Genomic DNA, 144,179 nt, shown 5'->3' with positions numbered 1-144,179 from the left:
CATGGAATTATGAAAAACAAACCACAAACACTGTGATGTCATAAGCAAATAATGAACACAGCACAGAACCTAATTTCAAACAGATTGAACCTGGATGGAGGAATATGAGTGGCTTAAGGATGAGTGACAAAAAAAAGAGCATGCATGGGATTTTAATACAATAGTGGGAAGCTTTTAAGGTAGGTATTGGAGTACACTAACAGGCAAATAATCCATTGCGACAGTTCATAGGCTACATGCATCAAAACCAAGTTTCTTTTTTCTTTTCTTTTTTAAAAAAGAAAGTTTCCAGGCCTGCTCATGATTCTAGCAATAACATTGCAAATAAGATATCACAACCATTGGCCATGTGGCTTTCAGTTCCAAATAAAATTGTCCATCCTTCATTATAGGTTGCCATGAAGGCTGTTAATTCTTTTAACAATCACTGGATATGGGAAGCTGAGATTCCTTAATCAAACCAAGTGTACTTATTTGCAAAAGCCTATTATTTTCCTGACAGACGAATTGTCAGCTTCAAACTTCTTATAGAGCTAGATTTGATTCTAGTCGTATCTTAGGGACCAGAAAGATTTTCAGAGTATAAGCCTCTGAGAGTCAAAGCTCATTTTGTCAGATACCATCAGGTATCTTATCCTTACCTAACCCTTCCAAATAGCTTATTATATTATCCTCCCAAGATTGTCTTGGTCTGCTTCATGGTCTAGTGTTCTCAATCTCAGTTTCCATTCTCATTCTCTTCTATTTATTGAAAACACTTTCATACCTCCCCTCCTCCAAAGAACTCAGGATAGCATAGGAAGGGCTTTCCTTCTGAATCTACAGTAACCTTATGTAGAATACACATATGGAAAAAAGTGGAATACACATATGGAAAAAATATTGCTTAACAGTAAACATAGCCTGCTAGCTATTGAGGCCACATGCTCCTGGTACACCAAGCAGAAAGCTCAGCTGTGGTTGTCTGATTAAAACATGGCAAAACGTGGGACTGCCCGCCAGCCTGTGGCTGAAGAGGTAGAATCTAGAAGAGGCAAACAGAGCAGAGCGGAAGGGAGTAGATGGGAAGGGCAAGCAGTGGAGCAGAGCAGGAGAAAAGAAGGGCGTCAAAACCTGCCACTGCTTCATGGCAGGAGAGAATGCTGGAGGTGCCCTCTGGAAGATGGAGACAAAGGATCCTGAACAAGGGCTGGCCAGCAAGCTCTGATTCCTGGAAAGGCACCCTAGTGTAGGGGGAGAACCCATGGCTCCAGTGTGGTAACTCATGCCTAATACATGGGGCTAAGAAGGGAGTCCCAACTGATTTTTTCTGTGTATTGGATGAGTTATACTATGGCCTTTCAAGTGTTCTGCTCTTGTGAAGGATTTTCCACAGCCTTCTTCAGAACATGTAAATCGCCTGTCATCTTTTGTTCCCTGAGATCACATTTGGCTGCACAAAGATCAGATCAGGTTGGGGGTTACTGTGCCAGACATAACATCGAGATCGGACCTCACCTTCATTCCTTTCTCAGTTTAGTTCCTGATTATTACACTCCACTTTAAGAAGGAGTAGGCTGGCTACGCAAATTTGCTCCCCTTCAGTCCAGACACGATTCGCTGTCTGCCAGCCTGTCTCCCTATTTCCCAGGCCAATGCAGCTGATTTCACAGCTGCTGACTAGGAGACACAGGGGGATGATGTTGTCACTCATTTCTCCACCTCCGCCCAGCAGCCATCATGTCCCAATGACTATCTGTTCCCGTTCTTGGTTCCTTACTTGATCATTTTACCACACCTTTACTAATCACCCTTCCTAATCAATTTACTTCATCTTACTGTGCTAGAGTGTGACCTGTGAGTCAGGGAATCTCTGGTTCAAATCTGAGGCAGGGGCCATTGTTAGGCGGGATCTGTGCATGCTTTGCACATGGAAGGTTTCTCAGGTCTGTTCTTGGTAGATGGTGTTAAAAAGATTTCAGGTAGATGGACCAGGAAAGACCTCTGACTGAGACTCCGGAGAGCACTATCAGCTTGAGCAGGCTAGCAGTGGACAATATTACACACTGGTCGCAAGGAGGCATTTGGCAGGGAGAGTTACATATTGAACAACAAGACTTGTGTATGGCTACTTAAAAATGATTTACTTCACCAGGATGGAAGCAATAATGATATGGCACTGACTATATGATGAATCTATATGAATATTATGTTGGAGAATTGAAAAAGCTTAGCTCATTCTGAGCAATGCGAAACGGTCTTTAAAAGAGGCAGCCAGGCCGTCTTCTCTTCTCTTCTTTGAAGTTTTCTCCTTTGGAAAGGAAAAGAATAAAATACAAGCTTCAAGCCATATGGACTACTATTCTTCCACTTATCTTTCTTTTGTGATGTATTCATTGTTCATATCTCCTGCAAGAGATTAAGAAAACACCATGTGTCCTTCTTAATATTTCTATAGCATGTGATGTATATTTGTGTATTGCTCTGTCTGTGAATATGTGCTATTGACATATACTTTGTGGTTGTGATACTTTTCGATATATACATAGATTGCACCTTTTTGGCTTATGCTGTTTATTTGTAGTTTACTTAAAGAAGCAAGTAAAGGTATGCAATGGGTGCAGAAGCTTGCACTAAGTACGCCAAAGATGTATGCAGAGGGAAATGCTAGACATCCAGAAACAGACAAGCAGCATAACAGAGCTGGCATAGAGGTTTGCATTCTAATAACCCTAGTAATGTGCCTCTCTGAGCATCCACCATTTTCTGACAAAAATATGAGGAAATCTCTCAGAGAGCAGATTGCGAAGTCTCAAGAACACTTTCCTGGGAATACACCCCACTGAATAAAATGGGACACTTCTGAGTAGACCTCTTTCAGGACTGCTCTCTGAAACAGTTACAGCAGTAGAGGGCAACTGCCAGGAAGTGTTGTGCAGTGGGCAGGAGCTTGCATTTGGCACCCCCCTCAGGCAATTGAGAAGTGTTACACAGGGAGCACAAAGTCAGACATTGTCCTTCCAACTCCAGAAAGACAGGCAGTAGGGCAGATGCAGACATTTGACACCTGCAGAAGGCAGGCAACACTACAGTGCTAGGTGTGCCGGGAGCAGATCAGATTGAGTCTGCCTCTACTTCACCTGAATGTTTTTGCTTGCTTCTGCAAGGCGCCTAGAAAACTGCCTCCTCACAGACAACCCTTCCTCTGGACTGACAGGCCAACCCTTTGCCATACGCCCAACTACCCATCTCTTGCTCATTATTCAGTCCTTGGCAGGAAACAGACTAACAATAATGTTCAGGAAATGTCACAAATCAGTCAAATAGCAACTCTTTCTTTCTTTCTTTCTTTCTTTCTTTCTTTCTTTCTTTCTTTCTTTCTTTCTTTCTTTCTTTCTTTCTTTCTTTCTTTCTTTCTTTCTTTCTTTCTTTCTCTCTCATCAAGTTTTCAAGGTACGAGTCATTCAGAGGTAGTTTGGCATTGTCTGCCCCTGCACCACGACCTTGGCATTCCTTAGAGGTCTCCCATCCAAATTCTAGCCAGGGCTGACCCTGCTTAGCTTCTGAGATCTGACAAGATCAGGCTAGCCTGGTCAGGGCCTACACCCTAGTAAAACTGTCACACTCTGTTACACAGTAGAATAATACAAACTATTCAATTTGTAAACTATGAACAAGAACCTAAAATACATTAAAATAATTGAACCAGCTCAAGCAAGGAAATGCTGGCTGGGGAGGATGCTGCTTCCAAAGAACAAAAAAAAAATCTTCTCAAGCCATGCATGATGAATTCTGGCATTGGAATCTCCTTGGAAGAATTATATGTGACAGTGGAAACAGAGAAAAAATCTGTTTAACTAGAACAACTGGAAAGGTTCTTTGTCAGTTTCATTATGCCTTGGCTTTCTTCCCCTTCCCCTGTGTCTCAGCTCTCCTTAAAATCTCTGAACCAGACAGGCAAGTGCCAAAATAACAATATTAACAGATGTACTTAGCTTTCCTATTCCTTTTCATTACAACCATAAGAATGACAATTCGGACATTTACGTTTCTTTTTTCATTAGTTGCCGAACAACTACACATCCCTATCTCATACTTGTTTGATATTAACTTTGCCTTACCATATTTGGAAAACAGAGTCAGTTCTCATGCCAAAGTATAGTTGTACTAGTACTGAACTGTAGATGAAAGCACGATTAACTGTTATCTGACTACTTCATCACATTCCCTGATCACCAGTCAAACCACACTAAGAGCTAAATACATACTGACAGCTCCTCTTCCAGAGCTCCTGGTTTTTTTAAAACTCCATTTAAACTTACTTTGATCAATTTCCTTAATCACGTATGAGGTGAATTCCTGACTGAATTGCTTTTAATTGGGGGGGGGGGGTTAGAATTCATCTCAAACACTATGCCAGTCAACTTTGTGCCTGTGCTGTAGTTGCTTGTGCTACATAGCTAGACTGTACCTTGGTGATAAGTTGCAAATAAGTTGTAGCTTGTGGCTATATTTGTGCTTACACACACAGCCTGTGAACTAAATTTTCTCAGTTACAAAAAAAAGAGGTATATATCCTCTGGGATCATGGACATCCCCTTTTCACCTTTGCAATCAGTGACATCATTTAGTGAAGTGATCACAAGACCTGATTGCAATATTAGTTATGTTCATGGCAAACACTGAAGGCACACAGAGATACCTAAATAGTAAGTCACAACTCAAAAATATAGAACAGTTCCCCCCCCCCCCCACACTTTAATTGTACTTTACAATTGGAGGCACCAGTGGTAGCATGTGATGAGGGACTACAGTTGTGAGAAAACAGTATATTCATGCTAAAGACTCATATCTTTTTTTCCAGATGTACATGCCAATTTGATTGTAAGAATCCATAATCTCTATGTTTGAAGGACATTGGTACATAATGCAGCCAGGATATTGACTGGAATAGCTTGTAAGAATCATATCACTCCAGTATTGGCCCATCTACCATGGCTCCCAATTTGCTTCTGGGTGCAATTCAAGGTCCTGGTGTTGACCTTCAAAGCCTTATATGGTTTAGAACGAACATACCTGAAGGGTCACCTACTCCCTTATGAATGGGCCTGAACACTATTGTGATCTTTGGAGGCTGTGCTTCAGGTGTCCCCATCTTCTGAGATTAAGCTGGTAGCAACTATGGAGAAGACCTTCTTGGTCATAGCACCAAAACTCTGGAACTCTCTCATCAGGGAGATCCATCTGTCCCCTTCGGTTACCACCTTCCACCAGCAGGTGAAGACATTTTTTGTTTCATTTGGCATTCCCTCAGTCATCCCTCCTGCAGGACCAATGTTTTAATTGCTGTTTTTATATCTTTGTATATATTTTAGCTCTGTTTTTAATTTGCTTACATGATGTGTGTGGGAGGGTTGATTTTAATGGTTTTAAAATGTGATTTTATCATATATGTTTTAAATTTTTAGTCACCTTGATGGCCCTCATGAGGGCAAAAAGGTGGAATATACATTTTGTAAATAAAGAAATAAAAATATATGGACTGAGTCAGACTACCAGCCCAAGTAGCCTACTATTATGAATGACCACTGTTGTAGTTCTCAAAGGCTTTACATCATGATATGCAAACAGCTCCAGCATTAGGCAGATAACTCCCCTCTTTCCCGCTTTCACTCTTCTGTCTTTTTCCTTGTAGGCCTTAACTATGGACTAGCTCTGCATCCACAGCAGTGCTAGCCATTATTAATGTTAACCAATGTTCATATTTCAACCAGAGTCCAAAATCAGGGTTTGAAGTAGGTTTGCAAAGCCTGATTAAGAGGGAACTGAGTAAGCATTAACATGATTTAACATCAGTGCAGATGAAACACTAAATGATGGCTAAGGCAAACACAAAAGGGGAGTGAGGGTCGGACTTTGGGTCAGACAGTGGAAGAGGGAAAAGGGAACACATTCCTGCAGCTGCTGGATCCCTGATTTGTAAACCATGATGTACAAGGAACTAGTGTTTTATGAGCAGCAGATCTCAGAGGAAAAAAACTATACCTGCCAGAAAACAGCCTTTCACGCTAGCATATTGTACATCTGGTTTGGCTTGCTAGTAGCAGTGCTAGCCATAATCCTCATATTAAACAAATATGGCAGGACTTTTATTTGTTTGTTTTGCATTTTTACAGACTTGGAGTATACGAAAAGGAGCAGTCCATGTTCTACTCTTTATCTCCCCTACGGGACCATCTCTGTGTAGGCAAAAGTATTAGCCATGCCTGTGTGTCTTTTTGCTGAGTATAAATGCAACAAAATAATGCACTTGGGATCATCTTATACAATTGTCCTCATGTGGCTTTTCCATGCTTTGTTCTACATGGAAGCCTGATACATGAACCCTAGGGCTGTCAATTCGGTTCGGTCCGAACTGAAAATCAACCGAATTTCCCCTGATTCGTTGCTTTTCTGTTCGGACGGATCCGAACTCAAAACTGGCAGGCAACCGGGGGGGCTGAATTCAGCGAGTTCAGGAGTTCGCGAATAAATTCGGCCAATTCAGCCGTCAGTAAGCAGCATAACCGTCAGTAAGCAGCATTCTCCTCCCCAGGCCAATCGGTGGCCAAGCTGGGTCTTCTTCTGGCCAATCAGTCAGGATTGAGTACTGGAGGAATCAGCTGATGTGCGGCGCGGCCAGGGAGAGAGAGAGAGAGAGAGAAATCCTCGTGTGTGTGTGTGGGGTGCTTGTGCACATTCGCTCCTTTCTGTGGCTGCAGGGGGCGCATTTGTTGGGGTGCACACACAAAACTTTCACTGGAACTTCAAATGAAGCTTCTTAAGGTACACCCCAAGTTTTGTAAACATTGGGTCAGGGGGTCTCGAGATATGGGTTCTCCCCCTTTTCCCTCCCCCCTTTTCCATTTATGTGGCTGCAGGGGGCGCTTTTTTGGGGATATAGCCCCCAAACCTTTATCATAGCTTCAGTGAATTATTCTTAAGATACTACCCAAGTTTTGTAAAGATGGGTTCAGTGGGGGCAGAAATATCGCCTCCCCCCCTTTTCTCTTTCCATGGCTGCAGGGGGCGCATTTTTGGGGGTGCAGACACAAAACTTTCACTGGAACTTTAGATTAAGCTTCTTAAGGAACCCCCCAAGTTTTGTGAACATTGGGTCAGGGGGTCCAGAGATATGGGCTTTCCCCTTTCCCCTTTCCCCTATTGGGATGAATAGGGCAGCCGATCCGATCCTGTGTGCATCTCTCCAGAGCAAAACGTTCCGTTCCTAATTGGAATCATCTTGGATTACAGCCCGTCCGGATGGAACAGAAGACAGCCACAGTAAGACCCCTTTGGGGGCTTTAATCTATAATTTTTCTCCTGTGTATGTGTGTGTGTGGGGGGGAAAGCAGAGTCTGTGTGTGTGTGGGGAGGGAGCAGTTTCTGTGGGTGGGGGGGAAGCCAAAGGGGGCTGTCGTCAGTTCTGCCTGGGGTGTGTGTTCCTCGCCTTCCTGGGAGTCCCGGGAAGACAGGCGAGGGATCTGCAGTGGATCGCCTGCCCTTCCCCCCCTCCAATCCCCCCTCCAATCTCCCGAGCGATCCTGCCGCCTGCGGGGGCCACAGAAGCCACGGCCCTCCGTTTGCAAGATCTGAGCAGGGCTGTCAAAGATGGGACATTTTGGAGGACTTTCATTCATGGAAGGTTTTGCATCAGAGTTGCCACTCTTTAGATGCACTTTTCCCCCCATCCATATTCTCCAAACTCAACAATAAGCCGCCGTGCAGAGTTTTGAGAATTCAGATGGGGAAAATGTGCATCTAGAGAGTGACAACTCCAATGCAAACCTTTCCATGAATAAATGGCCATAGGGTCGCCATGAGTCGGAAGCAACTTGATGGCACTTAACACACACATGCAAACAATGAGCAGGCGAGTGCGGTGGGGTGGGAATTTCTCCTTTTGCATCAGGACAGTGAATAGTCATTTTAAAGGTGTTTGGTTTGTTGCTCTGTGTGTGCGGGCTGTGATTTCTGGCCTGTGCTACTGTTCCCAAGTTTGGCTTTCTAATTCCTGCTGTGGCCTGGAGTTGGCATAGGCTTTTATTGACTGAGTCTCTGTTAAGCTTGGCCTGGTTTGGGGCTCTTTATGTTAAATTTGATGTTTCGGTTGTTGCTCTGTGTGTGTACGCTGTGATTTCTGGTTGGGGGGGGGATTACCTGTTCTGGTTGGGGTGGGCTTGCCTTTGTGGGAGTGTTATTCCTGCTGTTTTTTGTGGTTGCCAACTTTGGCTGGAGTTAAGTGGGTCAGTGTGAGTCTCTGCCCACGGGGGGGGGGGATCCAGTGTACTTTGGTTGAAGTTAGCTTGGGTTCCTAGAGTGTTGCGCCGCCTCACCTGTGTGATTCCTGCTTGCAGGGGAGATCCATCTGCTTTAAGGTAGCTGCCTTGTTTGTGAATTGTGATGTTGGTGGTTAACTTTGTTTAAGGGTGCACTAGTTATTAGGTAGAGTAGCACCCAGGCTTGGGTGAGGAAGGTAAACCTCTTGGTCATTTAAGCAGGGGAGGTTTTGCCTTGGATTTGCCACTCTCCAGATGCACATTTTCCCAGCCAGATTCTCCAAACTCTGCATGGGGGCTTATTGTTGAGTTTTGAGAATTTGGCTGGGGGGAATGTGCATCTAGAGAGTGGCAAATCCAAGGCAAAACCTCTCTGACCCTGGAGATTATAGATATGCATCATGACTAGTATTCACTTTGACTAGTAGCCATGGATAGCCCTAAGCCCTAAGCCAAAAGTTTTGCATTGGTTTTTATGGAGAAGGGGGCAAGCCCCCTTCCAGCCCCCCCAACCCAATCCTCACCAAACACGGGGGTTATTGCAAGGAGTGTCCCACCAAGCTAACATAAAAGAGTTGGACCCCCACCTCAAAAAATGCCCCCCCCCCACAGCCGTGGGAAAAACCTCCCTATGCCTGCCTATGCTGGGAGATTTCTCATTAACCTACTTCCCATGAGGGGTTAACACTTTGGGCGTCTATGGTTAACCGCAGAGGAAACAAGCTTAATGAGAAATCCCCCGCCCATTGCATGAATAGCAGCCGGCTTCTGTTCTTTCTTTCCTTTGGGTGGATGGGGGGGACCCCTTCCGGGCCCCATAACTCCGGACCCCCTGGTCCAATCTTAACCAAACTTGGGGGTTCTGGCAAGGAGGGTCCCTCCAAGCTCCACTGAAATTTTGGGACCTCTAAGCCCAAAAATGCCCCCCCCAGAGCCGCGGAAAGGCGCGATTGTGTTTTTAATGGCTTTATTCGGCCGAATTTTTTTCCGAACTTTGAATTCCGGCCGAATTGAACGGATCCGAAGTGGGGGAGTTCGGACTTCGGCACGTAACGAACCCACAAGGGCCAAATTCGGCCGAATCCGAACTGTACCGAATTTTTTTTTTTTGACAGCCCTAATGAACCCTACCTGTGTATGGATTTACAGCTTTGCCACTAGAGATACTAGGATTTGCTTAGGAAAATCCTTATTGAGAAGAAATGGATGTTGGGAGGAGGCTTTCTTTAAAGGACAGAGTGGGTGGCAGAGCACCTTCACATTCAAAGCAGCCAGTTAAACAAACTATTAGCCATACATAAAACTAAAGTGTGTCAGATGGCACACAAAACAGGCCTCCTTCCCCCTATACAGGAGAAAATCCTTGGCTCAAGAAAGCGACCTTACCCTGAACATTGGCAAGTAAGTACCTGCCCATGAGCGGTCTCAGGACCACTCCACTTCCACTTTTCAAAGAGAAACAAAGCAAAAGAACTCAGAGCTTTTCTGTTCCTCCTGGTCTAGCTTGCCCTATTCTTCTTACAGAGGCAGACACGTCCGCCCTTCTTTCAGTGCCCCAGGATGAAGGCTTGTCTTCCTCCCACTCCCGATTCCCTTGAACATCTTGCCAAATGTGGTAATCTGATCCAACCCAGAAAGCACCTGCATGACATCAATAATCTTTGGCAGGTATTGCAGCTTTCTTCCTATTCACTGAATGTCTTCCAATTTTTTTTTAAAAAAAAATCTATTTATGGTTAGTTAGCCAATTAGTAGGATTACTTCTAACCTGCTTTTCAGTGTCAATTCATCTTTGCTAGCTAACAATCCTGAAACGCTTGTGTGGGGCTGAAACTTTCCCAAAGCCGCTTCAGCCAACATGCTTATTTTGGCATGATTTCGTCTCCTTCCTTCTTCCCTTTGTGATGAAAAGCAGGACTGGGGAGAACCTATTGCGGCCTTGTAGTGTCTCTGCGCACAGTGCTTTCACCATTTCTACAAAGTTCCCTTATTCAATTCCAGTCAAGCCCTATTCAATTCCAGTAAGGTATTATTGCCATTGCCCTGACCTGGCTAGCCCACTCTCATCAGATCTCAGAAACTAAGTAGGTTGGGCCTGGTTAGTATTTGGATGGGAGACAACCAAGAAGCAGGAAATGGCAAACCACCTGTGAACATCTTTTGCCTTGAAAACCCTATGGGTCACTATAAGTCAGTTGCAATGACAGCTAAACAATATATACTGCTATTGTGTGTTCAGACTGGCCTTATTCAACCTTGCTAAATCACTTGGGTTATATATTTAATCACTCAAGTGCTGAATTTCATCTAGTGATAATGGTCTGCCACACAGAGACATGATCCTTTTACCATCATTCATGCACCTGGACTAGTTCCTCTCTCTGCAAAGTAAAGTTTCTCTTTGCCTTCATGTTACTTTCCCTTTAGATAGAATTCTTTAATACCATTCTTCTAATTCAGAAGGCCATGGGGACCAAACTCAATGAGGTAACTAGAGATGGGTGATTTTATCTCCTTACATCTTTAATTTGGTGCTTACTTGTGATGGTGTCAAGGCAAGGTTAGGCAAGAGCAATACACAAAATGCTGGGCAGTGAATCTTCATTGCCCAGGGTAACGAGCCACCACCAGCCCCTCTGACTAACCCTCCAGCTCGGAGACTGAAGGGCAGACCTACTGGGTATTAATCGAGAAGTCAGCCCTGCAAGGTAGTACACTTGCAAGTTGAGTTCCAAAAAACAATTACTTTGGTAGCTGTAGCCAATGTAGGCCAAGGTACTGGGTTTAGGTCAAAGCCCCAGAGCATAAATAACACCATAAAAGTATAATTAATAAGGTTTATTAAAAGAAATGTGCAAATAATATATAAATATAAGAGCAGGGCAAAGCAAGGAAGAAAATAATAAAATCGAAGTAGCTAACCTAAAACATTAATACAGGCTTTGTTCCTCTGACTCAGGCGTTACCTGACCAGACTGAAGGCACAGAGTCCAAGTTTCAAAGTCCAAAATACAAGAATAGGTATTCCAGCCATGCAAGGCCCAACCTAGTCGAAAGGATGATCCAAAGGTATAACCAAAAGGTACAAACTAGAATAATTGATTCTCACTTTATGCCAGACTGCCTGCAGCTGGCCTGATTCTGTTTGACCAATCAGCTGTGTTTCTAAGACACATGACCATGTACTCCTGCAGCTAGGTTGCCAGGAGGGTGGTTTTGGCGGGCAATTGCCCACCAATCCACCCAGCTGCAGCTTGTTGGTTGCAACCAAGTTGCGAGACAACTTAGTGTCATATTGCTTGCTATTCTAGCCTGTTGAGTAAGACCAAGTGGGTGGACACACACCCTTACTAGCAGCAACTCTTAACTAACACCACCCCCATCTGCGATGTGTAAGTCACATCCCAAAACACATTCTTGTTTTGGACATATGAAAAAAACACAATAATTTTTCTTCTGTCATCTTAGTTATTCCACAGATCAATTTGTGATAATATTGATCCAAACATTTTCTCCCTCCTGCTGCAAACTGGGTTTCTTTCTAAATTTATTAAGATTAAGTTGAATTTTAATAGTAAATTTGTGTGATCCCCTTTAACATTTTTTTTTTACTATGAATGCATGTGTGCATGAGAGTCAGTCATTTTGTCTCATCCTAACACACCTCACAGCATTGTTGTTTAGGATTGACAACTCCAGTGTGGAAAATTCCTGGAGATTTGGGGAGGGGGCAGTGCCTGGAGACAACAGAGTCTGGAAGGAGAGAGCTCAGTGGGGAGATGTGGCAACAGAGTTTGCCTTCAACAGATGCCATTTCTCCAGGGACAACTGATCTATGTAGTCTGAAGATCACTTGAAATTCCAAGAGAACTCCAGGCACTACCTTGAGGTTTGTAGCTCTATCAGAGCAATCCTGAAGTGAGGGGGGGTAGTTGGAGGGCACTCAGGAACAGAGCCGCCACGCCACCTCCAGAGTGGCTTGTGACCAGCGAAGCAAGCCAAAAAAAAAAAAGGAATTTAGAGAAAAACCCTGTGGAACTCCCCAAAGAGTTCCACTGGGCTATGCCACCTTTTTGCAGTAACTTGGCTCCTGCAAGAAAGGGCATTCCTGAGCCAAAAGGGCTTTGGGAGCTGAATAAAGTCATTTCCATCCCCGGGAATACCCCCTGGATGCCAGTGTGAGGACTTGAGCCAGAAAAACGCTGCCAAAGAGGCAGCACTGGCATCTGCGCCTCGTGCTGCTGCATGGCACCCCTACACCTGTGTAAGTGCCCTTGCGCTGGCATCCATTCTTAGCCAGCTCAAGTGGTACTTACGCTAGCGTAGGGGTCATGCCACCTCCTCAGCAGCTCTGCCCCCCCTTCAGGATTGCTCGGTATATGTTGTTATGAGAATGACATGCAGGAGAGCAAAACCATGAATGCCACCCTGAGCCCCTTGGAGGAAGGGTGGGATAAAAATGTACTAAATAAATAATGCAACCTTCTCTCGTTTTTAGCCTTTTGGATACACTGAGTTCATATGATCAAGGACTGGTTGGTATTATCACACAAAACCCAAAAGAATGATTTGCCTAACTCTTAAAATATGAATACAACAAACCAAAATTGTTAATGCCACAGAGTCAGCCACTCGCCTCTCTAAAGGATAATTATCAGTTATCTCATCACCACTTATTTTTAATTCTACAAAAAAAGATTTAAATGCCAAATTTCCACATACTGCCTTCAGTTGTCATACGTGCACCCCTAACTCTCTGCTTATAATCAAGCATTTATAATTACACAGAAGTTGTTTTGCTATAAATACTCTCTAAAATGTGTAAAAAAAAACACCTGCCCTCCATATTTTGACCAGTCTTTTACCATAGTAGCTGAACGTGTTTATCATGAATCTATATCAGGGCTGCGTAACCTTTTCGGCCTTCTGGTACAAATTGTTATTTTATCGTATTGAGACAGGAGGGGGAAAATGTCTGCTTCAATACAAGCTAACTATGTGTGTGTTAAGGTAGTAGAGGAAAAGTCATGGTGAATGATAACGGGAACTGGATGGAACCGCTGAGCTCTTAGGCTCCAGACTATGTAAAACAACCAGATAAGCATGGAATGTTGACATGCCCTGTTAGAGCATGGATTTGGGATAAATGTCTCTTCCCCAGTACAATCGGGGCTCAGTGATTTTTGCTTGCTAAAGCAGCTGAGACGCAGCTGCGAATAAAACTTTTTCTTGACACCGGTCTCGGGTCTCTCTCCCCACCACGAACCCGTTTTCCGCAACAGTATAAAGTACTAAGAGGTGATGGGATTTAACATACATTCTGGTTCTTCTTTGGCCACGTCTGTAAAGAGACATCACCAGCTGCTCTGCCCTTATTTCGCCAAACAATAGCATGGTGCTCCCCCTGCCCCACCATTTCCAGATTTTTAGCTCTCTGCACCATAATAATCCTGTGCATTGTGAGGAAATACTTCTTCCTGAACCTTTCAGAGAAAGGAAAGGCTTATAAGTCATTCCTACCGTGTTCCCTACCTACCGATGGCACCACCCTTATTTAATAAATAGGAACAATAATACATAGCAGTTAGCCCTTTTAAGCTTCAAAGTTATTTTATAAGCATGAACTAATTAACTGTTTCAACACCCCCGGCTGGTAAGTGTTATTATCCCTGTGCCACAAATGAAGAAACTTATTGAGACAGGTAGAGACTTGCTTAAACGTCAAAGGATGACTTAGTGGCTAGTAGTTGGGCAGGACTACAGAGAGGCAGCGTATAAACATTCTAAATTAATTAAAAATAAATAAATAAAGAGGATACAGCCCTTTCTTAGCGAGACTGTCTTTTGTAGGAACTCCCACAATAATTTCTAGCAAGTTCTCAGGACTGCGATTGCTATGGCCTATATGCAGCTGATGACCATTGGTATTATTTGTAGGGTTGCCAACCTCCAGGTGGTTGCTGGAGATCTCCTGCTATTACAACTGATCTCCAGGTGCTAGAAATCAGTTCTCCTGTAGAAAATGGCCACTTTGGCAACTGGTTTCTATGGTATTGAAGTCCCTCCACTCTCCAAACCTTGCTCTCAGACTCCAACCTCAAAATCTCCAGATATTTCCCAACCTGGAGCTGGCAACCCTAATCATTTGATATGCTTTTAACTGGATTTCTTTATGAAGAAGCTCCCATCTTTCCATTTCACAGGAGCCATAGTACATTTACAGTATCAGCCAGCACTAGGGTTGCCAACCTCCAGGTGTCGCCTGGAGATCTCTAGATTAGGTCCCCTGGAAAAAAATTGACTCTATGGCCACATTGGCAATTGGACTCTATGGCACTGAAGCCCCTCCCCAAACCCCACCCTCCTCAGGCTCCGCTAGGGTTGCCCACTGCCAGGTAGTAGCAGGAGATATCCTGCTGATTCAACTGATTTCCAGCCAATAGAGATCAGATCACTTGGAGAAAATGGCAGCTTTGGCAATTGAACTCTATGGCATTGAAGTCCCTCCCCTCCCCAAACCCTGCCCTCTTCAGGCTCCGCCCCCAAAATCTCCCGCCGGTTGCGAAGAGGGACCTGGCAACCCTAGGCTCTGCCCAAAAAAACCTCCTGCCAGTGGTGAAGAGTGACCTGGCAACTCTACTTCTACCTTGGATTAATTATACATGTTTTAGTCCATCTGTATTTAGACTTTCTTTTGCAGTTTTGCCAATCCACATGCTAAAATTGCCCATTTCCTACCTTGCTACTGGTATAATACCCAACTTCACCAGCCCAGGTTTCATGCACCCACATATGGGCCCTATCAGCTTCTCAAAGCCTTAGCTCAATTGGCCATCTTCAGTTTTAAACTCAGCAGTATCCTATTGTCAGTCATTGATTGCTATTTAAATCTGGCTAATTGCTGTTTGCAAGTAATTGACATTATTGTACTAATCAGCTCTGAAAGCACCATCTGTATAGCTGTTCTCAGTGGAGCAATCATATCCTTCTAACCACAATCTTGTCTCCTTCCATATTTACTCATTATGATTCATGGACCATTTCTGGCTTCTCTCTGGGCCTTTCTTGTATGTCTTAGCATAAATTGCATGTGTTGAGGTAGGTTTAGAAAAGGTTAGACCAGTGTCAGTTACTGATAATCGTAGTCAGATCCATGCTAGTTCAAGCTTCCTTCCTTCCCAGGAGCAACTATTTGCCTTGTAGGAGAAACAGGCATATAAATACCTGAATGGTTTCCGCCTGCAGGTAAGTGGAAGCTCTGGGAGATGACTGAGTCCAGGAAAATAGATGAAGTTTCCCCAGTGCCATTTTCCTAGTCTCAGTCATCTCAGTTCTACTCTGGATCTTACTAATTCCTCACTGCTGTTAGTGGGGGTCTAACTACATTGTATGTTTGTATCCCCCACCCCCAAAGTCCTCCTGGGCCAACACAACTGAATGTGTATTATACATTCCATGCTAGAAACTTAATTTGGATTGGGACCACAGCGCACAAGGAGAGGATGCTTAAGCCTCTCCTCATGTGATTTCCCCAACCTGAAACAACCTTGTGAGGCCACTGTTTTTCATGTTGGTGTTTTGATAGAATACAGCTAGATTTCTGCATGGGACAAATAGCCTCTCCCCAGGTTATTTCAGGTCAGGAAATCATGTGTGGGAGACTTAAAAATCTTCTCCTCAAGTACCATGGTCCCATTCCAAATTGGGATGCACATGCCTGGGAAATATGTTCCTAGCATGAAACTCACAATATATATTTGATCACATGGACCTGAGGAGGACTCAGGGAAAATGAGATGAGAGGCAGGGAGATCTTGGCCATCTTCTGGGCATGGAGTAGGGGTCACTGGGGGTGTGGGGGGGGGAAGGTAGTTGTGAATTTCCTGCATTGTGCAGGGTGTTGGACTAGATGACCCTGGTGGTCCCTTCCAACTCTATGATTCTATGATTCTAAAATGTACTGTGAATATGCCACAGCTGACAGCCTCCCACCCCTACTGGCTCTTGCCCAGGCTCATCCACTCTCACAGCAGGAGAAAACAGGGCAGCAGGGGAGGAATGATGGTGCATCCTTTCCCCTAATCAGTATGGTCTTTACAGTAGAGATGGGGGGAAATCCTAGAGTGGTGTATACTGAAATTCAGACTCTGACAAAAGTTAGTACTAGTTTGTGCTAGTACTAAACCTTAAATGTATTCTACCTAACTGAATTTCTTTGTTCAACTAATTAAAAGAATCTTCTGTGTCTTCACAAGTACCTGATCATAATGCTTTGATCTGTACTTCTCTAGGAATTCACAAGTGAGACATCAGGATCACCATTAGGAAAGTGCATCTGGCTTTGCCAAATTAAAAAAAAAAAAAAAAAAAGCTCTTTTCCAGCTTTTTTTTCGGTTAAAAAATGGCCCTTTTAAACAGAACTGAATCCGGGAAAGCCAGAAAAAAATGGCTTTTCAGCTTTTTGAGATTCTCCATAGGCTTCAATGGAGGAAAAAAAGTATTGGTTTTAAGATTATGTATATGTATGTTGAATGTATTCACTGCCCTGAACCTAACTTCATTGGGAAAGGGTGGGATATAAACAGTCTACATTGAAGCCTATGGGAAATCTTTGCAAGGCTCTGGGAGGGTTGTGTTTTTAAGGTAGAGGCACCAAATTTGCAGCATAGCTGCTGGTGACTCTCTGTACAAGAACCCCCAAGTTTAGTAAAGATTGAGTCAGAGGGTCCAATTTTATTGGCTCCCAAATGGAGGGAAAATGGAAGCCAATAAAATTGGATCCTAACCCACTCTTTACCAAACTTGGGGGTTCTTCTAAAGAGAGTCACAAGCAGCTATGCTGCAAATTTGGTGCCTCTACCTTAAAAAACACCCCCCTTGAGCCCCGCAAAGATTTCCCCTAATCGATAATGGAGGCATTCCCCCTATCCTCAGTTTTCATCTATGGAAAAGCTTATCTCTGTGAGATTCTCTACTCTGGCATAGGTTCATTGCAGTCTACAGAAAATTTTATTGGCCTCCATTTTTTCCTCCCAACTCAATTTTTACCAAACTCAAGGATTCTTCTAAGGAGAGTCACCAGCAGCTACACAGCAAATTTGGGGCCTTTACCTTAAAAAACAGCCTCCCTCCCGAGTGCCGCAAAATTCTCCATAGGATATAAAGGATCCAAATGTTTTTGGAATTCCAGGAAAAAACCATACCGATATGGGGATTCAGCTTTTGTCAGAAATCCTGAGAATGTTCAGTAGGGCTGTCAAAAAAAAAAAAAAAATTCGGTACAGTTCGGATTCGGCCGAATTTGGCCCTTGTGGGTTCGTTACGTGCCGAAGTCCGAACTCCCCCACTTTGGATCCGTTCAATTCAGCCGAAATTCAAAGTTCGGGAAAAAATTCGGCCGAATAAAGCCATTAAAAACACAATCGCGCCTTTCCGCGGCTCTGGGGGGGCATTTTTTAAGGTGGAGGTCCCAAAATTTCAGTGGAGCTTGGAGGGACCCTCCTTGCCAGAACCCCCAAGTTTGGTTAAGATTGGACCAGGGGGTCCGGAGTTATGGGGCCCGGAAGGGGTCCCCCCCATCCACCCAAAGGAAAGAAAGAACAGAAGCCGGCTGCTATTCATGCAATGGGCGGGGGGGGGACCCCTTCCGGGCCCCATAACTCCGGACCCCCTGACCCAATTCTCACCAAACTTGGGGGTTCTGGCAAGAAGAGTCCCCCCAAGCTACCCTAAAAGTTTGGGACCACCACCTCAAAAAATGCCCCCTCCAGAGCCGTGGGAAAAACCTCCCTATGCCTGCTGGTGCTGAGAGATTTCTCATTAAGCTTGTTTCCTCCGCGGTTAACCACAGACGCCCAAAGTGTTAACCCCTCATGGGAAGTAGGTTAATGAGAAATCTCCCAGCATAGGCAGGCATAGGGAGGTTTTTCCCACGGCTCTGGGGGTGGGGCATTTTTTGAGGTGGGGGTCCCAAACTTTTAGGGTAGCTTGGGGGGACTCTTCTTGCCAGAACCCCCGTGTTTGGTGAGGATTGGGTTGGGGGGGCTGGAAGGGGGCTTGCCCCCTTCTCCATAAAAACCAATGCAAAACTTTTGGCTTAGGGCTATCCATGGCTACTAGTCAAAGTGAATACTAGTCATGATGCATATCTATAATCTCCAGGGTCAGAGAGGTTTTGCCTTGGATTTGCCACTCTCTAGATGCACATTCCCCCCAGCCAAATTCTCAAAACTCAACAATAAGCCCCCATGCAGAGTTTGGAGAATCTGGCTGGGAAAATGTGCATCTGGAGAGTGGCAAATCCAAGGCAAAACCTCCCCTGCTTAAATGACCAAGAGGTTTACCTCCCTCACCCAAGCCTGGGTGCTACTCTACCTAATAACTAGTGCACCCTTAAACAAAGTTAACCACCAACATCACAATTCACAAACAAGGCAGCTACCTTAAAGCAGATGGATCTCCCCTGCAAGCAGGAATCACACAGGTGAGGCGGCGCAACACTCTAGGAACCCAAGCTAACTTCAACCAAAGTACACTGGATCCCCCCCCCCGCGGGCAGAGACTCACACTGACCCACTTAACTCCAGCCAAAGTTGGCAACCACAAAAAACAGCAGGAATAACACTCCCACAAAGGCAAGCCCACCCCAACCAGAACAGGTAATCCCCCCCAACCAGAAATCACAGCGTACACACACAGAGCAACAACCCAAACATCAAATTTAACATGAAGAGCCCCAAACCAGGCCAAGCTTAACAGAGACTCAGTCAGTAAAAGCCTATGCCAACTCCAGGCCACAGCAGGAATTAGAAAGCCAAACTTGGGAACAGTAGCACAGGCCAGAAATCACAGCCCGCACACACAGAGCAACAAACCAAACACCTTTAAAACGACTATTCACTGTCCTGATGCAAAAGGAGAAATTCCCACCCCACCGCACTCGCCTGCTCATTGTTTGCATGTGTGTGTTAAGTGCCATCAAGTTGCTTCCGACTCATGGCGACCCTATGGCCATTTATTCATGGAAAGGTTTGCATTGGAGTTGTCACTCTCTAGATGCACATTTTCCCCATCTGAATTCTCAAAACTCTGCACGGCGGCTTATTGTTGAGTTTGGAGAATATGGATGGGGGAAAAGTGCATCTAAAGAGTGGCAACTCTGATGCAAAACCTTCCATGAATGAAAGTCCTCCAAAATGTCCCATCTTTGACAGCCCTGCTCAGATCTTGCAAACGGAGGGCCGTGGCTTCTGTGGCCCCCGCAGGCGGCAGGATCGCTCGGGAGATTGGAGGGGGGATTGGAGGAGGGGAAGGGCAGGCGATCCACTGCAGATCCCTCGCCTGTCTTCCCGGGACTCCCAGGAAGGCGAGCGGGAGGTTGGCAAGCTCCTCTGCTCTGCCTGGACAGGCAAAGCAGAGGGGTTTAAAGACCCCTCGCCTGTCTTCCCGGGACTCCCAGGAAGGCGAGGAACACACACCCAGGCAGAACTGACGACAGCCCCCTTTGGCTTCCCCCCCACCCACAGAAACTGCTCCCTCCCCACACACACAGACTCTGCTTTCCCCCACACACACACACATACACAGGAGAAAAATTATAGATTAAAGCCCCCAAAGGGGTCTTACTGTGGCTGTCTTCTGTTCCATCCGGACGGGCTGTAATCCAAGATGATTCCAATTAGGCACGGAACGTTTTGCTCTGGAGAGATGCACACAGGATCGGATCGGCTGCCCTATTCATCCCAATAGGGGAAAGGGGAAAGGGGAAAGCCCATATCTCTGGACCCCCTGACCCAATGTTCACAAAACTTGGGGGGTTCCTTAAGAAGCTTAATCTAAAGTTCCAGTGAAAGTTTTGTGTCTGCACCCCCAAAAATGTGCCCCCTGCAGCCATGGAAAGAGAAAAGGGGGGGAGGGAAAAGGGGGAGAACCCATATCTCGAGACCCATCTTTACAAAACTTGGGTAGTATCTTAAGAATAATTCACTGAAGCTATGATAAAAGTTTGGGGGCTATATCCCCAAAAAAGTGCCCCCTGCAGCCACATAAATGGAAAAGGGGGGGAGGGAAAAGGTGGAGAACCCATATCTCGAGACCCCCTGACCCAATGTTTACAAACCTTGGGGGGTATCTTAAGAACACTGGTCTGAAACTCCGCTCAAAGTTTGGGATTTGTACCCCCAAAAATGCGCCTCCTGCAGCCATGGAAAGAAAAAGGGGGGGAGCCCATATCTCGGGACCCCTTGACCCAATGTTTACAAAACTTGGGGGGTACCTTAAGAAGCTTCATCTGAAGTTCCAGTGAAAGTTTTGTGTGTGCACCCCAACAAATGCGCCCCCTGCAGCCACAGAAAGGAGCGAATGTGCACAAGCACCCCACACACACACACGAGGATTTCTCTCTCTCTCTCTCTCTCTCTCTCTCCCTGGCTGGGCCGCACATCAGCTGATTCCTCCAGTACTCAATCCTGACTGATTGGCCAGAAGAAGACCCAGCTTGCCCACCGATTGGCCGGTGGAGGAGAATGCTGCTTACTGACTGTTATGCTGCTTACTGACGGCTGAATTGGCCGAATTTATTCGCGAACTCCCGAACTCGCTGAATTCGGCCCCCCCGGTTGCCCGCCAGTTTTGAGTTCGGATCCGTCCGAACAGAAAAGCAACGAATCAGGGGAAATTCGGTTGATTTTCAGTTCGGACCGAACCGAATTGACAGCCCTAATGTTCAGATCTTATATATCCATATCTGGAAGATATGGTGTACACCCCTACTCGCCTGTCAGTGAGGGGGCCCCTTCCCTCTCTCCAGAACCTCCTAGAGGTTTCTGGCACAGGGTGGGCAACCCTAATTATAGAAAGTTAGTCTCACACTTTAAAAACACACATAGGGATATCCATTCACATGGATCACTTGATATCACATATATCTCAATGGTGAGAGAAAAGCACGTTGCATATATTCAGTGTCATACAGGCTAAGTCACATTTCCTTGTAAAAGGGCCAGCCTTACTGTAAAGCAAGATGAAGCAGTCAAGAGGGGGCATTTTCATGCTTTTATGTCTCTCTCTGTGTCCATTAAAAATAATCATCTGGGATGGGGGTCTTCAATCACATGCATACTTTCCTGAGAGCTCCACTGAACTCAGTAAGACTTACTTCTGAATAAGTATGTACAGGACTGGACTAAGGAATGCTTTGCGTAAGAATAAGCCCTGGAGTTAAACACTAATTCTAGGACTCTGCACATTCCTGAAGGGGGAGCGAGTTGGCTTAGGAGCCAACGTGACCCTTTGGTGGCATAGGTAACTGGTTATCCCAGGATAACAAGCACTTACACCACCGCGGAGGACATCCCCGCTGGCCCTGGGATGCCACACCACAGCGCAGGGCTCAGGCACCAGCGGGGCCTTCCATCAGCATTCTCCTGGTGCAAATCCCTGCACTGGCATCCTGGGAGTTGTTTCCGGGGCATTCCAGGGGGCAGAGGTGCCTTTAGGCAGCTTCCAAACCCCTTTTGCCCCAGGAAGCCTCCCAGGATGCCGGTGGTCCTGGGTTACCTTTTCCTCTATGGGAAAAAAGCCTTTTTCCTGTTTTTATTTTGGAAAAAAGGCTTTCCACCTGTAGCAGCTGCTACAGTTTGCCCCAGGTTTGCCCCCAGGAATGGGCTCAAAGTCTTGGTGAGTTCTAGTTCCAATTAAGCCACAATAATAATGATTTCTGAATCTGAATGTGGTTGCCAGTGCTCTGTACTGCATTATTGGGATGAGCTACTTCTTGCTTATGCATGTCCAAATGCAAACGTCCTTCTTCCACAATGCATTGCTTGGAATAGAGTGCACATTTGCATGAGCTTTCCGAGGAAGTGGGTACCTAGCTGCCTCAGCAACTGGGATGCATTCCTTCCAGGCCTTTGCAATCCTCACTAATTGGAGCAGCAACATTTCCAGTTAGGGCCAGACCCTCACCAGCTAATTTATGGCAGAGTGGTAACCTCATGGTTTGGGAAGGGCAGTCTCTAAACAGCTTGGGTGGGGAGGATTCAGCCCTGAGGCTGACAAAGCTGGTCATCCCTGCTTTAAGTAACTCCTCGCCCTCTTTAAGAACTTACTATGTTCACAGTAATAGGAAGATGTTTTAACCAGACATTTAACTAAAAATACACCCCCATCTTTTGTAGAAATTGTCATGACACAAATGAAAAAGCTTTTTTTGAGGGGGGGAATCTCCAAAGAGTACTCCAGGTAGGATGCAGTCCTGCCTCCACAGTGGTCACATTATCAGATCTGGGGAAGCCATTCATTTTGTTGCAACTCCAGGTGATAGGGTTGCCAGGTCCCTCTTCGCCACTGGTGGGAGGTTTTTGGGGTGGAGCCTGAGGAGGGCAGGGTTTGGGGAGGAAAGGGACTTCAATGCCATAGAGTCCAATTGCCAGAGCGGCCATTTTCTCCAGGTGAACTGATCTCTATCAGCTGGAGATCAGTTGTAATAGCAGGAGATCTCCAGCTAGTACCTGGAGGTTGGCAACCCTACCAGGTGATCACTTTTTTTTTTTTTTTTTTTGGTTTCCAGTTCTGCTTGTTAGATCAGCACTGGACAGTCCATCTCTAGGGCTGGAAATCTTTCATTGAACAGCTGGAATATTCTGATGTTCTCGTTTGATTATGGCCAGTCTCCTTGCTGAAGATGCCTAACAATTCTGGGACTAGCGAATTGTTTCAGCTGGTGCATCAGCTGCATCTGTTCCTGAGCCGGTCAGATCTAGCCACAACGATCCATACCTTAGTTACATCTAGTCTGGACTATTGGGATGTGCTCTACTTGAGGCTATCCTTGAAGAGGGTTTGGATGCAGCAGCTAGTGCAGGCAGCTAGACTGCTGGCTGGGGATAGCTAATGGGAACATGAGACCCAGGGTCGGATTTAGGTTTGATGAGGCCCTAAGCTATTGAAGGTAATGGGGCCCTTTATATATAGAAATGAGCAAACCAGTGATATTTTAGGGAGCAGGCTAGAATGCGGGGCCCATTACTTACATCATAGGAGCCTACACAACACAAAATGCTATATGTAGGTTTTATTTTATTTGTTTTTTATCTTATCTTTTGGAAATCTACATCCAGTTTTTTTTCCTTTAAATTGTTTTGGGGACCCCAAGAGAGTGGGGCCCTAAGCTATAGCTTGTTTAGCTTATACGTAAATCCGGCACTGATGAGACTCCTGTATTAAAGCCATCCCTCTGGCTACCAATCCGCTCCTGAGCCCAATTCAAGGTGTTGTTTTTGAACTTTAAAGCCCTACTTGACATGGGACCAGGGTATCTGAAGGGCCGTCTTCTCCCATATGTTCCTGCCCTGGAATTCAGGTTACAGTGAGAAGCCCTCCTAACTGTCTCAACAACCTAAGTAGCTCATTTGGTGGGTAGACCTGTTCAGAGGTGGTTTGCCCTTGCCTGCCTCTGTATAGCAACCTTTGATTTCCTTGGTGGTCTTCCATCCAAATACTAACCAGGACCAACCCTGCTTAGCCTCCAAGATCTAATAAGGGGCTATCCTGGGCTATCCAGGTCAGGACCAGTACTTTATTAGCAAGAAGCAAACTGGTTCTTTCACAGATGTTACAGAGTCTGATGATGAAGAATTATATTAAACTTACTATCCCAATAAAATTAATCAGATAAGATATCTGTGTGTGTCTTGGAACACTGAATTTCAACAAATGGGTGCTAATTCCATATCCTTCCTCCTTGACAAGGATCCTGATTCTTTACTACCACATCCTGTTTGCTTGATTTTATCTGCTAACATGGAGTATTCTTCAGTGGATCAGTTGAAACTAGAAAGCAAACGTTTTGGAACTGGAAACAGACACTTGAAAGAATGGGATTGAAATGCTTGAGTTCTTGACAATTGGTGTTGAGGAAGATGATGCACACCAGTGAAACATGAGAATGGTTCTGTTTGTTTGTTTCTTTGGTATTGTAAACCTAAATTGCCATCAGGCTCCAGTAGATCATGCTAGTAAAGTCAGACCATGAGAGGGTTTTTTTTTAATCAGAAGGGACAAGGGAGAGACTGGGGAAGACAGATGCCCATTAATTTGCAACCTATTTTCTTAATTTAAAAAAAGTCTACATTGATTTTTCACATGGAACAGGATGAGGAACCATTGATTTTTTTTAACAAAATGAAAGAACATTTTACTGCTGACACAAACTTGCCCACAAAAAAACGTGAACTGATTATTCTCTTTTGAAAATGCAGATGTCGAGTATTCACAGAGTATTTTTTAAAGTATTTATCAAACAGCTACATAAATATTTCATTAGGGGTGAGACTGAAGAGAGGAAGGGACCCTCCCATGAGCATGCACACACAACATGCTTCATACTATGATTCTTCTTAAACAGCCCATTCCTGAGAATCGGGCCAAAAGTGCATAGGAGGAGGCGTGACCTCACCGCCAGCGTAAGTGCGTGAAGTCGCGTGATTACACACACGTACGCTGTTGGCGAGGCCAGTCCCACCAGTGGCCGAGGGATGCGGGACCACTCCTCAGCCCTCTGCCTGCACAGCCTCTCCGTGGCACACGGCGTAGAGAGGCCACGCCGGTGCAGGGGCTTTCAATCCCATTTCGGCCTTGGCCACCACCGGCGGGAACGGTGTTGCTGCGCCTGCTTTTGAGCAGGTGCAGCCTCGCTGTTTTTAATAGGGCGAAAGGCTTTTAAAATACCTGCCTATTTAGCAATTCATTTATGAACATATCCAGAATCTTGCTCTTCATTTCTGTTGGCTTTAAACTTGAAGTAGTTCTCAGAATGCCTGGCATCCATTTTTTATTTCAATGTTTGGTGTTTTGCAGCTGATATTTCATTGCCATTTAATAGCTGGCAATATGTGATAGGTGACATCATATCCTTAGATCTATAATTCTGAAGTTCTGGGTCTTGTTAAAATAACAAAAACCACAAAACAAGGATAAACACAACACAATGAGAAGGCTCTGAAAATCCAGAGGGAATCCCCCTCCCCAGATATACAGAAAAATATTAGTTGCCTACAACCTTCCCCCAAGGGATCAGCCTTTTGTGACCTTCTATCAGGGATGTCTTGCAGGGTGCAGACCAATTACCTTGAACATCAGATGTGGTTGGTAAGAGAACAAGGAAGGCACAGGAACTTAACCACGTCGGAAGCAAAGCATGGATCCTCAACAGAAGGCTGAGAGTAGATGGACTACAGCCATTACCCAACCTTGAGGATGTCTACAAAGCTGGGATATCTTAGCTTTGGAGACATTCCTAGGCTGCAGGCTGGTGAGAACTGTACTCAGGTGTTTTGTTGCAAACAGCCCATCTGAAAAGGTGCAGGATGCCAGAAATAAAAATCCACTTCAAAGGAAGCCCAGTTATCTGGCAATTCATGCTTAAGCCTCTCTGGCAAGTCGAGAACTGATCTCTGGTGAAAGCATCCATTTTCTCCAGAGGAACTGATATCTCTAGTCTGGAGATGACATGTAATTCTGAGGGATCCCCAGGTCCCACCTGGAGTCTGGCATCCAGCATGAATATCCCCCCCCAAAAAAAAAATGGTGTCAAAGCAAATTTAGGAAAGAGTGTATTGAAGACGATGGCTGGAGCATTATTGGAGCACAACATTGCATGGATGAGCCGTAAAGGGGGCTCCAGTTCTGATAACAAGACAGAGAAAAACCTCTGTGTGTTAGCAGTTGAAGAATGGATCCATCCACCCACCTATATTAAAAGGTAATTGTGGATGCATTGATGGGTGTGATTTGGTTGCGGGGGAGGGATTTAACTTCCCAGTACTTGGTTTTTCTGATCTAACGACACACACATCAGCGATTATTAGCCCTGGAATTCAAAAATGCAGGAACCTTCTATCTGTCCATTCCCCTCCCTCTCAGGGCTAATAATAGTCCAGAGTGGGGATGGATGTGATTTGCCAAACCAGAAAAAAAAGTTAAAGCCCTTTGCCCCTCCTCCCATTATCCCAGTCCAAATCAGAGGCTCATTTGGTTGTTCTTTATTTTTAAAGCTTATTGGCAGATCAGTAGTTGAAACCCCCAGCATCTCACCTGTTTTGTGATATTTTCTGTTCAGTTAGTTTGAATAAGTTGGAGAAATATTTCTTTCTCCTGTGTAACAGACGCATATTTATGGAGTATAATACATATTAACACATAATAACTGTACAGAAGTTGTGATCACATACTTCTTTCACTTACTACTTTAGAACATGCTGCCATCTGCTGGTGGTTTCATTAGTACTTGGCTATTTTAGTTCTCACAAGTTAATATAGCAGCACTAATCACATCTCCATATTATCCAGCAGTGACAATTATGAACTGAGAGTTACTCAGTTATTCGGAAGAAGAAGAGTTGGTTTTTATACCCCGCTTTTCTCTTCCTTAAATAGTCATGTGACCTTTGGGTGGCTCAGACAATTTCTTAATATTCTGTAATATTCTGTAAATAGGCAATAAAAGCTAGGGATACGTGAAGTAACTCAATTGTGCTCCAGGAGAACTGTACTTACCTTCTAGATTTGGGAGAGAAGTGACAGTTCAGCGGCAAAGCACAAACAGAAGATCCATGGTTTACTTCCTGGCATCTCTGTTTATAAAGGGGCTTCGGTAGCAAGTGATGTGATAATCTTTCTTTGTCTGAGAAAGCTGTCAATCAGAATAGACATTGCTAAGCTAGATGGGCCAATAGTCTGACATTTTAAAATTGAATTTTGAAAAATAATTATCACAGTAGCAGGCTGTTTCTCAAAATGCTGATGATTATCCCATAACCTACTAGAAAATATATGCCTAGACAAATTGCAATGTATTTTAAAAACTGGAAAAATTCTAAGGTTTGGAATTGATGATGTTCTGAAAGTCACAGAAGTATGAAAGTAAATCAGAAAAGGGAAAGACTTAAAAATATTCTATGCATCTGACTTTAACAAAAATTCAACCTGTCTTCAGAATTATAAAGCATTATAGTAAGGAAACATATCTGACTACAGATACAACATCTCAGTGGCGCATTGCAGATATTTTATGCTATATGGAAATAACAGGCCTTAATATCACTTATCAAAACAACAATGAACATCCAAGAGGGCCAGCAGCAGCACGGCTGTTCTCTTCATCACACACCAAGTTTGATATAGTTTGGGGGGAGTAGGGTTGCCAACCTCCAGGTGATGGCTGGAACTCTCCCACTATTACACCTGATCTCCAGGTGACAGAGATCATTGCCCCTGGAGAAAATCCCCCAAATCTCCAGGTATTTCCCAACCCAGAGCTGGCAACCTCTTTGCCACCGATGGGAGGTTTAGGGAGGCAGGGTTGGGGGTGGAGATCAGTGTCATCTACGTGATGATGTATGTCCGGCACCAACTGGGGCTACGGATTTAAAAAGCAGCCCCAGATGACCACCCCAATGCGTGAGCAAGGTAGGCAAAACAGGCTGGAAAAGTGCACCCCGTCCTCCTGCCTCGCGCAAAACAGCTGATTGGAAAAAACAGCTGATCAGTGGCGAGGTTCTGGGAGGACTGGGGAGCGTAGCTGGAGTGGAGGAAATATGGTGCGCCTTGTTTCCACCCCTCGAACAGTTTATTCATACAGACTCATTTATCACATGGGTTTTTTTCTCCCTTCTATACAAGAAACATCTGCAAACTGATGAGAATTTAATGTGTACCCAAGAGACTGAAGACACAAAGATGGTTTGTTTCTCATTAAAAAGACATCAACATTCTTTAATTTCTAGCAGGCACGTAAAGAAGTAATTTGATAGTAATAATAGTGCCGGTAGGAGTTTACATTTATTAATCACTTTTCTGCAATAAAATACATTCACAATAATGCGGAAAACCAATATCAAAATGCAATAAGTAAAAGCAGCCTAGCTATTAACAGAAGGAACCATAGGATGTCCAGCTGGATTCTGCCACGATAATCACTAAAAAATTCATTTGTAATTCTGGGTTTGAGTCATACTGTTTTAATACATTTTCATTAAACAGCTTGATGAAGAAATTAAGTTTTGTTACAAAACATTCATATTCTCCCTTCAGTTTGTTATCTTCCTTAATTGTATCCCTTTTTAGGTTCACTAGAAATAAACTGAGCATGTACTTAACTCCCAAACAGCAGTTGGGTTTGCAATAATTAGCGTTCTGTTTGAAATAAAGCAAAACAGGTTTTGTTGTTGGAATACTGTATATTGAAAAAATATGCACGTCTGTCATCAAAGCTTGAATAAAAATCTTTCCTTTCATATTCTGTTAGAAAGACGTGATTATTTTCTAATTTACTGAGATGAATTCAAAATGCACTGTGTTATGGAACCAAGGATCAGAGTGTAAGATTGTAAACCTGTGCTTAAATCTGATCTCAGCCATGGATGTACTGGGGTGGGGGGTGGGGTTGTCTTACAACCTTCCATCTTCCTAGTCCACTAAACTCAAGAGACTTAAGGCCAGAGCCCCAGAGAAGCCCAGCTCTCTGGACCTGAGCCTTAAGTTTAGGCTGGGAATTCATGTCTGGTCAATAGTCCTTACTGTTGGTCCTGGTCTTTCTTCATTACTAACCTTTGCTTTCCTTGATCGTGTCTCCTGGCTTACAATGCAGCATAGCCTCAGCTTCTGCTTTTCTGACTTTGTACCAGTGAGTGGACCTCCTAGTGACCTTGTTTGTTGATTTTGCCTGTCTCTGGGTTTTGCTGTCATGGTATTAGCCCAGGCCACTGCCCCTTAACTCTAGCTCCTGTTTCCCCTTCCCACACTCTGCCCATGATCCTAATCTTGACAACATCATTTACATGATAGCTAAGTGGAACTTACCTGGTAGAGTGACAATATACTACTGAACATCAGATATCAGGGACATACTATGGTGGAGGCCTAGGGTTTGTGGTTATGCAGTGGTTGGGTTCAGATGAGAAATGATACTAGACTGACCTTCAGTGTCTGATCCAATAGGGCTCCTACATTTTTGTGCTCTTAATATAAATCTATTATGTAAACTTTTGCAAAGTAAGGCAAAAAACATGGTCCGATTTGTGCAACCTCCAAGTAAGGTCATCAAGGCAGAAATCTTGACACTATGTATAACAACAATGTGTTGTTGTTTTTGTTTTTGTTGTTGTTATATTTGTACCTCACCCTCCCCTGGCAAAACCAGGCTTAGGGTGGCTAACATCATAAAACACAATATATCAAATAAATACAATACAATAACAATTTAAAACCACTACTCAGCTAATAATCTTCTCCTGATGGCACCTAACTACTCCACCTCAGGGAGGATGTTTTAACAAGTGGCCGTATATTAGGGCTGTTGATTCGGTTCGGCCCGAACTGAAAATCAGCCGAATTTCCCTTGATTCGGTGGTTTTTAGTTCGGGACGAACCGAACTCAAAAATGGCGGGCAACCGGGGGGGGGGCGAATTCAGCGAGTTCGGGAGTTCACGAATAAATCCGGCCAATTCGGGGCCGTCAGTAAGCAGCATAACCTTCAATAAGTAGCATTCTCCTCCCCCGGCCAATCGGTGGCCAAGCTGGGTCTTCTTCTAGCCAATCAGTCAGGATTGAGTACTGGAGGAATCAGCTGATGTGCGGCCCCGCCGGGGAAAGACACAGAGAGGGAAATCCTCGTGTGTGTGTGCGGGGGTGCTTGTGCACATTCGCTTCTTTCCGTGGCTGCAGGGGGCGCATTTTTGGGGGTACAGACCCCAAACTTTCAGGGGATATTCAGACAAGCCTTCGTAAGAGACCACCCAAGTTTTGTAAACATTGGGTCAGGGGGTCCCGAGATATGGGCTCCCCCCTTTTTCTTTCCATGGCTGCAGGGGGCGCATTTTTGGGTGCGCCGACCCCAAACTTTCAGCGGAGCATCAGACAAGGCTTCTTAAGAGACCCCCCAAGTTTTGTAAACATTGGGTCAGGGGGTCCCGAGATATGGGCTCCACCCCTTTTTCCTCTCCCCCCTTTTCCACTTCCGTGGCTGCAGGGGGCGCTTTTTTGGGGGTGCAGCCCCCAAACTTTTATCATAGCTTCAGACAATCCTTCTTAAGAGACCACCCAAGTTTTGTAAAGATGGGTTCAGTGGGGGCAGAAATATCGGCTCCCCCCCTTTTCTCTTTCCGTGGCTGCAGGGGGCGCATTTTTGGGTGTGCCGACCCCAAACTTTCAGCGGAGCTTCAGACAAGGCTTCTTAAGAGACCACCCAAGTTTTGTAAACATTGGGTCAGGGGTCCCCGAGATATGGGCTTTCACCTTTTCCCTATTGGGATGAATGGATCACCCTCGAGAGATGCATACATATGGATCTCATATTGGATACAAATGGAATCATATTGGATTACCCAGCCTCCTAGCCCCTCCTGATAGAACAGAAGACAGCCACAGTAAGACCCCTTTGGGGGCTTTAATCTGTAATTTTTCTTTTCTGTGTGTGTGTGTGTGGGGGGAAAGCAGAGTCTGTGTGTGTGTGGGGAGGGAGCAGTTTCTGTGGGTGGGTGGGGGAAGCCAAAGGGGGCTTTTGCCGGTTCTGCCTGGGGTGTGTGTTCCCCCTCCAGTCTCTCTCTCCCTGGTTTGAGGGGGGGCTTCATTTTTATGTCTTCAGGTTTTCCCTCATTCATAAGATCAGTTAGGTTATTTTGATGCTTGCTCAAAACTGGTTTTCAAATGGTGACTTAAAGAATGCATCTGCCTGGTCCCAAGTCCAATGCAAAAGGAGAAATTCCACCCCCTCCTGCTCATTATGCATAGCTAGCTGCCTCTGTCCCTTTCCATGGTTTGCAAACTCCCAGGTGTCAGATGTTGCTTTGCACTGTTGCAAAGGTGTTGCATTGCGTGCTTGTGTTGCTTTGCAGTTGTATTGTTTTGCAAAATTCTTCACACCTGCCCCGCCCTTTGCATGTTTGCAAAGGTGTTGCTTTGCAGTTGTGTTGCTTTGCAAAGTTCTTAGCAGCTGCCCCGCCCTTGCTCTCATCAGCTGTTTGTCGGGGCTGGGAGCTTTGGGCGGCAAGCTCTGCTTAGAGATGCACATTAAGGGTGGGGGGGACCCCTTTCGGGGCCCATATCTCAGCCCCCCCTGACCCAATCTTTACAAAACTTGGGGGGGTCTGGCAAGAAGGGTCCTTTGAAGCTCCTCTGAAAGTTTGGGACCTCTACCCCCAAAAATCCCCCCCCCAGAGCCGCGGAAAGGCGCGGTTGTGTTTTTAATGGCTTTATTCGGCCGAATATTTTTCCCAAACTTTGAATTCCCGCCGAATTACACAGACCCGAAGTGGGGGAGTTCGGACTTCGGCATATCCCGAATCTAAACGGGCCGAATTCAGCCAAATCTGAACTATACCGAATTTTTTTTAATTCAACAGCCCTACCGTATATATGCCCACTCTCAATGTCCTCAGTCTGGTTGAGAGGGCAGAGACTAGGGTTGCCATGGCCCATTTTCCCACCAGCAGGAGTTTCTTTTGGATGGGGCGGCGGGGATGTGTGATTTGTATGCGTGCGCTCCTGGCACAATACTGTCACTTCTGGGTTTACTCCAGACGTGCCAGCATCGCATGGGATGCTTTAGCCATTTCCTCTGAAAAATGGCTAAAGTTTTCAGAGGAAATGGCTAAAGCATCCTGCACAATGCCAGCACTTCAGGGGTAAACCCGGAAGTGACAGTATCATGCTGGGAGCGCATGCCTGCGCGGGGATAGATCTCCCCTTCCTGTTTCCACCCACCAACCGTCAGCTGGTTGGTGGGCATCCCGGTTGATTGGTAGGCATTTGCTCACCACAACCGGGCAGTTGGGAACCCTAATGGAGACAGAAAGGCACAGGTATAGGAACCCCTCAGGGGAAAGGGAAATAGGGAAAGGAAAACAACCGGGATGGAATTAAAGGGAAAGGTCAAAAGGAAAGGAGTTTGGGAAGGAGGGAAGGGAGGCCAGCTCTTAGTATATTCCCATCGCTGCCCTCAACCATAGGCCTGGCAGAACATCTCTGTCTTACAGGCCCTGTGGAACTGATTTAGATCCCACAGGGCCTGGATCTCATTAGACAGAGAATTCTGTCAGGCTGGAACCAGGGCTGAACTGTAAACACCCTGGCTCTGGTTGAGGACAGCCAGATGATTTTAGGGGCAGGGAGCAAGTTCTTCCAGCCAAGAGTAACGCTCTCTGAGCGGTATATTGGGAGAGGTGGTCCTGCAGATACAGTGGTCCCAGACTGTTTAGGACAGTGGTCGGCAAACTCACCAGTCAACAGAGCCAAACATCAACAGCACAATGATTGAGATTTCCCTTGAGAGCCACCTAGGCTCCGCCCCCTTTTCCCTCAACCCGAGGCTATAAAGATCCCTTCCCCCGCACCTCTTCCTCTCCTTGCCAGGAGAGTTGTCTCAGAGGGCGGGGGCCTCGTCGTTGCCCTCCCCTGGCTCTTCCGCCCACCCTCAGCCCGCCTTGCGTGGGGTGGGTCTTTCCCCCTCCTCGCTTCCCAGGCCGCGCTGCGCCACAGCTGCCGTTTCACGCCCGTGGGGGGGTGGCACACGCCAGGACGGATCTTTGCTGCAAAGGCAAAGTCTCATCCAACCAGAACTTCAGCGGCGCCCGAGGGGGGGTGGGGAGGGGCGGTGGGCCGCTTCCCCTCTGAGTCGCGCCGCCGTCTCCAGCCAGCCATGCGAGCGCGCGGGGAAGTGTGGCCTCCTCCGTGAGGAAAGCGGGGAGAGGCCGCGCAGCCCAGCCAGCTGCAAAGCTCTCCTCCATCCCAAATCTCCAGGAGTTTCCCAACCTGGAGGTGGCAACCCCCCCCCAAGAGGCTGGACCAAAGCTGCCACTTTGGGCTCGCAAAGGCGAAATGGAGCCTCCCAGCGCACCAAAAATCGCTCAGGGTGCGTGAGACTGACCCCCTCCTCCCCTTTCCCCAACATGCTGCGCACCATAAGCTCAAAGGGAAGCAATGCATGCCGGGACATGTAATTCCCCCGTGAGAGGCCGGCAGCTGGGCTCGCAAGATGAGGGGCACCTCCAGTCCCTTTCCTTCAGGCATCTCCTCTCCACGCCTGTTCCCCCCACCGTCCCGCCAACCGTTTCCTGGTGGGAGCTGGGGCTGGAGCCGTGCCAACCCCTCTGCCTCCCTGGTGCCACCCTCCGCCATCGCACTCCCCCCTCTGCCTGCCAGCTGATGGGAGGGCTGTTCGGCCTCTCCCTGGGGACCCGGCTGCCGGGCCAGCCTGGGGGCCGTTGTGGCCACTGCAGCGCCTCATTGGCCAGGCGTGCTCTGCCCGGACTGGTTCTCCCGCTCGCCAGCTGACGAGCGGGCCGGTCGGCGATTGTGGGGACCTCGAGCCCGGGGGGGCGCTGGGAGGTGGCTCTAGCTGGCTGCTGCTTGCCGGCTCTCCAGGCTTCTCTCCAGGCGAGTGGGGGTCCGAGGGCTCTTCCCCCCTCCCCTGTGGGTTGGCGCTGGGACTGGGGTTGGGCTTGACGGCCCGGGGGTGGGTGGGCTGTAACCGCGCATGCGCAGGGGGGCGGAGCCCTGGGCGGGAGAGGCAGCACCTGTGCAGAGGCATCTCGGAGGAGGAGGAGGAGGAGGAGGGAGGGGCGGCCACCCACCGGCCACCGCAGCAACAGGAGAAGCGCCGGCAGGAACCGCGTCCACTTGGGCCCCGGGGGAGACTAAGCAGCAGGCACGGCGCCCAGGGGCAGAGCCGCATCCAAGGGGCCAAAGAGCTGCATGCGGCTCGCGAGCTGCAGTTTGTTGACCACTGGTTTAGGGCTTTAAAGGTTAATACCAAAACCTTGAACCTGATTCGGTACTCCACCTGGAGCCAGTGTACATGGCAGAGCACCGGCTGTATATGGCCTCTAAAGGGGTTCCCCGCCAGGACCTTCGCTGCTACATTCTGGAGCAGCTGGAACTTCCCAATCAGCCTCAAGGGCAGTCTTGCATAGAGTGAGTTACAGTAGTCCAGCCTGGAGGTGACTGTGGCATTGATCACTGTGGCTAGATCTATATGGGACAAGTAAGTGGTCAGCTGCTGAGCCAGACAAAGATGAAAAAATGCCCACTTGGCAGTGTTGTTACCGAAACTGCTCTTTGATTGGGGAAATTAGCATGAGCAGCGGCACTAATTTATTTATATAGCGGAATCACCCAATGTATACCAGCGTTGTTTTCAGTGAATCTCAAAGACAGACCAAGGATTTCCAGATTTAAAATGTTTATGTATATTCATTCATTCAATGTTGCAAATACATACATACAAGAAACTAAGAATAAAAAGGAGTTAAGACTAGAGACATTTAGGATGCTGTTGATTGGGTAATACGTTACCGATCAAGGAGTGACGATGTCCAAAATCTGTGGCATAAAGATACAAAAAATGAAATACAGCAGGGGATAGGCGAGGGATGTATCGGAGCCTTGAGCCAGCCAAGTCACCGAAAGAGGGGGGGGGTGCGTAGAGTTCTGCAAAACTCAACACATACGGCACAAGATTTAGCAAAGAAAGACAAGAAGCTCTACTGCTCTGTCGGGGAGGGCAAAATATACCCTTCTCTGGGAGGGGGGAAGGTTGAGACTTCCCAGATGGCTCCTATCTAAAACAAAAGTGATCAAAGACTTCGGCTGCAGGGATAGGGCAAGATGGCAACTTGTATACTAAGCTGGCACCAATGATTTACATATCTCCAGGGTGACTCAACTCGATCTTCTCATGTCCGGCAGTACTTCAGGAAGGTGTGAATATTTGCATTCCAGGGATGCAGCAGAGGGCATCAAACAGATTGCGGCGGATGTTTTTCTTACAGGATACCGGAGGGGCGTAATGGCTTCCCTTTGGATCAAAAGACAGTCAGGATCATGGCTTCCCTTTGGCTGGTTCTGCAGGGGTGACCCGGTCTCTTGTCCTGGACAGCCTGGTGATGCATTGGAGAGCTAGCCCAGAGCGGCAGGCTGTTGGCGCTTCAGACAGTACAGCGAGTCTCTGGTGTGGTTGCCATGACCAGGGTGGGAGGTCAGGCAGTGCATATTGTAACAGTGTGCATGACCTGGGCTTCCAATGAAAGGGCAGCAACCAAGGTCAATCTCAAACCCTTGGCAGAGGAAGCTGGTACCAGCTGAATCCCATCAAAATTGGGAAGCTGAACATCCTGACCCGAACCACCCCAGCCCAGCCACAGGGTTCAATTTCAGTCAGATCTGCTTCAACCACTTCACCACAGCCTCCAAGCACATGGCCCAATATTCTGGGACAATGTCCAGCCAGCCAGCCATTAACAGATACAGCTGGGTGTCATTTGCATACTGAATGGATACTAGTCATGATGCATACCTATTATCTCCAGGATCAGAGGAGCATGCCTATTATATTAGGTGCTGTGGAACACAGCCAGGATGGTGCTGCTGCAGTCGTCTTATTTGGGGGCTTCCTAGATGCACCTGGTTGGCCACTGTGTGAACAGACTGCTGGACTTGATGGGCCTTGGTCTGATCCAGCATGGCCTTTCTTTTGTTCTTATGTTCTTATGATGACAACCCAGCCTGAACCTCCTGGCTAGTTGGGCGAGGGGGCACATATAGATGCTAAAGAGCATAGGGGAGAGAATTGCCCCCTGTGGAACTTCACACATTAAGGGGTAATGTGGCACAATCTTCTCCCCAATTGCCACCCTCTGTCCCCAGCCTTAGAGAAATTAGGTCGGCCATTGCAAGACTGTCCCACGTAATCCAGTGCCGGTGAGGCAGTGGGTCAATGACTCATGGTTGACTGTGTAGAATGCTGCTTAGAGGTCAAGTAACATCAGCAGTGATGACCTGCCCTGATCCAATTGTCTACAGAGGTGACCAGCACGGTCTCCATCCTTTGGTCAGGCTGGAAACCAGACTGAAATAAGTCCCCGGATGATGTGTCCTCCAGGAATTCCTGTAGCTGTTCCGCCGCAGCTCTCTCAACTACCTTACCCAGTAATGATAATGTTGACACTGAGTGGTAGTTGGCAGGATCAAGAGGATCCAATGATGGTTTCGTCAACAGCGGCTTTACCACCACCTCCTTCAATGTTCCTGGGAAGACCCCTGAAGGCAGGGACAGGTTTGTAACGTATAGTGGCTGTATCTGTATTTCCTAACCTTCCTGGATTTCTACCCAGCCACTTGGATATGGAACAATGTATTAACCTACGTTAAGTGGCAAGCTATTAAGGTAACAGTAGTCAGATAAATGAAACAGATAACATTTTGAACCATTCCAAATTCCTTTTCCATATGCATGGTTTATTGCAGTTCAAACAAGCAGCATCCCAGGAGGCCTCTTTAAAATCAGTTCTTACGCAGAGCAATTACTTTGCAGTTGCTGTTAAGTACAGTGCAGTACAGTAAATACATGATGTTGCCATTGCTAAATTGGAATGCAATCCCATTTGGCTGGTAAATATTTGAATAATTGTTACTTTAAAAGGTTATGTGCTGAAGATTAGATTAGTGTTGCCTTTGGTGGAATCACTACGAGTGCTGAGCCAAAACTGAGGACTGTCCATGGAACAAGCCTTCCCTCAGGAAACGGGCCCATTGTTTTCTGATTCTCAGTCAGATATAAGGGGGGGGGGGTGAAAGTGTTGCACTTCCCCTGACTTTACAACTGCATGTGTACCACCCCTCCAGTTTCAGCTTTCCCCATTCAGTACTGTGTTTCCCATTTCAATTGGAACTTGTGCCATGGAGCTCACTGAGTAACACTGGCCCAGTCATTCTCTCTGACAGTCCCATTGCCTACCTGCCAACTAGTGGAAAAGACCCCGGGTCTTTGGCATGCAGCCAATATCAAGCCAGGCAGGAGTGAGCCCTCCACTTAGGATCTGTCCAGGAATAGCAGGTGCTGCTTTGGAGAGCTGTTAAATCAACCATGGCTGAAATTCTACTAAGGAGCTGTAAAGGAAGTTACTGGCCATCCTTTCCTACAAAGAGAGTTGGGGTTTCAATTCTGCCAAGACATAAGGAGTGGTGTCTTTGTCTTTTGTGCCAGACACATACACTTTTCTGCCCTGTCCTGGCTTCAGCCCTGGTTCCCCACCTCCTTTGATCTCAGAGTTATAGGGGAACCTGTGGATGGACAGGTGGTAGAAGGCACCACTCAAGGGGATCCTGATCCTCCCAAGATTCCAGATCTTGGAAATGTGCTGGCTCTTAAGCCACCTGAACTTCTGGCTCTTGTATGGAAACTGTTTATGAGAAAGATGGCAGGGGATCTTCTCCAGAAGATCCTAATGGGCAAGGAGCCTGAGATGTAACGAACCATAGGAGGTTCTACTTTCCTTATTTAGTCTCCCTCTTCTGAGAAGTTTTTGGACAAGGATGTACCAAAGCATTCCCTGACACCACCTCATCTACCTCACAGGGTTATGAAGATAAAAAATAAGATAAGTTAGAACTATGTGTGCCACTCTGAGTTTTGTGGAGGAATGGCAGAATTCAAATGTATTAGACAGATAAACTATGGTGGTGAAAAGTGCTGCCAGGTCTATAGGTGACCCTGTAGGGGTTTCAAGGAAAGAGACAAACAGGTGGTTTGCCATTGCCTGCCTCTGTGGTGACCTTGGATTTTTTTTAGTTGCCTCCCATCCAAATACTAACCAGGGCCAACCCTACTTAGTTTCTGAGATCTGATGAGATCAGGCTAGCCTGGGCCATCCAGGTCACGTCATACAAACCTGATTTCACATTCTAATTCTGTGACAGCACAGGTACTCAATCCTGTTCTGAGAAATTATCCTGGTTGGATCTTTTGTTTGTTATTTTGCATTATATCATCCTCTTTGTTCCTCTCTTCCACTTCAAGGTCAGCCAAGTCCCTCCCTATATCACCTGATTGTCTGGCAAGTGATATCAACAGTGAGAAGAGTCTGTGTTGCCATAAATTGAGCACCCAAGAAACTATCCTTCCGGGATTGTTCAGATATTGCTTCCTGGAAAGGTCTGTGTTTTAAAGTCAGCCTTCAGCCAACAGTCAATAATGAGAGTTACGACCATGTTCCTTCTTCTTTTTGCTGTGGTGGTCTTCTGTACCTTAGGTGAGTGCAACATGACATTTACTCTGTATTTTTGCTTCCTTCCAAATGCCAGATCTACCAGCAACATCTTTCAGGTTGTACCAAGTGGTATATGAGAAAATAGGCATCTGGCTGTGGGCTACGAGTCTCTGGATGATGATCATCCATGACTGGATGAGAGTAACAGCTGCCCTGAGCCCTGCCTGGCCAGGAAAGGTATGGGGTAAAAATTAAATCAATGAATATCATGTAAGATGAAAAAAAGTCATAGGAATAACTGTGTTAGTTTATTGCAGCAAAACCAGCAAAGCACCATAAAGACTAACACATGTATTACAGCCTGTACATTTCTAAGTCTTTAAAAGGCCAGAAAAGTCTTTGTTGTTTTGAAAAAAAAATCTCTGCAGTGTGTGGCTACATGTAACATACAAAATGCTGCCAGATATCTAAGGAAAAACAGGACACAGGATCAATGTGGAACTTTGATGAATACTAGAAAGGAACCAGATATCTTAGAAGTGAGTTCTGGTTTGTGATCAGCATATAATGCTGATTTCTTGTTCACATTCAGCACATAGTCATGCCAGGTTGGGAACGATGCCTCACTGGTGAGTTGCATTAGCAAGGGAGCAGCACAAAGGATCTGGGAGAAAGCTCTCTCGCAAGAGTGGAGCTGGAAATGCAAAGAGGTGGATAGAACTTTCTATCATATGTGGTGGACTCGCAATAAGACAAAGAAATATTGGAAAGAGATATATGCTGAAATTCAGAAAATGTTAGAAATCAAATTTGCTATGAAAGTCGAGGCATTGTGGTTTAAACTATTTAAATGGGATCACTTTAGATCTACCTACCTAGTTAAGATCTTAAATCATAACTTCAGAGCAACTTTCACATGGTTGCGCTTTCGAACTATGCCTGCGGCTGTCTTGGATGAACTTTATAAGCAAAAGCCAAGGGACCAACACTTATGTATTTGTGGTATGCCAATGCTGGAGGATTTATTCCATTATGTACTTGATTGCCCGATGTATGTTCAACCCAGGAGCAAGTTTCTTGCTGGGATATTAGCTAGTTTAAGCCTTTATTCTGACAAGAGAAAATAATATTTCTGCAATCAGATGTTGGTGATCTTATATCTTACAGAACAGCATTGTACGCCCTGGCAGCAAATAAAATAAGGGCCAAGGCAGTCTCTTTGAGAGCAGTTATGTAAAACTGATTTTGTCTATGGTTGTTATTTATATTGTTTTATAAACAATAATTATTTTAAAGTTGTTTATACCATTGTAATTCCAATTTTAGCTTGATTTTATTATGCACATTAATTTTATGATGTGTCATATTTGTTGATGGTGTTTTGTAATATCCTGTGGCCCTATACAAATAAATTCATTCATTCATTCATTCATTCATTCATGGAAGTGAAGAGTATGCTATTGGGCATCTTGCCCCAAAAAATCTCAAAAACTTTAGAAAATTTGTTCAGATATGTGATTACGGTGGCCACGGTTACATTTGCAACAAAATGGAAAGCAGAAGAGTACCCAGACAGAGAGGACTGGAAGAGCAAATTAGTGAATTACTGAATATCCAGTAATGGCAAAACTAACAAATTACATGAATAAAAGACCAATCAAAGAGTTCCAAGATAAATAGAGAGCATACTATTTATATTATCCCTAAAAAAATGGAGAACAGAAAAGTAGTGTGTTGATAGGATAGGATATTTAGAAATTTTGAAAAATCTCTTCGGTACACAAACAGTGCTTTCCTGAGGTCGGGAGCTGAAAGTTCTCTGACGGTGACAAGACCCTGCCGCCAGCGTAAGTGGCCTCTTATCATGCAATAAGAGGCACCTACGCTGGTGGCGGGGGCAGTTCCATCGGTGCCTGGGTGCCGCAGGACTGCACGCTGCTCCTCTGATGCACAGTCTCTCCGGGACCTAAATCCTGGAAGAGAAATATGGTGCCAGCGTAGGAGGGGCATTCTTGGGGGCGGAGCTGAAGGTAGTCAGCTTCCAAAGCCCCTCCAACCCGGGAAGGCCCCCTCCAGCAACAGCGTTGCTGTGCCAGGTTTTTCCTGGCGCAGCATTGCTGTTTTCATTGGGGCTTCCCCCCCCCCATTTTTGAATTTTTTTGAAGGGGGTTTTAAGCCTTGCAGCGGCCAGGAAACCTCTTTGGAGGCACCACAGCTGCACCTCGGCCATGCTGTCCCCGGCCACTGCAAGGCTCAGGAATGAGCTGTATATTGAATATATGTCAAATGTGGTGGGGAAAACTCAGTTTTTAATATTGGGAAGATTGATTACAAATATAAAAAAATAATTAACTTCTATTCGAAATACAATATAATAATTAACATTATGTATTTTAGCTAAATTATTTTATAACTCATTTTAATATACACATGAATATAAATATTGTGGTTACCAACTGTAAAACAAAGAATTTTATGATAAAATATTAGGATAATCATTAATTAATGCTGACAATTACCTTATTACATATTGCTTACAACTGCCATTATATTTAACACTATCGATATATATATTTCTTTCCTTTGGCATAATTGTCTTAACTGTTTCATTGTAAATAAGATCATGATTTGAGTCCTTCTTGTTTTGTTTATATTCTTATAAAATTAAAAAAAAAACATAAAAATAGTTGCAGCTGATGTCTGTGCAAGCATTATTAATAATATGAAACATCCTTCTCTAGTATGGTTACTGGGCCCGGATAATATGTTGTTTTTATTCTGTTGAAAAGAGAGAGAGAGATCTAATTTTGCTCACACTTGGATTGTGGTTGGTCTGAATAGAGGATGTGAGTCCCCCAAGGGCACGCAGCCCTTGACTTGGGGCATTTTACACGGAGAGATGAGATGGTAAGACTACTCCCTTCCCCAAATCCAAGAACTATAGGAAGATATAACATTAGCATATTGAAGCCAATAGGGTCCAAAATACATTATTTGGAAACAAGTCTTTTGACTTTAAAATATATAATATTTTTAAAGCTTCAAGATAAAAAAGATGGCAATGTTGTACCTTTGTAAGGGGAAAAGTTTGTATGTCAGATCTATCTATATATTTATATGCTAACCCTTACTGTTGTTTCCAAAGACACCCTTCCTCTAAGTGAGAGTTTTTCTCCCACGGAAGAATGCTTCCTCTGCTAGACTAACAGTACAATCCTATGCAGAGTCATTCCAGTCTAAACCCACTGAACTCTGCATTGGATTGCATTGTATGTCTCCCACTTAGCAGATACAAGCCTTTGGCTCTATCTCTCCCCCCATACCCCTATACTTTGATCCAACAGTAATCAAAGGTTCCACTTAAAGTAGACTAGATTTCTAATCAACACTCTTCCCTTGGTTTTAGGAGATGACGTATCATATGAGAGTGCTGATGCAAGTGGAAGTGAGGGTGAGGGTGACAAAAGCAGCCTCGAAGGGGAGGAAGCAGGAAAAGAGGTAAAAGAAAGTGCAGTACTTTGGTGGGAACACTTGCCTGACCATTAGTGGTGAACCCAGCAATGTTACTTAGAGCAATGAAACATCTCCCAACAAATTAGGCAGTGTAGCCTTTGTTCTGACTAGGAAACATCTCTCATTTCTCATCTCTGCTATTTCTGCCCAAAAGACCAGTTTTGATTTCACTTTCCCCGCAGGCATATTGAGCCTGTGATTCTGGATTTGCCTGCCATTTTCCATTTCATTGCCCTAAGTGTTTCCCATACAATGTATGCATTTTTGCAATATTATTTAATAATATACTTTCTGTATATAGAAATGATGTACCTTGTGCTTATGTTTGTGTTTAAAAAGCACACATGCATATACAAACCAAACAAACCTGGAGAACGAACAGTGAAAACCTTAGAACCCAAACAGCTCACAAAAAAAGGTAAACAAAAAGAAAATTTGAGGTCACATCTGTTTCCACATGGGTGGGGGACATGTGAAATTGCTCCATGAGAGTGGAAGCAGCATCAAGTGGGTTAGAAGCTGGCAGGGACAGCTCTCACAAACCACCATTCCTGCTTCACTTCTGCCAGTGCTACCCTTCTCACCACTTTCCCTCTCCTCACATCGGGTGCAGAAGAACCAACCCAACAAAAATGTTGCTGGACCCTCCTGCAACTCAGTAAGATTCCCTCCTCCTAACAGCTGAATTGGTGGCTCACAAAGGGTTTCCCGCTCTGGGCTGGGAAATACCTGGAGATTTTTGAGGTGGAGCCTGAGGAGGGTGGATACTTCAAAACCTTTCAGTGCTTAAAGCTAGATGAGATCATAATATTTTTACTAGAGTAACATAAATGGAGCTGGCATAACATAGTGGCCGTGTTCAGGAGGTTCCCAGTCCAAATTTTACCTCTGCCATGTACTAAGTAGGCCCCAGATGCTGCTGCCATTTTAATGTGATTTTAAAATGCTGTGAGGACCTGATCCTACTCAATCCCACAGCCTGGTAGGCTGAGGTGCTCTTGTTTCTCTCACCACCCAAGCCTTTTTAAGGGCTGAAACAGCTGCTGGTGTGTGTGCGGCCATTTCAGCACTTTGAAAAGGTGGTGGTGGTGGGAGGGACGAGAATGCTTCAGTCCATTGCACTGGCCCTAGGGTTCCCTGGTCCCTCTTTGCCACCAGCAGGAGGTTTTTGGGGTGGAGCCTAAGGAGGGTGGGATTTGGAAAGGAGAGGGCACTTCAATGCCATAGAGTCCAATTGCCAAAGCAGCCATTTTCTCCAGGTGAACTGATCTCTGTCGACTGGTGATCAGTTGTCATAGCAGAAGATCTCCAGTTAGTACCTGGAGGTTGGAAACCCTAACTGGTCCTCGTGGTATTCTAAATAGCTTTAAAATGATGGCAGCATCCATGGGTCGGACCTGTGGATGCCATCGTGTCCAGTTTGGCACTAAATTGAATACAAAAAGCAGGGAATTTATTTAGGAAAGGTAGACCATCACACAGTGTTTCAGTCACGTTTATGCATATGATTCTGTCACTCCAAGTCAAACCTCATTCTCCATCATATATGTCCTATGAAAGAAAATTCCATTCTTGCAGTGTACAAGAATAGCAGTATCCCCAATATTGAATTATACAGTTATATTTTACAGCTAGACTGTGACCAATACAGGCAACAGACATGCCCTAGAAACGGTGACCCAGTCTGTGGCACTAACAACAAGAATTATCCTAATGAATGTGCCCTGTGCCTTGAGAATCAGTAAGTATCTGTTTTCCATCAGCATTCAATTTCTCCAAATGCTGATGTTGTTTTGGGACCTTTTGACCTTCTTTTGAATTTTCTGCTTCATTTAAGGAAGATCATGGTAGTCTCATAGAGTGAGGGAAAATAACAAGCAAGATATGTTTTACTGACCCTGCCAACCTTTAAAAAAAATACCCCAAGCAAACTGTTGAACAACACATTCTGTATCAATTTGAGACTGCAACTCTATTTGCTTTAACTTGGAAGTCCGCCTCCCCATCTAACTATATAAGATTTGGTTTCAACATACAGAAGGTGTTGTTCAGGGTGAAAGCCAAACTCAGAAAATAATGCAATGTACCCTTAACATAAATTTTGGGATTAAAATATTATTTCATGAAGCTTTGGGCTGTGTCCTGAAAGCAAAGACACTCATCGAAGGCTGTTCTCTGTAGACAAAATATTCTGCAGGGTAGGGGTCACTATGGTGCTCGCTAAGAGGCTGCCCGTTGGGTTTGCAAGTATTTGGGCAGCCCATACTGGCTCCAAGGTTGACACAGCCACAGGCCACAGCTGCTTGTCCTCTATTGTACCAAAATCTGCCATCAACTGCATCCCCTTAGGGTTGCCAACTTTCAGGTGCGGCCTGGAGATCTCCTGGAATGACAACTTTTTTTCCCTTTTACTGCATTGGAAGTCATTTTTACATCTTCATACTTTTATAATTACAAAATTACACTTTCTTTCTTCCAATACAATTTTAACCCCTTCCCCCATCTCCCTCCCCCCACGGACCAAGTTGAACAGATCATATTTTCATATTTTTAGCCATGAGCATAGTCTTTTTAATTTTACTAATTTTACAAAGACTGTAGTCTTTGTTAGTCTGGAGTTTACTAATCTGGAGTCCACGATAGCCATGCAGATTAGTTTTGGATTCCACATGTTAACAGATCACTTTAGGATACAATGGTTTCACATTAACATACCACACCCTAATGAGCACATTACATCAATACTTACAGGACAATGATTAGCACATTACCTTTGATACTTTTGCAGGACAATGACTCAGCTCAAACCCAACCCCCTTCTGACTATATATTACTCTTCCGACACACTTGACACTGAGAGACACTGTCCTTCAGTGTTACTCCTCTGAAGATGCCTGCCACAGCTGCTGGTGAAACGTCAGGAAAGAAAATACCAAGACCACGGTCACACAGCCCGAATAACCTACAAGAACCTATGAACTCTGACCGTGAAAGCCTTCGACACACCTGTGTGCTGTCCTCTGCTGCACAAACTGGTTCTGGCAGGTTGTTGAGTATTTGAAGGGATATGTGTTTTTTTCAACATTGTCCTATATGCCTTGGGGATTCTTTACTTCACATCTGGCTGATAGGTAGGGTTGCTGGGTCCCCCCTTGGCTCTGGCAGGAGGTTTTTTGGGCAGAGCTGAGGCAGGGATCGAGTGCGCGTGGCCATGCTGATGTGATCACATCACGTCCAGTTTATACCCAGAAGTGCCACATCGCAATGGGCCTTTTATCACTCATACTGGGAGTTTGAGTGGTAAAAGGCCTGTTGCAATGTGGAGTTTCCAGGTGTAAACAGGAAGTGACGCAATTGCGTTGGTGCATACGTGATCCCTGCTTCCAAGCTGGGCACTGGATTGGAAGGCAGTTGCCCGCCAATCTAAGCAACCTGGCAACCCTACCGATAGGGGCCCATTCTAGCACCCCTTCCTCCTTTTTGGGTGCCCAGAGCGAAGAGACGAGGGGACCAGGGATCTAGCAAGTCACGTGATTTGTTTTTCATCTGATGTTGGGTGTAGGTGGCATGAGGGGAGTACAGAGGGAATCTGTCTGGGAGCCTATAGTGGCTTTTGCGAGCCCTCCGTCACACTCAGGATTCTCACCACTAATAGCAGGAATGGCAACAGAATAGAACAAAATGGGGGCCATGACAACTTGCAGGGAGGTGAAAGTCCATCCCTTGCTGACCCCTGATTCCTCAGATAACACTTGATGGGAGAGAGGCTTGCAGCTGAAAGCACACAGAGCATGTTTTCAGTTCCAAGCCTCCTCTGATTACGGACAGTGGCTTCAGAGAAGGGGGACAGGGCTGGAAGTCAATTGCACTTCCTGCTCCAAATGCATCCTGCCACCACCAGCCATTGGATCTTGGGTGAGGGGAGGAGGAGGGCTGGCCTACAAGTGGAAAGGGTGCTAGACGTGCTTACTGCTCCAAGTACAAAGCCCCACATCACCTCACTGATGACAATTGGGGTAAGAAAGGCCATGCTGCTCTGCTTTCCCCCCATGCTGCCATCTCCTTTCCCCACCCTGCCTCCATCGCTGCTGCCTTGCTCCTTCCCTCTCAACCTTCCTGCCATTGCCACACCCTCCTCCTGGCATCAGTTTTGTCCTTCTCTCGGTCGATCCTTAACAACAACACAAAAAGTCCTAATGAAAGGCCAAGTGTGATTTCACAAAATCTCAGTTGGCATTTTTGTTTGAGTGGCAAAGTCTGCACAGATATTGCTTCTCATGTTGGTTTGTTCTTTTAAAAAAAAACTTTTTGGATTTTTTTCCTGCAAATCTGGGGCTTCCCCTGGGTTTGTAAGAAAACCCTCGATATCTGTACTTGGCACCATTTTGCAGATTTTTTGATCTGCACTCCAGGTTCAAAATTAGATTTATAGATGGAATAAAATACTTGAATCCTGTATTAGAATTATTTAAACTTCCCTCTATTTTAAGCTATTTGTGTATCTAAAGCTAGCAGGTGTCTTGGATTGTTTCTGCCATGTAGCAATGAGCACACTGTATGGACAAGCAATGTCAAAAAGTCTTATCTCAGAGGCTTTCAAGAATTAGTTCACCTCTGGCCCTTGTAGTTACTGTCAGAAATATACATGTTCAGGTTTCCACAAAGCTTAACTTGGAGATCCCTACTTTGTACTGAGGAATGAAAACCATTATTCAGTATGTGTTATCTTCTTTTTCAGGAAGACGGACAAGGACATTGAAATTCTTAAGTATGAAGAGTGTTGAAAGCATGGAACATATATGCCACTTCAGCTGCAGAATTCAGGACTGGACTTTTTGAGTGTTCCTGATGAAGACATGTAGCATTTAGAATCACTTTGCTGATTAATCTTCTGGTTTTAGGCAATAAAAAGAAACAATACTACCGTGGAATGATTATTATGGCCATTTTTGCTGTTGAGACAGAGAGCGGCTTAGGGTTTGGATTTGGGTTTTAATTAGAATCATTGAGCCAGATAACAAAGGGTTTGTTCACAAACTATTTTCTATCAGATTTTTTGCAAACAAACTTTCCCTATGAAGACAGATCACAATTGGTAACCATGTTAGTCTGTCACTAGCAGTAGAAAAGAGCAAGAGTCCAGTAGCACCACCTAAAAGACTAACAAAATTTCTGACAGGGTATGAGCTTTAGTAAGTCACAGCTCACTTCTTCAGATACAGCTAGAATGTGAGTCCATCTGTCCTTAAGTAGAGAAGAGTGAATTCAGACACTCAATGGCAATAGCACGTAAATGTCAATTGCAGGTAAATGACAATAGCAGGCGTGATTGGATTAGGTCTGATATGCAGAGGGGTAGTAGGCATGGAGAAATCAACACTGGTAATAATTGAGTTGAGAAAGTACTGCATACTGGATATACTTTTTAGTCATTTCCCTACAGGAAACACTTCAAAATTTGTTCTAGTATATATTTTTTACTTCAGTTGATATTTCTCCATAGCACAGAAACATTATATTAATATCGAGCTACTAGTGTTAATCTTAGTTAAACTTCAAACAATGGCCATTTGTGCACAAATCACTTACAACAATTATCCTCGTGGTCGATCTGCGAGGTTTGGCAGCACATTCAAATTTTTTGTCCACATGTCACCTCTTTCGCCATTGCATCCTTTTTTCTCAAGAATGTTTTACCCTGTCCACACTTTACTAAAAAAAGAAAATATATTTTCTCCAGGGAAATGTGGCATCACTCCCGATGCTGCAGATGTGCAGGATGCTCTCTCCCCTCTCTCCCCAATTTTTTCTATTCTTTGTTTTTGGCATGCGCTTAGCAAAGTCTCCAAGCAAAGCTGGCTGGTGCCCCCGCTTGTGCCAGAATTTCATTCACAGCTTGCCTATTCCCCCCCCCCCCTCTTCCTGGTGGCTTGGTGCAAGGAGGGCAGTGGGAGCCAGCTATGCATCGGGGCCAAGGGAGCGCTGGCTGAGTTCACCATGCTGCTGCCTCACCTCTTTGGGGGGGGCGGGGGAGAGAGAGAGAGCAACCACCAAAGTGCACCATGTCGGAGGTGCATAAGCCCTGAGTTGAGTTGCAAGAAGGAAAAGTGAGGGTGGCTGTTGCTTTAAATGCCCAGCCTAATTTCTCACCTCTCTCTCTCTCTCTCTCTCTGACAGTAACTACAAGGTTGAATTGTAAGAAGCACTCCCTCCCAAATCCCATGCACCGTGATGAAACATGGAGCAATGCAAAAACAGGGGGTGGGGTTCTCCTAATGCTCCAACGTTACTTCGCTTGGCTACATGAGTTACATTTTTAAAAATTAAAAGCTGGGAAATGGGTGGACAGAGGAAAGGGGAGGGGGAAGGGATATGGGCAAGTGTGGACAACGGAGGGGGAAAGAAATGAATAGCATTTCAAACATGTCAGCACATCAGGGGAAGTCACCCTTGAAAAGGAGAAAAAGGAAACATTGTGGTATATGTGGTTGTAGAAAACACCGAGATTAAACGATTGCAAAACGTTTCCAGTACTAAACAGAAGGAAAACAGTGTGGACATGAAAAGATAAAATGTTTCATGAAAAATTGCAAACAATTAGTGCAGAGACGGCCAATATTTCAAAATGGATTTTGTATGGCAGGAAATAAAAGCAGATTTACAGCTTGGAATTAAGAAGCTACTCTTGGAACAGTAGGTGGCGTACTTGTGAAAGAATTAAGAAATCCGGAAAGTTGTAGGTAAAGGTCATTCCAACATTTGCTATGACATTATTGAAATCCTCATGATACTAGAAAACAGGCAAGTTAGTGCTTTAACAAGTGGTACTGTTAGTGTGTGTTAAATCCATAGGAGTTTAAAAGAATAGGGGCCTATTAATACATGTATTTTCTGCCAGATTTTCTCCCTGGAAAGCTGTTCCCATGGACATGATTTCAAGAAATAAGCATGTCAAATTAAAATATACATGTATACTTCAGTAGTGGTAGTGGTAGTACCCAAAAGAATTGTAGTGATCATGGGAATCATTAACATAAAGTATAAACAACCATTAAAAGATTAAAATTCAGCATTAGGGAAACAAAGCCCAGCCCTGCATAAAAACACAGAGAATGAAAACAGATCACAGATGGCTTAAATTAAGTTTCCAGACTAAAAAAAAGAGAAACCTGAGTTTTTAAACCAAAATCCAGATTTTAACCAAAGATTATGTCTACAAAACCTGGCTTTCTACTTTGATACATGGAAAATTATGTGAGATTGCTTCACTTTAGTCCAGTATGAAGGCCAGGTTATGAATGCTGTAAAAGACATCCCACCCCCTACCCCCAGTTACATTATAAAGTAGGAAAAGATGCTCAGATTTTCTTACAGTTTTTATCAGCATAAAAGACCTAATGGCAGAAGTTCCTGTGTGCTAGCCATGTTAATCTGTTGAAGAAAAAACAAGAGTGTTCTGGAACCTTAAATGTTTACACTTTATTGATACATATGGCTTGGCTAAGCAAAAATGTCTTTAGTTGCCACCCAAAGCTATCCAAGCTAGGGGAGATGCCACCACAGAATCAGCCCTCTCTCCACTGACCACTCACACAACCTTTGAAGGTGGAGGCACATGGAGCAGGAGTTCTATGCACTCTCTTATCTGCTGGAAAGGTTCAAAGGCTTTGGAGAGGTTCTGGATGAACCAGCTCTGAACATTTGGTATCTCTACCCTGTGGGGAAATTCAGTTTACTGTCCAGAGATAACCACTTGAGACATCAGTGACAAGAGTTATACAGCTCACAATGCCAGTAAGCTGACACATTAAAGGGGGGGGGGAGAGGGTGATAAAAGAATTGTAATGTGGAGAATTGTAATGTGCTTCTCATTTAGTCAGTCACTGCAGCTTTTCATCAGGCATTCCAAGGCTAGTATTTCTGAAAATTATTGTGCGGGATAGCTTTGAATGCATTTTAAATGATGCAATTAGATGGAAGGAAAGGTGCCTGTTGTTGCTTTGAACGGAGAGAATTTCATCCTTCAATCTAATCCCTCCTCTACATTTACAGCTTGTTCCTTGACTCCTAAAAAAGAACAGAGGCACTGGCATCTGCAAAGATATTGTAGCTGATGAGATGCAATTCAACTTTATCTAGGTCTTCCCATATACAGGGATTTATAACCTCTCTGCATTTTAAGCTTCAGGCAAGTTATAAAGACACAGTCTGGCACATGTCCTGATTGATTGATCAGATCGTATAAATATTCAGTGGAGGAATGGGGTGTGAGAACTGTCAATAACAAGGTCATTAAAAAAAAAAACCTGCTACACAGGATGGATCCACCATGGCTTTGGGAAGCTTCTCTTCAAAAGACAGAATCCCAGGTGGAAAGAAGTCAATTCCTGACTGAAAACAGAAGATGGAATGGTTTCCTGGCTTTCCAATGGCCAACTAGTTATCAGAAAGAGGCCAACATTTTTTGGTGTGAGATTAGTTGAAAAGGGGATAGTACAGGGGACAGACTTCTCCTACGACTGAACTCTAGATGACAGAAATCTGTCCCCTTGGAGAAAGAGTTTTGTTAGTCTTTCAGGTGCTACTGGACTCTTGCCCTTTGAGAAAATAAGTGCTTTGGCATTATAGAGCTCTGCCTTGGAAAACTACTGTCTTTCTCCACAGTAGGACCAAAGCAGCTTACAGTCACCATAAAATCTCCAGGAATTTACCAACCTGGAGCTGGCAACCCTTGCCAGACCTGGCCCCAGTCAGTCTGTTACCCGAATTAGACAGTCTCCACTTTAAATTGGGGGAATTAGCTGAGGAGATAGAGTGAGAGACGGGTAACTGGGATCTGTAACCTATGCATACCAGGATTAATTCTGGGAAAACTCTCAAATAAGCAGGCAGTTGTACAATGAAATGTATTTTTATTAAAGAAGAAAATAATAAAGAATATAATTCTCATGCAAAATGGTAAACAAACACACAATTAATACAAGAGCTAAGGAAACAAGGGTGGGAAAGTAGAATAGTTCAACGATGGGTGATATTTACTGGTCCAGAAGGGACGTCCAGGAAAGCAGAACTGAGAAAGGAAACAGCTAGTGTTTCAAAAAGCGAAAGAGAAGAAGCCCATATGCAATTGGGGGTATATAAGAGTGAATTCACTCTTCTCTACTTAAGGATAGATGGACTCACATTCTAGCTGTATCTGAAGAAGCGAGCTGTGACTCACAGAAGCTCATACCCTGCCAGAAATATTGTCAGTCTTTTAGGTGCTACTGGACTCTTGCTCTTGTCTACTGCTAGTGACACAGCTACCCATTGAGAATTCCCAGAATACATCTGATTGACAGGGCCTGGAAAGAGGCAGCTACAAGGTCTTTGCAAAACAGTCTCTCTTGTACTTGTGTATGGCCAGTACCAGTATTGTTCTAGTTTCTATCTCTAGAAATTTCTCCAGATTCTAATCAGCTTGATTAGAGCAAAGGGGAAATGCTTGGGTGGCAGTCTTCAAACAACGGAATTTCAAAGGGAAATTACAAGGCAAGATTGCTGAATTTGAGTTAATTTACAAGTTCAGAACAATGGACCCCCGCCCCAGGGATGAATAGAATTCATATCTCTTTACAGATGCTAATTTTCTGTGTGTGTGTGTTAAGTGCCATCAAGTCGCTTCCGACTCATGGCGACCCTATGAATGAAAGTCCTCCAAAATGTCCTATCTTTGACAGCCTTGCTCAGATCTTGCAAATTGAAGACTGTGGCTTCCTTTATTGAGTTAATCCATCTCTTGTTGGGTCTTCCTCTTTTCCTGCTGCCCCCAACTTTTCCTATCATGACGGTCTTTTCCAGTGACTCTTGTCATCTCAAGACGTGACCAAAATACGATAGCCTCAGTTTAGTCATTTTAGCTTCTAGGATCAGTTCAGGCTTGATTTGATCTATAACCCACTGATTTGTTTTTTTGGCAGTCCACAGAATCCGTAACACTCTCCTCCAACACCACATTTCAAAGGAATCTATTTTCTTCCTATCAGCTTTCTTCACTGTCCAGCTTTCACACCCATGCATAGTAATAGGGAATATGATGGCATGAATTAATCTAGTCTTGGTGGCCAGAGTCACATCCTTACACTTCAAAATCTTTTCTAGCTCCTTCATGGCTGCCCTTCCCAGTCTCAATCTCCTTCTAATGTCTTGGCTGCAGTCTCCCTTTTGGTTGATGGTGGAGCCAAGGAATACCCCCAGTCATTTCCCCTCTACTCTAATCAGGCTGATTACAATATGCACTGTACCTTCCCAAGCATTCTTTACAACACTCCTCCCTCCTTCTATCTAGGACAGGGTCGGCAAACTCATTAGTCAAAAAAGCCATATATCAACAGTACAATTGAGATTTCTTCTGAGAGCCAAATTTCTTAAACTTAAACTATATAGGTAGGTTTATTAACTTAATAAACTTTAATTAAAGATTTAAGTCTTAATTAAACTATAGTCACACTGAATAAAACTTGATATCATACTTAATAGTGATCTTATTTATTGATAAAAATTAAATTGTAAGTCCCTGCCATTTCCCCCTCCCCGCCTAGTCCTCGTCTGGAAGCCTGGTCTACTGCCATAAAAGCCTATTGGTAGACCTGGCCTCGGGCTGAGTCCCATTGGGAGGCCAGGTCTACCCATTGGCTTTCTTGGCAGTAGACCTGGCCTCCGGAGGCCCATAGAAGCCAATTGGTAGACCTGGCTGAAGGGGGACTTTTTCCCCTCCTCGGAGTCCAGGTCTACTGCCAAGAAAGACAGTGGGTAGACATGGCCTCCCAATGGGACTCAGCCGGAGGCCAGGTCTACCAAAGGAAGCCCGCCCCGCCCAACAGCTGATAGGCAGGTGGGGGGGCAGGAGCCGCCAAGCCGCCCACCCAGCAGGAGCCGCCAAGCCGCCCACCCAGCAATCGCGTGGCTAGAGGGGAGGGGAGGCTTTAGCCTCCCAACCATTGAGGGCAAGGGAAAGGGGGACCTGGCCATTCTCCACGGCGGGGGGGGGAGACAGCGCACCCGCTCGCCTGCTCTCTCATGCTCTCTCTCTCTCTCTCTTAGGTGCGCTGGCTCCGCAGCCCGGCTGCCGGTGTGAGCAGGCGCGAGAGCAGGGGCTCCGAGCCAAGTTCGGAGAGCCGCACTCAACGGGCCAAAGAGCCGCATGCTGCTCGGGAGCTGCAGTTTGCAGACCCCTGCTCTAGGATAAAGGGGCTCAGAGATCTCCATTTTTAACTCTACTTGTGTGTCCTGGGTCCCCATGCTGAGGTGTCCAACATCCGTGACTGATGAAGGGAGCTTTGGCTCTTGAAAGCTTACACCCTGAAACTCTTGTTGGTCTCTAAGGCGCTACCGGACTCAAATTTAGCTCTGTATGAATTGTTTACTAAAATTACGATTATAGAATTATTCTTGGAGAAGCCTAGAATTCCTGTTTGGAAAATATTCTAGTCAGCTCAATTCTTCAGCACTCCTTTCTCAAACTTTTGGGACCTTCCTGAGTTTTATGTAGCTTGAGGTTAGCGGAGCCCCATCTTCAGCAGAACTAATACTAGAGCTAATTCCCATTAACAGTCCTTCATTGACTAGGAGCATGAGGTAAAGCTGTTGATCTTTGTAGTTCAGCACACCATTTATGCTCCCCTCTTTCCTTTAATGGGCTCTGAAAGGCTATCTGGACTTCAGGCTAATCTGTACCATACTTCTTTGGAAGGGCTACATCTAAAGGTTCGAACTTCTGGGTACTGTGTGTGTGTGGGGGGGAGGTAGTTGTGAATTTCCTGCATTGTGCAGGGGGTTGGACTAGATGACTCGGTGGTCCCTTCCAACTCTATGATTCTATTCTATGATCCAACTTGTCAGCAGTTTTCCAATTCGGTTGCTGCATTGCAGGTGCTTGCTGTTTGTTTGGTTTCCTGGGGGTTACATTGTCTGCTATTTATTTATGTTTTATTTTTTGCCTTTTCAAATCCTTTTTAAGCTTCCAGGCATGTTAATACAGGCCTTTATAGCACAGTATGTGAGAAACAAACTGAATCCACAGTGTGTAACCCTGCTTAGGCACCTGCTAGTGGCATTTGGGGGCTGAGCAAAAAACTGATTATTTTCTAATGCCCATCAAGCATTCTCACAAAATAATTGCCAGCGTAGAATTTGAAAGGGTTCAGGATCATTAGTGATAAGTCATCCAGTGATGTTCATGTACATGCAGGGAAAGTTCAAGTTATTTTGTTGCTCCCAAGGAAGGTACACCTGTTGTTTCGTCCTACTGCACTGCTGCTAGTTGGATCTGATCCAAGCCCTTGTGCTCAGCTCACATCCGACTGGCTAGAGCAGGGGTGGGGAACCTTTTTTCCGACAAGGGCCATTTGGATATTTATAACATCATTCACGGGCCATACAAAATTATCAACTTAAAAATTAGCCGACCAATACGTTTCTCCATAGCCCGGGTGGGAAAGGGTTAACACAGTTTCTTGGGTGGTCCTAGCAGCTCCATAGCTAACGACTCTTCTGAAAGGGGGGAAAAGGTTCCTTTTCTCGGCAAAACAAACTCTCATCTGCCTTGAATAGAGGCTATTCCTGTCCGCGGGAGGGTGCGGATCACCAGTCTTAGATCCTTCTCAGCTAGAGATCTGCCAGGACCCACGAAGGGCCAGACCAAATGATTTTGAGGGCCTTAAACAGCCCCCGGGCCTGACGTTCCCCACCCCTGGGCTAGAGCATATGTTTGTGAGGTGATGCCCGTCAGTCACTACCTGCTTCACTGATGGGTGGGAGCAAGCTGAGTCACTGCAGTGCATTGGTGTCTTCCTCATAGTGCCCTGACAAGCAGTTGCCTGGATGGCTTGTCCAGGGTTAGGGTTGCCAGGTCCCTCTTTGCTGCTGGCAGGAGGTTTCTGGGGTGGAGCCTGAGGAGGGTGGGGTTTGGAGAGGGGAGGGACTTCAATGCCATAGAGTCCAATTGCCAAAGCAGCCATTTTCTCCATGTGAACTGATTTCCATCGGCTGGAGATCAGTTGTAATAGCAGGCGATCTCTAGCTACTACTTGGAGGTTGGCAACCCTAGCCAGGTACCAGCTCAGTGTGCATGAACCAACCCTAAGGGCTGAAAGTGTGAAACGAATTGACTGCCATCAGCAACCACGATTTGGCAACCTGTGATTGTAAAAGCACCTGTTTGTTACAGGGTGGAGCTATGGCAGATTTTGACTTGTCAGCCCAGAATGCTGGGGCCTCAGCAAGCCAGAGGAGGGAGCCTGTGGATCAGTATGAGATCAAAAATTAAGGCCTCCCGGCTGGTTTCTTCAATGCTGTAGCAAGGACAAAAATACCCAATGGGCAAGTTAAATACCTGATGGCTGGCAGCCCAATTCCTCTGAACAACTGAGCTTATATGGTCCCTTTTCCTTGAACCCCACAAGCTCAAATAACACATTGACTTAAGGAAATTAAAGCTGCAGTATCCACTAGTAATCTCAAAGAGCAGTAGGCTGTTGCTTGTGTTTTGGAATCATGTTAGTGTTAAGCTGTGATTTGATTGCAATCTACATATGTACCAGTGGGTATAAAGAAAATCCTTAGGAATATGTACTGACCCCTCCACATCTATGGAAGGTAGATTAAAAGTAGCTCCACCAACATTTCTCATTTATTTTCTACCCACAGTTTCCATAGCAGATGCAATCACCATATCACCATGCTTGACCAAAGAAGATGTTGTGTATCTGCCAGTACATGCATGCTCAACTTGGTGTCTGGGAACCAAGATGGATTCTGACTGCTTTGTAAATGTTCTGCAGCAATGAGGCTGATGGAATAAGGATCAAGTGGATAAAATAGGTTGCTAACATGCTGGGCATTGATTTGCAGAAAAATAGCATGCATCGTTTAATTTATGGTTGTTCTTTGAACAAAGCCAGCAAAAATAAGTCATCTTTTTTTTTCCTTTTTGTGTTTGGAAAGCCAACTTTCTATAAGCTTTGGAAAATAGAACTGGAAAAAATGTAGATTTCCCCACCCCAATAAACAGACATGACTGGAAGAAATTTGAGCATGCCAAGAGGATGCCATAGACACCATAGGGTACAAGTTCTACACCCTCAAATTAAACTCTCCAAAGTGTAACCGCAAAACATTGTAATCAGGGAAGCTCACGCATCGCCAAACCATGGATGTTGGAGCTGCTGTGACTATAAGAGGCACTTTACAAAGATAAACAAAACTCTCAGATACAAACAAAAGTGCTCCATTAATCAAACCGACCTAATAGTTCAGAGGCATTGAAATCACTTTGCCTTTTCTGCATTAAGAATTACATAAGACTTCTCCAGGAAAGAAGAGCACTTCCAGTTTCAGTAGTTAGGCTGTGCTCTTCTTTTGTTTAATCTTTAAAATTGCATTGGATTGATTCATAAAGGACAAACCAAGCAATTGCTGTTAGCCAGGACAGCTAAATAGAACCTCCATATTTCAAGACACTCTACCACTGAATACCAGTGGCTCAAGAGCTAATACAGGGGGAAGGCTATCGCCTTCATTCCCTTCCCGAGGGTATCCCAGAAGTACAGACTGATAGCAGGATGCTGGACCTGATGAATGCTTGGCCAATCAATCCAAGTTTCTCTTTGTTTTTATATTTCCCATCAGAACCTGGCACCTACATAAGAAACCTATTCTGTTACCGAAGGAAAGGCAGATTTTACATTCTGTTTAATGGGATTTGTGCTTCAGGCTGGGAAAGTGGAAGGTTTTGCGCAATGCAACTTATTGGGACTTATTGGGAAGAATTTGTCTTTTGGGATTAGTCTCCTTTTATTTTTATTTTCTGTGGAGAGGTGGGATGGATAGGAGGCTGTCCTGCCCTCAAAGGGAAAAACAGCCACTCAGATGAGCCCATAGGAGTGCTGCTCCGGCATCCAGTCACTTTTCAAAGGGGTTGGAATGTTGGAGGGAAGCCCAGGAGAAGAGACGTTCTGCCTGAGACAGAGAAGGTGGGTGACAGCTGAGGTCTGGCTCAGGAAAAAGAGCAGGCAGAGTGAAGGGTAGCTTTGCCTGGTAGTGTGGCAGAGTGGTTTAACTCTATCTCTGGGATTTATTAGACCTGTCTCTAGGGATGAGCAGATCTAGTACCATTTAGTCTGACTCTTGGGAAAGAATAGGCTGGAATCCTGAGTATGGGTGAGGGTATCCAACCTACTGGCTAATCAGTAATAGTCTGTTTGTGCCTGAAAGCATTAAATAGAATTCTAAGTATTCTCTAAAGCCAAAACTGATTTAAATGTATGTGCCTCAGCCAGGTTTCTCCTTTGTTTGCGTGGAGACCTGTGCTGCTGATCTATTCCTTGAGACTAACCTGTAAATAAATAAATCTTCTTTGTTGTTTCTATTCAAATCCTGCCTCAAATCCTAATAGCTAAATACTCCTCTAAATCAACGGTCTCCCTATATACAGCATTTATTGATCTTAAGTCAGCTTTCAATTCTGTGTCTAGAATCATCCTATGGGAAAAACTGGAAGCAACCAATATAGATAGGCGACTGTTATTTCTGATTAGAGCCCTACATGAAAACACCTCTATTAAAATAAGATGTAATCCCCAGGGTCAGCTGACCAAGGAAATAAGAACACTAAAGGGAGTGAAACAAGGCTGTATATTGGCTCCCATACTGTTTAACTTCTACATTAATGATCTTGTGGATTATTTGAGAAGTCCAGCGTTTCATCCCCCTAAGTTAGCTGACAAACACATCTTCTTCTTTATGCTGATGATACAGTAATATTATCTAGAACTCCCATTGGTCTCAGAAGGGCCCTCCATGCATTTAACCAGTACTGTAAGGAGAACTGCTTGGAGATCAATTATTCAAAAACAAAAATAATGGCCTTTGCTAAGAGGCCAAAAAACCACTCATGGCGTATAGACACTACCCCGATAGAACAGGTACATACCTATAAATATCTAGGTGTAACTTTACAAGAGTCTGGTTCGAAGAATGCCCACTTAGCCCATGTCTCACTGAATGCTCAGATGAGTGCGGGGGCTATTCAAAGATTTTATTGGTCTAAGGGGGGTAGGAATGTGGTGGCCGCTATTAAGCTTTTTAATATGAAATCCTTGGCTCAATTATTATATGGAGTCCCACTCTGTATAATGGCAAATAAGATGTTGCTTGAAAAAAATCAATCTAAATTTTTAAGAAATTTCCTCCAAGTATCTACTGGAGAGTCAAATGCTGCCATTCGACTGGAGGTTGGAATGGTTACGGTCGAGGCTAGAGTTTGGATTGCTGCCATTTTTTACTGGCTTAAGCTGATTTACTTCCCCCGGCGACTTGTTTCACTCACCCTGGCAGATACCTTTGTCTCCCCTTGGAGTAAGATGATTGAGCAAAAACTGAGCTACTATGGCCTGTCGAAACAACTTTACAAAACAAATGACTATGCTCAGGCAAGAGAAATTGTTAAACTCTGTATATTGGATGTCGAAAGACAGCATGATATGAATAGGCTAAGGAGCCCTCTTTATGATATAAGTGGGTTGAATAGGGTGGTCATGATACCATATATTAAGTTATTGGATAACCAGGAATATAGGAGGATTTTTACTTTGTTAAGATATAACATGCTACCCACAGCTGTTCTAGAGGGAAGATATAGAGGCGTGCCATATGGAAGTTGTCTATGTGAGAGCGGTGATGGTTCTGTAGAGACTTTAGAACATATTCTTTTTGAGTGTAGAATATATAGGCAGATTAGAGAATCCCTGATTGTGCCTATAATTGCATGTTACCCTAATGAAAACAGAAGGTCTCTTCTTTCAATCCTGCTATCGGATAAGCAGCAGGAGATTGCCTGTAAAGTTGCCAAATTTGGTTGGCTGGTTCTTAAAATTAAGAAAAGGCGGAGTGGCGTATAAAGATGCCTTATGTAAATTCGTATTTTAATAAGATGTATATTGGTAGTATGTAAGCTATTTTACTTATGGATTAATTGTGTTCTTATTTATATTCTGGTCTATGACTGTTTTAAATAAACTTGACTTGACTATTCAAATCCTGCCTCAGTGATCTCCATAAACTACTTGTGCATTACAATACTTACCTCAAAGCAGTGAACCCAAAGCCTATACACTCACTACCTTTAGAACACCCTGGTAACTGAGGGGAAGGTTTCTAGGTTAAATCAGCCCTAGATCCTAAAAAATCTTAGAAGGCTGTGTGCATCCCCTCAGTAGGAAAAAAGATTTGTCACAAACAGACAGTTCTTTTCCTGTTTTTCTGCTAAGTGTTTTAAGTGGTTCTTGGGCTATGGCCAACGTACATGACTATTAAGAACAGTCTGCACCATTACCAGCAAGTTACCAAAATGCATGATTTCTACAGTAAAATCAGTGCACATCTGCTTTTACTGTGGTTCCCATGTGTATTTCCAAGTTATTCACTGTCCTCTTTATTCTAAAGATATCCACAGATGTGCAGAAGGAGCTTAAGGACTGGACTTGAGGACTGATTATTTTAGTCAACACCTCTATCTGAAGTAGCTCATATAGTATGGAGGCAGGAGGTAGAAGGTATTGGTCCACCTTCCCTACTCTGGAGAATCCAGTGGAACCCAAATGATTCCAGAATCCCAGAAAAACCTGAGCCCAAACCCCAAAATGGTACTGGAGAACCCAAATACCATTAAATACTGGTATTTATGCTCTTCCTGAAATTCAATTATGAAAAATACCATTTTTTTCAGGTGCACCTCCCTAGTTTAAGGTATAGGAGGGTAGATTTCAGTTGAAGGGACACTTCTTAATGATGACAGAAGTTTGACAATGAAAATAACTACCAGGGACGGAGGGGCTCTCCCTCACTAGAGGTTTTCAATGAGAGGCTGGGCAACCATCTGCTGGGGATGCTTTCGCTTTATATCTCCTGCACTGAGCAAGAAGAAGAAAAGAAGAGTTGGTTTGTATAACCCACCTTTTCTCTACCTTTAAGGAGAAAGCGGCTTACAGTCACCTTCCCCTCCCCACAACAGACAACTTGTGAGGTAGGTGGGGCTGAGAGAGTTCGGAGAGAACTGTGACTAGCCCAAGGTCACCCTGCAGGCTGCATGTGGAGGAGGGGGAATCAAACTAGGGCTGTCAATTCTGTTCGTCCCGAACCAAAAAACAGCTGAATTTTCCCTATTTCGGCGGTTTCTAGTTCGGATGGAACCAAATTTTAAAAAGGTGGGAAATCAACGAGCCAAATTCGGTGAGTTTGGGGTGATCGCCGAATAAATTTGGCAAATTCAGGAGCTCCGAATCAGCAGCATAACCCTCAGTTAGTAAGCAGCATTCTCCCGCGGCCAATCGGTGGCCAAGCTGGGTCTTCTTCTGGCCAATCAGTCGCGGTTGAGTGTGTGAGCCCAGCTGCTGTGCAGCCCAGGGAGAGAAAGAGGGAGTGTCTGCTTATGTGAGAGAGAGATCCCCGTGGGGGGGTGCGTGTGCACATTTGCGGCTTACCACGGCTCTGGGGGGCATTTTTGGAGGTAGAAGTCCCAAAATTTCAGTGTAGCTTCAGGGGACCCTTCTTGCAAGAACCTCCAAGTTTAGTGAAGATTGGGTCAGGGGGTCCCGAGATATGGGGCCCGGAAAGGGTCCCCCCCAAAATCGCCAATTGGAATAAAGACATCAAAAACACATTTGTGCCTTTCTATGGCTCTTGGGGGGCATGTTTGGAGGTAGAGGTCCCAAAATTTCAGCGTAGCTTGAGGGGACGCTTCTTGCAAGAACCCCCAAGTTTTGTAAAGATTGGGTAAGGGGGTCCCGAGATATGGGGCCCGGAAGGGGTCCCTCCCAAAATCGCCAATTGGAATAAAGGCATTAAAACACATTTGCACCTTTCCGCGACTCCGTGGGGGCATTTTTGGAGGTAGATGCCCCAATCTTTTAGCGTAGCTTGAGGTGACCCTTCTTACAAGAACCCCCAAGTTTAGTTACGATTGGGGCAGGGGGTCCCAAGTTATGGGGCCTGGAAGGCCCCCGTAGCCGCAGAAAGGTGCAAATGTGTTTTTAATGGTTTTAAACGGCTGAATTTTCCCCCAAACTCCGAATCTCGCGCCGAATTCCACGGATCTGAATTGGGGGAGTTCGGACTTCGGCATTTCCCAAATCAAAATGGGCCAAATTTTGCCAAATCCGAATTTTACCGAATTTTTTTTTCAACAGCCCTAAATCAAACCCGGTTCTCCAGATTAAAGTCTGCCACCCTTAACCACTACACCACGCTGACGCTCATAGTGTCACAGCAGATGGCCTGTAAGTATGCTTTCAACTCTATGAGGCTTTGTTTTCATAGCAAGACAGAAGATTCAAGTACAGTTTTACAATATCCCTATTTGCACATTTCGTCAGATCTCAGAAGCTAAGCGGGGTCAGCCCTGGTTAGTATTTGGATGGGAGACCACCAAGGAATACCAGGGTTGCTATGCAGAGGAAGGCACTGGCAAACCACCTCTGTTAGTCTCTTGCCATGAAAACCCCCCAAAAGGGGTTGCCATAAGTCGGCTGCGACTTGATGGCACTTTACACACACACACATTTGCACTAGTTCCATTGTCCAGTAGCTTTGGGAGTCCCATTCCCGTTATTGTCCATTAGTGCATCGTGTGCTGAGCTGTGGATCGTGCTTCTCAAAGTGGAACAATATAGCATTGAATAGCGACAATAAATGTTTCACTTTAGCCAAGCTAAATCTATACAGACAAGGGAAGCATCTGGCAGAGGACTAAAAATACCTTCACAAACTTGTATGCCAGCATTAAGGCTAATTGGACAATGCTGACATCTGGAGTCAGCACATTCTTGTAAATGGCTGATGCTTTGTAATTTGTTGGCAAGGGCCCATCAAGGCTGTTATGTACGTAGATGGCTTATTATACAAATGCCTAGCCTGACAACATATGAGAAAGGCAAAGTATTGCCATGGCACAGCCAACCAATTAATTCTCTATCTCACACAAAGCACAGGAAAAAAAGAAAATTTGGTAGCTGCAAGCCCCAGAACAGGCAAAGGAAACGTCGGATCTTATACCTGGGCCAAAATTGTCTGTGCCAAGGAAGGTCGTTTATGTCTGGGAGTTTTACCTGAGGTTTGTTGTTTGCTGGACCCACACTTTCCTGTTGAGAATTTATGCACCAGCAGTCTCCAAGCACAAATCAAGTCTCCACTCCTTTAAATACTGCTTTGTAATTGGCTTACTTTGTAGAGCTTACTGTGAAAGAAAATCCCCCCCAAACACAATTGCTGCATAAAAAAGCATTTTAAGAACAAAAAACAGAGCAATCTGAAAGGGGAGGGGGAGAAATCCAAGCCTCAGTTTTAAAAAGCCTTTCTTCTGCTCAGAAAGAGCTCTGAGGAAGCAGGAAGCATTTGAATCCCAGCCTCTTTACATGCTGCTTTGTAATTGACGGTGAGAAAACAAAGCTTGCGTGTCCCACACTTTGCCTTATGCACGGGAATTTCACTTGGGCTGTGCTCAGGGGAGAGGGAAGACTCAGGTTAACAGAGGAATGGGAAGTCTCAGGATTTGGGAGGGCTGGCAGTGAGGTCACCTCTAATGGATGTAAAACTCATGCATAACTCCAAGGAACAACTGACCGAGGGCGAACATGAGTGAAAGTACCCAGGCATAAACAACCAAAGTCTTCTAAGTTCTCTAGAACTAAGGGAAAAAAACGACTGGAAATGCTACTTTCACAGTTAGCAGAAAGAAACATGACAGTGTTCCACTTGTTTAAGAACTTGTGTTTGTTGCTTACCAAAGTTAGTAAGGTGGCAAGATACCAATAGACCAATGTGTTTACACAAAAGCATAAAAGCTTACAAATTAATTGTAATGAGCTTTTTGTCAGGTAGAATGAAAGAAAAGGTCATACTCTGCCATATGTCTTCAGGTAACTCTATATTAAATTCTGCATACTGCACTCTTCCCTTTCTGCCCCATGAACCCTATGAAGATATGAAGCTACCTTACTGAATCATACCTTTAGTCCAGTACTGTTTACTGTGATTGGCAGTGGCTCTCCAAGGTCCCAGGAGAGGTTTTTCCTAGCCCTGTTCTTTAGCTAGAGTGCCAGAGATCAGATCTGGTACCGTGCGCCAGCAAAGCATGTATTCTACCACTGAGCCTGGTCTGGCTCAGCTACGTATTTCCAGTAGAAACATAATTCAACAACCTTGTGACAGTGCCAAATAAAGTCAAATCTAATTTATCCAAACCAAAATCCCTGAGAACCTTCAGACTCCCAGCTATGTAACTGCACAATGTTTCTTGCATAAGTTCCCATGTCAATGTAAGTAGCGTTCCCACCGATTCAAATTTTTTATAGGAGGGCTGTATGGTACAACAATTTTAAGACCCAAGTAAACACTTATCACAAAGGGATTGCCATATCCTGCCCCATGTCTTGTCCCTCGATCTGTGGCTTTGCACGGATTGCCATGGTCATTTATATATTGATTGAAATATCTATTCTGTGTCTTTCTTACCATCAAGTGGTGGGTCTCAGCCATTTTTTTTTTAATCTTAAAATTTCTGTGGCCCTGACTAGAGAAAACACTGGGAGATGTGTAGTTGGATTGGGTCAGGGGGTCCCAGCATTTGTAAAGCCATAAAGGGCTTCAATGTAGATCAAGTGATGAGGCGGCTAATGAGCTGTACCCAGCAGGGAACGCTGAGTCAGAGGAACAAGCAACAGCTGGTTCACCTTAGGCCTATTTAAGCAGGCACTTACATCCAGGCCAGTGTGGGAACAATGTGTTTCTACCACTCTGTGTGCTAATATTGCCGGATACTCTTATGGCCTTGACTTTGGACCCAGACCTGGAACAGCCCGGTATTGACCCTCAGGCTGCTATTTGACTATATTACCGGCCTCTGGCCCTCAGGTCTGCTGTCATTCAGGACATCAAGGTTGTGTTGGGAGCGGTTACCAAGGATGGTCAGTTACTCATTGCCCTGCAATCCATTTTTGAACCTGTGCAGTAGGTGAAATCAGTTTTCCTCCAGGATCACCAGTGACTCAGGTAATTAAATGCCATGGGGCATCACTATGGTTCCCATAAGGCTGTGCAGAAATGTGTTTGTGCAACATAATCTAAATGATACCACAAACATCAAGCAGTAAGACTTTTTTAAAGTGTATATTTATGATCACTGTCTAATCAATACATTTGGTCATTGTTTAATTGAATAATTGGCAGCAAAGACATGGGGAGAGTTGAAACTAGGACTCACATCAGAATGTATGAGAATGCACATGTGTGAAATACTGCTAATTGTACTGTACTGTTTGAATGAACATTCTCGAGCAGCTTGTAAAGAGCCAAACTGCTTGGTGAAAAATTGGCTTCCTGCTCATGACTGGCAAACAGAACATGAACTGGGTGAGTGTTCAAGGATTCCTACTTACTGTCCCTCCATGCCTTCCAATTATTCTTTTTTTAGCTAATTCCCTGTCAGATTGCTCACCCAATGTTTACATGGCAGGAGTAATGCACCTCAACCATCCTTCTCTCTGTTAGTGTATCTCTCCAGGGTTTTCTTCTTGGTCTCCTGTCATTTTCTTCCTACCCTCTCTGTGGATGACTCACCAAATCCCACAGCTTTCAGTAATACTTATATGCTGATGACATCTAGATGTACCTTTCTACCTCAGTTGCACATCTCAGTTTGCTTGTCTGATATACTTGCATGTCTCATTGCCATTTCAAAGTAAATACTTGAGAGACTGAACTACTTAGCATTCCCCACAAGCCTCTCTCTCCTTAATTGTTCTCCATATCCATTAATGTCACCTTTCACCTTGTTGACCAACACCCAGCCATGGAGTTATATTTGTTTCTTCCTCTCTCTCCTGCTCCCCACATGTAATTAATTACCAAGTTATATCACTTCTCCCTGTAGAATACTGAATAAATCCACCTCTCCATCTTCTTAGTTAAAACTCTGGTTTGTGCTCTTGCTTTCCCCTGTGCATGAAATTTCCTCCCTGAACTGCCTCTCTTATTGCCTTTAGGTCTCTTCTCAAAATCTCTTTTATGCCAATCCCCTTAGTACTTCTCCCCACCTATTACTAGATTGTAAGTACATACTGCAACACCTTCTTCCCTTCCCTTGTCACATACTCCTCTCCTCTTTTGTTTAACCCTAAATTGCACGGTGCCCTGACCCGGAGGGCCCAGGCTAGACAGATCTCAGAAGCGAAGCAGGGTCAGCCAAGGAAGTCCAGGAGATTTAAGTTAGGGAATTTCCCCAATATTCTCTTTGAAATGTCTTGTGGCCCCTGATAAACAACAAAGACAACAACAATAAAGTTTTCAACAAACATTCATTTAGACTGTCTAAGAATTAGCTGTTTCTTTGTTTTTCATTCCTGCATTCAAGCAATGCTTTTTTTCCTATGGAATGGAGACTTGCCAAACAATACATTTTAAACTCTATTCCTGGTTGTCTGTTCCTTTCACTTACATGTTTTCCCAAGAATTTGCTTCATGGGAATTCCTCTGAATGCTTTCCAGTCTGGAGTATCTGAACTGAAGTGGGGGCTCAGATAAACATTCTTTCCTCCACAGTGAGGCCAAATAAGTGCGCTAGTTTAAAGGATCATCCGAGGAATGTAGCACTATGGGAATGAATAAAGCTGAGCTGACATTTGCAGAAGTGTTGGCCTGTAGCCTCAAAAAGATTAATATGAGTACTGCACCGTGGTGGTGATTAGAGGGGAAAATGAACTTGAATATATAAGGGTGACTTAAAGTCCAAGTGCAAGAAATTATCAGGGTGTTGAATGATGTTAGCCAAATTGCCCTTTAACTTGGGGAATTATCAAGCAAGATGGCAAATTATAATATTTATTTCTATAGCGGTTTCGCAACCTTTGTCTACCAGAGCCGGTAACTGTGACCTTTAAATAAAGACGGAAGCAATGGATTCCAGATTAAAAGTGTTTGTCTTTTTCATTCAAATCAGTGTTGCATACACACATACAGAGAAGTCTAGGAATTCAAAGAGAGGAGTACAAGCACAAATAGGGATTGTTGATGGGGTAATATCTACCTTCCAGACGCGGTGTTGTCCAAGTTCACGTAGACTAAGACAGAGTGGAAAAATGAGCAAGATGGGAGCAAGGGGTTCCCGTGGACTTGACCAGCAAGGTGGGAGGGAGCGTGGTCAGGCTGCGCAAAACCCAAACCAACAGAGTAATGGCAAAGGTGCCAGGAAAGACCTAAGGTAACATAATGGGCAGGGGCACCCCAGATATACTATTTTTCTGGGGGCAGGGAGAGGGGATTACCCCTCCTAGGTTCCCAGGTGACAAAAGGTGACAAAAGGATTAATCTGTGTCTACCGGGGTGGGGTAGTGAGAATTTGGAAATCTATTCTAATTCCAATGGCTTTTGCAATCCGGGAGGAACCGGGAGATCTTTGCTGAAGTGATTAACGTTCTGGAACAATGGGTGCGATCTCTGCAAACGTCCGGGGATCGCTGCTGCATAGCTGGGAGAACGAGTCATTGCTGTTATCAGGATCGCTGCTGACTGCCCATTAAGCTGATGTTGCAAGGGGAAAGGGGAGGTGTTGGCACTGACTACGTGACTGTCTGTTTTTCACGACATGGCTGCGGCTGGAACATGATTGCACAGGAACATGGAGTCTCTCAGGTTCGCTGGAGGTTGCCCTTGCATCTGCTTCCTGGCTGCACAGAGCTCGCAGGAGTGACCGTGTCCGTTACAACGGAGCGCGCAGTGACTGTCCCGTAGCGTTTGGAGCGGGCGCGTGGCCAGAACAGTAGTCATGTGCCTGCATATGGGGTTGCCAAGTCAAGTCCAGGAGTATAGGCGGCCCATACGCTATCAATGAACACACATGAAGCTGCCTTATACTGAATGAGGGAAAAGATCCAAACAGCACTACAAAGTAATATCAACACAAGATAAATTTATAAAGGTGCAGGTAAGTGCAAGGAGTGAACATATGTACAAAGATTAAGGGAAACACAATCAGGATTTTTTTTAAACAATTAGCATAAAAAGTCCAGCAAGATATGCAATATGACAAAAGAAATTGTCCAATGGATCACATAAAAACAATATAGCTGTCCATGAAAGACTTTCCTGTATTTCTCGGTAGCTGGACACAAAATGTCAAAAAAGAGGACCACAGCGAGGAGGTGCCAGAGGAGGTGCCCGGACGTGTCGTCTAGATCATGCACACGTTTAGCACATGGCTTCATCAGCTACACATATCTGCATAACATGATCAAAAAAGTATACCATGCTAATACAAAGATATCATGTCAATAAATAATTGTTTAAAAATATTAAGAGTTGAACCTTTATTTCACATTATATCAAAAATATTAATATTAAGAAACTATGCAACTACCATCATAAATATATATTAAAAAACTTACCAAAAAAGTTTATAACAATCATATCAATTTCAAAGAGGGACCGAGAGGATTTCTGTATAGGTCTCCAAAGCATATAATGAAACTGACAAGATGCGAGTTGAAATAGAAAGCAATGCAAGGAAATGAACAGCAGCTGGTGGAGCAGTAAAGAAAAATGCTTAAAGGAGAAAACTCCTTATAAAAAACAAGAGTAATCCAATTCGTTATTTAAACCATTGGGGGACAAAGATCCCATGAGAAATATAAGTTTAGTTTCCATTTGATGTAGTATTTTTTGTATATTTTGGGAATCATAGGGACGACCTTGATACTGCCACAAGACGCAGAAAGACATGTCATTATCTCTGTGTCCTTTATCAATAAAGTGCGGAGTGAGCGGAGCCTCAAGATTTCCGGAGCGGATCCTGGACCGATGCTCTGAAATTCTTGTCCTAATAGGTCTAATTGTGCTGCCAATATAGGAAAATCCACATTTACATAAGATATAATAAACGACCTGTTTGGAAGAACAGTTAAAGAACTGTCTCAAAGTAAACCTGAAACCAGTAACCGGGGAGATAACCTCTTTGAGGGTAAGACATAAATTACAAACTGAACAGGAGCCACATGGATAATGTCCCAAAGCGGGTGGTAAAAAATGGGACGTTGGAGAAGGCTCCTGCAAAGGAGTGTCTGTGTGCACTAATTGATCTCGAATGGTCCGGGGACGGCGAAGTCCACACAAAGGCGGGGTTTGGCAGCCTGATATGCATTGTATAAGGTGCCAATGTTTTTTAACTATTTTATTGATCATATTAGACTTGGAGCTGAATTGTAAGGACCAGGTGACCCCAGATCGGGAGTTGCGAGGTTGCTGGGAAGTAAATAATGCTCCTCTGTCTAAAGAATCGGCTCTTGCCTTGGCTGAATGTAAAACGTGGTCCGGATAACCCTTGTTCCGCAAGGCATTTTGCAGCTCACGGGCAGATAGTTGAAAATCACTGTCCAGAGTAGAATTACGTTTTAGACGTAAGAAATGGCTATAAGGGAGATTCTTGAGAAGGTGGGGTGGATGACAGGAAGAAAAATCTAGACCAGCAGGCTTGGAGGACGGCTTCGTATATGGTTTGAAAAATAAGGTGGAGTCCTGAGCTAAAGAAACTTCAAGATCTAAATAAAAAATGGAGGAATCACTGACGGTCCCTGTGAATGATAATTGGGGATGAAGAGTATTAATCCATTCTAGGAACAAGGTGTAGGTTGTAATAGACCGGAAATTGAATATAAGGTCATCCACAAAACGTTTGTAAAATAAAATATCCTGAGAAAAAGGGTTATGTTGAAATAAAAATCTGTTTTCAAAATAAATCATGAAAATATTGGCTATAGAAGGGGCGCATGCAGCACCCATGGAAACTCCATTAACTTGTAAGAAAAATTGGTTTTTGTACCGGAAAAAATTATGTTCAAACAAAATATCAAGAAGCTGCAAAAGAAATTCAGTGGGGGGAGATAAATCAACCCTGGTATCCAACAGATCTTGTATAATGTTCCGTACCTCATCTAGAGGGATGTGTGTATATAGGGATACCACATCCAGTGTTGCCAAAACACTAGCAGATGGAGCCTTATAGCCTTCTAGTTGGGATATAAAATCCCTGGAATCAAGAACGAATGAGGGAGTGTTGGAAGCAAAAGGCTTTAAATAAAAATCTAGGTATTGTGCAATGGGTTCGAGAAGAGAGCCAGAACCAGAAATTATAGGTCGTCCAATGGGAGGACGAATAGATTTATGGACCTTTGGTAAGGTGTAGAAGACGGGGGTTCTAGGGTATTTATTGATAAGAAACTCAGCAGTTTGCTGATTGATGTAACCGGCAGAAGATGCTTCATATACAGAGGTTCTGATAATTAAATCCACCGCTTTGCAAGGGTTTGATTGAATGGGGCGATAGAAGTTCCGGTCTGATAGCTGTCTCAAGTTCTCCTTATCGTAATCACAATAATTAAGAATAACTATAGCTCCACCTTTATCGGCTTCCTTGATAATAATAGAGTCATCCTTATTGATTTGCTCAAGTATAGCTTTTTGTTCAGGTGAAAAGTTATTGTGAGAAGGTATGTGTCTCCTTTCCATATTGGCAACATCCTGAAGAACTAGATGTTGGAAGGTTTGTATTAGGTGGTGCGGATTAGCTGGAATGAAAGATGAGGGTCGTCTAAAAGGTACAGGATCACTGGTTGAATTCTTAAAGAAATCTTTTAATCTAATTTGGCGAAATAGTTTGAACAAATCCACACGGGTATGAAAAGCTGAATACTTAGGTGTGGCGGCGAAACCGAGCCCCAAATTAAGCACATCAAGCTCAGCTTTAGAAAAAGACCTGTTAGAGAGATTTAGAACTAAGTTCTCCCGTTCTGGTTCATCCCGCCTCGTTGGTGGGAGCCTGGAGGTCGATAGTTTTTTGGACGTCCTCCTGTTCTCAGAAAATAAGGTTTTCTGTTATTGTAGGAGGAATTGGAAAAGCTGGAGCCAGCACTCGATGAGCTATAGGAGTCAAAATCCCTTTCAAAGTTGGAGTGGGATTGTTGGTATGAGGTTCCTCGGGAGGAAGGAAAAGAAGGACCGGATTGTTTATATTGCCAGTAATATACCTTTTTTTGTTCATAATCATTTTTGTCCCTAGAAAACTTGCGTATTTTCAGGGACTTAATATTTTGTGTATAATCATTAAGTTCTTTCTCAATATTATCAAGATGTTTTTTGTAATCAGCAACCGGAACCTTTCCACGTAAGTCATCCTTAGTTTTCTTTATCTCATCCTCAGTACTATTGGCTTCAATGGTGGCTTGTTGGATAATTAATAACATTAAATCCATTGAGCATCGATTTAAAATGGCAGACCATTTTTCTTTAAAGGAGGAACTTTCTAAAAAAAGTGCGGGGGCTTTTTGGATTCTAAGACCCCGGGGGATGAGTTCAGCTTTACAGTAATCAGCTTCTTGATTTTGTTTGAACATAATTTTTTCCGGTACAAAAACCAATTTTTCTTACAAGTTAATGGAGTTTCCATGGGTGCTGCATGCGCCCCTTCTATAGCCAATATTTTCATGATTTATTTTGAAAACAGATTTTTATTTCAACATAACCCTTTTTCTCAGGATATTTTATTTTACAAACGTTTTGTGGATGACCTTATATTCAATTTCCGGTCTATTACAACCTACACCTTGTTCCTAGAATGGATTAATACTCTTCATCTCCAATTATCATTCACAGGGACCGTCAGTGATTCCTCCATTTTTTATTTAGATCTTGAAGTTTCTTTAGCTCAGGACTCCACCTTATTTTTCAAACCATATACGAAGCCGTCCTCCAAGCCTGCTGGTCTAGATTTTTCTTCCTGTCATCCACCCCACCTTCTCAAGAATCTCCCTTATAGCCATTTCTTACGTCTAAAACGTAATTCTACTCTGGACAGTGATTTTCAACTATCTGCCCGTGAGCTGCAAAATGCCTTGCGGAACAAGGGTTATCCGGACCACGTTTTACATTCAGCCAAGGCAAGAGCCGATTCTTTAGACAGAGGAGCATTATTTACTTCCCAGCAACCTCGCAACTCCCGATCTGGGGTCACCTGGTCCTTACAATTCAGCTCCAAGTCTAATATGATCAATAAAATAGTTAAAAAACATTGGCACCTTATACAATGCATACCAGGCTGCCAAACCCCGCCTTTGTGTGGACTTCGCCGTCCCCGGACCATTCGAGATCAATTAGTGCACACAGACACTCCTTTGCAGGAGCCTTCTCCAACGTCCCATTTTTTACCACCCGCTTTGGGACATTATCCATGTGGCTCCTGTTCAGTTTGTAATTTATGTCTTACCCTCAAAGAGGTTATCTCCCCGGTTACTGGTTTCAGGTTTACTTTGAGACAGTTCTTTAACTGTTCTTCCAAACAGGTCGTTTATTATATCTTATGTAAATGTGGATTTTCCTATATTGGCAGCACAATTAGACCTATTAGGACAAGAATTTCAGAGCATCGGTCCAGGATCCGCTCCGGAAATCTTGAGGCTCCGCTCACTCCGCACTTTATTGATAAAGGACACAGAGATAATGACATGTCTTTCTGCGTCTTGTGGCAGTATCAAGGTCGTCCCTATGATTCCCAAAATATACAAAAAATACTACATCAAATGGAAACTAAACTTATATTTCTCATGGGATCTTTGTCCCCCAATGGTTTAAATAACGAATTGGATTACTCTTGTTTTTTATAAGGAGTTTTCTCCTTTAAGCATTTTTCTTTACTGCTCCACCAGCTGCTGTTCATTTCCTTGCATTGCTTTCTATTTCAACTCGCATCTTGTCAGTTTCATTATATGCTTTGGAGACCTATACAGAAATCCTCTCGGTCCCTCTTTGAAATTGATATGATTGTTATAAACTTTTTTGGTAAGTTTTTTAATATATATTTATGATGGTAGTTGCATAGTTTCTTAATATTAATATTTTTGATATAATGTGAAATAAAGGTTCAACTCTTAATATTTTTAAACAATTATTTATTGACATGATATCTTTGTATTAGCATGGTATACTTTTTTGATCATGTTATGCAGATATGTGTAGCTGATGAAGCCATGTGCGAAACGTGTGCATGATCTAGACGACACGTCCGGGCACCTCCTCTGGCACCTCCTCGCTGTGGTCCTCTTTTTTGACATTTTGTGTCCAGCTACCGAGAAATACAGGAAAGTCTTTCATGGACAGCTATATTGTTTTTATGTGATCCATTGGACAATTTCTTTTGTCATATTGCATATCTTGCTGGACTATTTATGCTAATTGTTTAAAAAAATCCTGATTGTGTTTCCCTTAATCTTTGTACATATGTTCACTCCTTGCACTTACCTGCACCTTTATAAATTTATCTTGTGTTGATATTACTTTGTAGTGCTGTTTGGATCTTTTCCATCATCTATACAGCACTGAGCCTTCATTCTCTCCAGTTATACTGAATGAGAGCATCAGTCCATCAAGGTCAGTATCATCTAGTCAGACTGGCAGTGGCTTTCCAAGATCTCAGGCAGAGGACATTAATATCACCTATTGCCTGGTCCTTTTAAGTAGAGATGCCGGAACCTTCTGCCTTCAAGGCAGATGCTTTCCCACTGAGTCATGGCCCCCTCCCCTTGCTGGCTTACTCATTTATTTATACACCTGCTCTTGGTCACTGTCCCAGAATGTTAGGCTATCCTCACAAACAAATCTGAGAGAAAATGGGATACTCAGATGTTTGCTTCTGTTACTCTCATCTCAGAGCTTGTGCACTGAAAGTAACCCAGACTGAGAAGCCAACCAATTGCAGAAGCAGGGCTAGTCCTAAGCCAAATTGCACCCCAGATAAGGAACAGCATCTTTGTTGCCACTTCCATATTTCTTTGGACCACGTCTTGTTATTGCAGTTGTGGTCCATGTCACAGCTTTGATGCCTGGCTTGCAGATCTGATCTCCCCTGTCAAAGAGGATGTTCAATTCACAAGCCAGTTTCAGAGGGCAGCCGTGTTGGTCTCCAGTAGAACAGTTAGATTTTTAGTCCAGTAGCACCTTTGATACCAACAAGAGTTTCAGGGTATCAGCTTTTGAGAGTCAAAGCTCCCTTTGTCAGACAAGAGCCAGGATTTGCAAGCCAGGATCTTACATCAGTATTTATTCTTGCCATATATAAGTAAATAAAACGAATGTATTTGGGTTTGATGCTTACTGCTCTCTTGTTGTTCTGTTATTGTTCTGATATTAGTGTTATCACACGCACACACACACAAATTATTTGTTGAATCAGTACTGATGTTCATTTTCCTGCAAATAAAACAAACAAATACTTGACATGATGATCAGTGTTAGCCATTTAACCAGGGACGATGAATGGTAGTAATGTTTGTTTCAGCCATTTGAGTGGGTAATTCAGTAGATGGCCCATGACAGGTTCCCACACCCCTCTAGCCCAGCACACTAAATGGTTGCCTGGATTGCCTGTCCTGAAATTCCACCCTCAGCAAAAGCATACCAAGTGATTTTTGCAGGGTTCTGTGAATGAATGGTGGTCATCTGGCAAGTCAAGAGAGGGTAACTCTAGATGACCTATTTTTTATTGATGGTTCAAGCACTGAGCCCAGCCTTTTACTGCCTATCAAACTAGGATAGCCATAACATCATTCACAGTGCAATTCTAAACAGAGTTCTATCCTTCCATTGACATAAAGGTATTCAGAAGGGTGTGATCCAGGGGTGTCAAACATAAGGCCCTTGGGCCACATCTGGCCCCTTGAGAGCTCTTATCTGACCCACAAGCCAACCGAGGCAGCTACCCCCTCCCACTCTCATTCTGGGCTAGCAGGACATGGCCCAGCCTGACCAAGTGACATTTATGTCATATCCGGCCCTTGTAACAATTGAGTTTGACACCCCTGGTGTAATCCTTTTTAGAATTGCACTGTTAATAAGGTAATATCTTGGGCCACATACTAAAAAGAATGGATGACTAGACACTGACTTTAAAGGCGATACTTAATAGAAGTGACTGGTCTCCTTTAAAAATACGGTTCCCATTAAAGATGCAGGTTTGTGTGTGTGTGTGTGTGTGTGTGTGTGTGGAATTGAAATGCTGCCCAAATGAAAAAAAAAGTACAGAAAGCATTTTGTTGTCATGAAGGCTAGCTGAGAGTTTCCTTTCAAAAGGATTTATACAGCAGCAGGTCTTAATGGATTGGCCCATGATCTGTTTTTGATTTCTTATCATTCTTAGTTGTTGTTTTTCCATATGTGCAAATGAAAGCAGCTGAAAGCCTCTCTCATTTCTTTGGTTGTTATTAGTGCTACATGGGCGGAACATTCTCAATTTGTATATGCCTACTTATCAGCTAAGACAGTTTCTTGTGAAGAAAGCCCTTCGTTTGTAGAAACTATTTTCAGAGCATTTGCCAGCTTAACATCTTATCTTAAAACAATTTAAAAAGCAACAAAGGGCTTGCAGCTGAAGATTTGGCTGATAATTCCATATTGATATGCAAATTTCATCCTCTCATATTGCACCTCTCCTTTCTGTGGAACAGAATGGCCAGTTTCACTCCCCCCCCCCCTCAGTCTTCTGTCAGACCTTCATTTAGTTTCTCTGGCTCCTTCACTCTCCCAAGTCTCCTGAGAGTCCCTCCCCCACCCACAATTTCTCCTGGATTGCTGACTACTTTGGCCCACTATTCCTTCTTCCTTAGGCAATACATTTTTATACCTCTTCTTTCCTAGCCCTGTTTATTCTGCCCCCTCTAGGATTTGATCAACTCTGCTAACCATGTTCAGAGACTCTTCTGCTTGGTCTATCTTTCTGTGATGTTACGGCAGCTAAACCAAGCACCACAACCAAATTCTGTTAAGGGTGGCATTGTTGGGTACTTTCGGAGGCACATGTCCTGGCAGAAGCCCACCATTGACCTTTGAGGCTCAGCCTGTCTACTCCCTTTCCATACAGAAAGTCACTTGGAAGCATCCTCTCATTTCTGGTGGGAGAAGCACCTAAAGGACAGCTCTGTTCTTACAGGGCAGCTTTGCATTCTGCCGCCTCTCTAAGGTGCCTCTCTGGCTGAGAAAAAAAGGATTGTACTGATGTTACATAGAGGGAAGGCATTATGGTATAGCCCAACCATGTCAGATTTTGGAAGCTAAGCAAGGTCGATATGGAAGACCACCAAGGAAAGCGCTGCACAGGAAGGCAAAGGCAAACCACCTCTGTTTCTCTCTTGCCTTGAAAGCCCCTTGCTGGGGTCACCATAAGTCAGTTGTGACTTATCTACACATATGTACATACTGATGTTACAAGGGTCTCTATAGTGATCTTTCACTTCCTAGCAGGAACAGATGGGATAAGCCTCAAGGGTCAGTGGTAGGCCTATGCAATGGCATGTGTCTCGATAGGTATCCTACAATGGCAACACTTGACACCGGCACTGGCTTTTGCTTGTGGTGTAGACAGAGGTCCCAGTGACATTGCAGGAGCCTCTGAGATGATCTCCCGTTTGCTGCTAGAAGTGCTTTGACGATAATGATTGGCTGAGGTGTCCTAATCACAGAAGGGCAGGCAAAGCAGTATCTCTGATGAAAAAAATGGGGAATTGCTCCAGAGGTCCCAGTGACATTGCACTCCTTTGAGCTGTATGAATGCCAATAGGGCTACAAGAAGCCAAGAAGAGATGTGCTGTACTGACTGCTCAGGCACCCCTTCAGTGAGACACCGGAGATAATCCCAGAAGCACCCAAGAAGTACAAGGCACATCTGAGGGACTGGAGTGTGGCTCATGTGCCCTGTAGCCCTATCAGAGGTAGCAGGGCTACCAGAAGCACAAAAGAGCCATGTTCTGCTGCTTCTCCACGTTTCTCTCTTGCAAAGTATAGGGAAACAAGCCTCGCAAACACCCATTCTGGCCCACATGGGAAATCATAGTAATCATTATAATCCATGGGTTACTTATCTGGAACATGGATCAGCTGCAGGCAAAGAAGGACTTCCTTATTTCTTGCCTCCTGACTGCTCTTTCTTTGGGTTTCTTCCAGACCCTTGATCTATTGGTCACTCTGCTTTTGCCCTTGTAGTTTCTTCCATTCAGTCTCTGCTGCCCAAGCATCCAGCTTCTGCTCTCTAAGCCTGCGCAGTGCAAGCATAATTATTACAACTGAGAGTCAGTGTGGTATAGTGGTTACGAGTGTTGGACTAGTAACTGGGAGACCCAGGTTCTAATCCCCACTTGTGCTGTGGAATTTCGCTGGGTCACCTTGGTCCAGTCACACTCTCTCAGCCAAACCTACCTCACAGGGTTGTTTCGAGGATAAAAATGGAGGAGAGGAGAATGATATAAGACGCTTTGGGTCTCCAATGGGGAGAAAAGCGGGATATAAATGAAATAAATAAATAAATAATAAACTTGCTTCGTAAGGGAGAGTTAATCACCCGTTTAATTTTGCAATTTTATATCAATGTGATTTTAATATACCTGAATGGATGTTGCCCTATACAGTTTTTAAACATTTTCCATTATAGCAAGAGAAATATTATGTGAATTCTGAGTGACAATATTAAAGAATGCAACTAGCCAACATTGTAAAAACTTTTAAGAAATGGGGTTGATAACATAATCAAATTATTTCAACAACTCCCCAATGTCACCTATTTCTTTTTCATATTTTCTCATCAAATGATACTGAGAGAGATTTTGCAAATTGCTTTGGAACTCCCCATTTTTTTAAAGCAATTTGGAGATGTAAAACAGGAAAGGATGTGGACCTCCCTCCCCCATCATCATTTTTAAAAATAGGTTGAAAACTTTTGATATGAAAATATCTTGGAAATCTTACACTTGTTCTAGTTCCCGGAGAATAATTTAACCTGAGCAGAAATACAACAAAGCAACAGGCTAAATACTGATGATAGCAGCACTAAATGCTCAGGGTATTTTTTAATAATGCTCTTTTAAACAAGGAACAGGAATGCAAAGAGCAGCAAAGATATGGGCAACTATTGACATGTGGAAGAAGTGGGCTGTATGCATTTATCAAATTCAGTCTGATCTCACAGTTTAACTACTGATTCATTATATATTATTACTTCCCATTTCTATTCTTAAACCACAGATCTTCTGGCACCCACATTGTTGGAATTTCCTCTGTATTTTTCAGATATAGATTGATGTAAATCTGAAAGAAGAACTTAATCCCAATTTTCCTTCATTCATCAAGACTTCTGTCTGATAGGCGAAGCAAAAATATAAGTAGCCTGGTTGGTTTCCAGGTTGTCTGCCAGTCCAATTGCCAGGTGGAGTAGGGTTGCCAACCTCCAGGTATTAGCTGGAGATCTCCTGCTATTACAACTGATCTCCAACCAATAGAGATCTGTTCACCTGGAGGAAATGGCTGCTTTGGCAATTGGACTCCATGGCATTGAAGTCCCTCCCCTCCCCAAACCCCATCCTCCTCAGGTTCCGCCCCCAAAATCTCCTGCCAGTGGCGAAGAGGGACCTGGCAACCCTAAGGTGGAGCAAAGTTTGTTTTCTGCCCCCTATCCAGTTCTGCCATTAAAAAAAGTCTATGTTATGATTGGGATTAGAATCATAGAATCATAGAGTTGCAAGAGACCACCAGGGTCATCTAGTCCAACCCCCTGCACAATGCAGGATAGGGCTGTTGAATTAAAAAAAATTCGGTATAGTTCGGATTCGGCTGAATTCGGCCCGTTTAGATTCGGGATATGCCGAAGTCCGAACTCCCCCGCTTCGGGTCCGTGCAATTCGGCGGGAATTCAAAGTTCGGGAAAAAAATTCGGCCGAAAAAAGCCATTAAAAACACAACCGCGCCTTTCCGCAGCTCTGGGGGGGCATTTTTGGGGGTAGAGGTCCCAAACTTTCAGAGGAGCTTCAAAGGACCCTTCTTGCCAGACCCCCCAAGTTTTGTAAAGATTGGGTCAGGGGGGGCTGAGATATGGGCCCCGAAAGGCGTCCCCCCACCCTTAATGTGCATCTCTGGGCCGAGCTTGCCGCCCAGGCACAAAGCTCCCAGCCCCGACAAACAGCTGAAGGGCGGGGCAGGTGCTAAGAACTTTGCAAAGCAACACAACTGCAAAGCAACACCTTTGCAAACATGCAAAGGGCGGGGCAGGTGTGAAGAATTTTGCAAAACAATACAACTGCAAAGCAACACAAGCACTCAATGCAACACCTTTGCAACAGTGCAAAGCAACACCTGACACCTGGCAGTTTGCTAACCATGGAAAGGGACAGAGGCAGCTAGCTATGCATAATGAGCAGGAGGGGTGGAATTTCTCCTTTTGCATTGGACTTGGGACCAGGCAGATGCATTCTTTAAGTCACCATTTGAAAACCAGTTTTGAGCAAGCATCAAAATAACCTAACTGATCTTATGAATGAGGGAAAACCTGAAGACATAAAAATGAAGCCCCCCCCCCCTCAAACCAGGGAGAGAGAGACTGGAGAAGGGAACACACACCCCAGGCAGAACCGGCAAAAGCCCCCTTTGGCTTCCCCCCCACCCACAGAAACTGCTCCCTCCCCACACACACACAGACTCTGCTTCCCCACACACAGACACACAGAAAAGAAAAATTATAGATTAAAGCCCCCAAAGGGGTCTTACTGTGGCTGTCTTCTGTTCCATCAGGAGGGGCTGGGAGGCTGGGTAATCCAATATGATTCCATTTGTATCCAATATGAGATCCATATGTATGCATCTCTTAACTAGCATAATGTAATTCAGTTAGATATATGTTCTCCTTTTATTTCCTTTATTTGTACTTGCTCAGAGGCAGCCTTACCAGTGTATCACAAGGTGCTGGTTACTGAGAGGCTGGGTTTTATATCTTGAGGTGGTGGCAAGAAAAGGAAACACAATTTTATATGCAGGCAAACACATAACATTGTAGCGCCGCCCCTGCTCGGCCGCTGCCCCTGCAGTCTCTGCTCTGGAGGGGATGGGGCCTAGAGGAACTTCCTCGGCCTCAGACCAGTCCGAGGGAGAATCAGAACCACTTTCCCCCTCGGACGCAGCCAGGGTGTCCAGAGTCAGCTCACCTCTATCACCTCTGGCTGCTACTCCTCCCCGGCCAAGGTGCCTCTCTGGCCTTATATCCCCTCCAGGCCAGAGAGGCCCCTCCCCCTGCCCGCCCCTAACCCCACCCCCGGAAGCGCCAAATATGGCAGGCAAGCCCCGCCCGTGGGAGAAGGCTGAGCTCGCCGCCCGCGCGCTTTCCTTGGCCCCGCCCGCGCTCGGCCGAAGCCCAGCTGATGGGCGGGCCGGGACGCGGCGGTGCGCGTCAGACCGGCTGCGACCGCTGCCGGGAGTGGGCGGCCGTCTCCGCTGCTCCTGGGCGGTCCTGCCTCCGTGCCGCTTCGACGGGCCCCTAGGGGGGAAGACTGGGGTGAGTCCTGGGGCGTGTGGGGGCTTCCTGCAGGGGAGCCGGCACCCCTGTCCCTGCTTTCCCCCACCCCCCCGGGTTGGGGAACCCCCGCGGGTGGACTCGGGGGGGTCGGTATTCATCCCGGATGGGCCTGGGAATGGCCCGACGCGGGACAAACATACATGCCAGAACACACAGACCCAGTGCAGGAATGTCCCAAGCATGTTCCCAAACAGGATACAAGCTGTAGCAGCCCTTGAGAACATGGTAACTTGTTATTTGATGTTGTGAGAAAATTGCTGAACAACCGCTTGCAGTAAAGGATGGACATCCTGATTTGAGATTTCTGAACAATTGGAATATTGTAGTGGTTACAGCCATTATCCCCATAGGGAACTTTCTTGTGAAAAAATTAATAAGCTGAATTTGAACAAGTGTGTACACTGTGGATGATATAAGTGGGACTGAGGAAGACCCCGAAACGATTGTATCCCATCTTACTCTTCAGTTCCAAGAAGCCAACTTTGGATGTTATGATACCTTGATACCTTATATGGACATTAGAAACTATATTGTACATATTTAGTTTCACAGTCACTTTTTGTATATATTTTCACTTGTTGTGTGCAGCACATCATTACAACTTTGTTATGTCAGTGTCAGCATTTTCCTGTACTAATTTCCTAACCATTGGTACCAGTACAGAGGTGTTCTTTTTGCAATTAACCTCCAGGTAGTAGCTGGAGATTTCCTGCTATTACAACTGATCTCCAGCCGATAGAGATCAGTTCCCCTGGAGAAAATCGATGCTTTGGCAATTGGACTAGGGTTGCCAGGTCCCTCTTCTCAACCGGCGGGAGATTTTGGGGGCGGAGCCTGAAGAGGGTGGGGTTTGGGGAGGGGCTTCAATGCCATAGAGTTCAATTGCCAAAGCGGCCATTTTTCTCCAGGTGATCTGATCTCTATCGGCTGGAGATCTGTTGAACTAGCAGGAGATCTCCTGCTACTACCTGGCAGTTGGCAACCCTAAACTGGACTCTATGGCATTGAAGTTCCTCCCCTCCCCAAATCCCACCCTCCTCAGGCTCTGCCCCAAAAACCTCCTGCCGGTGGCGAAGAAGGACCTGCCAGGAGACCTGGAACTGAACATAAGGCACTGGCCTGCACATACAAATGCTGCCACTGCTGCATTCCATCAGAAATCATCTGAGGCTTCCCAGATTTAGGGTTGACAACCTCCAGATGGTGGCTGGAGTTTTCCTGGCTGATATAACTGATCTCCAGGCAACAGAGATCAGTTCCCCTGGAGAAAATGGCCACTTCGGTAATTTGACTCTATGGCATTTAATTCCCTCCCCTCTCCAAGCCCAGCCCTCCTCAGGCTCTACCCACAAAATCTCCAGGTATTTTCTAACCTGGAGCTGGCAACCCTATCCAGATTCCCTATCAGAGTGTAATAATGAGGAAGAGACTGGCTTTGTCTGGCCTCCTGGAATTCTACCTATTCTGGACAATGATACTTCCCTTTCACAAACCTTCAGTAGACGGCTGTTTGTTTGCTGACAGCTTCCTAATTTCAAGCAACTATTCAGTAGTAGCAACATCCTATCCAACCCAACAGAGGCATTGGCACAGGAAACAGACCTTGCTACAAGTCCAGAGGCCAAGTCCGTCCATCTATTCATCAAGCAATAATATTGCAGGATCTAATAACATCAGCGATACCATCAGGGACTCATTCACCTCTTCATCACACAACACGATAAATGCAATTGCCTGTCAATTTATATGGGACAAACAGTTCAGTCCCTCAAGCAAATAACTAAATGGACACACAAATTTGGTGGAAAGGGTGGCAACATTCAGAAAGCAAAGGGGGAACATTTCAGTCTTCCAAGTCACTCTGTTCTTGACCTGAAAGTCAGCATTCTTCAACAAAAAGATTTCAAAGAGAGACTCCAACAGGAATTCGGTCAATTAGAATGCATCAACAGGCTTGGTAGACCAACAAGGATGTTAACACAAGTCTAACTATTTTTTTACTCTATTAATATTAAGTTATCTAACACCACGAAGTAGTCTGGGTTAACACAAATTGCAACTTCTATATATAATTACTCTGTTGATCAGCTTGGTAATCATGCACCAACCTCTTGTTGCTTCTTCCCCATTCAGACATGCCCTCTATAGGCCAAACTAGGCATGATGACACCAGTGGAGATGTGCACCATCCTTTCCAGTCCCTCAGTTGTGATATGCTTTTAATTCCTAGCAGAAGCAGAAGGAAGGGTAGCAAGAGGAGAAGCACCAAAAAGGGCAGCCAAGTACTTTCTTCCACCTCTTGCCATTCCACTGCAGCCAGTGCCTCCTCCCAGGGTTGCTGAGAATGAGTGTGCCCAAATGGAAGCAATGGCATGTACTGTACAATTCCACTGAGCACTGCTGGAAGCCTTCCTCCAGCCTAAGGAGTTCTTCCATTGGAGGAAGACCTGCTTGAGGAGGAATGCTCCTTATGCTGGAGAAACTTTCTCTAGTCTAAGGTAAGCCTCTTACTAATATGTCTCAGGCAAATGGATGTTGGGTGACTCATTCCTCAACACAGGGGGAGGGGTGTGTGTTAAGAGGTAGCACGTGTTAGCTTTGGATTCACTCCTACGCTGCAGACATGCATGCATTAAAAACAGATCTCAGAGCATGTTCTCACCACTGCAAGCTTCTTTTTAATGTATGCCAGTCTGCAGCCGGCGTGGCATTTGCCATTAGTACCAGGGAAAAAACCATGGTATTTACATAAACAAAGAAAGACAAAGTTGCTACACATCTCACAGGACTCAGGACCTTTTTTGACCTTCAGCAATACCATCCACTTGCACAGATTAGTCAGGCTAGATTTGAAATCACTCATTGTTGCTTTTCTTCATATGCCATACCTCCTTGTCGATGAGATGAATAATTCACATGACAACCCACACTGGTTACTGCTGAAATATCACCAGGTCACACACCTGCTAAGACCCCTATGTATACTACTCCCCGTTCATTATTTCCATTAGAACCTCCACCAACTATTTCTCCCGCCTCCCCCGCCAAGTTTCATGGGCCTAATTGGACCCAGTAATGTGGCCTGTAAACTCGTTCACCCCACTGATTGCCCTTCACAGCAAAGGCATAAAAACACTGTGACTAATGACGCCTCAGGCTTCCAAGTGCTGTTTACCGTTATGGCGATTAGCTTCCAGCTACCGCTCCCCTCAGAGAGGTTACTGACAAAGAAAATACACCCCTCTGCTTTAAGGCACTACACAGAGATGTACAAAATAAACCTGATATTTTCTATCAATCATCTGCTGGAGGCTTTCCATGTAGCCGTATTTGGTGCTCCAGCTGTTGTATCAACTGCGTCCTCCTCCAGCAGCACGCGGAATGAGCATGGCCAAGACGGTGCATAGATCACACTCAAATTCTATGGTCTGCATCAAGGTAACCCGCATGCAGGACTAAAGAAAGACAAACCTTATGATTTGAATACATTATGCAAGCTAAGACCATTTATATATATTTGCCGCTTTTGCAATGTTGGCTCTCCTTCTTGCCTAAGGTACCAGTCCTATGCCACTTACATTGAACTCAATGGAATTTGCTACCACAGCATCAGATTGGGCTCCACAGGTGCAATGGTGCCTGCATGTCTTTCAGAGCAAGGCTGCTTCCAGGTGGAAGTATGTCTCCGCCTTGGCTTCCAAATTAGTGTTTTTTTGTAGGGGGGGGGGAGTGCATGGCTTCCACCTGTCCTCTTTCCAGGTTTCCCCTGACCTCGAAAGCTCTTTCTGCTGCTTTACTTGAGAGCCAGCATGGTGTAGTGGTTAAGAGCGGTAGTTTGGAGTGGTGGACTCTTATCTGGAGAACCGGGTTTGATTCCCCACTCCTCCACACAAAGCCAGCTGAGTGACCTTGGGCAAGTTACAGCTCTGTTAGTGCTCTCTCAGCCCCACCTATCTCACAGGGTGTCTGTTGTAGGGAGGGGAAGGGAAGGCGATTTTAAGCTGGTTTGAGTCTACCTTAAGTGGTAGAGAAAATTGGCATATAAAAACCAATTCTTCTTTTACTTCAATCTTTTTGGAAAGAAGGCAGCCAAAATACTTTAGCACACCAGCTGGACATAATAGTGTACGTTTTCCTGCTCTTCAAAGGTCCCACCCACTTGGGCACCATTGCCCTGTTGCCAGCTCCTCATGGGTGACATTTTCCCAGCATTTTTTCCTGCCTGCACCACTAGAAGGGTTTTTGAGATCCATACCCACTACAAATTGTAATACTGACATTTGTGAAAAAGAACAAAAACTGGGTGGCAAGTTGTCATGGTAACTGTATTGTGGGACCATATTTTTTTTCCTGAGGCTGCAAATTATGGCCCCATCCATCCTGGGTCCCTACCCCGCGATATGACCAACAAAAATGCTTTAAAAAAAATCTTCCATGCCAACCTGCTTTTCTTCACTGAGACACTAAACTGATTAATGTTAAATTTAGTAACAGTTTCTAATTGTAAAAATATTTTGTTAGCTACTCTGAGAAAATATTTGACCATGCTTTGGAGGGAGAGAGGGAGGGAGGGAGGGAGGGAGGGAGGGAGAGGGAGAGAGAGAGAGAGAGAGAGAGAGAGAGAGAGAGAGAGAGAGAGAGAGAGAGAGAGAGAGAGAGAGAGAGAGAGAGAGAGAGAGAGAGGCTTTCAAAGCATGAATGCACATATGGACCATAGGTTCAGTATAGTCTGGCCTATAAGAACATAAGTAGATCCCTGCTGGGTCAGAGAGTGGACCGTCTAGTCCTGCATCCTGTTTCACATGGGGCTGACCACTTGCACTGGAGGCTGAGGCCCTTCCCAATGCTGCCTCCTGGCTAGGGTTACCAAGTCCCTCTTCACCACCAGCAGGACGATTTTGGGGTGGAGCCTGAGGAGGGTGGGGTTTGGGGAGGAGAGGGACTTCAATGCCATAGAGTCCAATTGCCAAAGCGGCAATTTTTCTCAGGTGAACTGAGCTCTATCGGCTGGAGATCAGTTGTAATAGCAGGAGATCTCCAGCCACCACCTGGAGGTTGGCAACCCTACTCTTGGCACTGGTATTCAAAGGTTTACTACCTCTGATCATGAAGGTACCCTTGAGTAACCAATACTAGTTGTCACTGATGGCCCTCTTCTCCTTGAACCTGACTAATTCCTCTTTAAAGTAATCTATGCTGCTGGTCTAATTTAAAATTAAAACATCCCACTTCATTTCCTCAGTCACTTTGACCACTTATATCCCTAATGTTCCTAATGTTCTAAAAGCTTTAACTCATTTTATATCAGATGCACAGCAACAGATCCCCATCACATACACATGCACTTTTTGATGCCCAAGCATAATGTACAGAAAACAAAATATAATACATAGAAGGTACACAAATACTAGGGCTGTTGAATTTTAAAAAATTCGGTATAGTTCGGATTCGGCCGAATTCGGCCCGTTTAGATTCGGGATATGCCGAAGTCTGAACTCCCCCACTTCGGGTCCGTTCAATTCGGCTGGAATTCAAAGTTCGGAAAAAAAATTCAGCCGAATAAAGCCATTAAAAACACAATTGCGCCTTTCCGCGGCTCTGGGGGGGGGCATTTTTGGGCTTAGAGGTCCCAAACTTTCAGCAGAGCTTCAAAGGACGTATATTGAAAGACTCCCCAAGTTTTGTAAAGATTGGGTCAGGGGGGGCTGAGATATGGGCCCTGAAAGGGGTCCCCCCCACCCTTAATGTGCATCTCTCAGCAGAGCTTGCCGCCCACGCACAAAGCTCCCAGCCCCGACAACAGCTGATAAGTTTGCAAAGCAACTGCAAAACAACACAACCTTGTAAAACAACATCTTTGCAACAGGGAAAACCAGAAGACACACAACTGAAACCTCCCCCCTCAAACCAGGGAGCGAGAGACTCGAGGGGGAACACACACCCCAGGCAGAACCGACGAAAGCCCCCTTTGGCTTCCCCCCCACCCACAGAAACTGCTCCCTCCCCACACACACACAGACTCTGCTTTCCCCCCCCACACACACATACACAGGAGAAAAATTATAGATTAAAGCCCCCAAAGGCGTCTTACTGTGGCTGTCTTCTGTTCCATCAGGAGGGGCTGGGGAGGACTTGTAATCCAAGATGATTCCAATTAGGCATGGGACGTTTTGCTCTGGAGAAGATGCACACAGGATCGGCTGATCCATTCATCCCAATAGGGGAAAGGGGAAAGGGGAAAGGGGAAAGGGGAAAGCCCATATCTCGGGACCCCCTGACCCAATGTTCACAAAACTTGGGTGGTCTCTTAAGAACCCTTGTCTGAAACTCCGCTCAAAGTTTGGGATCTGCCCCCCAAAAAATGCGCCCCCTGCAGCCACGGAAAGAGAAAAGGGGGGAGGCGATATTTCTGCCCCCACTGAGCCCATCTTTACAAAACTTGGGTGGTATCTTAAGAATGATTGTCTGAAGCTATGCTGAAAGTTTGGGGGCTATATCCCCAAAAAAGCGCCCCCTGCAGCCACATAAATGGAAAAAGGGGGAGGGAAAAGGGGGAGAGCCCATATCTTGAGACCCCCTGACCCAATGTTTACAAAACTTGGGGGGTATCTTAAGAAGCTTCATCTGAAGCTCCACTGAAAGTTTGGGGTCTGTACCCCCAAAAATGCGCCCCCTGCAGCCATGGAAAGAAAAAGGGGGGAGCCCATATCTCGGGACCCCCTGACCCAATGTTTACAAAACTTGGGGGTATCTTAAGAAGCTTCATCTGAAGCTCCACTGAAAGTTTTGTGTCTGTACCCAAAAAAATACGCCCCCTGCAGCCACAGAAAGGAGTGAATGTGCACAAGCACCCACACACACACACACACGAGGATTTCACTCTCTCTCTCTCTCTCTCTCTCCCTGGCCGGGCGCACATCAGCTGATTCCTCCAGTACTCAATCCGGACTGATTGGCCAGAAGAAGACCCAGCTTGGCCACCGATTGGCCGGGGGAGGAGAATGCTGCTTACTGACGGTTATGCTGCTTACTGACGGCCCCGAATTTGCCGGATTTATTCGCGAACTCCCGAACTCGCTGAATTCGGCTCCCCGGTTGCCCGCCAGTTTTGAGTTCGGTTCCTCCTGAACTAAAAACCACCGAATCAGGGGAAATTCGGCTGATTTTCAGTTCAGGCCGAACCGAATCAACAGCCCTAACAAATACTCTTACTTTTATGAGAGCACAGAAAGACAACCACCCACCCCACATGCTCCCTCTCCCCTTCTTTTTCTCTGTTACAGCAGGGCAGTTAACCAAAGTTTTTGGAGATGATAAATGGGACTTAGGTGGTTATTTGATACTGCACTTTCATTATGATACAGGAATAATTTGCAACTGGGGCCATGTCCGCCCTTACCATTTGCGGCGCTGGCTTCCGCGGGCTTTCCTTGCATGTTCCCACTGCAACTCACCTGAAGGATTCCGAGGACGTCTCCAGAACGCAATTTCGCCGCGTTAAGCGCATCTGCTTATACGGCGAATTAAAAAAATAAAACATCCTCACACCCGGTGCCTTACAGTGGGAACATGCAAACGGTGTTCGATCCATTTCCTGCTGCCAGCCCACTTCCTGCTGCCAGCCAACCCCCGCACTCCCCCCGCCTCCCTTAACTCACGCTGGACCAATCACCGTCCTTGCTTGGAGAAGCCGACTGGGCATGCGTGGGAGCGTGTTGGTCTGGGCTTATCAAAAGCAGCGGACAAAGGCGGCGCGGTGGGAACAGAACATCTCTGAATGTCCCTTGCCTTGAAAACCCTACTGGGGTCACCATAAGTCAGCTGTGACTTGAGGGCCAAAAAAAAAAAAAGATGAACTGGTCTGTTGTATCTGAGGCAACAACTCTTAATGCATGAAATGGCTTTATTAATGGAGAGTTAAAGCTTTTACATAACTACCCTGGCAAAGTCCCAGATCTGTCACACACCGCCCAGTAAGTTCCTACTTTTCTTAAAGGTATATGGATTAAGATCACCACACAAGAAACGACAATGTAACTTTATACCTGGGGCACTATGATCAGGTTCTACCCAATACTTCTCTCCCAACTTCAAGTAGGAAATGACAATAATGAAGAGACCCAGTCAGAGAGGATGTGAGGGGGAAACCACATATTCAGCAGCAGCTGCAACACAATTAAATCCATTATTCTGCACTTAGTGATGTTTATCCAATCTGAGCACTCCTCAGGCTGTGCAATCCTGGCTGGTTTCTTCTGTATGTTTAGACCTGAAGAGCTCTCACTTGACTTGATATTAGACAGAAAGGAAGATCAGGGAGTTTATGCATATTTTAGTAACCTTTTTATATCCTGTGGCTTAGAAATGGCTTGATATGGGGAACATTTGCATTACAATAGGGGAGGAGCTTGGAAGCATGCAGCAAATGTTTCTCTCTAACTTCAACTGTGAAGCTGGCAAGGGATTAAAAAGAGGCAGAAATATGTATCACCTTGGCACTGCCAGGATTTAAGGCCTTCTGGGAAAAGTTCCAGGGTTTTCTCTACTGGTGTTTGACTTACAAGAAACATCTGGCAAGCCAGAATGGTTTGGAGGGTTTCTAGGGTTGCCAACCTCCAGGGAACAGCTGGAGATCTCCTATTACAACTGCTCTCCAGCCAATAGAGATCAGTTCACCTGGAGAAAATGTCCACCTTAGCAATTAGACTCTATGGCATTGAAGGCTCTCCCCAATCCAAATCCCGCCCCCCTCAGGCTCTGCCCAAAAAACCTCCCTCCGGGGGCAAAGAGGGACCTGGCAACCCTAAGGGTTTCAGCTACAAGGGCCCAAATGATAGGACCAACAAATTTATGATTTCTGCTCTGTTACATTATAAAATAACTGGGTTCTTTATGGATAAGTGAAAGCAGAGCTGAGTCTGTGCACAGCAGAAGTCTATAGTTTGGCTGCTTGAGGAATAAGTTCACACTCAGGCTTATAACTTTAGAAAAGAAATAGAAGTTCTTTATTGTAGGTGAACTCCATACTGGACAGGAAAGACAGAGTAAAGGCTTCTAACGAACTAACTAAGCTAAGATGGAGAGAGATTGTAGAGCACATGTCCAGGCCTCATGGTAGACAAAAGGGAAGGAGAAGGAAGGAACTGGAAGGAAGAGGAAACCCCTAAGAGTAGCATTCTGGGTAACAAAGGGACAGCAGTGGGAGTGGTTAAAAGGAAAAAAGGTCCTATCTACCCCTATACTAACTAACTCTCTACTGCCCTCCCTAGTAGATCGAAGGCCTGTGCTAGCTTTAAGTGACATTGCACAGTCCATTCCTTCCAACAATATGTTAGTTGGGAAACTGGTTCAGACAGACAAAATACCAGGAGTTCCGTGAATCATATGTACCAAAACCCAATTCAGACCAGGACCACTGTGTGTGTGAGGGTAAAGGCTTCCTCCCATGCCATTTGCATGTCCTTAAACAGCCCCAGGGACCCACTATTACCCTTGCTGGGACTAACAGGTACCCATATCAATATTTCTGCAAAGAGGGGGAAACACCGGCTTTAGGGTTACCAGCTCCAGGTTGGGAAATACCTTGAGATTTTTTGGGCAGAGCCTGAGGAGGGCAGGGTTTGACGAGGGGAGGAACTTCAATGCCATTTGCCAAAGCAGTCATTTTCTCCAGGTGAACTGATCTCTATCGGCTGGAGATCAGTTGTAATAGCGGGAGATCTCCAGCTAATACCTGGTTGGCAACCCTAAGTGGCTTCCTGGGTCTGTTTCAGGTTGAATCCAAATAATCTAATTCAGGGGTGTCAAACATAAGGCCCGAAGGCTGGATCTGGCCCCTTGAAAGCTCTTATCCGGTCCATGAGCCAGCCAAAAAACCCCTCCACCCCTCCAAATCTCCAAGTAATTCCCAACCTGGAGCTGGCAACTCTACTCAGGGAGGGCAGGATAAGCAGAGCCCAGGCAGCAGCAGCAGCAGCAGCATATATCTGAGCTCACAGGCGGTCTCATGCAGTTATCTCCAGCAGCCACCACCGGCAGCCATCTAGCACAGCTCCTCCACATTGCCTGTTTGAGCCTCAACACCTTTTGCCATACCATACCTGCCTGAGTCCAGGGAACAAGTAGTTATCCAAGCTCCTGTGGGGGCTGGCAGAAGAAAGCTGGGTGTTGACTCTGCAGGGCACCACCACTGAAGATGTTCAAGATATGCATAAAGAAACTGCCTCAGTTATTCAGAAATGCTACTACTGTCATGCCATACACTTGACTGCATAATGGCTGCTTCATTTAGCCTTATGTCTGTTCTTGTTAGGGTTGCCAGGTCCCTCTTCACCACCGGCTGGAGATCAGTTGAATTAGCAGGAGATCTCCTGCTACTACCTGGCAGTTGGCAATCCTAGTTCTTGTGTATAAGGCCAACTGCAATAGATGTTAGGCAGTGGCATGAGACCACTTGGCTCTTCCCTCTAGAGTTCATCAGCATCAGCCACCCTGCAGAAGGGGAAAGAGAACAAGGCCCATTCCCTTGGTTTGCCTGGTCCAACTGCCTCCTGCCTCCTCCACTAGTGACCAGCCATCCCAACAAAGGAGAAGGAAAGGATGAGCAAAGCCCCTTCATTGAGCAGCAAATAGGTCTACAGCTGTCTGCTTCAGCATTTATCTTGTAGGTAGGGTTGCCAGATCCAGGTTGGGAAACTCCTGGAGATTTGGGGATAAAGCCTGGGGAGGATAGGGACCTCAAAGGGTTACAACGCCATAGAGTCCATCCTCCAAAGCATCCATTTTCTCCAGCGGAACTGATCTCTGTAGTCTGGAGATGAGCTGTAATTCTGGGGGATCCCCAGATCCCCTGGAGGCTGGCATCCCTACTTGTAGGATCTTATATATATATATAGTGTGTGGTTTTGTTATTTTATGATTGTAAACCACCTCATGAGTTTTTTTTCCACTGAGAGCATAGGTAATAATATTTCAAACAGGTCATTTTCCATTGTCCTGCAAGTGGATAGATACTGTCACGGACCTGAACATGTTGACAGCTGATGCCAGGCTTGGGTTTTGCTTTGCCTGCTTATTTAGAGCAAATAATTCCAGAAAGCCCATCTGCAACTTTAGGGTCATCCAATAACTCAATAGATTCTGAAACAATACGCAGATTCTTCTTTCAGTGGTTGTCACAAGAATGCCCTGATCAAGTTAACCATCCTCTGCAGCAGAAATGTGTAGTTGATTGTTCCAACTTGAACAGGCATTATTCAGTTTGGGCATTAATCTGCTCTCCCTAGTGAGACTCTCTTTGTGTTCTTAATAATCCAGTAGACTGCACAGTGGAGCTGTAAATAGCGTAAGATATAATTTGTTTCAGGCCACTGTTGGGAAGATAGCGGGATTTCAACTTGCTGCATCTCTAACGAGGTTCTGTTCAATGTCAGCTCCACATACAATGACACTAGCAAGGACCAAAGCGAAGATGACCTTCATAGGAGGCCTGGTCACAAAAAAAGATATGGGAAAAAGTCTCTTGCTTGCACATGCATGTGACATCATTAGCTGCATGGAAAGAAAGCAGGCCATAGAAAATGAAACACTTCGTTCTGAGTGATGGACTCTCCTCACACCCCACTGATAGGGAAGCATTATGAATGAGGTCAAAGCTATTATCATACTCTTAACTAGCTCTCATTTCCTGAATGAAAGTCGCCAGTCTGTCTTGTACATGGATCTGCAGCTCTGTCTTATGAATGTGAGTCTATACTTACTGATAAGAACATCTTCATCCCTGCAGCCCACACCTAAGACTTATCATGAGCCAGTGAGCAGACATTGATTTGCCTCCTAGAGGCAGTGATACCATCGCTGACAACCATATCCCACTTCTCAGCAACGGCACTCCTCTCAGAGGAATGACTTGCCCACCCGAAACACGATCCTAGATTCTGCTGGGAAGGCTCTGCTCTATTTGCCAAGAAAACCAGGTCTTCTATATTACAATTAGTTGCAGTAAGTTTCTAGCCACTTCTCATCAAACAAAAATACTAGTTCAAATGCTAAGAAATTGGGGAGGGGTGGATCCTTACTGTGAGGAGTCAACAGCCACTGGGAAGGATGGTTTAATTTATTTTAATTTTAATATTTACACCCTGCTTTTCTCCTGGAAAGAACCCCAAACAGCTGAAATCCATGAAGAATACAATATAAATGAATGAAGATGACTAACTACATCTTGGCCTGGTCCTGGTCTGGTTTCAATGGCTGGCTCATCCAAAGGCTGAGGCTGTGAGCTACAGACACACCTAAACTGCTATAGCTACCAAAGATGATCTTCTCAACCCTTCTCTCCATAGCGGCTGAGTGAGGAAAGAGAAACACCAGTGTGGTAGTATTGAGGGTGGCTGCTGAACATGCTGAATGATGCACTTTCAATCCAAATGCACTTTGCAGCTGTATTTTACTGTGTGAAACAGCAAAATCCCCTTGCAAACAATTGCTAAAGTGGATTAAAAGTGCATTATTCAGCATATGTGAAAGCACCCTGGGTCTCAGCACTAGGACATATGGTTGCCAGGTCTTCCCTGGACACCAATGAGGGATGGCCAGTAGGATTGCCAGCTCCCAGTTGGGAAACTCCTGGAGATTTGGGCATGGAGCTTAGGGAAGACAGGGACTTCAGTGGGGTACAATGCCATAGAACCCTCCAAGTTGACTCTTTTCTCCAGGGGAACTGATCTCTGTAGTCTGGAGATAAGCAGCAATTCTGGGGGATCCCCAGGTCCCACCTGGAGATTAGCATCCCTTAAATCAGCTTTAAGGCCCTTACATTGGATTTTGGAAACTGCTGTTTCAGCAAAATGGCTGACCATTCTATTCTCTAGCTATTCCTGTTTAATAAGTACAGTACAGTAGTTATTTTCTGGTGTGTTTTACATCCAGTCCCTAATATTTGGTCCATTAGAGGATGACAGGGCATGGACCTGAACTGGATTTTTTTTTTTTTTTTTTTTAAGAGCTGGAATCTCCTGCTATGAAATGAGATAAATTTGTCTGGTAAGAGAATAATCTAGAATAAAATTCAACCTTAACATTCTTGGATCAGGCTCATTGCTTCTGTTTTAGATATAACATATAGATACAACATGTATATTCTTCAAAATATGACAGAAAAGAGGACTGATGTTCTAGAGTTAAACTTTGACTTTTGCTGTTCCAAATATATCTGAACTTGCCTCTTCAGCTATCATCCAATGAGTTGCAATGTGCTAGGGTTTTAACGTTTTGAAATCTGAAACAATTCTGTGAAACTATGTTAAAAAAAGATACAAGGCTTTTGATCAGGGGTTTTCTCTTGTGTGTGTTAAGTGCCGTCAAGTCGCTTCCGACTCATGGCGACCCTATGAATGAAAGTCCTCCAAAATGTCCTATCTTTGACAGCCTTGCTCAGATCTTGCAAATTGAAGGCCGTGGCTTCCTTTATTGAGTCAATCCATCTCTTGTTGGGTCTTCCTCTTTTCCTGCTGCCCTCAACTTTTCCTATCATGACGGTCTTTTCCAGTGACTCTTGTCGTCTCATGACGTGACCAAAATACGACAGCCTCAGTTTAGTAATTTTAGCTTCTAGGGTCAGTTCAGGCTTGATTTGATCTATAACCCACTGATTTGTTTTTTTGGCAGTCCACGGTATCTGTAACACTCTCCTCCAACACCACATTTCAAAGGAATCTATTTTCTTCCTATCAGCTTTCTTCACTGTCCAGCTTTCACACCCATACATAGTAATAGGGAATATGATGGCATGAATTAATCTAGTCTTGGTGGCCAGAGTCACATCCTTACACTTCAAAATCTTTTCTAGCTCCTTCATGGCTGTCCTTCCCAGTCTCAATCTCCTTCTAATTTCTTGGCTGCAGTCTCCCTTTTGGTTGATGGTGGAGCCAAGGAATAGAAAGTCTTGAACAATTTCAATTTCCTCATTGTCAACCTTAAAGTTGTGTAATTCTCCTGCAGTCATTACTTTTGTTTTCTTGATGTTCAGCTGTAGTCCTGCTTTGGCACTTTCTCTTTTAACTTTCAGCAATAGTTGTTTCAAATCTTCACTATTTTCTGCCAATAATGTAGTGTCATCAGCATATCTCAAATTATTAATGTTCCTCCCTCCTATTTTCACTCCACCTTCATCTAAATCTAATCCAGTTTTCCTAATTATATGTTCTGCATATAGATTGAAGAGATAGGGAGATAAAATACATCCTTGTCTGACACCTTTGCCAATTGGAAACCATTCCGTTTCTCCATATTCTGTTCTAACTGAGGCCTCTTGTCCAGAGTACAGGTTGCACATCAAAACGATCAGATGTAGTGGCACACCCATTTCCTTTAAAACCAGCCATAGCTTTTCATGATCCACACAGTCAAAAGCTTTGCTGTAATCTATGAAACACAAGCTGATTTTCTTCTGAAATTCTCTCGTACGCTCCAGTAACCAGCGTATATTTGCAATATGATCTCTAGTGCCTCTTCCTTTTCTGAAACCAGCTTGAACATCAGGCATTTCTCGTTCTATATATGGTAACAGCCTTTGCTGTAAGATTTTGAGCATCACTTTACTTGCATGAGAAATTAATGCAATGGTCCGATAGTTGTTGCAATCTTTGATGTCTCCTTTCTTGGGAATTGGAATGTAAATGGATTGTTTCCAGTCTGTGGGCCATTGTTTTGTTTTCCATATCTGTTGGCATATTCTTGTCAAGATTTTGATGGACTCTGTTTCTGTGGCTTGGAATAGCTCTATTGATATCCCATCTGCTCCTGATGATTTGTTTCTCCCGATTGCTCTCAATGCAGCTTTCACTTCACTTTCTAAAACTGTAGGTTCTTCTTCAAAAGATTCTTCTTGGAAAGAATCTTTTATCCTTTCATCTCTTCTGTATAGTTCTTCAGTGTATTGTTCCCACCTTTTCTTTATTTTGTCCTGTTCAGTTAATGTATTTCCATGCTGGTCTTTCAGCATGCCTAACCGTGCTTTAAATTTCCCTTTGATTTCTTGGATCTTGTGGAATAGATCTCTTGTTCTTCCTTTTTTGTTGTACTCTTCTATTTCTTTACACTGGTTATTATAATAGGTCTCTTTGTCTCTACGTGCTAGTCGCTGGAACGTTGCACTTAGACTTTTGATTCTATTTCTGTCACCTTCTACTTTTGCTTCTCGCCTATCTCTGGCAATTTTAAGAGTTTCCTCAGACATCCATCGAGGTTTTTCATTTCTTTTGGCTACAGGAATAGTCTTTGCACATTCTTCCTTGATAATATCTCTAGTTTCCACCCATAGTTCTTCAGGTTTATATTCACTTGAACTTAGTAATGCAAATCTGTTCCTTACATGGACTTTAAACTCTTCCGGAATATTGCTTAGATTGTATTTTGGTGCTATGAATGTTTTGGTGTTTTTCTTAAGCTTTATCTTTATTTTCGATATTAGCAATTCATGATCTGTACCGCAGTCGGCTCCTGGTCTTGTTTTGGCCGAGAGAATAGAGCTTCTCCATCTTCTGCTTCCAATTATATAATCTATTTGATTTCTATACTGGCCGTCTGGTGATGTCCATGTATACAATCGTCTATTTGGTTGCCTGAAACATGTGTTTGCAATGAACAGATAGTTGTCTTCACAGAATTCTACGAGGCGTTCTCCTGCTTCATTCCGTGCTCCTAGCCCAAATCTGCCAACAACATTTGATTCTGCTTTGTTTCCGACTTTTGCGTTCCAATCACCTATGATTATCAGCATATCTTGTTTAGGTGTGTGATCAATTTCTTCCTGAACACTGGCATAAAAACTTTCAATTTCTTCCTCATCAGCATCTGTAGTTGGGGCATAAACTTGAATGATGCTTATGTTGATAGGCTTTCCCTGAAGTCTGATTGATATTATTCGGTCAGACTTTGCATTATAGCTCCTGACTGCCTTTGCTACATCTTGCCTCACTATTAAAGCAACTCCGTTTCTTCTCTTTTTGTCATTCCCTGAATAAAACACTTTGTAATTTTCTGATTGAAAATGTCCTAATCCAGACCACTTTAATTCACTTATTCCCAGGACTGAAATGTCCATACGTTCCATTTCTTGTTTAACAATTTCAAGCTTACCCTGATTCATGCTTCTCACATTCCATGTTCCTATTTTATGCGTCGAACAGTTTCGGACTTTCCTTTTGCATCTATTCATGTCAACCACTGAACGTCCTTTCGGCTTTAGTCCAATCGCATCATTAAGAACAGCGCTACTCGTACTTGTCCTCTGCTCTACCCCAGTATCAGATTGAGTGCCGTCCGACCTGGGGGTCCCATCTTCCAGCACTATATCTTTTTTCATTTTGGTTTGTCTCATCATAGGGTTTTCAAGGTAAAGGTTGGTCAGAAGTGGTTTACCAATGCCTTCTTCTGCGCAGTACTAACCAGAGTTAGCCGCAGTGGCACTGCCGTTGTCTACGAAAGATCTTCCGCCAGTGTCACCTTCCACTACTGCTGCTGCCCAGTAGCTAACCTTCAGGGATTCCTCTACCCCCATCCCCATTGGAACTGCCTGTTCTCTTCTGCGGATGTGGCCATTGATCCCTTAAGGGGGTGGATGCATCTTCGTCTGGTGTCTCAGCTGTGACCATTCCGTCTTGAGTGACTCTGCTAGGAGTTTAGTCTCTTGATAGAGTCTAGACCCCTTACGGTATTGCTCTCAGCTTCCCTGACACTCACAACCCCCCTCACCACGTTAAGGTGTGCATCCAGAAGGGGTTTTTTCTCTTATCAGCTTTTTAATGGTCTGTTTCTATTTTATGGGTAGCTTTATGCTGTTTTTTGTCCAATGGCTTCTTTGTAATGGCCTTTTCACATTTTTTACGTTGTTTTAATTGTAAACCACCTTGAAGAGGACTCTGAAGCTGTGGCATAGAAATATCCTAAATAAATGAATAAATAAATAAAGCTTTAATCAATTTAATCAGTAGATCAACTAAAGCTTTCTAGCTCCTGAGTTTTCATAGTAGGCAGCCATTTTAATTTATATTGAGTCAGCAGCAAATAATTAAACCGCTAAACATGTTTTGATCTTTTGACATTCCTGCTAATTAAGTAAGCTTGAATAAAATTGTTTTCTAAGAGTGCAATCCTTTTCCCCAAGTTATGCCATCAAGATGAGGATAGGATCAGGACTAAATCCTTTACAGTGCTGAAAAGCAAAGTTCATGGGGGGGGGAGTACAGAGATGATATCACAACTCAATTTAAGGTGTAACCAAGTGAATCACAACTTAAGGAGGCAGAGATTAGTATGCATCCAAAGGTGCTATGATCTCTTTCAGCCACCAAGGCTACTTTGTGTATGGGAGGGTATGTGGAATAGGTTGCTGATGTCATTGGTGCTTTCCTGCCACTGCCACTTCCTAGTAAATGCTTCTTACATATGGTCACTATGTCAGGGCCGTAGCTGAGGGGGGTGAGGAGGGCAGCCTCTGCCCCTGTGGCATGCAGAGAGGGTGGCAGAACTGCCTCTCCTACCGGAGGAGCAGGCCGGGTAGGAGGGGCAGTTCTGCTGCCCTCTCTGCATTCCACAGGGGCAGAGGCTGCCCTCCTCCCCCACCTCAGCTACGGCCCTGCACTATGTAGAGATCATCAGGAAACGTGCTGTGATAGTTGGGGGATTGCCAGTCTTGCTACAAACTCTGTGTGGGAGAGTGGCCATTGCTTCAATAGCTTCTCTTTTTCTATTAAATTAAACTTTTGACTTTGCTGCTAGGAAAGTAATGGATATCAAGCCATTACTTCAGTGTAAACTTTGACATAGTGGCTGGACCACTATCAACAGCTCACATTTACTTCTAGTTTTCCCTTTTTAAAGTCAGCCTGACCTAGGGTTGCCAGCCTCCACTAGCTCCTGCTATTAGAAGTGATCTCCAGCCGATAGAGATCAGTTCACCTGGAGAAAATGACTGCTTTGGCAATTCGACTCTATGGCGTTGAAGTCCCTCCCTTCCCCAAACCCTGCCTTCCTCAGGCTCCACCCCAAAAATCCCCTGCCAGTGGCGAAGAGGGACCAGGCAACCCTAGTCTGACCATATGCATTGGCTATGTCTTGTGTGTGTTTAACATTTTCTCGTTAATACACTGATACAGCAGTCTTGAATTTGGAAGCAAACTCATGACTGGTCATTGCTTTAGTGATTATAGGAGCTTTTATTGTTTCTTTGCTCTTGCCCTGAGCCATGAAGAAGAAGCTCACGACACAGCTGATTCATACAATGATTTGTTTGCAGTCAAATGTTTCCCCTCACCCAGTGGAGGTGGTGTCTGAATTGTTCCCCATAGGCAGAAGCTTTGCTTGCGATCAACTTAAAAAATCTCACTCCGATTTATTTTTAGAACAATGTGCCTTGTAATAATCGGAGGCAGCAGTGACAGATAAGTGGCAGGGCATGACAGCTGCTACAACAACACCATCTAATTGTGCAAGAAAACAATGTAATTGTACAACATGGATAAATCAGAATTGCCTCAGATGCATCCAAACAGCTCAATCAGCTTCCTGACACAACTGACAAACAAGATACGAGCCAGACTGGTGGGTGTTAAAGCATAATTATTCAGGATTCTTATTTATATAGCACTTTCCCTAAGATTTCAAGGCACATGGCATAGCAAAAATGGCAACAACCTTGTCTGGCCAATATTATCCCCACACTGCAAATGGTGGTAAGGGCGGAATGTGTGATGAAAGAAGTTTGCCTAAGGTCACCAGGTAAAATTCAAAATTTGAACTGGGGACTTCAAGCCTATGTTCTCAACCACCTGCTCTTCTAACAGATTGGAAGCAGTGGAAACTTGTTTCAGTGTAACTATGGATATTTTACCATGGTCCTTTCTCATTGATATGTATTTTTATTTTTAAAATTGTGACTACATTCCCTAAAGCAAGGAACTTAAAAACACATGAAGCTGCCTTGTACTGAATCAGACCCTTGGTCCATCAAAGTCAGTATTGTCTACTCAGACTGCCAGTGTCTCTCCAGGGTCTCGGGTAGAGGTCTTTCACATCATCTTACTTGCCTGGTTCCTTTAACTGGAGATACCAGGGATTGAACCTGGGACCTTCTGCATGCCAAGCAGATGCTCTACCACTGAGCCACAGCCTCTCCACCAAAAAATATAACTCGTACATATTATTTTTGCATAGTTTGGAACCTGATATGTTGTACCAGCCCCAGTTACAGGATTTATGAAGCCCTATTATCTATCCAAGGGAGGTTAGCATCAGTGCTGGAATTAGTACTCAGAAGCAGCCATCTCCCATCTCTGTTCTCTGTTGTGTTCTGTATATCACCTCTTCCTTTCCATTCTGTTTAGCCTCCCAGATCTCAGTCAAATTGACAGTGTTGAGTTTATTTGGCAGCACTTATTTGTCATGCCAACTTCCGAAGGTCATAAAGAATTGGCTCAACCTGAGCAATTTGGTCCCAGCCCAAGATGCCAGATCTAAAGCCAAAGCTGTCCGGCTTTTGTCCCTCTGGCCAACTAGCATGTCAAGCTCCTGGCACTAATGGAGAATACTGGCAGGTGTCTACTGTATGATACTCAGCAGAGATTAAGGGCACCATTGCAAAGAAGCTGGTGGTGATGATTAGCCAAGGAGCACACAGAAGAACAAAGAAATACAAAGGAGAGGGATGCACGTTTGTTTTAATGGAAACAATTATAATTTAGTAGAACATCAGGAAAAAAATATCCCTAATATAAGCAGTACAAATTTAGCCAGTATTTATTATGCTGGGGTCCAGCCAACATACTCTTTTGCTGGCCTGGCTGCCGTTTCCCATGGGAACTACGGTAGTTGAAAAGTTTCCTAGTCTTACTACTGTGCAACTATTTTCTTGCACATGTATGTTTTCCCCTAAATTGCATTTGATATTGTAGGGTTTGGTGAAGGTATGGGAGATTATTGCAAGAAAGGAACAAGTATTGCAATAATCTTAGTGGATTGTCTTGAAATTGTTAAAATATCATGCAGATGGATTTGCAAACTAAAATGAGAGAATTTCAAGAACATGTAGGGTCGAATCCTGATGATAATATCCAAGAAGGCACTTTGACTTGTGGAATGAAGCTTCCCTCACTCCCCCCCTCACATGGCAGCCCACTGATCTCCCCAAAATTGTATTCCTGGGGGACAGAGGAACCATGGGAATGAAGGGGCAAGTCAAAGGTATGCAGTGGGTAGAGGGAATTGGCAAAAATCCCCCCTCCCCTTTCCATTCGTGAAAGTTATTGTCAGGTTCCAAGCCATAATTCTCATTCCTGTACCAAGTGAGAAAGACCAAGTATTTCGCCATAGAGAAATGCCAGGCATTGTGTGCAGTTTTAAGAAAAACACAGTGCAAATGCAAGCAAAACAAGCAGGCACTGAAGTGACAAATGGTTTATACAGCCTTAAAACTACCAGACTTATCAATGTGATTTGTCAGCTGGGTTTCTTGAAGAAATCCTGTCAGTCAAGATTGGGAAATGAAAGTCAATATGAATTTCTGCAGCAATTTCCCACATTTATTTTTATAAAGTATTCGCTAGAGGATTGTTTCTGGACCTGTTGCCTCTCTCTCTCTCTCTCTCCCCCCCCCCCCCATCCACATAATGCTCTTAAGGGAATTAGAGCTCCTTCTGTCCTGGCAACTTTAAATGTCAGATGTCAACAACTGCCAGCGGCCTGAAGGATCATTAGCACAACTTGATGACTACTTCCTACTCAAGCGTCTTCAACAAAGATACCCAGCAACAAAGACACAATCCTGTTGTGGCTTAAGAAAAATGCAAATGTTAATACCAAGTTTACTTAATAAAGGGAAAGTTTGGCAGGGATTGTTTGTGTTTCCAGCCTGTTTCGAAGGAACATTATGATCATAAGGAAAGGGAGAGCATCTTCCAAACTATGAGGGAAGAACTATGAGGAAAGAAAGTTTGTGAAAAAGTTGCCCAGTTAATCCTGTCATAGCATTGGTTCAGTACGTACGACATAGAAGTAAACAGATTTTCCTGGCACCTGTCATTGTCTTCCCAGTGAACCTCTTTGGCTCTCTGGCATTACGAAGTGTGTAATCTTACTATGGGGTTGCCATAAGTCAGCTGTGACTAGATGGAACTTTCCAATCTTACAAATAATGTCTCCATTTTCTAAGGTCCATCATTTTATTTCTCCTCTTCACATTGCCTTTGCTAGAAAACACCAACCCTTGGCCAAAGAAGTCCAAACTTGTTCCAAAAATACTAGAATTTGGTACACCTAATGAATTTGACAGGATTCAGGACAGACAAAAGAAAGTATAACTTTGCATAACTCAGAATTAACTTATGGAACTCACTGACATAGTATTGTTACCCTACACATAGCTGCCTACACAGCTGAAGTCTGTACAGCCTAAAGAACAGGGATGCTCCATCTTCGACCAACCCAGAGAATTATGTCAGGAATTGATAAAATGTATGGTTGCCAATTATCGATTGGGAAATTCCTGGAGACTAGGGGGTGGAGGCTGGGGAGGGTTAGATTTTGTGGGGTGTAGGGAACCTCAGTGGGGCATAATGCTGTAGAATCCAAAATCTAAAGCTGCTGTTTTATCCAGGGGTCTCCATCATCTGGAGTCAAGTTGTAATTCTGGGAGATCTCCAGGCCTCACCTGGGGCTGGCAACCCTAATAAAATGCCATTTCATGATGAGACGGCCTCAAAAGAGGTATGACAGTTGTTCATGGAGACCAACTGTCATACCTCTTTTGACACCATGAGATCACCTCACATACAGGCCAAACTGAGTATCTGGTGCTTTCACATTCCTTCAAAAACACCTCTCACAATACAAACTTGCCCAGTAACCTAACCCATCTCTTAGTCATTGGGATAACCTCATCTTTAACCCTGTTAGCATCTCCTCCACACCAACTCAAATACCTGGAAATGTATGTCACTGGTAGAAAAGGATAAGAATTTTAAGTATAAAAGGATTCCATATTAGCTCAAAATTTTAAGTTCAGTGAATGCAGTTCTACTCCAGGACTTTTCCTCGACTGCTAGAGCTCTTCATTCAGGCTCAGCTGTACCCTAGGACTGTTCCTCTACCATTTTCACTCACAATTCAGACAGTGTATGAACCTTTTCCTATCTCTCCTGGTTTATATTTTGCCAGCTGTGGTGAAGACAGCCTGAGTTGCATCCCCAAGACTCTTAACAGAGTTTATGGCTCCTTGTGAGGGCTTTTCACACGAGGCAGAGTTCTTCCCCCAAAGTCAAAACGCATTTATGGCCACTTTCTGATTTCTCTGAATACAGTGAGTTTGGCACAGGAACGCTGCCTAAAGAATGTCGACCCCATATTTCTCATTTGTCTCTTTTCCCAGAAGGAAATGTTTAGAAGCAGATGATTATTATGTTTCCTACACTGAGGCAGTGAGATGTTTGGGATGTGTCTGTGTGAAAATCTCCTAACTTTTGGTGAGTGCACTAGAAGCACATGGTTCTGCTATGAGGGGCTTCTGCTTGGGTGAGGCCACTCAGCTGTCTGCTATAGTCTGAGTCCTGGGGGTGGAGCCACAGCTCTCAGCTGACCCTGTAAGATGCCCACAAGATCCCCATGGGGCTTGTGACCTATGCTGCAAACAGAGCTTCTGACAGGAAAGTTGAGTTTGGGAGTTCAGTAAGGGGGAGCAGGAAAGAACCCCTCTAGTCAAAATTTCCTGAGAAAGGACAAACTCCACAACAGCAAGGAGTGTGGTGTGCTGCTGTATCCTTCTTGCTACAGAAATCAGACCAAATGATTTCACGGGCGTTAACCGGCCCCCGGGCCTGACGTTCCCCACCCCTGGTCTAGCCCAAGGTCACCCAGCAGGCTTTATATGGAGGAGCGGGGAATCAAACCTGGTTACAGTCCACCACTTTTAACCACCACACCACACAGGCTCTTGCTCTAAAATATCTTTAAATGACTAACCAGTTATGAAGGTAGAAAGCAAGGGGGGATCGGGGGCTACCCAGTGTTCTGCATGGAGTGCCACATGTATATTTATCTACTCACTGGGTAGAAATCATGGGTGTGTGCTCAATGTATGGAGCTCTTGGCTTTCAGGGAGCAAGTTCGTTCACTTGAGGCTGGAGAAGCTGAGGCAGAGGTTTGGGGATGAGACCTTCAGGGACTTACCAGAACAGTCCCATTCCTGTCCTGAAAGCTCTTCTGTTGTGGAGAATGAGAGTCTCAGGGCTGGAGGGTGTCAGTCTGAGGAGCAGGGATGTGATCCTTTAGAAGGAGCCCTTTCCTTGGATGACAGACCAATATCCTCTCATACCAAGAATACCTCTCTGGGGTTGGGGGAGGTGGGCTTTTGGTAGTGGGTGATTCAGTTATTAGGAATATAGACAGTGGGGTCTGTGACAGGTGTTTTGACCACATGGTGACTTGCCTGCCTGGTGCAAAGGGTTGTGGACCTCATGCTCTGTCTAAATAGGTTGATAGTGCTGGGGAGGAGTCAGCAGTCATGGTCACGTTGGCAAAACACTTCCCATTATGTCTGATTTTTTTTAAAAAAATGACATTGAACAGTGCTTAATCAGCCATATTCTGTCATGAGAACAGAGCAGCCAACATGCGAGACAAAAATATACTCTTCATTCATTTTCCCATCCCTTGTCCACTCAAACAAACAGGATTTCTTGTAGACGAAAACATTTCAAAATCTTAGCATGCCCTTCGTTGCCAAATTATTAACAAAGGGCAAGATTCCAACTGCTACCTAGTCTGAGAACGGGTAGCATAGTTTGATCCCATGACTGGCAGACAAGTCCACTTCCCATTTTCACTGGTACACTTAGGGTAACTTGGAATAGTCTATTATCACACCAAGGATCACTTTCTGAGCACAGAGCTTTGCAGACAGCTCTTCTCTGGCTGCTATATTTGTTTAATTCTGCAATAGCTGTTCTGCACTGAAAGCAAAGTGTGCATGTTTTCTCTGGGTTGAAGATATTCTAGAGAACTGAAATTACTTTGTAATATTTAACAGAAGCCCAGTGGCATAAGGTGCAGTTGGAAGTCTGTTTAATTTTGCAGCAACCAATTAAGAAGAATAAGAGTTGGTTTTTATACCCTGGTTTTCTCTACCTTTAAGGAGACTCAACCCAGCTTACAATTGCCTTCTCTTCCTCTCCCCACAACAGACACCTTGTGAAGTAGGTGGGGCTGAGTTTGGAGAGAACTGTGCCTAGCCCAAGGTCACCCAGCAGGCTTCATGTGTAGGAGTGGGGAAACTAACCCAGTTCACCAGATTAGAGTCTGCCGCTCATGTGGAGGAGTGGGGAATCAAACCCGGTTCTCCAGATTAGAGTCTGCAGCTCTTAACCACTACACCATGGTAGAATTATTTTATAATGTGGTATCAACTATTGTTATATACAAGGCCACCCCGCCAATACACCCACACAGAGGGACCCCTATGTTTGGTCAGTGTTTGCCATTGTCACTACTGCTTCATACATCTTCCAGTGAGCTCTGTAACATGTTCTATCAAAATCAGTATTTTTCCACCAGTGTCATTTTATCCTTCTTCCTGCCCTCCTTAGTTCATTGTCTACCCCAAGGACAGTAGAAGTCAAAGAGGGGCAAACTTGACAATACCTTCTAGGAGCTTCACGTTCCAAGCTCCCACTACAACCTCAACAAAGTATGTGTTTGAAATCCTAAAATCTCCCAGAGCATTCTGGAATCCAGTGGAATCCATGAGCCTCCGTGGTACACTTCAACCATACTCCTCTCCTGTGGGGTGTCAGAACAATATTCACTCTTGTTTTTAGTAGACAGTGGTCAGATCATGGTTCAGGTCAAATCTCCAACCTTGAAAGGCTCGGTGCAAAACATTAAGTCCAAGGTGTGGCCTCTTTCGTGTGTTGGGCCTGTTGCAATTTGAGAGGCCTAGGGCAGCCAAAGAGGCTGTCCTGCACTCTGCAGGCAGGCCCAGTCCTGTCTTCTCTAGAGCAATGCCCTCAGGACTAGATAGTGGGGCTTGGGAGCATCAACAGTTCCTGGCAGCCAGGAGCTGGAACTGCAAGCAGGAACTAGCAGCCAGGAGCTGGCACACAGGCCAGTTGGCACAACAGACCAGTTGATCCAACAAGGCAACCTTCCCAAGCCTCAGCCTAAATAGGCTGGGAGATAATATGGCTCAGCTGCATGGCTGGCAGCTGTGGAGCTCCTTCAGCTGTGCAGTGACCAGGGTCCTGAAAATAGGAATCAACCTCACTGCCTGGCTCTGGGATGGCCCTGGCGAGAAACCCGTAGTGTGAATGTTGAAGTCCCCCAGAACAATTAGTCCAGGTGCCTACAGCACCACACCCAAGAATACTTCTGCCAACTGAGAAAGGGTTCCCTCTGGGGAACTAGGTATCCAGTAAACAAACAGAATGCCTAATCTACCCTTAGGCCCCAATGTAATGATCTCTTGGGACGATATTAGGGTTGCCAACCGCCAGGTACCAGCTGGAGATCTCCTGCTGTTACAACTGATCTCCAGCCGATAAGAGTCAGTTCACCTGGAGAAAATGGCCACTTTGGCCATTGGACTCTATTGCACTGAAGTCCCTCCCCTCCTCAAACTCCGCCCCAAAAACCTCCCACCGGTGGTGAAGAGGGACCTGGGAACCCTAGATGGTATGGAGAGTAGATAAGTGGCCCCTTTGAAAATTCCCATCCCTATATCTACTCCCATCTACATGTTCACCAACCATCCTGCTCCAGGTACAACTTGCCATCAGAACCACTAAGGACCCCCCTATTTGGCATGTTACCTTCAACAAAATAGCCATAAAGCAGTCCCTGGCTAACTTTTAGATATATTAATATTACAGTTGTCCAACAGGTATTCTTTAAGCCATTATCAGTGCTGCTTCTAGTTATAAAGCTGGTAGTACTTTATGCATGGGTACTTTAACTCACATTCACCCCCAGACTGACTCGGTTGTTCCTTGGAGTTATGCATGAGTTTTCCATCCCTTAGAGATAACCTCACGCCCAGCCTTCGCAATGTCTGGGTCTTCCCGATGCTGTTAAAACCCGATTCTTCTATCTCCCCTGAGATCAGCCCGGGTCAAATCGTCCTCATCTCCATGCATAAGCCAAAGGAAGGGACAGGGGAGTTGAGGGGTGACATTTTTCTCACAGTAAGCACTACAGTCAATTACAAAGCAGTGTTTCAAGGGCTGGGGACTCAAATGCATCCTGATTTTTGTCTCTCACCCAGAGTTCTTTCTGAGCAGACATTTGTCACATTAAAAATGGGTTTTAAATGATACTTGGATCCCCCCGGCCCGTTCCTTTTAAAGTGCTCTGTTTTGAGAAATGGTTTTAAAACAATACTTGGGTTCCACCGGGGGGATACGAGAACTGGATGTTTTTCTCTAAGTAAGCACTACAGCCAATTACAAAGCAGCATTTTCAAGGGGCAAGAACTCAGATGTTTTTGGATTTGAGCTGGTGATTTTGCTGGTGCATAGCATTTTTTTGGATTTGCAACAGAAAAGTGTGGGTCAAGCAAGCATCGAACCCCAGGTAAAATTCTCATGCATAAATGACCAGTGACTGTCTCCCTCTCCGGTGCTGGTGCAGTTTCTTTCAGTTGCCGTGTGAAATGGCTAGGCCCCAGGCTGTGGCCCTAGGCTGAGAGCCTTAGCCCTTGTACTCGCCCCCTCTATACTCTCTCCCTTGCTTTGAAGCTAGCGCACCAATTCTCACCTTGCAAAGGCAAAAAAGACACAGTCTTGTCTCCAGCTTTACTAAACCTACTGCTGAATTAGATAAAGTGAACACCGATAGTGGCTTATTCAAACAAGGTAAATAATCAGTCTGTGGCTGCCACTGTACATGATCAGATGGGGAGACAATGGTCTTGTTCAAATACTGACATGGGTGATGAGAATCAATGAAAGAAAAACCTCTCTCGTCTACTATTTTCTACTGGGTAAGTGTCTGAATCTGGCCAATGTTTGTTCTCAGCTAGTCTTTTATCAGGACTATTATTCAAGGAATGCATTTCCAAACACAGGTAAAGTGTTTTGCACACGTTAGCACACAAAATATTTGGCAAGATTATACTGCCTTGGCTGAAACCGCATGGTTTATCATGCACACCACAGAAGAACATTGATTTAGGAGACATTTATACTGAATTCCTGAGACTCCTTCAGCATCTGGAAAACATGGGCAAAACCCACGGGGAGAGGGAATCAACCTCTGACGGGCGGAAAAGGCATGCATAATCAAAAGGAAGCCCCAAAGCAGTCGGCGGGGGTGACCACAGGGAAACGCCCCTGCATAAAAGGCCTCAGACACCTCCAATACTCACAGAAAATCCATGGCCACTCCCTGTAAGGGTTCATCTGGTTCCAATGGAGAAAATATTTTATTTTTTTGATGGCAATAAATGCTACTTAAAAGACTATCAGGAGGTGAAAGACGTCTTAACCTAGTTTCAATATTATCAGATTAACTCAGTTTTTTTACAAGATATGAAAATAGGCTTTTCCAAAAACAAGTCACCTTTTCATAAATCTTTATTGGATTACAATAATAAGCTCATCTCCAGGATGTACAAATTATTATTGGAAATTTATTGTGAACAAGAAAGAATTAAACCTACTATGATAAACTGGGCACACACTTTGGGTCATGATATTTCCTTGGATAAGTGGGAAAGACTCTGGTCCCGGGATTTAAAGGGTATTTATGCTCAGTCAATGAGGGAAAATGTTTATAAAATGATGTATAGGTGGCATTTAACACCTAAAAAGATGGCGAAGATATATAAGGAGATATCCCCACAATGTTGGAAATGTAAAACAGAAATTGGTTCATTTTATCACATATGGTGGACATGTGATAAAGCTAAGGACTTTTGGGATATGATATACAATGAGATAAGAGTGATTATTCAGAATAATATCCCTAAAACACCAGAGATGATGTTACTTAGTATGATACCAAATAATATTTTAACTCAAAGAACATTTTTTATCTATGCCACTACAGCTGCACGATTGCTTTATGCAGCTAAATGGAAATCGACGGACATTCCAGAGAAAAAAGACGATACTAAAAATGTTGGAACTGGTGGTGATGGCGAAATTAACTGCAATGATAAGTCAAAATGACAATCTGCAATTTATGGGAGAATGGGAGGCTTGGAAGAATTATTGTGAACAAGAATTGCAAATGGGGAAAATGGAAGGTTACTCTTTGATCTGATCCATAATGTAATATTTATGTTATTGATGGAAAGGAAATCTAGTTATATTATTAAGTAATTGAAGGTAATATGGAAGTAAAGATAATATTAGGATCAGACAACAATCAGCAATAGAATCTAGAATTTTATTTTGAGGTAAAAGAAGGTGATGGGGAAGTCAATATATTAGTTAATCAATTTACATTTGTAACAACAATTTTGGTTTATTTTTTATTTCCTACAACTGTGATTTATTTGATATAATTGTTGTTTTATAGTGATATATATATTTGAAAAAACAATAAAAAATTATATAAAAAAGAGAAAATATTTTATTTTTGCTTATATAACCTCTAAATTAAAATGTTCTGTTTGAATCTTTGATCAGTACTGTTATGTAATCATCACCTTCAAGCAGCCCCAGGGCAGCACTTACCTGGGTGGGTTCCCTTTAGAGGAAGACAATGCTGTTTTGTAATAACTATTTTATTTGCAAATATACAAGTGGAGCACAAGTGGAGGTAGGCCTACCGGGTTTCCCACCATGGCTGGCCACCTCCAGCTCTTTCCTGCTTTTGCAGTGGGAGAAAATGGAGAGGAAATGACATGGATGCAGCCATTTCACTTCCAGTTGCAGAGCCATGATGGGTGCTTGGAAGGATCCATTTTCTTACCAATTACCGATGGTTGAGCAGATATCTACAATAATTAAGGATCCTTTCTTCCTAGGCTTTGGCTGCTTCCCCCACCCCCAACAGGCTACTTTAGGCCATACCCCAAGATAGGGTTGCTAACCTCCAGATACTAGTTAAAGGGAAATACAGCACCAGCTAAAAAATCTCTCAAGAAACACACTCAATTTGTGATCAAAACAAAATCAGTATTGGTATACTCTCTATACACATGCAAAATACATAAGCGTTACAATCATAGGTTACCCCCCCCCCCAGTAGTAGAAATTAGAGTCTTCTAAATTGAAAAAAAGGGAGGGGGGAAGCAGTAGTCCTCAATCCGGAATTCCAAATTCAAATCAAAATCCAATACCGAGTCCAAATGCAAAAGTCTTCGATCAAATTGTGAATTAATCAACTGAAGAAGCTCTCTCTCGGTGAAACGTGCACAAAATCCGGAGGTGTCGTTTTGGATTTGTTTGGATTTGTTGGATTTTTTTCACCAGATCCTGCTGGTTTTTGATCGAAGACTGTTGCATTTGGACTCGGTATTGGATTTTGATTTGAATTTGGAATTCCGGATTGAGGACTACTGCTTCCCCCCCCTTTTTTCAATTAAGAAGACTCTAATTTCTACTACTGGGGGGGTAACCTATGATTGTAATGCTTATGTATTTTGCATGTGTATAGAGAGTATACCAATACTGATTTTGTTTTGATCACAAATTGAGTGTGTTTCTTGAGAGATTTTTGAGCTGGTGCTGTATTTCCCTTTAACTAGTGTTTGTTTCAGCATACGTAGCAAATTATTTAGATTTAACCTCCAGATACTAGCTGGAGATCTCCCACTATTACAACTGATCTCCAGCTGACAGAGATCAGTTCCTCTGGAGAAAATGGCTGCTTTGGCAATTGGACTCTATGACATTGAAGTCCCTCCCCTAGGGTTGCCAGGTCACTCTTGGCAACCGGCGGGAGGTTTTAGGGGCAGAGCCTGAGGAGGGTGGGGATTGGGGAGGGGAGGGACTTCAATGCCATAGAGTCCAATTGCCCAAGCAGCCATTTTCTCCAGTTGAACTGATCTCTATCGGCTGGAGATCAGTTGTAATAGCAGGAGATCTCCTGCTACCACCTGGAGGTTGGCAACCCTCCCCTACCCTCCCCAAACCCTCCTCAGGCTCTGCCCCAAAAACCTCCTGCAGGGCGAAGGGGGATCTGGCAACCATACTCCAAGATTCATTCACAGCAACAAGCCTCCAAACTGACATCATATTTTCCCTAGATGAACAGCTAATTGTGGAGAAGTAAGTAGTTTCTTCAAACAAAAAGCCTCTTCCCCCTTCTCAATGTTGGTCTGCTGCAATGAGTTGCTCATGTAAAAGAAGAGCATGGAGTTTTGTTTGTTTGCTTGTTGTGGCTTTTAAGATGGATTTTGGGTACTAGGAGACAAGTAAAATGCAAACGTTTTACAATAATAAGTCAATCAAGTGAATTAAACGAAGCAGGTTTTTGATGACTACATCTGTAAACTGAATAGGAAGTACAGGGATGAGATGCATCATATATTATAAATAGGCAAGAGTGCTTTTAAGAACCTGTCTCCAGAAACAAATCTATCTCCTGAAAGCCTGCCCCACTATACTGCTGCAAATATTTGTGCGTGCCTTCAGACCCATTTAAATAAATAAATAAATATTGTCTAGTGCCTCCAAGTTTTATTTGTCAAGGTCAAAACAAGGAAAATAGCATTAGTTACATGCCCAAACACACCCAACCCCTCCATTTGCTATTGCTGGCTCATGAGCATGGCATCTATGTGCAGAGGAAGAGTGCATCCACTTTTTGGTTGTGGGAGTTGCTTTCTGAATGTTCCTGATGATGGGGAAGGAGTATGAACACCACTACTTGTTAGGGTTAGCTGGAGATCTCCCACTATTACAACTGATCTCCAGCTGATAGAGATCAGTTCACCTGAAGAAAATGGCCACTTTGGCAATTGGACTCTATGGCATTGAAATCCCTCTCCTCCCTAAACCCCACTCTCCTCAGGCTCCCCCCCCCAAAGCTCCCGCCGGTGGTGAAGAGGGACCAGGCAACCCTACTACATGTCAGTGTTGTGCTCACAAGGTGATGACCGCATGGAGCCAGGGGCAAGGCTAACACTTTTGTGCCTACTCCTGTTCTCCGTATATTCAGTCAACATGCAAAGGGGTTATGTGTAGAGGGATATATACCCCTCAGATCAGCTATACTCTGATAAATATTTCTCCCGATATCTTTTTCAGTGTCCTGTAGTTTGAGATTTAAGAAGCTGTGTGAATCTTGTAAGAGACTAAACTAAAAATTTACCTGTCACATTACAGCTGCAATCCTATGCAGTTACTTGGAATTAAGTAATGTTAAATTCAGTGGGACCTGAATTATATATAAAAGATAAGTCTGTACAAAGATTATCATTTAATTGCCTAAATTAGAATGTAGCTCAATCTAGTCCAATACAGCAGTTCCCCAAGATTTCTGCTAGGGTTCGTTCCCAAGACTACCTGAGAACTTTTAAAAAGAAGATGCCAGTAACTGGACTTAGGGTTTTATTAGATCTCCAGCCACAACCTGGAGGTTGGCAACCCTACTTGGAGATAAGATCTCCAGCCACCATGTAGAGATTGGCAACCCTAAGTTTTATACATGTAAAGAATGGATTCTTCCACTGAGGTATTTGCTAGCACAGGATCACTGCAGGATCAGTATTGTGCTGGTGCATTGGTAATTATTTCAGTTGTTGGTTCTTGTAGGTTATCCGGGCTGTGTGACCGTGGTCTTGGTATTTTCTTTCCTGACGTTTCGCCAGCAGCTGTGGCAGGCATCTTCAGAGGAGTAACACTGAAGGACATACCAAGAAAATACCAAGACCACGGTCACACAGCCCGGATAACCTACAAGAACCAATGAACACTGATCGTGAAAGCCTTCGACAATATTTCAGTTGTGTTTCAACCATTATGATCTCAATATTGGGTATCATATAGGGATGCTATATGTTTTCTCTAGCTTTGCCCCAGTGGAAAAAAATAGCACCTCGGCAGGTTTGTTTCAGTTTGGTAAAACAGTTTGGTAACCATTCCAGTCCTGAACCAAATCAGACCCCCCCGTGTGTGTGTGTGTGTGTGTGTGTGTGTGTGTGTGTGTGTGTGTAAAGTGCCTTCAAGTCGCAGCCGACTTATGGTGACCCCTTTTGGGGTTTTCATGGCAAGAGACTAAAAGAGGTGGTTTGCCAGTGCCTTCCTCTGCACAGCAACCCTGGTATTCCTTGGTGGTCTCCCATCCAAATACTAACCAGGGCTGACCCTGCTTAGATTCTGAGATCTGATGAGATCAGGCTAGCCTGGGCTATCCAGGTCATAACTGATATTTAGGGCGCTTTCACACATCCTGAATAATGTACTTTCAATCCACTTTCAATGCACTTTGCAGCTGGATTTTACTGTGTGAAACAGCAAAATCCACTTGCAAACGATCGTTAAAGTGCATTGAAAATGGATTGAAAGTGCATTATTCAGGATGTGTGAAAGCGCCCTTACTAGGTTTGCCAACCTCCAGGTAGTGGCAGCACGGAGGCTCAAAAATACAACACCACACTGGAGAATCACAAAAATCAATATATAATAATACCGGGCATTAAATCATGTCAAACCAAAAGGTACAAGCATCTTACAAACATATTAGTATATACACATCTCAATTAGACCGAACAAAAATTCCTGAATTGGGCGGGATACACTCGTCCCGGAGAATCAAATAGTCCCGACGTGTGGCTAGTCATTGGTGCACGTTTCAAAGGCTTTCTTCAGCTCCAACAAAGTTCATGACAACTAAGGACTTTATATTCCATTTGGAAAGTAATCACATTGTCCGTGGACCGTCAGCTGTGAAATTGACAAACAATCATGCTAAGTCACTGACAAAACATATTTAACCATAAAGCAATAATACAATAAAACTAGCAGTCACAACATATAATGCAAGCTTACCTAAAAGAAAAATGCGTCAAAGAGAATTCAAGTGCGCATGTGATTTCTTATGTTATAGGCGGGGTGCCGAAAAGCTGGCTGAGGAGGCGGAAATCAACCATTAGTCTTAAAGGGACAGTATCAAAGTAACAGAGTGAGAAGCAGGCAAGATGGAACTCGTTATTCAAACCTTTAGGTATAAGAGTTTGAAACGCATGGATCAGGCGAGATTCCTGTTGAAGTAAAATCTTTTTTGCATCCTGAATATGGCCACCCTCGCCCTTACAGAGCAGCCACTTGGAAGCTCCGAACACAAAATTCCCAACATGATGTCTTGTTTGACCCTGCTGAAATGAAAAGGTCTCAATGATGAGAATTTGAAACCGGGATCCCAGGCTCACCCTAATCATTAGGGTGTAAGGGACCACAAATAAGCAAACCCTTATAGGCTCTACATCAGAAGTTGTTTATACAGATATGTATCTGACTTCCCAGAATGAATGCCCCAAAAATGCTACATTCCGCTATCAATATTTCCTCTGACTAGAATGATTCTGCTTCATGCATTCCCCTGTTTCATTAGCAAGTCCAAAAGCTCTAATTTGTACTCAATTATATGTAGTAGGACACCAAATTGGGAACATTAATCAGGTCTGAACAAATTATTTGGCACTGTAAAGACAGCATTGCTAAGAAGACAGGGAGTTTCTTGGCGAAGGAATGGAGAAATTATATAGATCTCAGACTCAGCTCAACCCACTTCTCTTCAGGGCTGCTGAGAGGAAGAGTGCGAGGGGATAAAAATTCAGGGGTCTGGCCACCCTGAGTGCCAAGGAGATAAGCAAGTTATGTGATCGACTTTCATACAATGTTTGGTTGGATCTGTGTGACATGAGTTGGGCCTAAAAGGAAAAGGTAACTCTCAGTACTTCTGCTTCACTTTCCTTAACATTTCATTTTGGGGAGTTTACTCACAGTCAAGAATCAGTTCAGGCTAGAGGTAGCCAGATAAACAACTCAGAGAAACTTCTATAGCATTAAAATTTTCTCTTCAATTTTTTTTCTGTGAAGTCTCCTTTTGAAGCAATGGCAGTGGCCGCAGGTTGGGAAATTCCTAGATATTTGGGGGTGGAGCCTGGGGAAGAACCTCAGTAGATGCTGATGAGGCTGCGTCATCACAGGAGTTGAACCTGGTGTCTTCCAGGCAACACAGGGACTCTCACCATTTGTTTCAGGTCACACACACCAAGCAGACCACACACTGGATTTGATCTTTGGTATGGGGGCAGATCTGATCTCTGTTGACAGAGTGCCATGGTCAGACCATTTTGCCCTGAGGCCTGGCTGGGTGTCCCACCTCCTCCTTGCTTAGCTGATGAGCTGATTTATGTTCTCCCATGGAGACTCCAAGCTCTCCAAACTGATCCATTTGGCTTCCAGAATGCTCTGCGGGCTCTGATGCACTCCAGCGACTCATTGGATGAGCTGGTTGATGGCTGGCATAGCCATCTGACTGAACCCATCGACGAGATTGCCCTCCCCACAACGTCCTCTTCATTCCCATTCCAGACTAGCCCCATGATATACCATGGAGCTAAGGAGGATGAAACGGGAGCTTAGACTACAGTCACCTCCAGATTAGACTACTGTAACTTGCTCTATGCAGGGCTTCCCTTAAGACTGCTCTGGAAACTCCAACTGGTCCAGATTGCAGCAGCGTGGGTCCTCACAGGGACCCCTTGGAGAGCTTGGCTGGAGAACATCTACTGGCGATCCCTGGCCGCAGAACCATCTGGCTGTCCTCAACCAGGGCCAGGGCCTTTTCGGCTCTGGCCCCAGCCTGGTAGAACCCATGTCCAGCGAGATTCAGGCCCGGTGGGATTTAAAATAGTTCTGCAGGGCCTGTAAAACTGAGCAGTTCCACCAGGCATTTGGTTGAGGATGGTGATGGCATTCCACCAGTATTCCATCTAGCTGGCTTCTCCCTCCCCCCTGTTTTCTCCGACTGCATGTAGCATGTTGCATTGTTGTGTTATTTGTAATAAACAGTTATTGTACTGTTTGTTTAATAATGATGTAACTACTTTCCTTCTAGAGTGCTGATGTTGTGATATGTTAAGGCACCAGGATATTTATGGTTAAATTCTATGTAGTATATAAAGGTTTTTAATTGTTTTAGTGTGATGTTAGTTGCTCTGAGCCTGGCTTCAGCCGGGAAAGGACAGCTTATAAATCAAATAAATAAATTCAATAAATAAAATGATATGAATACTCTTCTCCAGAGAGGGGCGTAGCCTGTGTCACAGAGGATGCTGATACATGGCGCTCCTGGCCACCACTTAATTGCCTATCAAGGAATAACATGGGGCCCAGGTGCAATGATACTCCACTCATAGGACCAGACGGAAAAACAACCATCCCATCTATCACACAAAGGACCACCCCTTCCAGAGCACTAGGTTTATATAACAGTATTATCTCCATATTGTCAGGTTTCGGTTTAAGCCCTGTTAAGCCTCCACTGCAGCCTCCAAACATTGGTTTACAAGCTGCCAGAGCTACTCAGGATGTTTAGTTTACAAAAAAACAAAACAAAAACAGTGCTGGATATCATCAGCATTTGGATGAAACCTAAATCCAACGCTCTGGATCTCTACCAGTACTTTCATTTAGGTGCTGAACAGCAATGCTGATAAAACCCATACCTGTCGGGAATTTCAGGGTATCAAGCTAGTACAACCAACAATTAGTACTGTCGAAGGCTTTCACGGTCAGAGTTCATTGGTTCTTGTAGGTTATCCGGGCTGTGTAACTGTGGTCTTGGAATTTTCTTTCCTGACGTTTCTCCAGCAGCTGTGGCAGGAATCTTCAGAGTAGTAACACTGAAGGACACTGAAGGACAGTGTTACTCCTCTGAAGATGGCTGCCACAGCTGCTGGCGAAACGTCAGGAAAGAAAATTCCAAGACCACGGTTACACAGCCCGGATAACCTACAAGAACCAACAATTAGTACATTTGGAGCAAAAAAATAATAGAATCATAGAGTTTGAAGGGACCACCAGGGTCATCTAGTCCAACCCCCTGCACAATGCAGGAAATTCACAACTACCTTCCCCCACACACCTAGTGACCCATACTCAGATGGCCAAGATGCCCTCCCTCTCATGGAACCATCCTTAAGCCTGATCTGAGAAGCCAGTATGAACAGCTAGCAGGACTAACAAAATTGCCTGGCCCGCTCTACAAAAAGAGAGCCAGAAATATCTAGGACAAAATTCCCTGTATTTGCTTTCAAGTGTAGGTAAAAAATCCATCATGCAGAACAGTGCATAGCATGATACAGAGTCAAAGAAACCCCTTGACAGGCTAAGTCAGGACATGGGAACATTCTCCATCAAATTTTACAAGATTGTTTCAAAGTACCAATCATCTAGAATCTCAAAGGGGGGAATTAGCTTCACAGCAACCATGCTCTCCTTCTATCAAGGAGTTTAGTTGACAAAAGTAGTTGTCAAAATACATAAAAGATGCTTGTTCATGTCTATACCTCGCTGCAATGACCTAGCCTCTTTAACCCTTCCCTTTCAGAAGGAAATGCTTTTTTTGGAACTCAGCTGCAAGTCACCAGTTAGTTAAACTTTTAATTTCTCAGCAAAATCATACCATTGGGTTGCTGTACTGCTGCTGGCAAGGAGGGCAATCGGAGGAAGACATCCCCCCCAGAACTGTGACCATCTTCATATGGGGAATGTGACTGTCCACTGAGGATGTGGCTAATCTTTGACCCTTACACAATCATCCCATATTTTTATGGGACCTTGAGGCTACAGTATAGACAACAAAACATGGAACAAACTAACACATATATTCTAAGGTCTCAAAAGGGACAGGAAAAATTCCATGTTAGGAAAGGTCTAGAAATAAAATACCAGTATCAAAACACTACCACATAAATCTATGGGCGAAAACGCATGGTCACTTTATCCTCCTTTAATCCCTGTTTTAGCCAGGATTGAATGCACATTAGGCAAAACGCATGCTTTCGATCCTGGCTGAATTCTGGGTAGGGAAACTTTCCAGCCAAGCAGAAAGTACCTCAGTAAATGTTTTTAAAATCAGCTCTGTGTCCGACAGTGTCAGAACCCCAGACAGCCCTGGGGTAAATTGTGCACATTCTTGAACTCCAGGAGGGGAAACAAGCTAGAGGTGGTTGAGAGGAATGCAGCTCAAATGATTATCAGGAATGCACAGAGGAGGACTGAATTGTCTCTGATAGGGCTGGAGGCCCTGCTGGGAAAGGGAGGGACAGGGGCTGACTTTCTATTCCCTGACAAGGAAAGATTAGCCCTGGCTTGTCTCTTGGCTTTGTGAAGGTCCTGAACGGGAATGTAAGCTATGAACAAATTCCTGAAATTTCCCTTCTGGATTTAAGGTGAGTGACAGGAGGAGAGGTTCCAGGGTAGAACAAGATGAGGCCTCTGGGTTGTCACAGTGTGGAGAAGTGACAGGCTGATGCAGAAAACTCCCTGGCCAGAGGAAATTATATTAGTGAAACAAATATTCTGCTTCCCTTTCTTTCCCACCCATGCCATAACTCATTTGATTCTCCTTCCATGGAGGAGTCTCTGAGTGAAATCAGCACTGGATGGAGACTTCCCTTTCTGGACCCCACCTCTTGCAAGCATAGTGAGAACAAAAGGGGAAGAGGGATATTACAGCAGGTTGGGGTTGGTAACAGGTACCAAAAGATAACACTCATGAGAAGTAGACTTTGTTCTTTCATTTCAACATTGTTAAACAGTAGGGGGAGGGAAGGCCCCATGGTACAGCCCGATCTCGTCAGATCTCGGAATCTAAGCAGGATCAGCCCTGGTTAGTATTTGGATGGGAGACCACCAAGGAATACCAGGGTTACCATGCAGACGAAGGCACTGGCAAACCACCTCTGTTAGTCTCTTGCCATGAAAATCCCATAAGGGGTCGCCATAAGTCGGCTGCGACTTGATGGCACTTTACACTCACACACAAACAGTAGGGGGAGGTTACTGGCCTTGATCATTTGTAGTACAAATTGTTGTGTGTGTAACATAACATGTTGGGGCCTAGATATGCCATTTACCTGCTGGGAACAGATCTCCCCACCCCCGCTCCCATTGCCTTCACCACTCCAGCACCCAGTGGAAGAAAATAAAAATAGTTGTCTGTATGATAGCCTTTTGTCACTCCCAGGGGAAACCCAGAATAGACATAATTCGCTCTAAAAATCTAGAACAAATATTATATGTTCAACACTTTGTAGAAAGAGAGCTGAGAGTAGCTTATGAGGACCAGAAGGAGGAGCCAGAGGGAGGGGCCAGGGGTGGGCTAGTGGATTTTATTAAAGACCCTTCCAAACTTTCCCTCCATCACTTAAGCACTGGATCTAAACTTGTTTCTTGTCCAGTACTGTTTCCCCAGACCTATCTACATATTGTAACTCTTTGTTTGCATAGCCCTTTCTTGGAATACAAAACATTAGTAGAAACTGGCCTTTATGTATACAGGATTATAAGAATACATAATTTAAAAAGCACATATTGCTATGACAGAATCAAGCTATGTGTGTAGCCACGAGAAAAGGACAAGTCCAAAAAGGTGCTGACCAGCAGCAAATACCTTAATTGTTGGGCGACAGCATAATTTCCCCAGGCCCAGTACCAAATTGTAAGATGCACACCCTAATTAGGCTTGCCAGGTCCCTCTTCTTCACTGGCGGGAGGTTTTTGGGGTGGAGCCCAAGGAGGATGGGGTTTGGGGAGGGGAGGGACTTCAATGCTGCAAGACTCCAATTGCCAAAGCGGCCATTTTCTCCAGGTGAACTGATCTCTATCAGCTGGAGATCAGTTGTAATCGCAGCTCTCCAGCTAATACCTGTAGGTTGGAAACCCTAACCTACACCCCCGAAGAGTCCTGCGCCCTGCTGATAATAACTTGTTGGTAGTCCCCGGTAGGGATGTTGAAAAAATTGTTTTGGTAAAATTTGGATTTGGCAAAATTTGGCCCGTTTTGATTTGGGAAATGCCGAAGTCCGAACTCCCCCAATTTGGATCCATGGAATTTGGCACACAATTCTGAGTTCGGGGGAAAATTTGGCCGAATAAAGCCATTAAAAACACATTTGGGTCTTTCTGTGGCTCTGGGGGGGCATTTTTGGACGTAGAGGTCCCAAAATTTCAGTGTAGCTTCAGGGGACCCTTCTTGCAAGAACCCCCAAGTTTTGTTAAGATTGGGTCAGGGGGTCTTGAGTTATGTGGCCCGGAAGGGGTCCCCCCAAAAATTGCCCATTTGAATAAAGCGAATAAGAACACATTCGTGCCTTTCCATGGCTCCGAGGGGGGGCATTTTTGGAGGTAGAGTCCCAAAATTTCAATGTAGCTTCAGGGTACCCTTCTTCAAAGAACCCCCAAGTTCTGTTAAGATTGGGTCAGGGGGTCCCGAGATATGGGGCCATGATCAGCCCATTGGAATGAATAGAAATAAATAGACCGTTTGGACTCGGAGTTTGCAAAACCATGCAAAGCAACACGTGACATGACCTTGGGAGTTTGCAAACCATGGAAAGGGACAGAGGCACACTAGCTATGCATAAGGAGCAGGTGGGGGTCGAATTTCCCTTTTTGCATCGGACTTGGGAGTCGGGAGTCTCGGGACCGGGCAAATTCATTGTTTGAAAACCAGTTTTGAGCAAGCATCAAAATAGACCTAACCGATCTTATTAATGAAAGAAAACCTGAGGACACACAACTGAAGCCCCCCCCCAAACCAGGGAGAGAGAGACGCGAGTGGGCACACACACACCCAGGCAGAACGGGCGAAACCCCCCCTCTCAAACCAGTACGGCTCAGCCCCAAATGGGAAAAAAACCAAGGAGGAGGAGGCGTGGCCTGGGTGGCAAGTGCAGAGAGACTCTTTAGCCGCTGCACAGACTCAACTTTACACTTTAAAACGTTAAAAGCAGAACACACACTCCCGCAGAGGTGAGTGGGCACCCCCCCCCCTCAGCAGAATGGTCGAAAGCCCCCTTTGGCTTCCCCACACACACACACACACAGGAGAAAAGGTATAGAGAAAAAAACCCAAAATCAAACTGTGTGGATGTCTTCCAGCAGGAGCACGGAGGAGAAGTAAATCTTTAGGCACCTCCTCCCTTGGCAGAACGGGCAAAAGCCCCCTTTGGCTTCCCACCCACCCACAGAAACTGCTCCCCCCCACACACAGACTCTGCTTCCCCCCCCCCCACACACACACAGGAAAAAAATTATAGAGAAAAGCCCCAAAATGGGTCTTACTGTGGATGTCTTCTGACTCTTCTGTTCCATCAGGAGCAGGGATTGGGAGTCAGGAGGACTCAGGACTTAGGAGTAATCCAATGCGATTCCATTTATGCATGGGAGGTTTTGCCTTGGATTTGCCGCTCTCTAGATGCACAGGATCGCAGTGGGTGGATGGGGGGACCACATAACTCAGGACCTCCTGCCCCAATCGTCACCAAACTTGGGGGTTCTTGCAAGAAGGGTCCCCTGAAGGTACACTGAAATTTTGGGACCTCTACCTCAAAAAATGCTCCCCCCGGAGCCGTGGAAAGGCGCGAATGTGTTCTTATTTGCTTTATTCAAATGGGCAATTTTTGGGGGGGGGGCCTTCCGGCCTCATTCTCAGGAAACCCTGACCCAATCTTCACAAAACCTGGGGGTTCTTGCAAGAAGGGTCCCCTGAAGCTACACTGAAATTTTGGGACCTCTACCTTCAAAAATGCCCCCCCAGAGCTGTGGAAAGCCGCGAATGTGCACACGCACCCCCCCACGGGGATCTCTCTCACACACAAACAGACTCTCTCTCTTTCTCTTCCCGGGCCACGTAGCAGCTGGGCTCACACACTCAATTGCGACTGATTGGCCAGAAGAAGACCCAGCTTGGCCACCGATTGGCCGCAGGAGAATGCTGCTTACTAACTGACGGTTATGCTGCTGATTCGGAGCCCCTGAATTTGCCAAATTTATTCAGCGATCACCCCGAACTCGCCGAATTCGGCTCGTTGTTTCCCCGTCTTTTTTTTAATTCAGTTCCATCCGAACTGAAAACCGCCAAATCGGGGGAAATTCGGCTGTTTTTCGGTTTAGGACAAACCGAATCGACAGCCCTAGTCCCTGGTCCCAGGAGTGTGCAGCTATCCTCGACTAGAGCCAGGGCTTTTTTGGCCTGGTGGAATGGTCTGCCTAGTAACATCAGGGCCTTGCGAGACCAGAAAGAATTCTGCAGGGCCCTTAAGACAGAGCTTTCCACCAGGCCTATAACTCAGGAGAGCCACAGGTGATATCAGTGCTGGCCTCCCTACTCCCTCCCCCCCCCTTACTCTTACAACTGATGTTACAGGGGGGTGGATAGCCAACCCAGTTTGATCTGGCTTATTTTGGGTTCGACATCACTTGCTGCAGTGGGCACAATATTATGTGGCTGCCATCTTTTTAATAAGTTAGGAATGGTTTTATGGTTTTTACTGTTTTATCGTTATATTTGTGATTTTTAAAGTTGTTACCCGCCCTGAGCCTGGCCCTGGCTGGGGAGAGTGGGCTAGAAGTACAGTAAATAAATAAATAAATAAATCCCATCCCATTAATACATTCTTATGAATCATACAAGAAAAATATTTATTTTTTATTTATGAAATTTCATGAATAGATCGTATCATGGTAACTGGCTTGCAGCCCAAACCAGCCCCTTCTGGGCTTTTGGGCCCTGGTAAAGTACAGCCATTCTTTTGCTCATGGTGGTTGGGCTCAGAAATCACTCTTATGTCATGGGTTTGTTAACAACTGATCTTAGGAACACATATAACCTTACACTGCCATACTGAGGGCAACCCTCCCCCCCACACACACACAGTAAAAAATCAAGCCATTTTACCTCACCTCACCGCGGGTGGGCAGAGAAGCTCTTCCTTGAGGCCCCAGGCCACTGGGCGGCCGAAGAGGGAAAGCCGCGGCCTCCATCTCTTCTGCTGGCCCATTTCCCCAGCATCCCCAGACCCATTTTTTCTTGGTTCCTGGATACTGGAGGCTTAACCCCCCCCCCCTCTCAAAAGCGGCGGCCCTCGTCCTTTCGGAGCGGATCCACTTTCCGGTTGGGCTGGCGCAGAAAAGGGTCAGAGGTCACTCTGGCGGCAGCTTCTCCGCCCAGGCATTAGGAGCGAGTTAAGCGAGGAAGCCGCTGCGGGTCACCGGCTAGCCGGGCCCTCCCCACGGCTGGGAGCCCAGCTGCTCAGGAACCCCGAGGGCGGGCTGGAAAGGCAGGCTAGAGGGCGCCGAGTTAAGGAAGAGTGGGGGGATTGCAGAGGGAGGCTGGGTGGGGGTTTCCCCTCTTCCCAGGCAGGGGGAGGAGGAGGAGGTCTGGGGCTCCTTGGCCATTGATGCACGGGAGGTTTTGCCTTGGGTTTGCACAATTCCAGATGCACATTTTTCCCATCCAAATTCTCAAAACTCAACAGTAAGCACCCCATGCAGGGTTTTGAGAATTCGGATGGGGGAAATGTGCATCTAGAGAGCGGCAAATCCAAGGCGAAACCTCCCAGGCATAACACATATTGGGAGGAAGGGAGCCTCCAGGTTTCAGGCAGGGACTGTTGGGGGGGTTGTATGGAGAGGAGAGGCAGCTACCCGGGCGGCAGCCCTGGGCAGCCTTGAGTTGCGGAGGAACTGGGCAGAGAATGAGGAACGTGTTGAAAACTGGGGAAGGGGGCTGTCTTTTGGGGAAATAAAAGAGAAGTTGGCCTCGAAGTCAGCACAGAGCTGCCTGTACTTGTTAATGCACTCCTGCGTCAACCTCCTGCCGTACCCAAACCCCTCCATGGTGACAGCGAACTCCCTGCAAATCCGCAGGGCAAACTCCCGTGGGTACTCCCGTATTTTGAATGCCAGATCTCGCATTTCTATAAAGCAAAGGAGGTGGCGCAGCTCTTCCTTAGTCCACCTCTGCCGATCCATTTCCCCCCCTTTTGCCGATGAGCGCTTGCGCAGGGGGTTCTCAGTGCAGGAAGGCGGAGCACTGTACTTTGCAAGCACACACTGTGTAGTCTCATGTGATGGCGTCATTGCGAGGGGCAGTTGGGTTGGGGGAGAGAGCCATTGGAGGCCACATAACTTTGGTCCCTCCGCCACAATCGTCATGGACAACGCATGGTTAAAATGCAGAACTCCATGCCCACGATGAGTTGATGGTAGTATCCAACATTGCAGCCTGGAAGAGGGGAGTAACAGTATTCAATGGGAAGAGGGATATCCATGGCCACAAGCAGAAAGAGAGCTGGCGCATACTACATACCTGAGCAATCGGACTCGGGGACCTCGGCTTAGCAAGTCCGAAAGAGGCGGAGAGTCCATGTACATATGGCACAAGGCATTGTGGGATTGCATGAAGCAATTATACACACGCAAAAATCAAGAAAATGGAATTTTTAACTCTAGTTCTGCACTGCTGTTTTCCTTTTTGCTTACAATTTGTACAGCAAGAGGAGAGAGGTTGGCAAGGCTGCACTATTGGAATCACCCCTAATGGAGGAAGCGGACGTTGTGGGTGGCAGCAACATACAACCACCTGTAAATGTGCACCCACCGACTGCAATACTAACGGAATGACTATGCCAAAGTAGGCAATTGGTGGGGGGGGATGAGACAATTTCGAGTCAGTGCCCAGGCATGTCCGGGAGAGTGTTGTCAAATCACCAGCGAGGGAGTGACATCTAGAGGCCAGATGGAGCTGGGCAGCATCATGGGCAAAGTGGGCGGGGTTGGGCGGAGTTGGGGCGGTGAGTCACGAGCGGAATGGAAGGGAGCAGAGGTAAGCGGTGCGGAATACTGCGTAGTTCTTCCCGTGAAAAATCAAAACTGTTTCGGGATGGGGGGGGAAGGTACGCTATCATGAAAAAGTAATTTAAATCAGTTTTTTTTTTTTTGCTCCATGGCAAAAGACAAGCAAAATCTACCGTGAAAAAATCCCTCGAGACTCTGTCCCCAGCCTAGCTCTCTCTGACTACCCCACCTCAGTGGCTGTAATCCTCCACACCTCCCTGCTACCGGAATAGCTCTACCTCAGAGACTAATTCCCCTTTGTGACCTGAGAATGGACCCTCTCTAACCCAATTCTCACTCCTGTCACTCCCACAGGTTGTGTGTTTCAATAGCTTCGGCTTTAACAGAACCCCTCAGGTTCAAAGAGTACAATCTGGCTTCCGCTCAGTCTCACTACCAAGCTTCCAATCTATCACAGCCCTCTCTGGCTGGTCCCAAGCTTCGACTACTTTCACAGCCTCCTATCCAGGCTGGGTCCCAAGCTTCGAATGCTTTTTGTCTCTCAGAGCTCAGAGTGTCAGCTCTCTGGCTCCGCCCACTCTTGGTCTGTCAGCTCTTGCTGCAGATTAACCCCTCAAGCTTTCAGAATCAGGAACAACTTTAAACAACACAGGTCAGGATGTTACCCACCAGCTGAAAACCAAACCTGAAATCACAATTAATAAACACTGTTTAAATGTGCATCAACAGATCAAGTAGAACATACATATGACCAATGGCTGAATATTTTTTATGACCAGCAGCTCAGCCAAATCTTTGTGTTTCCCTGTTGTTGTGATGCTCAGCTCATTTATTTGAATCATCTGGATATATTTGCACTTTAGGCTATATACATTTGCACTTTAGGCAAATATAGAGTGACAGTGTGGTAGAGTGGTTAGAATGCTGGACTAAGACCTGGGTTCAAACCCACACTCGGTCATGAATCTTCATGGGATGTTAGGCTAAGAAAGGGTGACTGGCCTAGCCTACCTCACAGGGTTTTTGAAAAGGCAACCTGAGGAGAGAACCATGTATGTTGCTCTGAGTTCCTTGGAGGAAAGCTGGCACCAACAATAGATGGACGAACAAACAAACTTTACTTTCTATTATATCTGCTCTGTGTTTGTGGTAAGCTAAATTATCATTTGTGCATGGCCTGACAAGGAATGGCCCTGCTTCTGAACAGTGGATCCAAATGGATGCCTTTTTGTTCTTTGCCAGCTGCAAAGAACACTGTGGCACCAATGATGTTGTGGTGGTACTTGAGGCATGCTTTGCTACTTATGCGCATGCATACCTTGGGACATGGCACACCTTATTGATTTTAAAGCACACTGGGTTTTAATGGAGCCCTTGAGAATTCTAATCCTGCCCATTGCTTCCCTGACTCATAAGAACATAAGAAAGGCCCTGCTGGATCAGACCAAGGCCCATCAAGTCCAGCAGTCTGTTCACACAGTGGCCAACCAGGTGCCTCTAGGAAGCCACTAACAAGACGAGTGCAGCAGCACCATCCTGCCTGTGTTCCACCGCACCCAAAATAATAGGCATGCTCCTCTGATACTAGAGAGAATAGGTATGCAGCATGACTAGTATCCATTCTAACTAATAACCATGAATACCCCTCTCCTCATTGAATATGTCCATTCCCCTCTTAAAGCCCTCCAAGCTGGCAGCCATCACCACATCCTGGGGCAGGGAGTTCCACAATTTAACTATGCGTTGTGTGAAAAAATACTTCCTTTTATCTGTTTTGAATCTCTCAAACTCCAGCTTAAGCAGATGACCCCGTGTTCTAGTATTATTGGAGAGGGAGAACACCTCTCCCTGTCCACTCTCTCCAAACCATGCATAATTTTATAGACCTCTATCATGTCTCCCCTCACATTACAAGCAGTCAACACGCTGGCTGTTTGGATATGTATGGGGAAGTGGGAGGGGAGGATGGAGAGAGAAGGGGAGGGAGCTACCACACAGAGAAACAGCCCTGAAAATTTCCTTCAGTTTCCTTAGAAAGCCAATCGCATTCAGAAGGAGAGACAAAACTTAGAAGGAAGCACAATGAAGAAGAGATTCTCCTGCGTGTGACTGGCACTTGGATCTTTGCTTCTCTCTCTCTCCACACTCAGGTACTGCTTCTTCGTCCTCTTCATGCCTTTTTATTTGATGGGAAATGCAAAGGTTTGGAATTCATTCCCTTTGTCTTCTTGTATGTGGCCCGTCACCATGGTGTTTTAGGGTGCTAGAGATTATTGTGTCGCAGCAGATTCTGTTTGACAGTTCACAAGAGATTGTGAGGAAGTAGCCCACCTGTTCTGGCTTGAATGCTGCTGGCAAAGTAATGTACCAGGAGCACAAAGTTATGGAGGTGATTGTTTTCGAGCTGCACAAACTTAAAGGAGACCCCCTAGACTTGCTACTTTATTTGAATTGTTAATATTGTCAGTATATGTTACTCTGTACGCCAGTGGCTCTTATACAGCTGGTGTTGCTTGAGAAACACTGATTCAGTAGCCTTACTAAAAAAATAAAAAGCTTATGCTGTATACCCATGGATAACAGTTGTACCCTAATTTCTCCAATTACTATCAAAATGCACTGGATCTTGAGGGACTTCCCAGGCAAGTATTATCAACTTTGAGCATGCACAAATTAGGGGAATTTGCTGGAAACATTTACTTTGATTTGATCAAGGTAGTTATGCCAATACTATAAGCGATGGAGATTTTGAATTTGGCTGTTTTTCTGTCTTCCAAGTGGGATGAAGCTCTAGGAACTGGTAGAGAGCTGGTGTGGTGTAGTAGTTAGAATTGGGGAACAGAACTGGAGAGAACCAAGTTCAAATAACACTCAGATCAGGAGTTTAATAGGTGACCATGGGCCAGTCACTCTTTTTCCACCTAGCCTCCTCCTAAGGTGATTGTGAGGTAAAATGGAGGAGTGGAGAAGCGCCCTGCCCTGTGCTTCTCGCAGTAAGGGTGGGATAAAATGTGATGGTAGAAAAGCATCTCAGAAACCAGCGAGAGAGTGACATGAGACAGCTAAGAACAAAAACTGATGGCAGCTCTAGGTACAACTGGGTAGAAATGTGAAACCATTGAGAAATAATGTTTTGGTAGTAATATATCAACCACACAGAAGAACCATGCACACATTTTTCTTGTAATCATGAGGTCTAAAACCTTCTTTGTTGCTTAGTGTTAGTATTTTCCACTTTAATGAGGACTTAATGAGTTTTGCAACAGCTAATGAAAGAAGAGATAGCTTTGAAAAATGAATATGAATTTTGGAATACTTCAAGTATGTTATGGTGTTGTCAATACTTCAAAAACATCAAATTCCAAAGTCTTTTAATTAAGGATCATTTTACCATTAACCACATAATGGATGCTTAGAGCACTGTCCTAAATGTGTTTATTTAGAAGTAATTCCCTTGGGGTTCAATAGGAGTTTCTCCCTAGTAAGGACGTTTCAAATTGCACCATTAGAAAAGTTGCCCCATTTTCTTTGGACTTACTGGTTTTCTAATGTTCCTACAATAGGATGCTGCAAAAACTTCTTAAATCAAGCCATTCTTGCTAATCAGGTGAGAATTGCAGCAATCTACTTAAGCTTTAATATCATTCTCATACTACTTAAGTATCATTCTCATTATTATTATTACCTCTTTGCTTTATGAAGAGTATTCATATACAGTGAGAAGGTGCTGAGATGAAAGCTACACAAGTCATGCAAAGTGAGGGTTGTATGGAAAAGAAATGTATTGCTATATGTATCATGGACTGAGCATGGGCTAGGTGGGAAACAGCATTATCTATTTCCACTGGGAATGCTGCTGGAGAGAAGAGTAGTAACTAGGAGAATACCACATAAGAGAGAGATGGCAAAACCATTTTGAAACTTTGTTCCTGCAATCATTAGTGGGTAAGTTGAGCAGCAGCTGCTGACAAAGCATCGCCACATATTAAATGATAGCAAACATCATCCAAAGAACTATACACATTCACCAGTGTAATACCTGAGCACACAAGCCCATGTTCTTTGGGGTACAAAGCCCTTGAATTTTAGTTGGTACATGGAAAGACATAGATCAGGATGTGTGTCATTGGCTCTAATGCTGTACCAAATGCACTGATACACAGCCAAGTTCAAGGATCTAAGTATCCAGAGCAACACAACTATTGGCACTTTTGAGCCACCAGTGAAGACTGAAGGAGTCTGCAGTGGTGACGGTGGGCCCTCCCCTGCCCATGATCTGTTCTTCTCTTCAGAGATGAAATCTAATAGCCCCTCATCTTACTTTCTGCTGGGGCAGTAGCAGGAGGTTCAGCTATGCCCTTAGCCATTCATATATTAGTCAGTCACATAGATTCTGCTGCAGGGGTCCCAACTTCAGTCCCAAATTATTCTGATGTGACTAAAAGAAGTCTTAAAAATGTACCTGCCCACTTCTACTAAATGCTTGAAATGCACCATGCTCCTAAATGGTTGATTCCATCCAACTGATGGGTGTTTGGGATCCTGATATTTCTTAGAAAAGCACAAAAAGGGAGCTATGAGTGCCCAGGTTAGCAATTAGGCACAAACATGTTACTGTATGAAGCGGCTGTTTTTTAGGAGATGGATGATCTTTGCTGGATGCACATAATGTTTCCCCCCCCCCCTGGGGAAAACACAAGAGACCAAGGAATGGTAACTTAAGCTTTGTGTTCACAGTTTTCTATACTTCTAAGCTATTTTGCACTTCCAAATTGTTTCATCGCTGTCACCACACAGATGATAACACCACAGTGTGAACGCAAGACTTATAGCATCAAACACACAATCACTTGAAAGAAGGAACAGGTTGTTATTCTCTAGCGAGCAAAGCTAGACAAACAGCACTTACTCTTGATCAAGGTGTTACCTCAACTTTGTTTGTTATTTGGTGTCAGAAAGCAATTTCATGGGGGGGGGGCATTTTTTCCCTTACGGACACATGGCTAGAATCATAGTGGTGTCAATTCAACAACCATGTAGCAAGATGGCAGTTCAGTGATAAAGTGATATTTGTAGGTCTACATAAATATGGGTTGGACCCCATAATCCATGGATGCAAGGATCATGAATCTTTCTGCATTGCCCCCATAGTCCTTGCCGACTCTAAGAAGATTTATTCCCAGGGTTATGGATCCTGAATGGTTTGATAACCACTTGGGTGGGGAAGCTGCATTAAGGAGGAGGAAGGAGACAAAATTGCCCTCTCCTTTCTGTTCCTTGAGAAGAGCAGCACTGATGGAAGGGACTGGAAGGATCATTTCATCCCCTTTCCCCCTCCCCACTGCAGCCTCCCAATCCACATGGCTATTAGTCCCATGACCCTAGGAATAAATTTCCTGAAGGTCAGAAAAGACTGCTGGGGAGAACAGAAAGGGGGAAAGATCCTTGACTGTCAGTACCTTCCACTGATGGATTGTGGGATCCAACCCTGTATCCAAAGTGTTGTGCATTTGGTACGATAGTTTGGGCTAATTTATACTACTTTTTTTTTAGCATTTCAAGGATGTAGACTTAGTGCATCCTGGATTACTTGGGAGTGTGGTGAAGCAGCTTGCCATTCATCCTTTGTTCTGATAGGAAAGCTTCTAACAGTGGCTTGCTGATGGTTTGGTAAATGCTGGTTCAGCTGTGAGTTAGTTGTATGGTGAAGCCTTCAGACTTCTGCTTCACCAAGTGCCAGGACATCCTAGATGTATTCAACTCATATCTTGTTTTTGGTAAAATCATTGTATTAATTTTCATAGGATTTGAGACTTGGGTTGAACCCTACTAGTCTTGTCCTCAAAGCCTGTACCTTTGTTTATCTTGGTCCTACCTGTAAGTGCTAATTTGAGTGCTAATATTGTCGAAGGCTTTCACGGTCAGAGTTCATTGGTTCTTGTAGGTTATCCGGGCTGTGTAACCTTGGTCTTGGTATTTTCTTTCCTGACGTTTCGTCAGCAGCTGCGGCAGGCATCTTCAGAGGAGTAACACTGTCCTTCAGTGTTACTCCTCTGAAGATGCCTGCCACAGCTGCTGGCAAAACGTCAGGAAAGAAAATACCAAGACCACGGTTACACAGCCCGGATAACCTACAAGAACCATTGAGTGCTAATGTTTCTGTTAATTCATAGAATTGTGTAAGCCAAGAGCTATCTTATGCCAAAGCAGACCAAGGGTCTTTTCATCACTGTATTGTCTGTCCTGAATTTAGCAGATCTCCAGAGAACCCAATGTAGGTCATTCCAGTCAATGTGTCCCCACAGTGATCAAAGTCCTGAACACAAAAATACTCCCCCAATTTCTGTTTCTTATGGATTGGAGCCCTTAATCAAGAAAGGGAGAACATCCAAGCCATATTTCTTAGACCAATACTGGGGATACCTAAATGTGTTGCATATTTTACAATTTGCCTTGAAATTGGGCAAAACCTGATTACCACTAAAGCTTGGATTCAAACAATAAGATAATGGCTCAAATTATATTTCCAAGCTGAGCCAGGTTCCCTTTTAAATCTTTTGAAAAGTGAACTTCACTACTCTTCATGGGACATATTAATTAGATCTAAACTTTGTCAAATGGGAATTGATTTAGATAACCTTTCTCTAGCCAATGAATCTTATATTTTTAAAAGAATTAAACAACATCTCCTGGATGTAGAACTACAGAATCTTAACCCAGCTCTACCCTTCATCTGTTCTCCTGTGGCTTTAGGCCTTAATAACGACTTGGGTAAAATGGCTAAGTATTTGGATAATCTAGAGGTACCTTGTCAACACCACGTTTTTTTATTAGCTAGGGTTAATGCATTCCCATCTAGGATGCTGTCAGGCCGATATCTTCAGATCCCCAGGCATGAACGCTTATGCCCATGTGGTTTAAATTTGCTTGATACAATTGATCACATCCTCTTAGATTGCCCTCTTTATGTGACTCTGCGGGATAAACTGTTCTTTACTTTGTTCCAGTCTATGAGATACAGGAGCAATGAAGTTAAATGTAAATTTTTCTTGAGTGATCAGGATCCTAAAATTACGGCTACTGTGGCTGAATTTCTTACAGGAGTTCTTAAAGAACAAGAAAAGTTTTATTAACACGAATTGTGAATTATATGTATTGTCCTTTGGAGGTATATTGTTGTTTTATTTTTGTTCTCTGGCATGCCAATAAAGGTTAATGATGATGATGAAGAAGATGAGGTCATTCCAAATCCAGATAATGATCTTTCCAAGGGATATGCTAAAAATTGAATTTGGGGCCATTTTCATATAAAGTGGATGTATTCTGGTGAGCAATCACCCCTGTCTTAGGGCCTAACTACACAATCCCTTTTTCCCAGGTATATCCCTAGATCAAGTAAACAGATGTTATCTGTGCACTCCATGTTTCCCAGACATGCACAGGCTCAATTCAGACTGGGCAATGGAGCATTTCCCCTGCACCATTTTCACAACCTTGTGGAGCCACTATTTGCCCCAGTGGGGAAACATATGCGCACTGATAGGCTACATAAAGTTTCCCCAATGGGGCAAACAGCAGCTCCTCTGGGCTGTTTCAGGCAAGGAAAAACATAATGGGGGAGGCATAAGATCCTGTCCCCAAGAACTGTGGTCCCAATGTGAAAGGATGCATGGAACTCCCAGATAACGTATGTCGATCTAATCCATGGATATACTGGGAAGCTACCATGTAGTTAGGCTTTATCTATAGCCCTCGTTGGTTCCTGGGTACGTTTTTTGGCCTTCAGCCCTCACTCCTGAAACTATAAGTTCCACAAGTTCATGATGTGTGGAGTAAGGAAAATCCTTTTATTTAGTGGGGGTTTTATCTTTCAGAAGTGGAAGGAAACATCATTTTGCTTGTGATCTGTGATGGATAAAGGAACAACTCTCAACCTTTCTTTCTAGCTCTCGTTATTATCTCACATCTTTGATCATTGTCTTCTTTTAGAGGAAAGAGTCCTAGACCTTTCTGGATTCTAAATCCCTGACGTTCCTGAGATTAAAGGACACCCTAAACCCCTATACTCAGCTGTTCTTTCAAGGATACTAAAAGCATTGAGGGAAACTGTTGTCCTATGTCTTCTATTAACCATTCTTTCATACTTATTCATCAGATTGAGAAGGAAGAGAAAAGGAAATGTCCTGGAGTTAAACTGGTTACATGCAAGCTATAAATGTAGTTGGAATTGCCTGGAATGTGTCTCATGGCAATCTGTCTCATGACTCACTATAACTGAATATATCTTAAGCTAGCCAGAGTAGTAAGGCTTGGATGAAATTCAGCACCCACTTCCTGGAATTCCAGGGAATCAGTTTGGATTCAGTGGCAGTAAGCAATATTATCCTATTATTTTTCTGTTTCCCCTCCCTCTTTCCTGTGATTTGGGGCACCCACGGAACACCACAGACTCCCAGCCGTTTTTGATGTAATACAGATATAGAGAGTCTCCACCTCACAGATAAATCACATATCTCTGCCCCATAGAAGGTCAAACTGTTCGGTAAATGGGAGATCTATGAGGGGAGGTCTCAACATTTTTGTTTGACTTTAAATAGCCAAAAGAGGTTCCGAATTGAGCATTCAGGGAGGGGGCATTGAACCATTTCTCTTAAAATAAGCTAACTATAAAATCTCTGCATGGCGTTGCGGCAATGTATTTTCAGGGTAGTGGTAGTGGTTGTTTTAAAAAGAAGATTGTTCTAATACTATTGCCAATGAAGAAAAACCAAACCATCAGTATTTTTAATACACAAACCAGTAAATCCAGCAGGTAGCAAATGATACACAGAGACAACAAAATAAGACTCCCATTTAATACTAATTGCTAAACTCTTTCATCATCTTCAAAATATACTGGGGGGAGGGACATCCTTAACCTGAGACTTCCGACTGCAAATGTCCTGTATATGGAATAGATTGTGTATATTGTGTGTGTGTGTCTATATCCTATAGGCCAGATCTCTCTAGGAGACTGATATATGTTCAAGCTACATTTACAAGGCTACATCAATTCCACAGGTAATGAAACATAGAAGACCATGTTCAACATTTACTGACTGCCTTTTCCTATTCTGTATTCCCAACATCTGCAATGACAGACAGAAATGTAACAGATGTAGTTTTCCCCCATCTGTGCTGTAGATAACTGCATCTGTTCTGTATCTAAATGGCTATTAAGCCTCAAGCTATCTAAATAAGCACAGAAGACCATTTCCTGCATTATTTCAGGAGATCGACAGTCCTGAGTGTTGAATCCAGATACTTGTTTCTTTAAAAAATGTAGCTGAAAGTCCAAAGTTCAACCTCCTTGCATTAACTAGGATAGAAGGTTTTAAAAAAAATCTATTCCCACAAGCTGACATCTGAGAGTGTTTCCACCCTGCCATCGCATTCATGGCATCGACCTCCAGATTGCGAGGGTGTAATAGAACCTTGGCTGCGTTATTCTTTGCTTTGATGTTAATTGTATTAGCAATATATCACTAAAAATTCACCAAAATAGTAACAATAAAGGACATGCGCTGGTGTATCAGGCTCGGATGTGAACTATCCATAGGGGGAACAACATGGCCACTGTAAGCAAATCAGCAACGGACAGAGAAAGGGATGTGGTGAACTAAGTAACAAGGAAGACATTGATGGATATTGCCCCTCAATCATGTGGAATACCACGTGGTTAGGCTAATCAAGCATAACCCCAATCAAATCAGCTTTGTGGTATCCCCAACAAAATCACAACCATAAATGATTTAAAATATGGATTAGAATGCTGTGCATCTAACCAGTGGCCCAAGAGTATGTGCTTCAGGTTGCCATCTGCCCGTTGAAAAAAAAATGTCCTGTCCCTTTAATAGAGCCTTAATGGAAAGTGATTTATTGGGTGAGGTTATTTACTTCCATGCCAGGAAAAGCTTCAGCTGCTCATTTCCACACATTAAGGCACTGTTAAAGAGACAGGACATTATTTCTCCAGGCCTGCTGTAAACCCTAGCTGATAACACGTACCAATATTTCATAGTAAAAAAATGAGGACACTGATTTGTAAGCATATGTACATTATTATTGTCTAGCACAGTCAGCCCATCAGGACACCACAGGAACACGGGCGGGGGCATCGACAATGGTGTGATGTCACTTCTGAGAAAACCCAGGAGTTATATCACGCCTCTTTATTCTGAGAGAGGATTGACATCACATCTGGGTTTTACTTGGAAGTGACATCATGCTGTCAGCTCAACAACCATTTTTAAAACAATTTTCTCCCATTGTGACTCTGAGCAGTGGCAGAAAATAGGGATGCCAGCATCCAGGTGGGGCCTGGGGGCCCTGGAATTACACGTCATCTCCATACTAAAGAGATCAGCTTCCCTAGAGATAATGGATACTTTATAAGGCGGACTCTATTGCATTGTACCTCACTGAGGTCCCTGTCCTCCCCAGGCTCCATACTAGGGTTGCCAAACTCCAGATGGTGGCTGGAGATCTCCCGCTACTACAACTGATATTCAGGCAAGTTCAGTTCCTCTGGAGAAAATAGCTGTTTGGGCTATTGGCCCCTCACCTCTCCAAACCACAGCCTCCTCACCCTCCGCCCCCAAAATCTCCCAGTATTTTCCAACCTGGAGCTGGCAACCCCCCCCCCAGCCCCCACCAGGAGCCAGGGGGACCTGGCAACCCTAGCAAGAAATGAGAGCTGGAGGCAGGGAATCCTGCACCCTCACAGGGGTATGGCAAGACTTAGGGAGGACTGGGGGAGGGAATAGCCCTAGAAATGGGCCTTGGTCACCTTGTCCCCCAAAAGGAGGGTGGGAAAAGGTGCAAAAAGTCATGCTGCCACTGCAGCCCATAACAGGGAAGCCTGGATGGAGTGGGAAAGAGCAGACCCCACAGGCTCTGATATTGCTGGCCTCCCAGGAGTTCCTGACCCTCAGCTGCCCACCCCACCCCCTTCTGTGGGGCTTTCTCCTGAGAGACAGACTTTCCTTAACAAACAGGAAAAGATGTGAAATCTCTGTTAAGGTCGGGGAGAAATAAAAGGTGTGGAAAAACTCCAGAACACAAGAGAAAGCGGCCCTTTTCCCATCTTTCTTAGCCAACAGGTCAGACATGGAGCTGAGCTACTTTTACAGTGTCAGCACTGACCACACGCAGCTAACCAAGGAACGATGCTCCATCCATGAAACAAATGTATGGACCATTTCAAAATGCTTGTAACTTCACAAAATAACCCATCCTTAGCTTAACATCCTAGGGATAAGTATAGACAGAGAAGGACTGCAGTTTTACCAATTCCCATTTGAATGCCTACTCAGATTTGCTGCATAAATAGGCCTATGGCTTCATTAAGCTTTGTATTAATTTGGATGATGCTAGTCTCATTTCTGTAAAAATCCCACACTGTTGGACATGCTCACCTAGGAGAAGCATGTGGGCGGAGGCTGAGATTGGTGCATCTGTTAAGCCTGCAGGACTTCGCGAGAGAGAGCCAAGCAGGGGATACTAACCCAGAGCTGAGCCTTTTAACGGCAAAGCAGTAAAGAGTGCTGAAGTTCTCTCCCTTTGGCAGGAGATCCTCTTTGAAAGCTAGGGGTGACAGCCCCAGAGAGAAGGGAGAGGAGCCAACAAAGCAGGGAAGCCGGGCTGAACAGAGAATCCAGGAAGGCGATGTTGCTTTTTCTCTCCCACATGAGCCTAAATGGAACTCGCAGGAGGCATTATATCCCATTTTGCCTGGGCTTTGCCGCCACCACCAGGATCCAAGCCAAGCACAAGTAGCAATGCTGCTGTTTGGTGTGGATCCGGCCACCGTCAGTGCAAATAGGGAATCGGTGTACCTTGCCCGGGGCAACATAATACCTTGAATCAGCCCTATTAATGAGCCCAGTCACTTTATGCATTAGTAAAATAATTATTCTTCTCTGCCTGCTGCATTCATTTCCCTCTGTGATAGCCCACAGCGGCTTCTGAAGCACATGTGTCAGTCAACTGACCGCAGCCGTTTCCTCCTTTTCAAAGTTAAGAATGTAATCTTACAATGGATCTGGTTGTGCTTATTGTAGAGTGACTGGAGCATTCAATAAAAATTCACAGTCTCATGTGGTTTACGGAATGGCAGAAAAGGGAAAGCTAGTGTCTTCTGGTGCAAAGAGAATTTTCAAAAAATGTAATTACCACATCTCCCTAAAAGGCAACTAAGGACAATGATGGGAACTAAACAGTAGGGAGTGTTCCTGTAGGGACAGTTGAAGCATGTCCACTGACAGCATTTCTCCTCCACCAAGTAGCCAGAAACAGCTTACACAAATCTAGGCTTAGGGCTTCAGAGTCAGAAGGCTGCCTTCTGCAGCCCTGCCTCTCTCATTTTAGCAGTTAGACTCTGTCTGGTTGGGTGTTTTATATCAAAAGCATAAACAGCTGGACCAGGAGAGGGACATTTCCACGGTCTTGTCTCATTTTTGCAATGGGAGACCATTCGGACTAAAAAAAAAGTTATTCCCTTCCCTTCATTGTTGTATTACTACGGCACTTTAAACACCTGGTGTTCATAAGCTTCCTTATCCTTCCCTTGAGCAGTGACTTTCACACTGCACGGTGGGTCCAAGTCAGCAGTTTCCTCTCCCCCTCCCCTTACCCAGGTGTCCACATTTGCCTGGTCTAAACAGACTCTTTCTTTCTTACTGACATCAGCACACCGTTGCCATTCTCACTTGCACCAATCAGCAAAACCCCATTGATTTCTTTGGCACGCTAATCCTGTCCCAAGCCTCTATGAGCCTCTGATCACTTTTAAAAAAAACAACCAAGGATTATTGAGGCACAACAAAAAACAAAAGGGTAGGATTAAAACTTAGAGGAAAGTTCTTAAGCAGAGTATGATTTTCTCTCTCACACACCTTTTCTACCTCCCTCCGTTCTCAGGAGTAAAAATCATGTAGGTTTATGGAGCAAGATGGAAAGAGTTCTGATCACGGCTATTTAATTTTTAAAAAACATTATACGTATTAAACTTTTCAAACAGATTGATGTGGAAATCAAAATCAAGTGTTGTAGAAAGCTTTGAACTATGAAGTCATTACAAACACTGGTTTTTATCTTTTGCACAGGAAACAAAAAGAAAACATTTAAAAAGAACAATTGTGTGTATGATTCCACCAGTTCATTTATTGAATAACTGAACATTTATTTCTATTCAACATCTGAAGTACATTAGAAGTCAAAGTAAGTCTCTTACATTATCCCTTGCCAACATATCTATCTTGTAATAGCTAAAATGTAGTTGTAGGTTACACTAGGTTGATAACAAATTTGTTTGTTTGGGAGGGGGGTTGCATTTGGATGATGTCCCTATCTTTATGGTCAGCTGTTATCTCTATGTTGTCAAAAAAGAAGGCCACCTTCCTCAAATCTGGACATCCACACTTTCTAGTTAAATTTAAACAACTGAAGACATACGAAATGATGCCAATGAGTACAGAAATATGGCTATATAGGTGGGGTGCAGCTGGAAGAATGAATAGATGCTAGGCTGAACTTTTCCCATCTGTCCTTTCGACTGATTCCTCTCTCTCTCTCCACCCCCCATCCCTTTGAGCCTTCATGTCTGTCTCTGCATCCTCCTGAATTTTGCACTGTTGCATGGTAGTTTCCTGGTAGTCATTCTGTTGGTTGTCGCTCCCTTCTGTATGCCCACTTAGCATGTTGCTTTTAGTCTTATTAGTAATGGCAGCCTTTGCCTCTTCCCTTAGTGAGATGGTGTTGGTTGCTAGGCATTCAACTAAGTTTAAGATGAGGGGTAGGAACCAGAGTGACATTTGCTGATGTCGCAAAGGAACAGATGACTCACTCAAGCAGTTCCTGAGACTAGGGGAAAAGGCATTATGAGAGCTTTCTCTCAACCTAAAAGGTTGCAGGTTCCCCAATCATAATTTCGTTATTGTCTCCTCTCTTGTAGCTTTCAAAAAGCGTCTCGCCCACTTTCACCTGTGAAACAAATCACAGAAGGGCAGACAAGCAAACTTAGAGAAGTGTGGGATATAATTATACAAGATTATACTTGCCAGCCACTCCAGTCAGTTGGAAGATCTCATTAGTTACCCAAAAAGTAATTCAGTGTATGCATCTACACACAAAAACTTCAATAGATTCTAAATTACTCCCATTTTACCTCTAATTTTCTCTTGTATGTCGTTGATTCACAGTTCATGGGAGGGGAAAAAATGATGCTCCTAGTCTTTTTTACTTTGATTTCATTTGATGTATCAAAGGTATTCCTGCTTGTTTATTTGTAATGTAACCCCGCAAACAAAGTCTGCCTTGGAAACGTCAGGATGTGACGTCACCCCATGGGTCAGGAATGACCTGGTGCTTGCACAGGGGACCTTTACCTTAATAATAACAGCAATCATTACTGTTGAAACCATCCACAGCATTTACCAGGAATAGTCCCTACGTTATTATGACGAGTTACTGAGCCAAGATGAACTTCCAAGGCACAGTGGGGATTTGAACCTGGGTTTCCCAGATCCTAGTCCAACACTCAGATCACTATACTATGCTGGCTCTGCCACACTGGCACTGTTAATTTTAAACCGTTGATACTAACACGTTTCAGGATAATTTTATGATATTTTAAACCAGAACAAGCTGTGTTTTTGCTTTTAAAGCAGTGCAGGGCAGGCTATTGCAAAGTAAAAGAATGCAGTATACAGTAGGGCTGTTGAAAAAAAATTCAGGAAAGTTCGGCTTCGGCAAAATTCGGCCCTTTTAAATTTGGGCCGTGTTGAAGTCCGAACTCCCCCGCTTCGGATCCCCAAAATTCAGGCGAGATCCGGAGTTTGGGGGGAAATTCCCCCCCCCTGCGGGCCTTCACGGGGCTTCCATGAAGGAGCTCGGGAGGCTCTTTAAACAGATCTGCGCCTTCCAGTTGGAAGGCGCAGATCTGTTTAAAGGCCCCCCCGTGCGCCTTCAGGGAAGCCCCTTGAAGGCTCGGGGGCAGAGGGGTTTTAAGACCCCCCGCCCCTCTTCCCGGGAGTCCCAGGAAGGCAGGCAGTGGGTTGTCAAGCCCCTCTGTGCTGTCTGCGCAGGCAGCGAAGAGGGGTTTAAAGACCCCCCTGCCCCTCTTCCCGGGAGTCCCGGGAAGGCGGGCGGTGTGTTGTCAAGCCCCTCTGTGCTGTCTGCGCAGGCAGCGCAGAGGGGTTTAAAGACCCCCCTGCCCCTCTTTCCGGGAGTCCCGGGAGTCCCGGGAAGGGGTTTAAAGACCCCCCCGCCCCTCTTCCCGGGAGTCCCGGGAAGGCGGGCAGTGGGTTGTCAAGCCCCTCTGCACTGTCTGTGCAGGCAGCGCAGAGGGGCTTGACAACCCACCCCCCGCCTTTCCGGGACTCCCAGGAAGAGGGGTGGGGAGTCTGTAAAGCCCTCTGCGCTGCCTGCGCAGACAGCGCAGAGGGGCTTGACAACCCACCACCCACCTTCCCACAGATCTGTTACCCCCCTGCGCGCCTTCAGGGGACTTCCCTGAAGGCGCGCGGGGGGGAACAGATCTGCGCCTAACAGCTATTAGGCGCAGATCTGTTTAAAGGGCCCCCCGCGCACCTTCAGGGAAGCCCCCTGAAGGCACGCGGGGGGGAACAGATCTGCGCCTAACAGCTGTTAGGCACAGATCTGTTTAAAGGGCCCCCCACGCGCCTTCAGCAAAGCCCCGGGAAGGCACGCAGGGGGGGACCCTGACGGCTGCGCCAAACCCCGAATTTATTTGCAGAAAACCCCGAAGTCAGGAAATTCGGCTCCCCGGTTTCCCGCCTTTTTTTATTCGGTTTGTCCTAAACCGTAAACAGACAAATCGGGGGAAATTCAGCGGTTTTTCGGTTCGGGACAAACCTAATCTACAGTCCTAGTATACAGCAGATGTGTTAGAACCTGCACGAGACTGTGACGTAGGCAGTGTGATTACAGTTGCTTATGTTGAAAGAGGACATAGTTACAATAGGGATCAACCCTTACCATGAAAGGGGCAGACTCTTTGTTCAGCTGCAGTTAGATTATGCTAAGTGTTAGGGAAAGGTCATTTCTATTTGCACCTCTCCTTACAGTAAAGCCAGTTCATCAGTGAAGACTTGTCCAAATATGGTGCTTGGTCAGCTAAAGTGTAGCAATGGTTTCTTCTGTCTACATAGTGGAGTATTGATGAAGCAACCCCTTTTATTGTGAGTCAAGAAAATAAATTTTGGAATGGTGTTTATATAGTGTTCAAGTTTCAGCATACGAGGAACTGATTTCAATTGAGTTATGATTTTGATATGTTTTGGAAGAAACATAGGCTGCTTCCAGACTTTTGGAGGTAATGCTTTCAATTCACACAAGTCTCTGGCAATCTCATGCTCATCCCAGCTAGTCCAAATTGCAGGCTGAAAATGAGTAGGACAAGCTAGATTTTATAGTCAAAAAGTGATTATTGCACAAAATCTCTCTGTAATCTGGACTTTCTTTCCTTTAGTACTCTTTGCTCACACAAGCACACACACTTCCAACTGGTACACTACAACACAGGGCAATTCTGTTCCCAGCCTTGTTACATATTGGTACAACTACAGTGATTGCAGTGGAGTGATTAATTATTCAAAATGTACTTCTTTTGCTAAGATAATAATTAAAATCACAACTTTGTGTATTGAGGCTGCCACTATTTCCATACCAATCACATGTAACAAAATCTCACATATTCTCAGTTTGACAGTAGTGCACCTGCCAAAAGCATTCCTTATAAACAGACATTCTTGATGAAAGAAGGAGCTGAAGGAACTTGAAAAGTTTATATCTTCACAAATGACAAATACCCTTCATACTTCCAGCAATCCAACACACCAGAGTAGCATGATCAAATCTAAATTGGGAAGACAACATTTAACATTCCAAAGATTCTCTATACCTATAGTTGTATGTACTCATTGATGAAAACATTATGAACTGACAGGAATGAACAATACACTAGGACTGCATCCACACATAACTGGTTATTTCACTATAACAATAATTCCTGATGGGATTTCCCTGTGTGGACAAGACAATCTAGCCTTAAATGATTGTTAAAGTGATACTACATTATCCAATGATGTCTGGATGCAGCCAAGGACAGCACCACCATAGTAGTGGCATCTCCCAAAAACTATTAAAGGCACAGAGTGGGCAAAGTGCATTTTGGATGGGTTTGTCCCACATTTTAAAGTTCCCTGGAGAAAATAATGGTATATTTCATATGAACACTTCGATCCAAAGCATATTTTCTTTGAAAGAGAATAAATTGAAACAACGCACACATACAGCTGGCCTGCAGAAAGTTGAATCCTTTAGTTTTTATGTAATTCTTTGCCATGGTAAACAGCGGTCTGAGTTTTGAATTTCAGAATGGTTTCAACCTGTCTACTCAGACTCGCCGTTCCACCAGCTGCTCCAACAGAGAAGCCTTGTCCTGCACATGCACAAACAACACTCCTCAGTCTTGGTGGGATTTATGCCCCCTCCATTTTACCCCGGTTTTCAGATTTTTCTGTAAACCTAGGGGGTCCCCCAATTTTGCAGGAAAATCTTCATTCTGTGTAAGTGGCCTTGACCCACACATTTACATATCCTCAGATTGGGCACACTTCACTATTACATTATAAGATTAGTGCTGTTCTTCATGAGAGCTGAAAACTGTTCATATACAATCTCAGTAAACCTTAAAGCAATTCTGGAAGATTTGAAGGGAATTCTGGCCTACAGCTGAAGTTTTGATTAATATAGTGTGACAACTCCCTATTTTTGTGATATACCCACTCACACTAAAATACATCATAAGAAAAACACATACATATGAGACCCAAACCATTTGTATATTTCTGATACTTTATCCTTTAACCAGGGAGTTGAACTATTAAAAATGTTTGTTGAGTTTTGGTTCAGGTTCATCAGTATTTTTTGTTTAGGTTTGCTTCAGACACTAACTTCAAAAAGTGGTTTGGTACCTTGTTCAGACATTTTGATGTGTTGAGAAACATTTCATGCAGAATAATATTTGTGTGTAATGTTATAAAATGACATTACATAAACTATGGGAAATTATTATTGTTTTAAACTATTTTCATATGCAATTATTCTATTTTGGAGGACAGTTTTCTCTTAGCTAGGGGACAAAGGGGAAAATATCAATTGCATCTAAACCCATAGCAGCCCTGCAACAACCTACCAGTCATGGAGTGATGTGATACAGTTGCAAACAGCCAACCAGGTGCATGCTGACATGGCCCTGGTGTATTTATTTATCGATGTAAAAATATTATTTCCCCAAAAACTCAAGGTGGCTTTTATCAGTTAAAATACAGAAGCAGAAATGAGTAAATAAGTAAAGCTGCAATACAATAATAAAAAGACAGCAAAAAATGCCAAAAATTAGTCAAAAACACATTCTGTACCATTAAAAACTCCAATTTAACAATACATTGGCAGTCAACAAAAGTATTTTTTAGGGGGGTATGAGTGTCAGAGAAAGGGTGGGGGAGTAGGAAGCAAGTAAAGGCAGAAGGAATGGCATGCTTCCTCCCCACCAGTTTCTTGCTGGTTCCCGGTTGTCAATATATCTAATTCTTGACATGGTCAATACTGTGGATACTTATATGCAGAGATTGGAGCCATGAACAGTCAAGACAACTCTTTCTATAATCCTGAGAAAAGCCCCAAATTTACAGAAATATCTGAAATCTTTAAAAAAAATCTATGGGGGGGGGTTAAACTCACACCAAATCATACAAGCAGTGCCTGTAGCTTTAATAAACTCAGTGGCAGGGGGGGTTCCAGGTACAGGTAGAGGCAGAGGGAAGGTGGGAAAGCTCAAAACAGGGGGGCAGATAAAGGTCAGCTGGCTGGTATGTGGGTAGGAGAGAAGTAAGCAGGAAAAGGGAAGAGGCTATGGGAGCTTTGAGAGTAGGAATAGAGGATATAATGCGGAGAGAAAATGGGATGCCCATGGCAAGTCCTTGCAGGTCCCCCAGTTGTGTAGCCATGGGGAAGGGGCTGTGGCTCAGTGGCAGAACATCAGCTTGGCATGCAAAAGGTCCCAGGTTCAATCTCTGGCATCTTCAGGTAGCAGGCGATGTGAAAGTTCCCTACCTGAGAACCTGGAGAGTCATTGCCAGTTTGAGCAGGCAATACTGAATTTGATGGAGCAATGTTCTCCATCAAAGACAGATCCATGTGTATGTTCATATGGGCTGGGAGGCTGCAATGAGGAGGGAGAAGGGTGAAATTGCCCTCTCCTCTCTTTTCTGCCATTGAATCTGCACTGACAGAAGACACAGAAAGAATGATTTCATCCCCATCCCTTTTCCTTAGTCCTGCCTCTCCAACTCCCTTGGCTATTAGACCATAGACCATAAAATCCCATGATCCCAGGAATAAACTTTCCTGGGATAAAAGAGACTGATTAGGGGAGGAGAACACAGGAAAGACCTGTGATCATCAATACTCTCTGCTCACAGATCACAGGATCAAACCATGTGAGTTTAAATTGTAAAGCTCATAACTTTGTTTTTAAAGATCGTTGCTGTTGTATACAATAGTACAAAAAAACCACTGAAGAAAATATGAAAATTCCACACAGTCAATAAAATGTTTATATCCAGTCAAAAGATACATATGACAGAGCTCCATTATGAAGTATGCTAATTTGGAACATGATAAATAATGACCATCTCTCAGCAAATCAGTGAGATTCATTACTAAAACAGATGCTTACCTCTCACATATTAAGACACAACATTGTCATTACTACAATTTCCCAGCTCTTCTGAAACCAATCCTTCATTGTAGAAGGATTTGGTTTTTCCTTTTTAGCAGCTATGCAAAGCTTTGCAACTGTAAAGATTCCACAACTAATTTTTTCAAGTATCCTACCAGTATTATCTTGGGATCACAGGACAATTGACATCCTATCATATCATACTGGTGAACTGGTCTTACAACTGGTGGTGGTGGAAAGTGCTATCAAGTCACCAACTCTCCAGGAATTTCCCAACCCAGACCTGGTGACCATAGAAATGTCACTATCCCCCATTTCTCCTGCTGTTGCATTGAGGGGCAGTGGGGAACCAGGGGCGGGATGTCTCCTGCTATAGCAGGAGACCTGGGCCCCCTATTAGATTATATGGTTCCCACAATCCCATAAACTTTCCTGGAGTCTGAAAGGAAGGGTGGGGGAAGGGAACACAAGAAAAGCCATGATCCCAGTGTCCACAGATTATGGGATCCAACCCAAACCTTCTTTCATGGTCTGCTAGTACTTTCCTTTATTTAAACTTTTAGTAATCAGGCACAATGCTGAGAATGATGGCTCCATATCCTAGAATAAATGTTGGTGTGTGTGTGTGTGTGTGTGTGTGTGTGTGTGTGTGTGTATATATATATATATATATATATATATTTTAGCCTTCTCCTTTTTTCCTATTAGATCCATTTCAGAGATTACAAAATGACATGATTGACATTGAAACCAAGAACTGCATGAGTGATGAGAAACCATTGGTGCAAAAGCAGCTCCCTTCTGGTTTTGGCAGTTTCACGGATACCAGTGAAATAGGCTTGCCAACCTCCAAGTGGAGCCTGGAGTTCTCCTGCTATTACAGTTGATCTACAGATGGCAAAGATCAGTTCCCCTGGAGAAAATGGCTGCTTTGGAGGATGGACTCTGTGGTATTGTACCCTGCTGGAAGTCGTCCCCTCTCCAAACCTGCCCTCCCCAGGCTCCACCCCCCAAAATCTCCAGGTATTTCTCCACCCAGAGCTGGCAACCTTACAGTGAAACCCTCCAAAATCTCCCAGAGTATTACGCACAAACTGTTTCTCCTTATGAGAGGTGTCCACACAGTTTCTGATTTTGACAACTGCCACTCTGATTTCTTTTTCATATTTATCATTTCAGAGCTGTGCTTAAAAAGTCACCCAGTCTTGTAGAAGTCCAAAACTGTGTAATCTGATTCTAATTCTTCTTTCCAG

Source organism: Euleptes europaea, chromosome 1, assembly GCF_029931775.1.
Source record: "Euleptes europaea isolate rEulEur1 chromosome 1, rEulEur1.hap1, whole genome shotgun sequence".
In the NCBI taxonomy this organism is placed as follows: Eukaryota; Metazoa; Chordata; class Lepidosauria; order Squamata; family Sphaerodactylidae; genus Euleptes; species Euleptes europaea.
This window is presented reverse-complemented; position numbering follows the sequence as displayed.